Below are 144,179 nucleotides of genomic sequence, written 5' to 3'. Positions count from 1 at the left end.
GTTTCCGAGAGACCGAGATCAGTTGAGGAGGTCCCAGTGGTGCGTGAGTTTCCAGATGTTTTCCCCGAGGAGCTACAGGGAGTACCTCCTATGAGGCAAGTGGAGTTTGGTATCGATCTGGTTCCGGGGGCCGTGCCTATCGCTAAGGTGCCTTATCGTCTTGCACCTCCAGAGATGCAAGAGTTGTCCTCGCAGCTTCAGGAGTTGCTGGGGAAGGGATTCATTCGGCCGAGCAGCTCGCCGTGGGGAGCACCTATTTTGTTCGTCAAGAAGAAGGATGGTTCACACCGGATGTGCATTGATTACCGGGAGTTGAACAAGTTGACGGTCAAGAACCATTACCCGTTACCGAGGATCGATGATTTATTCGATCAGTTGCAGGGAGCATCTTGGTTTTCCAAGATCGATCTGAGGTCAGGGTACCATCAGGTGAGAGTGCGGGATGAGGACGTCCAGAAGACAGCGTTTAGGACGCGATATGGGCATTATGAGTTTGTGGTGATGCCTTTCGGGCTCACCAATGCCCCGGCTGTGTTCATGGATCTCATGAATAGGGTATGCAGGCCAATGTTGGATCGGTCAGTGATTGTATTTATCGACGATATTCTAGTGTATTCGAGATCTAGAGAGCAGCATGAGGAGCATTTGAGGGAGGTCCTGGAGGTATTGAGATCGGAGAAGCTTTATGCAAAGTTCTCCAAATGTGATTTCTGGTTGCGGGAGGTCCAGTTCCTAGGACATCTCGTTAACCAGGAAGGGATTCTGGTCGATCCGGCCAAAGTCGAGGCAGTGATGAACTAGGAGGTGCTGAAGTCACCATCGGAGATCAGGAGCTTCCTTGGGTTGGCAGGGTATTATCGGAGATTTATTAAGGATTTCTCCAAGATCGCAGTGCCGCTCACCAGATTGACCCGGAAGGGTGTTGCATTCTCATGGGGTCCCGAGCAGCAGACCTCCTTTGAGACCCTTCGCCAAAGGTTGTGCGAAGCCCCGGTATTAGCTCTTCCGGAAGGGATGGAGGATTTTGTAGTATATTGCGATGCATCGATTTCGGGGCTGGGTGCAGTGTTGATGCAGAGGGGTCATGTGATAGCTTATGCGTCGAGGCAGCTGAAGCCTCATGAGGCGAGATATCCCACGCATGATTTAGAGTTAGGGGTAGTAGTGTTCGCCCTCAAGATTTGGCGTCACTACTTGTATGGGGTTCGATGTACGATATACACGGACCATAAGAGCTTGAAGTATTTGATGGATCAGCCTAACCTAAATATGCATCTGAGGAGGTGGTTGGATGTGGTCAAGGATTATGATTGTGAGATCCTGTACCACCCAGGCAAGGCTAATGTGGTAGCCGATGCATTGAGCCGCAGGGCGGAGAGCACTCCACTGCGAGATGTATGTTTGAGATTGACTGTAATAGCTCCAGTATTGGATGCTATTCGTGGGGCACAGGCCGAGGCTGTGCGACCAGAGATGCAGAAGAGAGAGGGGGTCGTGGGTTTGGTTTCAGAGTTCGTTACGGATGGGCGAGGGCTTATGACGTTTCAGGGTCGGATTTGGGTACCGTTCGTGGGTGGTACGCGTATTACTTTGATGGAAGAGGCTCATCGGTCGAAGTTTTCGATCCATCCGGGGGCTACGAAGATGTATTTGGATTTGCGGAAAGAGTATTGGTGGCCCTGTATGAAGAGGGACGTCGCATGGTTCGTTGAGAGGTGCTTGACCTGCCGCAGGGTTAAGGCTGAGCACCAGAGACCGCATGGCAAGTTGCAGCCATTGGAGGTTCCCGAATGGAAGTGGGAACAGATCACTATGGATTTCATCACCAAATTGCCGAGGACTGCCAGAGGAGTTGATGCAATTTGGGTGATTGTGGATAGGTTGACTAAGAGCGCTCACTTCCTTGCCATCAGTGAGAGTTCTTCAGCGGAGAAGTTGGTGGAGATATATGTGAGAGAAGTGGTATCTCGGCATGGGGTGCCGATCTCGATTGTTTCAGACCGTGATGTGCGCTTCACTTCCAGATTCTGGAAGAAATTCCATGAGGAGCTGGGTACTAAATTGCATTTTAGTACCGCATATCATCCCCAAACAGACGGCCAGAGCGAGCGAACGATTCAGACGCTGGAGGACATGCTTCGAGCGTGTGTATTAGATTTCGGGGGTAGCTGGGATGCGTATTTACCCTTGGCAGAGTTTTCCTACAACAACAGCCATCATTCGAGCATTGGTATGCCACCCTTTGAGCTGTTGTACGGTAGGAGGTGTCGGACCCCCATTTGCTGGGGAGAGGTGGGACAGAGAGTGATGGGCAGTACATAGATCGTGCTTCAGACGACAGAGCAGATTCAGCAGGTTAGACAGAGGTTATTGACCGCCCAGAGCCGACAGAAAAGTTATGCAGACGGACGTCGGTCCGAGCTTGAGTTTTAGGTCGGCGACTTCGTACTCCTGAAGGTCTCTCCTTGGAAAGGAGTGATTCGATTCAGGAAGAGGGGCAAGTTGGGGCCCCGGTATATTGGGCCTTTTCGTGTGATTGCAAGGGTAGGCCGGGTGGCCTACCGTTTGGAGTTGCCAACAGAATTGAGACAGATCCACGACACTTTTCATGTGTCGCAATTGAGAAAGTGTATAGCCGATGAGTCGGCAGTAGTTCCATTAGAGGACATTTAGGTGGATGCGAGCCTGAATTATGCCGAGAGACCAGTGGCCATCAGAGATCGGAAGATCAAGGTTCTGAGGAATAAGGAGATACCTCTAGTGTTAGTCCAGTGGCAGCACCTGAAGGGATCGGAAATGACCTGGGAGCCGGAGCGTGAGATGCGGGAGCAACACCCAGAGCTATTTTCAGAGTGAGACTTCGAGGGCGAAGTCTAGTCCTAGTGGGGGAGAGTTGTAACAGCCCGGAATTCCAGGTATTGTTATATTTATGATTTTGGGTGTTTTAAGAGGGGAGTCGGCGAGTTGGAGCTCAGACTCGCTGAGTAGGATCGCGGATCTGGTCGCGGGTTCGCAACTGAACTTGACGAGTCCGGATATGGACTCGGCGAGTCTGCGCTGTTTAGCGAAACCCTAACCATTCAAGTTTGGGACATATATAAGGGGCCTTATGGCCATCATTGTTCACCCTAGTCCTGTGAGTGAAACCCTAATTCGATTGAGAGCATCTGGAGCAAGGTAGAAGACCATTATTGACCTTGGAAGTGTTATTTTGCAAGAAGGAGGAGGCTTGGTTAAGGGAACAACAGGAGAAGCCATATTCTGAGGGTTGGGGACACAGAGCAACGTTATTCAGGTAATATTTTCGAGTTGTTCCCTTCTATGTTGATGTGTATATGGATTTAGGGTTTATTGAACCCTTTTGTGGCTAGATTGAGTGTTTCTTTAGTCCCCAAACGATTGGAACCCTATATTGGGACCCTTGGAAGTCCAGAATGTCCCATGCCGGAGTTTTTCGGGAATCAATGGAGGTTTTGGATTGGAATCCTTATGCCTTAGGTCAAAACGTAAATTATGAGACATGGGGTGTACTATGAGCACCGAAATGAGGACTTTACGTGATGAACCAGTCTAGGAAGGCCAGGCCTATGAATTGTCGGAGTAGATCTGACCTTAGAAAGCAGTTTGAGCGGTTGCATGGCATGGACTCGCCGAGTCCGATGAACAGACTCGGCGAGTAGCTTGAAGATTAACTGGGACTCGCCGAGTGTTCTTCAGACTCGACGAGTTGAGTCGGGGTGGCCCCGCGATTCTTCCAGGAGGAACTCGTCGAGTCAGGGGAGATACTCGACGTGTAGAAAGGGAATCTTAGAGAATTGGTGAGAACGTGTAGACTCGCCGAGTCGCCCTAGCGCTCGCCGAGTCCGGTCAAAGTTGACAGTTGACCGTTGACCAGAGTGGACCTATGTTGACTTCTTAGGGATAGTCAACATTAGAGATATAAAGTATTAACTAGGGACATATGATGTTATAGGGGGATTGTAGCTCGGCGGATCGAGCACGAGTGACTTCGGGATTTGCTAACTTTCGATATTCACGAGGTGAGTCTTCTCACTATACCATACCCGGAAGGGTTTGACTGTGTGACCGGAAGGTCGGATATGATATGTGATATATATGTGCTATATGTGGTAAGACAATTGTTATGCGTGCTATGTATGTTATGTGGGCCGGAAGGCGTGTAATCTGGACCGTAAGGTTGGCGTGGGTAGGACCGGAAGGTTTACCCAGCAGGGACGGAAGTCCCCTGAGACACATGGACCGGAAGGTCAGGGCCTGGAAAGGCGTATGTGCGTAAGTTGGAACTCACTAAGCATTTATGCTTACAGTTGTTATGTATGTGTTTCAGGTACTAGCGAGGACCGTGGGAAGGCGCCGGCGTGATCTGTACACACTGATAGATGTTTTGTGATCTTGGGATTCATATGATTTGTATTTTGACATGACACTTGGAATGTTTATGCCTTGTTTGAATGAAAATACTTTATTTTGAAATGAAAAATTTGTTTGAAAATTTACGTTGTTACAACTATGTAACTAAACTCTTAATAATACCCAATCTTAGTTACTTAGGAAAAAGTGAATAAGGTGCTAATCCATGAAATTACACTTTTCACTTTGTTTAAGTCGGTTAGTGGAGCGTGTGTGGTTAACCGGCACACTAACTCGTATTTAACAAGGTAGGCAAAGGGTAACTTAATGTTTATCATAGTATCGATGGAGCGTGTGTGGTTAACCGGCACATCGATTGAGGGGTAAACACTTAAGGGTACCAAGTAATTTGCATGGTTACTTCACACCTTGTTTTGTGATCCTCGGCATCCCAGTCACAAAACCTGAAGGGCACACTCGAGATTGAAACATGCCTTTGAACAGTTCAATGAATCTCAAAGATCTAGGAGTTTCAAAACCAATTAAAACCTAATAATACATTTCGTTTATCTTGGTGGAAATTGGTGAATCGTCATTCACCTACCTTTAAATATTTTATAGCTTGGATTACGGAATACCTCTTCTAAGTTATAAAATAGTTTGTTGGATCCTAGCCTTAATATTTCATATTGGGTGTCATATTAAGGACTTTAAATCAACTATCTTGAATATCTCCCAAAAGATGTCTGGTTTAGACACCTATGATCTTCCCAAATCTCTTGAAACAAGGTTTCCTAATGAAGGTGATGTCCCTTGGAAATCATACTTCTTTCACCTCCTCCAATTATTCTCCCTAACCCACAAGTTCTTGAAAAGTTTAAGGTCACTCAAGCCCTATTGGCAAGGCAAGGTCTAGGTGTGGTCACATCTTGGAGATGTAGTCACATATTGACAAGCCGGGAGAGTTGGGTGTCAAAGTCTTGAGAAAGTTGGTGGTTCAACTACTTTCTAAGTCACATAGTGAGTTCTTTTGGAACACCTATGAAACAGACTATGACAAGACACTTAATGATCTTATCTATTTGCTAAGATCAACTTCCTAAAACTTTATGGATATTGACAATGATGACATTGGATATCTAGTAAAGCTCTCTCTTCCCAGTGGAAAGGGATCAGCCATAGTTAACTCGGTTGACCAAATGGTAAAGAGAAAAGCTAAGTCTGTAATAGTCCCGTGTACCATCATCAAAGGGTCCATATGTTTATATTGCCAAAGGAAGGGGCATTGGTTGCGAAGCTGCCAAATTTAACTAAGGATGTTAAAGTCAATAAATTTGACTCTACTTTAGGTAAAGTCCACTATCTAACTCTGTTAAGTTTCTATTCTCAGATTCTTGATACATGATGTGACTGGGTCACATGGTGATGTTTTAAGAATCAAAGAAAAGTAAAGGAACTTAAAGAAAGAATATGTTGAATCTGATCGCATAGATGGATTTCTATCGCATAGTTTGAAGATCGGATTCTTGAGCTACTTCTTAGGAGTTATGAGATATTGCTTAGGAATAGATAACAACAACTTTTCATATGGATTGTAAGGATAAGTTTTTCCGCAAAATTTTAAAATAGAAGAAAATTTTTGATTTTATTTATTTTAAAATATCCTTACAATGGCATTTGAGGAAAAATTGTTGCTTATATGATTCCATTAATAGCAAGAGTGGAAATATGAAATTGATTCTTTCATTTGTGGTAATGTCTAGATTTACCAAATAAGGAAAGATTCTCATCACCCAAGTTTCAATTGGACCGGAACTTGGAATCATGCAAGTTGTATAGCATGATGAATGAGAACCTTCAAGTATTGGAAAATGAAGACTAATTACTTGCTCACATGGATGTGTGAGTCAAGTGAAGGACTAAGGGATCAAGAACACATTCTTGTGCACCGGTCAAGTCCACCACAAAATATTGATAAAACTATTCGTCATAGTTTACTAAAGCTCAGTAAATATGATTATACTTACAAGCTTAAGTGTAACTCTGAGACATTGGAAAATGGTTCCAATGTAAGGCAGAGCGAATAAGAAGAATCAATCTAGGCAGAAGGATAAAAGTTTCTCAAATCTGAAAAGATGGGAGAGTACTTTAGTATCAGTTTTTGTGATCATCTTAATGATTAAGAAACCATAGCATAATTAGTTCTCTAAGGAAGTCTTAGTGCATTCTTATGACTAAGAAGAGGGATCTTGAATTGTTGAAATGGTTAAATCAAGAAGATGAGTCATACTTCGTTCCAATACAAGTCTTAGAGTCATACTCCAAGATTGTCATTTGAGTGACATGTCTTAAAGAAGGTTTAAAACACTTGTCAAATGTAAGAGTAAAAGTTTTCTACTCTTGTACATTTGAAATTGGTAAGTTGTGATGTTTTGGATAAAACAAAGACCAACTTAGGCCAAATGTGTGAAGTGTTTGTCTTGATTAGAATCCACACTGTCTCTTGGATGTTTGACAAGGGAGTCTTATAGGTCAAGAGGACAGTGGGAGTCTTAAAGGTCTTGAAAGTCTCAAGAACTAATCAAGAATAAAACCTGAAGTTCTTTACTAGCACACGACTTGAGGTTTATAACCTATCGTGTTGACATATTCTGTGCCCATTCCAGTAAAGTTGGCTTTGCATATGAGTTCTTAGAGTTCTCAATTTGTTGCACAACAACTTGGAAGCAATGGCAGGCCCTTGAGCTGCCAGGTGGCAAGAAATTAAGATTGAGTTCAATCCATATGGTTTTGGATTTGTCATTATCTTTGTCTTGTGATTATGGTTTTGACAAATTCATATGGGTAGGATCTCATACACCATATAAATCTAAGTTTCATAAGGTTTCTCTCCGATTCATGAAAATGATGGTGAGGAAACACTTTCACTAAGTAGATTTTATCTAGATAGCAATTGTGATATTTGCACTCTCAAAGTCGTTAGTGGAGCGTGTGTGGTTTACCGGCACACTAACCTGGACTTGTGAGATGTGGCAAAAAGGTCTATCCATTATGATTACGACATCCCTCTTCATAATTGTTTAGACACACAAGTGTACTATCTAAGGGAAGGTGTATGTTTTTGATAAAGTCTTTTCAAAACAATCTAGTATCAGAAATCTGAACTTTGGTATGAAAGTCAATAAAGTATTGATTTCTAGAAGTCGAGCTTTCTGAGTACATGTCAAAGCTAGTGGGAGCATAAGTGTTATGCTAATAATCATCATGTTAGTGGGAGCATGATAATTATGATAAGTATTGCAAGTTAGCAATGTTAATTAGAAAACAAAAGTTTCAATTCGTGAGGTTGCAGGGGTTGAAAAAGTTGTTTTGCTATAATTAAGGGAGAGGCAATTATACTTCATCTCAAATCTATAATTAAGGGAGAGGAATTATACTTCATCTCAAATCTATAAGCTTAGATCGTGAGATTTTAATCATTTAGTCAAGGATATATATGAATTTCATGTTGGAATGGCTCAACATAAGGAAATTCTGTATATGGGTCCATTATTTGCGTTCTAAAATTCGATTATGATTACGGCATCCCTTTTCATAATCTGAATTATGAGAACTTGGCAAATAGAAGTGGAAATATTATAGCAAAAGACTGGTTTAGTCTTTATGTGAGACATCATGGATCGTGTCCCATATGCTTCGGATATAGGATCGATTACATGTGCTATATTCATCCTTTCTAAAATTTTCCAAATGCCTGGGGCATTAAGAAGGGAAAAGGTTTAGAACTGGATATGACTAAAAGGATTAAACAATTGTCGAGGACAATCTAAGGTTTACCAAAGATTGGTTGCTCAAGGATAGTTGGAAGTATAGTGATAATTCTGGAAGGACCATATTGACATAATCTGTAAGGAGGAAACTCTTGTTCAGAAGTGATAGTCAAAATGGAATCTGAAATGTTTCAAAGTTAGAATTTTCAATATGTTTAAGATTAGGAAACTTAATGCAAGAAGGATGTTTCTAAGGAGCTGATCTCCTTTGGAATGCTCTGTAATGGTTGTTGTCAAATCTTTCTGATTTTGTGCATAATCATTACAAGAGGTTCAATGCATATAAGTTTAGAATCTAACAGATTTCAGTAAATGGCATGAGTTTGGAATTCTTGCATTTGCAGTAAGGATTTGGGACTGTGAAAAGAGAATCATTGATGTTATGTTCAATTGATCTAGTTCACAAAGTAAAGATCATAGACAAACATAGTATGCATACTTGGTGTATGGCATGACTAGTGTTTAAGAAAACATAGTGTACATGCTTGGAGCATGGGACAACTATTGTTTTAAATTCAAGAATAAAGTTGATAGCTGAAACAGTATACAATGAATAATGTGTAATCATATGGTGATAAATAAAAAGTGTTTTATTTATGTTCATAGGTTTTGATACCATATTGGATTCAATTATTATTGTGTTTCACTTTGCATGTTTTGACTTCCCGAATAAACTAGGTTATTCTTCCGGAATGACTAAGTTATTCAAACCATCCACAGTCGGTCATATGTTGGAAGTATATATGAATTAAGACTGTCATGGGTTGGCTTGTAGATGTCTAAGGTGTTGGACAAAGGGCTACAACACTCATGAGTGCTCATAAGTTCTGAGTATTGGATTCAACCCGCGCTCATTGGAATCACTTCATGGATTTTATCACGAGTGATCATGAGACGATAATATCTTATATTCTTCAAACCTAGAGATATGAGTTGTTACTATGAGTTGATAGTACATTGATTGCACGAAAACGCATTTGGTAACTCGGTGCTATAAAACGTGCCTTTGTGTATGATTCAACAAGTAGTAGAACAAGCCATATGAGTCGAAGTTTATCCGTTCCTTTTACCTTCGGGATAAAAGCGATATCTGTGGGCCCCTCGATGATTTGATGATGACAAATGGAAGTGCTCGGCCGGGCCAGGACTGATTTGATTTGTTCAATTAGTCAGTCGTCATAAATCGGAAATCGGGAAACAACAAATGGACAGAGAGAATAATTATAATCCATGTCTCAGTCCATACGATATCTAGAATGGAGGAATATATGATCCCTTATCTAATGGACAAGTCACTGACAAAGGTCAGAGTTCATCGACAAGGTCAGAGTTCGACAGCGGCTTTAAGAACTATGATTGCCAGTTAGGTTTGGAGTCATACGCAATAATAGTTTTAGACTTATCCAAGTGGGAGACTGTTTGATTAATGTCTAAGTCCATAACTATATTTGGTATGTACTTGACCCGACCCGGCATGGTCCATTTGGGTTGCACTTCACCGACACAATTTATATGAATAATCTTTTGAGAATAGTATGTTTATGATTAATATTAATATATTATAAGTTCTAATATATTAATATGGAATCATATTATTTAATTAGTATTGATCAAGAATTAATTTAGAATTAATTAAGTGATCAAAATGAACTAATTAAATATGGACTCTTGTATATATGGAATGGGCCAAGTTCATTTAGGTTGGGCTAAGCATTCATGGATAGTCCATGGAGTGTTTAACCCATGGATCATATGAAATGAAAGGTCATGGGTTTAACCCTAGTTCCCATACTATATAAAGATGTCCTTGGTTGGTGAAATGGGCACTAGTGTAGATACACTAAGAAGGGCTAGCCAATTTCACTAGAGAGAACCAAGTATCCATATTCTCTAAAGTATTCCAAGGTGTTTTGGTGATTTGTGATTCCACTTGAGGCTTCCACACTATTGGGGCTAAGCTCTTAAAGCTTGAAGACATCAAGCTACATCAAAAGGTATGTATTCTATCTTGTTGCACTTATTGTTTTGTATGCTAGATTAGGATAATACCTTGGAAGTTCTTATTTGCATGTATAATAGAGAAAACATAGATCCAAGGTATTTAGGGTTGCATGTACACTTAGGAGTGTTAGAATGCTCAAAACCCAACAGATATTTGCACCTTGCAAGTCATATGTGAATAGTTCTATAGTATCCATTCAAAGAAAAACTACATACAAAAATCATATTGTTGAAATATCATTTGACCGAAAAACAAAATAGCAATCTGAGTTCGGAAATGTTGTAGCATTCTAGCAAGCATTTTAAAGGACACCAGCAACATTGAAATGCAGCTTAGATTGACGAATGAAAGCAACAACAACAGATTTCGATGTCGTCAAATCAGATCAATTAAGGACACCATTTAGAAGGTGGTTTAATGAGTATTAATTAGTTTAGTTGTGTAATCGTTTTCACTTAGTTTATGTCGGATGAGGATTTATGCAACGGGTTTAAAAGAGTTTATTATAGATCTCTTGGCAAAGTTTTGGTTGGCATTTATGAGAAGCATATTCTTCACTTGGATACATTTTCTTTATGAAACACAAGGAGAGCCGGAATTGATATTTTTTAATTTATGTTGATTGGAGTTAATATATTTTTATTAAACAGTTTTTTAACTGTTATAATATAAGAACATCAATCGATATATAATTTATGAATGTTAGTAGTTCTTTTTTATCTAATATCAGTTATAACAATATAAAATATATTTTCTGCAAAATAATGTTGTAAAAATTGAAAATACAATCAATTTTACTTACGATGGTAATTTTTGTCATAGTCAATAAACAAAAATTCATTCCATTCATTTATTTTTTCCTACCTACCAAACATCACGTATTAATAACCCATTCCGTTCAAGGCTTCAAGCAATGTAACCAAACAAGACACGATATGGAATGATAATGATACATTCTATTACTTGGTAGTTGGTCCATTCCATTTCCTTGTCATTACATTCCATCCCACTAAACATACTTTAGCTCTCTGTTGAATTCCTGCATAAAACATTTAATAAATATAAAGGTGAAAATATAGAGAAAAATGGTTGGGGATTTTGACAATACATAAAAAGATATTGTCCATGACTTGTTTTCAGAGGTACGTTAAGAATACCTACCACTTGTTTCATCTTTATAAAGGTGTTGACGTCTTCCTCTACATAAAAAGAGCCAAACCTGTTTCAATTCCTTTTAGCTCCGGAGTAGATGAGTTCCCTGTGGTGAAAGTGGTTATTTCTGCATTTATGTATAGTTAAAGTATCCAATAATGAGAATGAAAAATCCGCCTTCCCTATGCAAAACCCTTTGAGACATGGAAGTTTATCAAGTTTTAAGGACATGAGACGAGGCAACATAAGCTCACTCATTTTGCCATCAGATTCTTCTTCTTCTTCTACAACAATATTTGCATCCTTAACAATTACCTCATCCATCTGGAAGCAGTTAGATATGCTTAGCTCCCGGAGTACTCACTACTAGAAAAATGGAGGAATACCAACAAGCAATTGCGTTGGTAATTAGTAGGAAACAGGGTTTATATACAAACTTCCGACGAAACTGATTTGTTGGAAAAAGGGCCGTGGGAAACAAGGTACCTACAAAATTCCAACAAAATTTATAACAAATTTCCAACGGAATATTTCGTAGGAAATTTCCAATAAAGTTCCAACAAGACTTCCTAACACAATATTTGCAACGTAATACCAACATATCATGTTTCCAACCTATTTCCTACAAAATATTTCCAACAAAATTTTCAATTTAATTTAAAAAATAAATAAATAAATAATTCAGGTTTTTTTAATACATTAAACTTATAATGATACAAATCAAAGATATTAACCTGTAAAAACATAAATACCATAAATTACTCTTAACAAAATACAAATCCAATATATTAAGATAAAAGAATACAAAACCAATACATTACACTTATAATAATACAAATCCAATACATTAACCTATAATAATACAAATCTAATACATTTACATACTCTAAATAAAATCCTATACATTTACCTATTAAAAACAAATCTAATAGCCCATTGCCTGCCTAGAATTGGAGAAAAAAAAATGACCAACACCATTAGATCAACACAAACACATAAACACACAGGTGTTTTAGATTAAAAATTGGATTTGCACATGAATCTAAGACATAGACCTTATTTTCAATCTTAAAGTTAATCTAATACCATTAAAATTTTAGACTTGACTGCAATTTCACCAAGGATTGTAACACTTACTTTGTATCCGCTTATCACAGATTTGGGGTGAATGTTTGTTTTTAACAAGATCATTTGCTCTCTGAAGTGTTATCAAAACAATAGATTAATAAGCATTTTCCATCAAGATTCTAATACATTTGCCAAAACAAAAATGTATGAACTTGTAACATCCCAAAAACACAGTCTGAAAATTTCGATTTAATTTAATAATAAAACCATAAATAACTTCTTCTCATAATAATCATAAGTCATGTATCAAATCTCATATCAAAATATATCAGAGTAATAACATCCCAGACTAAACAAATGGTGTGTGCACTAAAATCTTCCCGAGCTCCTCTTTTGAAAACTGAAGTACCTGAAACCAAAACTGAAAACTGTAAGCACGAAGCTTATTGAGTCTCCCCATACTACCAAATACCATACACATAATCACATAACTTGGGCCTAACCCATTGCATCGGGCTTGCCCCGACATCGGACCGTAATCTGGAACACCTATAAACATATTAACAATACATATAACATAAACACAAATATAACTCTGGGACATCTCCCAACTGCATCGAGACGAACCCCGACATCGGACTCCTGTCCGACATCGTCCGACATCGGGCTCACCCCAACATCCGACCGCATCGGACATCAGTCTCACCCCGGCATCGGGCTTACCCCGGCACATACACATCATAGCATATATCATAAACACATAACATAATCACATAAACTACATTGGGCTTACCCGACATCGGACCAGAGCCCGAAACAGATAACATATAAACTTGCATACATCGGGCTTGCCCCGAAACACATAATACATGGCATAACAGCTAACATACATCGGGCTTTCCCCGGCATCGAGCTTACCCGGGAACACATCACACATATCATATAACATGCATGAATCACAAAGACATTATGCATACTTAACTACATCTCAGGACCGCCCCGGCATCGGACCGAAGTCCGGAAACATATAAACTGTCACACCCCCGAACCAGACGGCGGAAACGTCCGGGGGCTGTCGTGACTCAATTGAATACCATAACATTGAATATATATATGAAACATAACAACATTCGTCACCATGCATTAATATAGTACAACCAGTAGCGTTTACATGAAATACATTGTTTAAACATTACATTCCCAAAATAAATTGTTCGATTCGTACATAAATAAACTGCAAGCCATCACTGAATATGATTTTCTTTGCTTCACTGGTTCCCTGAGAATACAAGTATTTTGAAAAACGTCAACATATGAAATGTTGGTGAGTTCATAAGTTGTATTTGAAAAACAATGTTTCGTATCGTTTGAAAACCACCAGAAAATCCGATATTTTCTGAAAAGAGAAACTTTTGAAAACGTTTGTGAAGATCCATAAGTATGTTTGTTTGTTTCTATACTTGTAAAAATTATTCATTAAAATTGTATTAATTTCGAATCCGTAAGTATTGAAAACCCTAGGAAAACCCGATGTTTTCCTAATTTCTTGAATTCCATGAAGTTACATTGAAACCATTGCATAGCGTATAGTGTCAGTCCCAAGCGACGTTGGATTATTTTTGAGCATGATTATTTGCTACAAACACGCATTACAAAAACGACCAGTTTATAGCTATACTAACGATCCTGTAGGCGTCGTCCGTACTAATCACGTTATCCAATCGCCCTGACTATGTGTAGTCCCACATCCGAAGAGAAAGAGGGCACGAAGACCTCGATGACTCCATTAACCGGTTGGGGATAAAAATGTACGAGGGGTCCCCGACCCGCCTCGCAAAATGTAGACTTTACTAGCAGTACCAAAGGACCCTTGGGGACCAGTAGTATACCTGCCATTGAAAGTCCCTCTACGTTGTGCCAAGTCGGTGAAACCCAACACTTTGTAGAAAAAAAATGTCTTCGGGCCTTAAGATCAGGTCATTGGGCTAGCTAGGCCCAACAAACAAGATTTTACACTTTTGGGGCCCAAAGATGGTGCGTAGACGTCTGTGCACACTCGCATGTATATTGAATTCCCAAACGTTACTTGTATGAATCGTAGTGTCGTAGTGTTAGTAGTTTCGGATTTTATTGGTTCGAGACCGAACCAATTCGTTTAATAACGACTTTTGGTATTGTAGTGTATTGTATTTCGTCGATAGTCGCGGTGCCATTATTTGATCAAATTGTGTATATTGAATTAGCCTTGAAATTTTTCTGTTTTCAGCCCCTCATTGTTTGTAAAATTTACTTTTTCAACCCTTTAGTTAAATACTTTCCGGTTTGGTCCTTAAATCAATTTTCTTGACATTTTAACACCAAAAATTATTGAAATTGATATTTTTCAGCATATTTTTCATAGAAAACAGTTTAAGTCCCTGAAATTTCAGTTTTCTCGGTTAAAACCCTTCTTTTCGCAATTTTGACAATTTTGGCCCAAATTGTAAAATTTTTGCAACTTTGGTCCTTTTTAAATTTAAAAAGCATTTTAAACCTTTAAAAAGGACTTGGAACACTTATAGTCCACTGTTTTACAGAAAAACACAGTTTTGGCCCTCCAAAACAGAAAATCTCGCATAATGGGCCTCATTGGGCCGAAAATGTCATTTTTAGCCCATTAAGCTTGAAATTTATGTTTTTAATCCTCTAATTGAGTATATTTCCAGAAATTGTCTTATTGAAACTGTTTTGACACACCTCATCCATCAGAATTCGTGATATGTCAATTTGGGCCCTTAATTTTGTATTTTTCACATTTTAAGTCCAAAAATTTGTGTTTTTAGCCCAAAGAAATTGTTACTAAGCCATTTAGCCATTTTTCTTGAAACACTTTGTATTTAGAAATATATTTGAAGCTAAAATCATTTAACACAATATATATCTCGGTTTTGAGGGGTTTTATGGCTAGATCCAACATTATAACACACAAATGCATACATATAAGCATGGAAATCATACAAGGCATACAAAACACATATAGATCTACACTTTCACTTGTATTCCCCCCCCCCACAAAACTCATAAAAACAGAAAATAGGGGGTATGAAGCTCACCTTGGGTGTGGTTTCGGTTTTTGGAAGAAAAGATGGAGGAAAACTTGATGATTTTTGGCCTTAGCACCTTTCCTTGGTAGATCTCGAGTTTGAGATGGTTCTAGGATGCAAGATCATGATTTTTGCATAGATTAGGAAAGGATTTTGATAACAAAAAGAATCTAAACCATAGATCCAAGCATAATCTTACCTTAGATGATGATTAACTTGCAAGATCCTCTTGAAAGCCCCTAATTTTCGAGATTTTTGGAGAGGGGAGAAAGGAGTGTTCTTAAGTGTTCTAGAGAGAGTTTGAGAGATTTTTGTGGTGTGTGTGTGTGCTAGTGGCCGAGAGTGAGAGAGAGGAAGAAGTGAGGTGATCTTTGAAGTGATACTTGCATGGAAGAATGGGATATCTTGCATGGAAATCCTATGGACAATAATGAGGTGGCACAACAAGTCAACTCTTCCTCATCTTCTTGGATTTGGGCCTTGGGCCGAGATTTTGGAAGGGGAAAAGAAAATTTTGGGCTTTTTCCTTTAAGCCCAACATTAAAGTTAGTTAGGGTATGTTTTGAGCCTAAAAGAATGTAGTATGATTTTTTTCCATTTTTGTTGGACTAGTTTAGGTTATTCATGTATCAAGGCTTTTAATTCATTTCATTCTAGGTCCAACATGACCTAAAATGTTGAATTAAGTAAATGTGGGTCCAATTTGAATCCAATTAGGTTTCTAAGCCCATGATAGTCTAATTGGAAGCTTATTGGTCCATTTGGATCCAATAAGGGAGTCCTAGTCCAAGATGGACATTAAACAAGGACTTCTAGGGTTTCCAATTGTTTGATGACTATTTGTAGTACTTGTATAATGTATTTACTTGAAGTTTTTGAAGTTATAATCATAGGTGTTACACATGTTCTTAAGCTTTTGATTCACATTAGCTTGAGTTGAGTGTATAGATTACATGACACAAAATTTCCAGTTGTGACATAAACTGTATCGGGCTTACCTCGACATACCAAAACTACTTAAATGGGCCAGCCTTGGTGCCTTAGACCCGTTCCTACTGGAAGAAGACTCACCTCTCAATCCGGTTGCTGAAAACTCGTGCAAGGTAACTCTGTCCGCTGCTCCAACTACTCCCCAACTATTATGACCAAATAAACACTTAGTCAAAAACTAAAGATTCTTCTATGGGTAAAATGACTATTTTACCCTTTTGATCTAATTTGGGCCATGACCAAGGCCTAATCCTGTCTAGTCCTAAACTCACTAAGGCACATTAAGTCCTCAAATGATCCAATTTTCTAATTTGGGCCCAACTCCTCAAATGGGCTTCCCTCCCAAGCCCAAACTAGCCTTTGGGCTCTTAACGAATTCTTGGTGGCCCAACACGGCCCAACATCTGCTAAGCTCAAAGCCAAGCCCAAATTGAGGCCCAATAATGCAAAGTCCACAGTCTGAGTGTACGTTGAGCGTACTTTTCTGTATGCTGCGTGTATAGCTTGCATGTGTACGCCCAACGTACTCCCCTGATAAGCCATTTTCTTCAAAAACTGCTTAATCCCTTAAGACACAACTTCCAACTACAGATCTGAGTCTAATAATCCTCTTTAACCCATAAAGTTGATCACTTGGTGGCTTGCACCCCACCAAATGAGATAAAACTTGGAAAATAGCAACTATCTTCATGGAAATGGCTAGATCTCTTGAATGGATGCAAATGGGCCTTAAAGATTGCAACTTTACTGCTTAAGGGACTAAAATAGCTTCATGGGTGGTAACCCTAAGTCCAGAAATGAATTTGCACCATAAAAATTCATTCTTGAAACCAAAAAGGGACAATATCCATGGGAACCTAGATCTATTATGTAGAAGCACCAAGATGAAAATTTTATACCTTCAATAGGCTGGAAATGATGTAAAACCTCTAGATCTACAAGCTCTCTTTAATCTCTTGCTTCTTCTCTAAACACCTTCTTCTTCAAGAACACCAAAATATTTCTCTAATGGCCATCCAAGCTCCAAAATCTCTCAAATGGGGGATAAGGGTCGATTTCTAGGGTTTGGAGGGATGGAGGTTGAAGATATTAGGGTTAGGTTATGAGATAAGGAGCTTAAATAGGATCCAAGACCCTAAAATAAGGTTCTGATCTGACTGGAGTACGCCCAACGTAATTTTGGTACGCCCAGCGTACTCCGAAGAACATTCACGACCAATCCTGGTCATTACTCCCAACGTACTCCAAGGCATGCCCATCATACTAGTACGCCCCGCGTACTCTTGTGTACGCCCCGTGTACTCGGCTAAGCCTGAAAACCACAAAACTTCTGAAGGCCATAACTTCTTCGTTCTAAGCCCGATTTCGACGATCCTTATATCCACAGAAAGGTGACGAGAAGCCCTACACTTATATCAACTCATATCTTCCTTAAACCCTTCCAAACAAAAGTCCATTTTCCACAAAATCCCAAACTAACACTTTACCGAAATACCCTTAGGCTCCAAAACACAAACCGAACATCCGGATTGCTTCTAATACAACAATCGCACCCAAATGGCCTAGATATTACCTTTTCAAAAGTCATAATCCTTATGATGACCGGTATTTGGGCCACATGCTTAGACTAGGAGTCAATTTAGAACATGGCGTTACAACTCTCCCCCATTTAAATTAGATTTCGTCCTTGAAATCACTCGTTACCATCCCTGATATACCAGATGACCTGAACAATATGGTCACCAACCTGAAAATACCATAGCCTTCCCAAGGTCTGATTTCCATAAGGGTCTGTCTCTGTGACCGACCGCCTTCACTGCAATGTTACCATACTCTAATCTCGTCGAACAACTACTCAACCACAAAACTTCCAACTCTGATGACTTGATGCAACCTTCGAAGACAAAGTACTTAACCATAATCCCGTTGCAGGATTCTTATACTTGACAGAAGGCTTAGATAATCCTTTGGGTAGAAGATTTATCCCTGCAACGGTTAGACTCATACGAGAGCTGCACAACAGGGTAAAATTAACCACTCTGAGATTATTTAATCCCACTGCGAGTGACCTGTCACTTCCCAATCCATTAGTTACTCCGTCTATACCTGCAAACCTGAAACACTAATATTGTCCAAGACACTGAACTACGTGAAGCACTGATCTGCTTGAAACGTTGAATTGCCTGAAACACTGAACTTCCTGAAATAATGAATTGGCTGAAACACTGAACTGCCTGAAACACCAAACTGTCTGAACACTGAGCTGTCTAAACAGCATGCTGCCACATGGCTGCTTCCCCAAGGTCCACTGGGACCTCCCTGGTTCCAGCTTATCTAGAATGCTGACGTCCTGTCCGATTGCCGAGCCATGAGCAATATCACAGTTGCCTCACTGGAGTTCCGAAGGAAATCCTTGTCTTATTAATCGTTGCCACTAATTATCTTGTCACTGTGGCTCAAACGACCATCTTATCTAACCGATCAAGACCATGCGTCGAATTCTGACATCCATAACTCCAAGGCTAAGAGTGAGTGCTACCCGACCAATGGTTGCCTAATATCCCAAATGACTTTATGCAGTCCATTGCTTCCCTGACCTCAAAATTGTAGGGGTGATCCTATAGGCTTAACACTGTATCAACCAAATCTAATCCATCTAGATAATTCCGAAATGCAACACGTGGTTTTTCCATATCCCCGCTGCCGCACCTGAACCAGTGGGTACTACTGTTCTCTTCGTGATCTGCCATCACTCCCATACCAAACTTCTCTTATAATTACTGCACCTGACTGAAGATTCTGCTGTCTCTTATCTGCCTTCTGGATGAACCGAGACCACCCTGGTCCCAAATAATCTACCGTCAACTGGGTTACCGGACTCCCACCGGTTACTGAACCTAAGCTCAATCGCTCCCAGCGACTTCCAAAGGAATCTTCGGCTATCTACAATTGTTCTATCTACCTGCCACTTTAGCTCTACCAATCCTGAGATCCTCGATCCCTTATTTTGGCCCTAAGGTCTCTACCAGGTCCCACCTGCACTGCTACTAACATACGGGCCTTGTCCACGGGTCTCACCCACTATATCTTGGAGCGGCCTCTCCCAAGTCCTCACTTCTCTAGGGCTATGCGGGCCAACTCCCTACTAATCTCAATGAACTATCCTTTCCTGATTCCTATCATACTAACTTAGGAGACACGGGCCTAGCCTAAATTCCGCTAACTAGGAGATACGAGCCCTCACCTACACTCCTTTAACTGGTTACTAACAAATGTTGCGGCTAACCTGCAATCTTACCACACTCCCCAAGCTGTCTCGACCACCGACTACGATTCCGAAGGTATCCCATGCCGGACGTTCACGCAGTTTACATCCTGACTCACTCGAGTCCTGCTGGTGATCCTCCAACCTGGTTTCGCAAACCAGCCATCCGCTAACATGAATATACGACTCAGCATTGGGTAGTCTCCCAAAGTCCCAACTCATGCACTCCTCTACCCACACAACCCCTCGTACTACTTTCCTTTCCTTCCCGAAGGTCGCTAACTCCTCTAGGTTTAGCTTGTTACCACTCCTGAATACTTGGAGGGTTTTCCCCCACTTTGATCCTACAAATCTCTTACAGTTCACTGCTTGAAAAAGGATTCCCAGTCTTCCCTATCATCCATTACCCAATCTGCTGATAATCTAACACTTACTGCTGCCAATGATCCAAGACTCGCTAATACCAAATCCGATCCGCTCTTGAAGATTAACAGAATACTTCCCGAGTTCCAATCATCCTTGATACAACAACTACATCCCGAGAACCCACTCTAATAGGAAGATATTCGAACTAATACTCTAACATCCAAGGTATGCAGACTGCATATCACAAGCAGACCACAAAATCCTGATATAACCTTACCAATAACGATGCAGTACCATAACAAATAAAAAACATAATACATACCAGTGATCTATGGCGGCTCGATCTTGACTTCCCACGGAACCATGGACGCTGGAACCTGAACTCCCTCTCCTTGCCGAAGTATCTGTGATGAAACCCGAGCTGCCCTATCCATTTTACGGGGGAAGTTGGCCCTAAAATGACCAGGCTGATGGAAACGGAGGCACAACCCTTCTTTCGATGTACATTCTTGGCAGAGGTGACCCTTCCATCCACACCTACCACACTGCGACCTGCTGTGATCATGCTCATGTGTGCCTTTGCCCCTTGCACAACCACTATGACCACTCGAGCCTCTAGCGTTAACTATGGCGGCATCCGACTGCGTGGATTGTCGAGCCTGACCAGAAATCCACTTCCTCTTCCCTAACTGCACATCTAACCCAAACACTTGCTCCTGAGTTACCCTGACTAGCCCATCAATCGTCTGAACAGTCGCTGACTGACCCTGAAACCTAGGGGTTACCCTTCCGGTAACACGCTCAATAATGTTGGGTAACTCCTCGCGTATATACGGCTCGCGAAACCTCCATAGCGATCCAATCCTGCAGTGAAATCTCCCTGAGAGAAGGTACGTAACCCCCCTCTGATCCCTGATAACAAGAGCTAATAATAGGATCCTCCCTACCTAGGAATCCCAAAGATCCATAAACATTGGGCCTTAGAGGAGCCCCTAACTGTCCCTTAGCGATCTCGGCCCGAAAGGCCTCGAGACGGCTATCTAAAAGCTCCAAAACCCCTCCTTGACCGAACCAAAGATCACAGGAGTCTGGTCTAGAATACTACATGTAACCTATGTTGAAATAAGCTCCCTCATCCGCTCCTCGAGCGGCTCGGCTCCTAAACCCGAGCCCGATCCCTCTCCGGCACCTGATCCACCAACTGGTCTATCTCGTAGCATCATCATAGTGCATCATATCGCAACATATCTATCATTAAAATACTCATCACTGCTGAAGAATCTCACACTCACTACTAGTTCCTTGGTCTCATCTCAACTCTTCTTGAATCGAGTACGGATCCTCTGCTTTCAGTAGTACGGGCCCATACTACCTTCCACATCTATCTGTACTTTCCTCAAGAATAGATTTGACTCCAACAGGTCCCTTTTACTAACACTGCTCCCAACACTAATCTCATCCTAGGCTTGCCCTAGGGTATCCTCAAACTCACTACGCCCTCAGCTGCTGAAGGACTTCCCAGTAATGCCAACTAGCTATCTCATGAATATAGCCACATGCAAAGGAGATCAGATAATCCTTCAAGTAAAAGGCTCATCCCTAGAACGGTTGAACTCATACGAGAGCTGCGCAATAGGGTCAAATCCATCACTCTGAGATTATCCAGCCTGTGCTACATGTGACTCAGCATATTCACTTAATAGCTAGCTCACATTACTCAGAGTCCCACAAAGCACAAAGCAAGCAGCATTCAGACAATGGGAAAACTAACCACACAACACAATCAAACTATTCTATCCTCTACTCAGGAATCTGTACTATCATGCAGTTCATAAAGCTCATACACAAATATCAGGTATAACCTAAACAGGCTATTGTACCCCTGGTTGGTTAATTCTAGCATGCAAGCCTACTAGCTTATAAAAGCATACAAAGGCATCTCTTCCTAGATCCTTAGTCCTAATCTAGCATGCAGTTCTCATAAAGATGGTACAAGTATCATAACATAAATTTTTTTGGGTAATTTGGGAGTACTTACTTGAGCTCGGCTGATTGCATGCACCACACACTTTCCTTTTTTAAAATTTCTTTTCTTTTTCAAAATTCTTTTTGCTTTTTCTAAAACTCTTTTATTTTGTAAAAATGATTTTATTTTGAAAATTTTCATACCATGTCCTTAGTTTGAGTTTAGACACACCCGAGAGTGTGCCCAAATCCCTCAATCCAAGGCTCTGATACCAACTTGTAACATCCCAAAAACACAGTCTGAAAATTTCGATTTAATTTAATAATAAAACCATAAATAACTTCTTCTCATAATAATCATAGGTTATGTATCAAATATCATATCAAAATATATCAGAGTAATAATATCTCAGGCTAAACAAATGGTGTGCACTACAATCTTCCCGGGCTCCTCTTTTGAAAACTAAAGTACCTGAAACCAAAATTGAAAACTGTAAGCACGAAGCTTAGTGAGTCTCCCCATACTACCACATACCATACATATAATCACATAACTTGGGCCCAACCCACTGCATCGGGCTTGCCCCGGCATCAGACCGTAATCCGAAACACCTATAAACATATTAACAATGCATATAACATAAACACACAATATAACTTTGGGACTACTCCCAACTGCATCGGGAGGAATCCCGACATGGGCTTACCCGACATCGGACTCCTGTCCGGCATCGGGATCAACCCGACATCCGACCGCATCGGGCATCGGGCTCACACCGGCATCGGACTTATCGTGGCATCGGGCTTACCCCGACACATACACAACATAGCATATATCATAAACACATAACATAATCACATAAACTGCATCGGGCTTACCAAGACATCGGACCGGGGCCCGAAACATATAACATATAACATATAAACTTGCATACATCGGGCTTTCCCTGTAACACATAATACATGGCATAACAACTAACATACATCGGGCTTACCCCGTAACACATCACACATATCATATAACATGCATGAATCACAAAGACATCATGCATACTTAACTACTTCTCGGGACCGCCCCGACATCAGACCGAAGTCCGAAAACATATAAACTGCATCGAGCTTACCCCGACACACTAAAACTACTTAAACGGACCGGCCTTGGTGCCTTAGACCCTTTCCTATTGGAAGAAGACTCACCTCTTAATCCGGTTGCTGAAAACTCGTGCAAGGTAACTCTGTCCGCTGCTCCAACTACTCCCCGACTATTATGACCAAATAAACACTTAGTCAAAAACTGTAGATTCTTCTATGGGTAAAATGACTATTTTACCCCTTTGATCTAATTTGGGCCATGACCAAGGCCGAATCCTGTCTAGTCATTCTAAACTCACTAAGGCCCATTAAGTCCTCAAATGGCCCAATTTTCTAAATTGGGCCCAACTCCTCAAATGGGCTTCCCTCCCAAGCCTAAACTAGCCTTTGGGCTCTTAACTAATTCCTGGTGGCCCAACGCGGCCCAACATCTGCTAAGCTCAAAGCCTAGCCCAAACCGAGGCCCAATAACGCAAAGTCCATAATCTGAGTGTACGCTGAGCGTACTCTTTTGTACGTTGTGCGTATAGCTTGCACGGCTTGTACGCTGCGCGTACTGGCGTGTACGCCCATTGTACTCCCCTGATAAGCCATTTTCTTCAAAATCTACTTAATCCCTTAAGACACAACTTCCAACTACAGATCCGAGTCTAATAATCCTCTTTAACCCATAAAGTTGATCACTTGGTGGCTTGCACCCCAACAAATGAGATCAAAATTGGAAAAATATAAACTATCTTCATGGAAATGGCTAGATCTCTTGCATGGATGAAAATGGGCCTTAAATATTGCAACTTTATTGCTCAGGGGACTAAAATAGCTTCATGGGTGGTAACCCTAAGTCCAGATATGGATTTGCACCATAAAAATCCATTCTTGAAACCAAAAAGGGACAATATCCATGGGAACCTAGATCTATGATGTAGAAGCACCAGGATGAAAACTTTATACCTTCAATACACTGGAAATGATGTAAAACCTCTGGATCTACAAGCTCTCTTCAATCTCTTTCTTCTTCTCTAAACACCTTCTTCTTCAAGAACACCAAAATACTTCTCTAATGGCCATCAAAGCTCTAAAATCTCTCAAATGGGGGATAAGGGTCGATTTCTTGGGTTCGAAGGGATGGAGGCTGAAGATATTAGGGTTATGTTATGAGATAAGGAGCTTAAATAGGGTCTAAGACCCTAAAATAAGGTTCCGATCTGACTGGAGTACGCCCAGCGTACTCCGAAGAACATTCGCGACCAATCCTGGTCATTACTCCCAACGTACTCCAAGGTACGCCCATCATACTAGTACGCCCCGCGTACTCTTGTGTACGCCCCATGTACTCGGTTAAGCCTGAAAACCACAAAACTTCTGAAGGCCATAACTTCTTCGTTCTAAGCCCGATTTCGACGATCCTTATATCCATGGAAAGGTGACAAGAAGCCCTACACTTATATCAACTCATATCTTCCTTAAAAACTTCCGAATAAAAGTAAATTTTCTACAAAAGCCCAAACTGACACTTTACCGAAATACCCTTAGGCTCCAAAACACAAACCGAACATCCGGATTGCTTCTAATACATCAATCGCACCCAAATGGCCTAGATATTACCTTTTTCAAAAGTCATAATCCTTATGATGACCGGTCTTCGGGCCACATGCTTAGACTAGGAGTCAATTCTGAACAGGGCGTTACAGAACTAGGGTACAATACCATCAATAATTATATATTTCTGCAATCTACTACTTCTTTATCTTGAAGCTCAGCCAATTCAACAATAGCATATTTATTTAGAAAAAAGTAATAAGTAGCTATATAGAAATTGAAAATAAAATAAAAGATATAAATTGATATGTCTCACCTTGGCTGTTGGATAATCAACGTCTTTTGGAAATCTTGGTGGCTATATGACCTGGGATTCAGGGAAATATTAAAATCCAACACATAACCTTGTTGGGTACTTAGGAAAACACTATGAACAAATTGAATCACCAAAATAAGTTCTCAATCTAATTTCGGAGCACAATAAAGAGCCAAATCACAAACCCGTAACAAAAGCACCAAACTCAAAAAAATCTGTAAAGTAACAAAATCATAATAACAACATGTATCGAACTCAGAGATTCACAACAGAATCACAGACACAAATGAAATCACTGATTCACAGACAACTTACAAGAATTAAAATAAAAATCTGAAATCGCAGACAACTTACATGAAAGAACCCAGGTAATTGATTATATTACCTGAAGGGATCGACTGGAGGTGTGAGCGTCGGATGGAAGCGACGCCGGAGGTGTGAACGACTGATAGGAGCGATGTGAGCGACTGATAGGAGTGATGTTGGAGGTATGAGTGAATGATAGGAGCGACGCCGGAGGTGTGAGAGACTGATAGGAGTGACAACGGAGATGTGAGCGACTAAGGTCAACGACGGTGTGGAGGTGTGAGCGACTGAGGTGAGTAATAGTTGATGACGATCGGAGACGACGATGGCGATTGTGGAGTAGGCATAGGAGCAACATGAGAGACAAAAAGCAAAGTGCAGGTGCGATGTGAAAGAGAACGTCGGTGATTTTGATCTGGTGGTGGTGTTTTTAAGCAGGGACGATAGACCCGCACATTTTCGGTCTTAGACCGGTCTTGGGTCGGTCTCGAAACGGTCCGGTCTTTTTCAGACCGGTCCCATTCAGTCCTTTTCCCATCCGGTCTTTTTTCGGACCGGTCTTTTTGCAGACTGGTCTTTTTTTAGACCGGTCTTTTTCAGTCTCGATTCTCGGTCTTTCCATACGTCTTTTTTGGTTCGATTTACACGTTTTTTTGTTCGGTTTTGGTAATTTTTGATTATTTTGTTTTGGTTTCGAGTTTTTTCCATTAATAAATCTGTAACGCCCGTAGATCAGGGCTATTCAATTTAGAGACAATGAGCGTCAAAAATGACTTTTTGATGGAAGATTATTTAGAAAGAGTAACCTTAACTAAGTGGTAGTATATATTATGAGGTTTCCGAACATATAAAGAACACCGAAATCCGAGTTATAACGAAGAAGTTATGACTTGTCGAAGTTTTGCGACAGAACCGGCACAACACAACGCAACGTAAATAGTGAATTTACGTTAGAGCGATATTTAGTCTTAGTGATCTAAACGAAAGTAGTAAATTAAGCCAAGAGTGTGCATAAAAAGAACGCCCAAATCTGACTTCGTATGAGGAGGTTATGATTTTTCGAAGTTTCAGCTTAGCAGTAGACAGCCCAAAAGTTCGAATTGAGATCAAGCGAGTTTTAGCCGAAAATCCCTAAACGAGAATTGAAGATCTCGTCGATAGTAGTACAACGACAGAAAGAGAGACGAAAACGGACGTCAGACGAAGGAGTTATGAATTTCTAACGAAGTTTTTTTGTCCCGACCTACTAAAAATAATATAATAAAAATAAAGACAAAATTAGCCGACGGAGTCTAAATGAAAGTTGTAGAGTATAGTCTCACCTATGCGTGGATATAAAGAACGTCAAATACGGATCTCATATGCGAAAGTTACACAATTTTGAAGTTTGGTATGTCGGTGTACGCTAAGCGTAATGGAGTACGCCCAGCGTACCCGTATGCATGAACTGAAATGGGCCACGTCGAACTGACCCAACACTCGAGTACCCGGGATCGTAAGCAATGACATCTTTGGACTGATCCGAAGAGTACGCCCGACGTAACCAAAGTACGCCCAGCGTACTCTGAAATTACGCCCAACATAAATCGAGTTTCGGCACCCTATAAATAGAAGTCCAGGGATTCCGAGATTTGTTGCTCATTTCTTCCTTTCTCTCTCATTTTGCATCATTTTGCATGCAAGAAATATCCCAAAGCCCCGGTATCATTCTCGAGTCCCGAAGCAAGTTCTGAAGCCCCGAGGATCCAGAGAAGTGAGATTCCTGAGCTGAAGCCCTGTCCGCAAGAAGCCCGGTTTTCAAGGAAGCATGCCGATTTTACCGAAGAATATTACTATAAAATAGCCGTAGTGCTGTCTGATCATCATCTAATCAAGTGAGTGTGTAGTTAGTTTCTTCTAACACATAAATACGAAGTATTTGCTATGAAATACGTGCTATGTGTTTATATATTGTTTGTTTATTTGAATTGGGTGTGGAATGGAAGTTTTATACATGATATTAAATGCTTTAAACTATATATATATATATATATATATATATATATATAATTTATATCTACAAATATGTTGGGTAGAACATGGGTAGACGAAGTAGTTGGTGTGTGATGAAAGATGAGTTTGAGGAGGAGACGAAAGGTTATTTAAATCATGAGATGAGGGTGACAGGTGAAAAATAAGTGAAACCTTTACCCAAATGATGGCCCTGTCATTTAGTAGAGTAGGTATGACAACCACAAACTATTCTAGACAGTCAAATGGAACACTAGCAAGCTCGCAACTTGTAGGTGTTGTGGACTTGATGTTCACCGGTGTACTCTAAAAGCCCTGGCAGCTATGGACTTAGTGTCTCACATAAATATGATGGTAACTATGGATTTAGTACCGTGTAGATGAACCTTGGTAGCTATGGACTTAGTACTGTGTAGACGAACTTCAGGCAGCAATGGACTTTGTGCCAACTTCCTTAGGATAATCCTTAGGAATGAATGAGTGAAGGATAATTGATTCTTAGGGTAGATCCTTAAGAAATAAAGAAGATAATGGGGATGGGTAAATGGTTTGATTGTTTGATGAATAAATTTAATAATTATATTATTGTGTTGTTGAAAACCCTATATGCTCACCAGGCTCCCAAGCCTAACCCACTCAGTTTTCTTTGTATTACAGGTAATGACACAAGAGTTTAAGTCGGATGACTTGACGAGAGATTTTGGATTATAAACCAGTAGTTATAAATAACTGTTGTAAGGTCTGTACAACACTATTTATGCTTTTGGTCTGTATCGGAACATGACATCCCGAGGTTTTATTATTTAATGAAAATACATTCTCTTTGAGAAATGTTTTGATAAATGGTTATCATATTTTGTTTTTGGGGCAAATTCCACAACTATTTTCTTTAAAATATAACTCTGATTTTAAAACAAAGCATAAACAAACCGGTCTTTTCTGGCTGTGAAATTGGGGATGTCACAAAATATGAGATTGTCACAAAAATAATAAATTAAAAATGATTAAAAATGATAATTTAAATTTTATAAAAGAAAAATATGAAATAAATTAGATAGTTTGTTATTAAAAATTGTATAATCAGTGCAAAAATTGTATATTTATAACGTTTGGTTACAAGTCTATTTTTTCAGACCAATCTCAAACCGGTCCAGTCTTTTTTAGGACCGGTCTCTGAACGGTCCGATATTTTTGGACCAGTCCGGGACGGTCTCAAGCTGGTCTTTTTTTGGTCTGGTCTCGGTCTTTTTTTAGGTTCAGTCTGAGACCGGTCTTTTTGTGCATGTCTAAGAGACGATGGTAACTGGGCTTTCTCCATATTTTTTGACAGAGAGAAAAGGGAGAGAAGATAGAATGCGTATAAAAAAGGGTCAATTTTTCAATAATTTCACAAAAATTAGGCGGTAGATATTTGAGTGCTCTTTTTTGTCGAAGTCTAAAAATGGTTAGGTTAGTGAGAAAAGAAGTAAAAGTTGGATTCAAACAAAATAAAAATCAAAAAACGATCGTCGGTATTTTGTTGATAGTTTCCGACACATTTCGACCGGAATATAAAAAAAAAGATAATGACTTAAAAGGGTAATATATTTTTTGATTTGTACACATTTGGTCATTGAATTAAGGCACAACCTAATTGCACAAAAATCCCAAAATGGCAACCCAAAGCCCAATATGGCCTAACTTCCTAATTGGGCCCAAAAACTATCATGAGACCAATTCTAAGAAGGTCCATAGCCAAACCATGGCCCAAAATTAGAAGTCTAATGGCCCAACAAGGCCCAAACCTTAAAAAGGCCCGAAAAGACATATTTGGGAGTATGCCCCCCCTCGGTACTGGATTGGTATGCCCCGCATACTCACCCTCGAAGCATAATGTACAATTTGATAACGGATTAAACCTTCATTACGCTGAGCGTACTTCCTGCATACGCCCAACGTACTTATCAGGGGCCCAAAACTCTGAAATAAGCTCTTAATGGTTAACACAATGACTTCCAAACTCAGATAAGACCCTAATGAGATGTCTTAACACGTAAAGTTGGCAACTTTACTCTTTTGCATGGCTTAATGGGACCAAAACCATAATAAATCCATAGAAAACACCCAAATTCATGCATGGTCCAAAATAATTCATCAAGATGACATTTGTATGAACAAGGGACCTCCTAAAGGCTAAGATCCAACATTCTAATCTCTTGGAGTAGCTCACACTCACAAGGATGAATCTAAGGAACAAAATGAACCCAAAATACTACTTAAACTAGAACTAACACATAGTGCCATCGAGGTAGAAACTTTATACCTCCAAAAGGTAGATCAAGATGGAACAGGCTTGGATCCAAAAGCTTCAAGTAATCTGACACTTCTCCAAGAAGTTCATTCTTCTTCTACGAACACCAACAATCATGAAATATCATCAAAAGCTCAAAAACCACTCAAATGGGGGCTAATGTTTTGTTTATAGGGTTTAGAGGGATGTAGGCTAAATATAATAAGGTTTGGTGGTGATTTAAGGAGCTTAAATGGGAACAACTTTGCAATAAAATTTCATATAAACTGTTAAAAATGTAAAATACCTAGAAATTGAGGTGTCATAACATTCTCAAATTTACTAATGAGGTATGCAAGTACCTCAACGAGTCGTTTCGGTTTTTAATTTAAGAAAATTCAGTTATATTTTAGATTGTTTCTTAAAATGAATGGATCTTTTGCATACGATCTTCGTTTTCGGTGTTCTTCATATCCATGAAGTAGTGAGAGTATGCCCTATCCAATTCTGACGTCCATTGCTCACAAGTATATGTAATGCTCAAATTTTATTTTTTTTATTGCATCAACTAATACTTATTTTTAAACATATAGTTTTGTTCTTTAGCGCTTGCCACCAATTGGAGATATAAGGAACACTCCTTATTTGTGACAACCCGAAATTTCTAGCTTTCATTCTTCTTTTTTATTAAAGTTAGCTTCGGTTTGGCTATTTTATAATGAAGTTTTGGGTCTAAAAGAGTGCTTAAAGCTTAGTATAATTGAGATACGTGTCGGAGGACGGGTTAGATTGAGTGTGGCATTGGAAAAACGGGCCAAACACACCAAATCAGGTGTGTGCGGCCGCACACTAGAGTGTGCGGCCAGCCAGCCGCACACAGGCCAACCACACACACCTCCAGCCGCACTCACCTCCTATATATATATATATATATATATATATATATATATATATATACACTATCCTTGGTCTTTTGATCATTTCTTACACTTCTTCAAAGCAAGGACTCAAAAATCCTCTCAAGTATCATCCAAAAGGTAACATATTTCACCAAGAACACCAAGAACACCATGTTTTCTGGCAGCACACACCTTCTGGCAGCACACCTGGCCGCACACATGGCCGCACACACGTGCTGGCAGCACACCTGGCCGCACACACACATATAGTGTGTATTTTGGCCATACACCTTCTTGTATAGCCTTATAACCCTTCATACAATCATATATGGTTGTAACAGTTCAATATAAGTGTTTACTAGTCCCTAAGGTGGTCCCAATTCATTAATTAGTTGTTCATAGCACTAATTATATTCATATATGTGCTAATATATGCTAAATAGGATTCGCGTGTGTACTCAAGCCACCACTTGGCACTTAGCATCTGATCCAACGTTTTCATCAGAACCACTCACTTCAGGTGAGTTCATACCCCTATTAATCAACCTTTGAAATGTTTTAAAGGCTTTTATGGGGGGGGGGGGGGGAATACAAGATGAATCATGATAAGTTATTAGAGCAATCACATGTGATTCACAACCAACATGCAAACAGATTTATCATACTTCAAACCGTTTTATCAAGCAAATGACTTTAAACTATTATCAAACTATCTTACATGCTTTTAAACTCATATATTGTTAAAAACCATGTCTAATACGTATATAGTTATATAAATAAGGTTTGAAGGACTTAGGAGAAATAACCCACTTTACTTCCTGTTCCTCGTTTGGTTGTGGTCCTAAAGTACCCGGTTGTTTGTTCGAGTGTTGTTGGATCCTTACTTATATATTATGTGTATATGTATAGACATAAAGATTTATATCTTAGTTCAATACATTCAGTCATTCCTCAAATTACTAATAAACTATAATAGGTATAGTTTAGGGTTATACTACTTACTACTTTTAGTTCCAAGAAACATACAAGGAGTCAGTTCATTCATGAGTCAATACTTATTACTACAAGAACATATACATGATATTACAAGGAGAACATATACAACTATACTAGAAGGAGAACATATTCAACTATACTATAAAGAGAACATATACAACGATACTAGAACGAGTAACAATACTTTACATATACATGAATACATTAACATAAATGTGATCCACTATATCGGAGCATGCCTTCAATGTCATAGCCCGAGTTGTAGCCAGAGTCTCTTGTAGGGAGAGCGTGAGTTTGCATATAGATCTATACTGGATTGACTATCCTACACCTAGCTGCTAGCTACAGCCGGAGCTGCAGGTCTGCAGGTGCCAAACATCATACCTTTTACGACTTACGTTGTCGTGTTTCATAGTCGATAGTATGGTACAATTAATCACATAATACCTTGATATAAATCCGGTTTAAGGTAGATAGTACAACAGTAGTTCCTATAATACAACACTACAGTACTACATTAAATTACCCTTTACATACATTTAGTGATCCTTTCACTTAAACATTAATGTACAAACTATATTTTGATAATAATAGTTACACTTGGGAAAATTTCACACTTTTACAAGAATCGAACTTACAAAACAGATATGCCTTGGTAGAAGGCTACTTTTAGTAGAAAATATAGGATTTTCTAGGAGTTACAAACTTTGACAAACATTCATATACTTTTATTACAAATGTTTACAAACTCATACTTCAAAACATGTTCAAACATTTTGATACAAACACCGACACTAAATACTTATGAACTCACCAGCTTTAATGCTGATAAACTCTTTCAAAATAACTTGTATTCTCAGGACATCTGTAGACAGGTACCGAGGCCAACTTTTGAGAAGATGGAGCGCATTCAATACTCATCTTATTATTTTGATTTACATTTTTGGTGTCTATAACTGTACAGAACACACTTGTATTAAAATTATATACTTAATGCAATGGATGATGTTGTTTGCTTGTTTACTATTATACTGTGTTGTGATACTTTACATGACGTCCTCCGCGCCAGAACGTTTCCGCCATTCTCGGTTTTGAGGTGTGACAGATTGGTATCAGAGCATTGTTTATAGTGAATTAAGTATATCAACTCATAAAAGATATACTAACTATAAACCCATTTGGGATTAAAACACTCTGACCAAGAGTCTATACTTTAAATACTAAAATATTTAACTAAATATACAAGTCTGCATTCATACTAAAATCAGTGTCACAATGACAAGAACAAAAGTATTACGATTGTTAGATATCACAAGTGAGCTCGGGGATGTATGGTCAGTCCTGGGAATGGCATAGCCTGATCAACTATGCTGGTCCGAGGAGTGATTAGCATATGCCCTAAAATGGTTGTGATATGGTAACAAGTTTAAAAACTTACCAACACTACTACAATAAGAGCATTAGATCAGAGCATAAGTTTAAAATACTATAGGAGTATTTTGTGTTACTTTAATCAATTATCTGAGAACTAAAAAGGTCGTTATCAAATAGGTCAATAGTCGTTAAGTGGATACTCCAAGGTTGTATGAAATTAGGTGTTATAGTCCGAGAATATGTGACCTTTGCTTCACCTCATGTCCTTGTTTGGTTGTGGTTTTGGAGTTAGGGCTACCAATTCGAAGGCCTATCCTACTCTACCTTCATACAACTGGTATGCACTACACAAGTATTGACATAATTGATATAGATCGTCTTATAATTATCTTAAGTAGTACGTCTAATTATATAAGATTCTTATATCCCTTTTCTCGCGTAGATATCATGGCTGGATTCCATCATGGCGACCCGTACTTCCCAAATGAAGGCAATGCAGGATGGCTCGAAGCAGAGTCCGATGATGAGCACCAAATCCCGTTGGATGATCATCAAGCAGAAGGATTCTCGGATGGATCTGACTCTGAGCTCGAAGTCAACAATCTACCTCCCGTAGGTCAAGCCCCAAACAACAACCCTTGACCAGCATTTCCAGGCCCCACACCCTTGTGGGTAAACAACTTGAATCGCTGGAGCGACGAACATGGTCAACCCTTACCTTACTTTGGAGACTGAACCTTTTACAACATTAGCGAAGGTGGCTCTGCAGATCGAGCTCTGCCCGTCATGGTCCGTAGAATTTATCGTAACGTCGAATAAGGCCGAGCAGCTCTCGACCGGGTCATGGAAATTGATGCCAACTCAGGCGTTAACACCGTCCGCATTCGACATCTGGAAGAAGCACTCGAAGGGACGAGGAGAACCAATGACGCACTGCGGTAGCAATTAACCACCGAAGTCGCAGAACTTCGAGTTCGCCAGAGGGCTCATGAACGACACCTCCAAGAAGTGGTTCGTCAACTGGCAGATATGAGGATTCGCCCTAGGAATTCTCGTCATCGTTAGAAGATGTCTAGTACATCTTTGTCTTTTGATTAAGGAATAGCCTTTAGTATATGGGCTTTAAGTAGCACTTGTTCATAAAATATTCCTAACTTTCAGTACTCTAACTAGGAATCTAGGAACTGTCAAATTTTCCGTACGGTATGATGTAAGACCTACTGTTAGGTCGATTTTCCCTGAACTTATTACATCAATAATACCAGTAATATTTACAACTATCTACTCTGTGGGAAAATCTATGCACTTGTGTTTTCCTACTATTCTTCCCTATTGTGATCTCAATTCGTATGCTCATTCAACTGTTGGACTATGGCTATTTAGTCCATGTGTCACTCTCACCTTGCTTACAATTGATTCTTACCATTGTGTTTGTCTTTATAAACTTAGCTGAAAGATGCCTCCTCGTAAGTCAACAAGACGTAATCCTCCACCTCCACTACCGCCTCTTCCTCCGGTCATCGATACTGCGGCTCTGAATGCTGCAGTAGCTGCGGCAGTGGCAACTGCCATGGCTCAATATCACTCAACTGATAATAGCCGAGGTGGAACCCCTGTTGACTCTACTCACGCTAAAATCCCTGTGTGCACGGGAGAGTGCTCCTACAAAGATTTCACAAACTGCAAACCGAAGTCCTTCAAGGGTACTGGCGGAGTCATTTCCCTCTCGCAATGGTTTGAGAAGACTGAATCGGTCTTCAAAATCTGTGCATGCCCTGCTGCGAGCAAAGACAAATATGATGCATGCACTTTTGAGGAGAAAGCCTTGACGTGGTGGAACGGCCACGTTAAAGCTCTAACTCTCGTCGTAGCCAATGACATGGGCTGGGAGACTATGAAAGACCTCATGATTGAGGAGTACTGCCCGAGGGGCGAGATTCAGAAATTGGAACAGGAACTGTGGGGCCTAACCATGAAGGGCTCCAACATAGTCGCATATACCGCCAGATTTAGCGAACTGGTGGCTCTCTCCCCCAATATGGTTCCCACTGAAGGGAAAAAGATTGAGAGGTACATCTGGGGGCTGGTGCCTCCGTATCAGGGAAATGTCCTATCATCAAACCCTGCTACCTTCGACAGTGCCAAGCGACTGGCACAACGACTCATTGACCATGGAGTCTAATCCCCAACAGCGACAACAACCCTAGCCATCGCGGAACCCTCCAAACCCGCTGACACTAAGCGGAAGTTTTGGGATGACAAGAAGAAACAACGAGCTGCCAAAAAGCAGCAAATTGTGGCTGTGCATGCCGCGATAACCCCTACTGCTGCTACTGCTCCGGTGAAGCAGTATGCTGGAAGTTTGCCTAAGTGCAACAAATGCAACTTCCACCACAACGGCCCCTGCCATGAAATGCAGTGCTCTAATTGCAACAAGAAAGGACACACTGTCCATTTCTGTAAATCTCTGGCGAGGCCGATTAACCAAGTCCCCAGCATTAGCGTAAGCCAGACTTGCTATGGTTGTGGCGATGTGGGCCATTACAAGAGGGACTGCCCCAAAGCAAAGAATGTTGGTGGAGCAGGGAGAGTACTGGCAATAGGCCATGGGGAAGCGGTTGCTGACCCGACGGTGGTGACTGGTACGTTTCTTCTCGATAACTCCTATGCATGCATACTGTTCGATAGTGGAGCGGAGCGAAGCTTCGTGAACCATAAATTTGCTTGCATACTTAAACAACAACCGCACGTACTTAAAGAACAATTCACGGTAGAAATGGCTAATGGGAAAACTGAAAGCACCAGGAGCATATACTTAGGATGTACTCTAACTCTAGATAACCATTCATTTCCAATCGACCTCATGCTAGTTTCGATTAAAAGCTTCGATGTTATCATCGGCATGGATGGGTTAAGTGTTCATCGCGCCGACATCATGTGCTACGAGAAAGCAGTCCGTCTAAACCTCCCGTCTAACAAAATTCTTGTCGTCTACGGCGACAAACCCGGTACGAGTCTTCGTATTATCTCAAGTATTCAAGCACAGAAATATATACGTAAGGAATATCGTGCATTCCTTGCTCACGTTGTCGATACAAGCTTAGAAACGAAAGAAATAAAAGACATTCCAGTAGTGAGAGACTTTCCCGACATCTTTCCAGAAGAGCTACCAGGATTACCTCCGCAACGACAGGTCGAATTCAGAATCGACTTAGTTCCAGGAGCTACCCCAGTAGCCAAGTCGCCCTACCGATTAGCACCAGCTGAGATGCAGGAACTATTTGGTCAACTTAACGAACTTCTCAGCAAAGGCTTTATAAGACCGAGTTTCTCACCTTGGGGAGCACCGGTCTTGTTTGTTAAGATGAAAGACGGATCATTCCGTATGTGTATCGACTACAGAGAACTCAATAAACTGACGGTCAAAAATCGTTACCCTCTACCTCGCATCGACGATCTATTTGACCAACTGCAAGGGGCGAATTATTTTTCCAAAATTAATCTGAGATCCGGATATCACCAGTTACGAGTGCTAGAGGAGGATATTCCGAAGACAGCCTTCCGAACTCGTTACGGACACTACGAGTTCATGGTGATGCCATTCGGATTGACTAATGAGCCCGCAGTTTTCATGGATTTGATGAATGGAGTATGCCGACCTTACTCGGATCAGTTCGTCATTGTCTTTATTGACGACATCCTGATTTACTCCCGGAGTAAGGAAGAGCATGGCGATCACCTGCGACAAGTTCTAGGAACCTTACGAACGGAGAAGCTCTATGAGAAGTTCTCGAAATGTGAATTTTGGATCCGAAGAGTCGAATTCTTAGGACATGTGGTAAGCGAAGAGAGAATCCACGTGGACCCATCCAAAATTAAGGCCATTGAGAACTGGTCAGCACCGAAGACGCCTACAAAAATTCGTCAATTTCTAGGTCTCGCTGGCTACTACCGCAGATTCATACAGAACTTCTTCCGCATTGCGAAACCTCTTACAACACTGACCCATAAGGGCGTGGCCTTTGACTGGGAAGAGAAACAAGAGAGAGCATTCCAAACGCTCAAGCGAGCCTAATGCACCGCACCAATACTATCCCTCCTCGAAGGGATAGAAGACTTCGTTGTCTATTGCGATGCGTCAAATCAAGGGCTCGGTTGTGTTCTGATGCAACGGGGTAAGGTCATCGCCTACGCCTCGAGGCAGCTGAAGACACACGAAGTCAACTACACCACACACGATCTTGAACTAGGAGCAGTTGTGTTTGCCCTGAAGATCTGGAGACATTACCTATATGGCACAAAAAGCACCATTTTTACCGACCACAAGAGTTTACAACACATATTTGATCAGAAGGAGCTCAACATGCGCCAACGATGGTGGGTCGAGCTACTCAATGACTACGAATGCGACATTCGTTATCATCCGGATAAAGCCAACGTAGTAGCAGACGCCCTAAGTCGGAAAGAATATTCTGGTCGAAGAGTCAAATCATTGACGATGACGATCCATTCACACTTGTCTACACAAATTCAGGAGGCTCAGCTTGAAGCCTTGAAACCTGAACATGTGGCGAGTGAATCCCTCAGAGGAATGGATAAGAACTTAGAAGCCAAGGGTGGTGGAGCCCTATATTTCGTGGACCGGATCTGGACCCCGAAACACGGTGGTTTCCGAGACTTGGTCATGACTGAGGTGCACAACACTCGTTATTCCGTCCACCCAGGTTCAGATAATATGTATCTGGATCTTAAAAAGTTATACTGGTGGCCTAACATGAAAGCAGAGATTGCTACCTTCGTAAGTAAATGCCTTACTTGCGCAAAGGTTAGGGTCGAGTACCATAAACCCTCTGGTTTACTGCAACAACTAGAGATCCCATAATGGAAGTGGGAGCGGATCACTATGGATTTCATAACCAAGTTGCCCAAGACAACGGGTGGACTTGATACCATATGGGTCATTGTCGATAGATTGACCAAGTCTGAACACTTCCTACCTATCAAGGAAACTGATAAGATGGAGAAACTTACGAGAACATACATTAGGGGAATCGTGCGACTGCATGGTGTTCCTATATCCATTATCTCCGATAGAGATAGTAGGTTCACCTCAAGATTCTGGAAATCGTTGCAACATTCCCTAGGAACAAGGCTAGACATGAGCACAACCTACCATCCTTAGACCGACGGGCAAAGTGAGAGGACCATCCAAACACTGGAAGATATGCTGAGAGCCTGTGTGATCGACTTTGGAAAAGCATGGGATACTCATATACCCCTTGTCGAATTTTCCTACAATAACAGTTATCACACGAGCATCAAGGCTGCTCCATTTGAAGCCCTCTATGGCCGGAAGTGCAGATCCCCTCTATGCTGGGCTGAAGTGGGTGACACGCAGTTAGCTAGGGGGCAAGTTTCTGACAGTACCCTCACAGGCCCGGAAATCATTCGGGAAACGACAGAAAAGATCGTTCAAATCCGTGAATGATTGAAAGCCTCTAGAGACCGACAGAAAAGCTACGCCGATAAACGTAGAAAATCGTTGGAATTCCAGGTGGGCGACCGTGTTTTATTGAAGGTCTCACCCTGGAAGGGCTTGATACGCTTCGGAAAGCGTGGAAAGCTAAATCCAAGGTACATTGGGCCTTTCGAAATTCTTTCCAGAATCGGCCCAGTAGCTTACAAACTCAATCTACCGAGCGAACTTAGTAACGTACATTCTACCTTCCACGTATCGAACTTGAAAAAGTGTCTGTCCGACGAGACTCTTGTAATCCCACTCGACGAGATCGAGATCAACGAGAGCCTCAACTTCGTGGAAGAACCTGTAGAGGTCATGGACCGTGAAGTCAAGCAGACGAAACAAAGCTGCATCCCGATTGTGAAGGTTCGCTGGAACGCCAAGCAGGGACCGAAATTCACTTGGGAGCGCGAGGGTCAAATGAAATTGAAATATCCTCATCTATTCGCTTAGTTATCTGCAAATACTTTATTTGCTTAGACTTTAATTTCGGGATGAAATTCCCTTCAACAAGGGGATGATGTGACAACCCAAAATTTCTAGCTTTCATTCTTCTTTTTTATTAAAGTTAGCTTCGATTTGGCTATTTTATAATGAAGTTTTGGGTCTAAAAGAGTTCTTAAAGCTTAGTATAATTGAGATATGTGTCGGAGGATGGGTTAGATTGAGTGTGGCATTGGAAAAACGGACCAACCACACACACTTCCAGCCGCACTCACCTCCTATATATATACTATCCTTGGTCTTTTGATCATTTCTTACACTTCTTCATAGCAAGGACTCAAAAATCCTCTCAAGTATCATCTAAAAGGTAACATCTTTCACCAAGAACACAAAGAACACCAAGAACACCATGTTTTCTGGTAGCACACACCTTCTGGCAGCACACCTAGCCGCACACATGGCCGCACACACATGCTGGCAGCACACCTGGCCGCACACACACATATAGTGTGTATTTTGGCCATACACCTTCTTGTATAGCCTTATAACCCTTCATACAATCATATATGGTTGTAACACTTCAATATAAGTGCTTAATAGTCCCTAAGGTGGTCCTAATTCATTAATTAGTTGTTCATAACACTAATTATATTCATATATGTGCCAATATATGCTAAATAGGATTCGCGTGTGTACTCAAGTCACCACTTGGCACTTAGCATCTGATCCAACGTTTTCATCAGAACCACTCACTTCAGGTGAGTTCATACCCCTATTAATAAACCTTTGAAATGTTTTAAATGCTTTTATGGGGGGAATACAAGATGAATCATGATACGTTATTAGAGCAATCACATGTGATTCACAACCAACATGCAAACAGATTTATCATACTTCAAACCGTTTTATCAAGCAAATGACTTTAAACTATTATCAAACTATCTTACATGCTTTTAAACTCATATATTGTTAAAAACCATGTCTAATACGTATATAGTTATATAAATAAGGTTTGAAGGACTTAGGAGAAATAAGCCACTTTACTTCCTGTTCCTCGTTTGGTTGTGGTCCTAAAGTACCCGGTTGTTTGTTCGAGTGTTGTTGGATCCTTACTTATATATTATGTGTATATGTATAGACATAAAGATTTATATCTTAGTTCAATACATTCAGTCATTCCTCAAATTACTAATAAACTATAATAGGTATAGTTTAGGGTTATACTACTTACTACTTTTAGTTCCAAGAAACATACAAGGAGTCAGTTCATTCATGAGTCAATACTTATTACTACAAGAACATATACATGATATTACAAGGAGAACATATACAACTATACTAGAAGGAGAACATATTCAACTATACTATAAAGAGAACATATACAACGATACTAGAACGAGTAACAATACTTTACATATACATGAATACATTGACATAAATGTGATCCACTGTATCGGAGCATGCCTTCAATGTCATGGCCCGAGTTGTAGCCAGAGTCTCTTGGAGGGAGAGCATAAGTTTGCGTACATATCTATACTGGATTGACTATCCTACACCTAGCTGCTAGCTACAGCCGGACCTGCAGGTCTGCGGGTGCCAAACGTCATACCTTTTACGACTTACATTGTCGTGTTTCATAGTCGATAGTATGGTACAATTAATCACATAATACCTTGATATAAATCCGATTTAAGGTAGATAGTACAGCAGTAGTTCCTATAATACAACACTACAGTACTACATTAAATTACCCTGTACATACATTTAGTGATCCTTTCACTTAAACATTAATGTACAAACTATATTTTGATAATGATAGTTACACTTGGGAAAATTTCACACTTTTACAAGAAACGAACTTACAAAACAGATATGCCTTGGTAGAAGGCTACTTTTAGTAGAAAATATAGGATTTTCTAGGAGTTACAAACTTTGACAAACTTTGACAAACATTCATATACTTTTATTACAAATGTTTACAAACTCATACTTCAAAACACGTTCAAACATTTTGATACAAACACCGACACTAAATACTTATGAACTCACCAGCTTTAATGCTAATAAACTCTTTCAAAATAACTTGTATTCTCAGGTCATCAGTAGACAGGTACCGAGGCCAGCTTTTAAGAAGATGGAACACATTCAATACTCATCTTATTATTTTGATTTACATTTTTGGTGTCTATAACTATACAGAACACGCTTGTATTAAAATTATATACTTAATGCAATGGATGATGTTGTTTTCTTGTTTACTATTATACTGTGTTGTGGTACTTTACATGATGTCCTCCGCCCCAGAACGTTTCCGCCGTTCTCGGTTTTGGGGTGTGACATTATTCAATTTTGAGTAACATAACATCAATTGCATTTAAAGTCATAGAATACTATACATTAGGTCCAACTACCGTTGTGTTTGTGGTGGTTTGACCGACGAACATAAACCAAATTTGACCGTTTGTTACAATATACATACATACTCATGCACATAAACATACATAGATAGACACCTAAATTCTAAACATTAAATGATGAACCATCAACCGATACATACATACTCATGCTCATAAACATATATACATTAAACCATAAACGCTAAACCTATATATACGGTAAACCCTAAACTCTATACTCACATGCTTACACATATGTGTACATACAATAGACATACATATATGTCACATGCACATATCAAGGCACATACATATGCATATCAAACATTAAGTCATATACTCAGACGTTGAATACACATACACACGTACATACATGCACAATAATAATAATAATAATAATAATAATAATAATAATAATATATTTATATATGAAAAATTAATTATAATAAATCTAATAAGAAAATAATAACAATAATATTCAAAACAATAGTAAGAGTTATTATTATATTTACATTAATATAATTATAAAATAATTATAGTTATATTTATATAAATAATTTGATATTATAATTATTATATTTATTATAATAATAACATAAATGAATAAAATAATAATAATAATAATAATAATAATAATAATAATAATAATAATAATAATAAAATGGGGAAGGCAAAACAAAAGGAGGGGAAAAAAAGGTGGGAAACAATTTCTAAATTCCTGGTATTACATTTCCTACGAAAGTCCAACAGAATTTTAATTTTAAATATTAATTAAGATTTTGTTGGTAATTGGTAGGAAACTTCCAATGTTTTTCCGACAGAATCTTTAGGATATATTCTTTCGTAGGAAATTTGTAGGAATTATGTTGGAATCTACTTTCGTCGAAGTTTGTAGAAAATTTGAAGCATATTTCCTACAAAACACTTTCTTTGGAAATATTTTGTAGCTAAAAGCAAATATTCTAGTAGTGAGTTGCTTTAGGCTACCAACCATGGAACTACTAAAAACATGTTGTAAACTATCACAACCATCAATACAAAATGTTGTTAGGTTAGGAAACCCGAATAATGTCCATCGATTACGCTTCCATATATACCTAAGACATGGAAGTGTATAAAGTTCTAAGGACTTTAGACAAGGTAACACAATCTCATTCATTTTACCATCTGATTCCACCTCTTCTTCTTCTACAATAATATTCCCATCCAGAACAAATACCTCCTCCATACGATTGCAGTTAATTATGTGTAGCTCTTGGAGTTGCAATAGACTACCAACCATGGAACTATTCAAAACATGTTCTAACATATCACATCTTTCAATAGAGAGTCTTTTTAGGACCGAACCCGAAGGGTCCTCTCGGGACCGAACCTCACCCAAGTGAACCGAACCCGAAGGGTCCTCTCGGGACCGAACCTCACCCAAGTGAACCGAACCCGAAGGGTCCTCTCAGGACCGAACCTCGCTCACACACCCGAACCCGAAGGTACTGTTCATTTCGGGCTATTTCGCTTCTAATGCCTTTGGACCGAGCCCTTCGCTTCCTGCTTGCTTTCGCTTCCGGATCAGCATCAGAGGAGACCGAGCCTCGGCCAGGACCGAGAGGTCTCGCTGGGAAGTTCATTTTCTCCCGGTTTTCGACTAGTTTTGCGTTTTAGGCCCATTTTAAATTGTTTTAACGCGGGATTTTCACCCAAAACCTTAATTTAACATATAAGACCCCTAATTAATGATTAATCACGTTTTTAAGGATAAAACCTTATCCAAGAAGAGTGGGTGAAGTACAAGGGTTGAGTGTTGACTTTTCCTTGTATTATGACACAAGCAACCCCATACCCACTCCATGACCAACCCACACTCCTCCCCACCATACCTTGTCACTTCCTTGTACTTTTTACCTCTCTCACAAGTTATTCCCACGTTCTTAGAGCTCGACATTCATCCTCTCTTCTCATTTTCTTTCACTTGCTCTCATTTCACCAAAAATCAAACACAACTTTTCTCTCAAACTTTTTCTCTCTATTTCAAGACTCCAAGGCTGATTTTCAAGCTTTATTCTTCTCTTGGTAAGTATAATTCATCCTTCTTGTGATTATTTCACTTCCTTCTACTCAAATCATAGATTGCTTATACAAATATCGTCATATTTGTTGTTAGCTCCTCAAATCTTCAAGCATCTCCCAAGTGTTCTTGAGTTGAACACTTCTTTTCTCCATCATCCATCTACTGAAATCACTCAAGGTGAGTTCATACCCCTACATTTTCATGTTTTCTCAAGTTTTTAGGGGGAGAATACAAGTTGAAACACCAAGAACATAACTAAAATTTTCTAACAACTTTCATCAGAAATGTTGGACGCCATTCATGGACTGTTTTGGACAACTTAAGCATTTTAGTTTTCAAAACTGTTTTAGGTGCAAGTAGTTCCAGTTCTTAGATTTAAAATGAATACTTGCACATCTCCACACGATTTTTCTACAATTTATGGTGATTTTTACAAAACAGCCTGTCATTTCAAACACAAATCCGGAACAGTCTGTGAATATGAGCATTTAAATACAAGTTAAAGACTTCCAAAAATTATGATAAAAATTATGAGTAAACTAGACTCATTTTAGGAACTCTCAGAGTTTACGGATCTAGTTTTCGACTTCGTATGATTTTTCTATGATTTTTCTAAAACAATGCAGAAAGGTTAAGAGTTAGTTAACAACTTATAACTTTCAAAACACTTTGTAACATGTTGAACAAAGTGTTAAATCTTTGATAACTTCAAATATTACAAGTATTTCTTGTAGGGGTATAATTATATAATAGAAAACACTCACTGAATTGTAAGAATCCTCCATCATAATCATTAGCACAAAACAAAGCAAGATAAACATAGCTATATTGTACTATACATTTGACTTACATAGAACGGATTTTAACACCACAAATAAACATGCTAAACTATAATAAGTATAGTTAGGGTTGCATATACATTTCAAACATTTTGATAAACTATAATAGGTATAGTTTATGATCATTTACGTTACAAAAGTTTTTCACACGAAAAGGGGTACATTACAAAGTACCGGGTTTTCATATAAATGGGGTACATTACAAAGTGCCGGGTCTTTATACAAAAAGGGGTACAGATACAAAGTACCAGGTTTTTATATACATGGGGTACATTACAAAGTACCGGGTCTTTATACAAAAAGGGGTACGGATACAAAGTACCGAGTTTTCATATAATTGGGGGTACATTACAAAGTACCGGGTTTTTATACAAAAAGGGGTACAGATACAAAGTACCGGTTTTTTATACAAAAATGGGTACAGATATAAAGTACCGGGTTTTCATATAAACGGGGGTACATTACAAAGTACCGGGTTTTTATACAAAAAGAGGTACAGATACAAAGTACCGGTTTCACATAAACTAGTATTTATGATATTAAAACTATACATCATCTACAATTGATAGACTTCAACTATAAGCGCCGAGCGTATATGCTAGAGTCATATATGAATTTAGTCTCGATTGGCTTAGAATTGGTGGGCCCGCCTCATCTCCTGTTCCTCGTTGGGTTGTGGACCTAGGGCAGACCCACTATATTCGATGTTTTATCTAACTTAAATCTTACATAACTTATATACGTTGGACGATTATAGGGGAAATCTACGGGTCATCCTAGGGTTCATTAACACATCATATAGGAATATTCTGTTCACACTTAACTAAGAAAATATTGGATTTTCTGGAAATCAAACTCTATCGATTTTGCAAGGAAAACGGTTTTTACTTCAAACAAAAATCTTATGAACTCACCAACTTAATTGTTGACACTTTTTCAAACTACTTGTATCCTCAGGAAATCAGTGAAACAGGAAAACTTTAGCGCTCTGAGGATGGGACGTTAAACCGTCAACACTTTGTTTTTGTCATCATAATGTAATTGATTTTGAAACATGTAAACATATACTTTGGTGTAACTTTTTCAATTATATTTATGATGGTTGTATTTACTTTGAGCACTATTCTATTCGTTGTTATGATACTGTACATGAAGTCCTCCACCCTCGGACGTTTCCGTCATCCTTGGTTTGGGGGTGTGACACAAGTGTGTGGTATTCCAGGTCACACTGCTTTGACCTGCAGAAATCGATTCAATCACTCGTATCAAGCTGATGAATATCGTAGTGTAAATAGTGCCACGTTTGGTAACTACTGTCATGATCCAAATTGTTACTTGGATACCGGAGCAACAGACCATCTCACAAGTTATCTTGACCGTCTGTCCTTACCAGAACGCTATCATGGCAAAGATCAGATCCAAGTAGCAAATGGAACATGTTTGCCTATTTCCCATGTTGGTCATTCAAAAATCCATAGTCTTGGTCGTTCTCTTATTCTTAAAAATGTCTTATATGTTCCTCATATTAACAAGCACCTTCTTTCAGCTGACAAACTCGTTTCTGATAATAATGTTTTCATTGAAATTCACCCAAATGTTTTCCTTGTTAAGGACATACGCACGAAGAAAACACTTCTAATCGGTAAGAGTAAAAAGGGTCTATTTCCAGTGCCGATCAAGCATATCCCTCATTATGATGGAGTCAGCACCAAAGTTTCCTCATCTCAGTGGCATCAGCGTCTAGGTCATCCTTCCCCAGCAGTAGTCAAGTCGATTTTGAAGTCTACTAAATTAGGAGTTTCTTTTAATAATGTGTCATCTGTATGTGATGCGTGTCAACGTGCCAAGAGTCATCAGTTGTCTTACAATAATTCTAGTCAGGTCACTTCATCACCACTTGAGCTCATCCACACCGATGTTTGGGGACCAACTCAAGTGTCTAGTGGAGGTTTTCGTTATTATGTTAGTTTTTTAGATGATTATAGCCATTACACTTGGATCTATTTTATCAAGAATAAATCAGATGTGGAACAAGTCTTTTATAATTTTCAAAATCATGTTGAGCGACTCTTAAATACTAAAATCTGTAGTGTTCAATTTGATTGGGGTGGTGAATATCACAAACTTCACAAATATTTTCAACAAACCGGTATTTTGCATCGTGTGTCATGTCCTCATACCTCCCAACAAAATGGGATGGCAGAAAGACAACACAGACATATTGTTGAAACAGTACTAGCCCTGTTAGCCCACTCTTCACTCCCACTTCGGTTTTGGGATGAGGCTTTCTTAACAGCTTGCTATCTTATAAATCGTATGCCAATTCGAACCATTAACAATTCTACTCCTATCACAAGACTTCTCAAAATCGCTCCTGATTACACTTTCTTATGAAATTTTGGATGTGCTTGTTGGCCGAGTCTTCGAAAATACAATCATCACAAACTTTCCTTTCGATCCACCTTATGTGTTTTCCTTGGGTACAGTTCAATGCATAAGGGGTATAAGTGTCTAGATAGGCAAACCGGTAGAATTTACATTTCACAAGATGTAATATTTGATGAGTCTCGTTTTCCTTTTGCTTCATCTGTCATGCACGGGACTCCATCACTCAATGCTACGGGTGCCTCGTTTCCCCAAAGTGAACCGAGTATCATGAATGACCACATGCGAAAGTATGACTTATCATTATTGTTAGCTAACCAACCTGATGCAGCTGCAGTTTTATCTAAGAGTAACAAGAGTCAAATAAGACCGGATCACACAGTGCCGTTTCATGCAGTTCAACAGCCCCTGCACCCTGTCACTGAACCTAATAATCCAACACCGGTTTCTCTAGATATGCCAGCTGGTGTGTCCTCCACCAACGATCAGATTCCAGAATTTCAAAATACTAATAACATAGGAAGTGAAACTGATGCTGGTCCAACTTCTCCTATTTTTGCAGCGGTTGACACCTCACCTGAGTCAGCATCTTCTCCAAGTTCTCCAGCACCACAGCACCGGGTTGTTACACGAAGTCAAGCAGGGAAGTATTTTCCTAAGTCATACAACGATGGAACTGTTCGGTATGACCCTACTAAGCGAGCATTTTTTGCTAAACCAACTTCTCATCAGGTGGCATTGTCTCAACCTGAGTGGCACCTAGCAATGGAAGCCGAATTCAATGCTCTTCAAAAGAATAAAACGTGGGTCTTGGTTCCACGTCCCACTGGAGTTAACATCGTTGGGTGTAAATGGATATTTAAACTTAAACAAAATCCAGATGGCACTCTTAATAAATATAAGGCACGACTGGTTGCCTGTGGGTTCACTCAACAATATGGTATTGATTACCATGATACTTTCAGCCCTGTTGTGAAGCCAGCCACAGTTCGGTTAATTCTTGCCCTTGCAGTATCTAAGAATTGGCATCTTTGACAAATTGATGTTAATAATGCCTTCCTTCATGGTTTCTTAAATGAAGATGTTTATATGAAACAGCCTCCCGGGTTTGAAGACTCTAGTAAGCCGCATTTTGTTTGCAAACTTCAAAAAGCCATCTATGGTTTAAAACAGTCACCTCATGCGTGGTTCTCACGACTTAGTGATAAATTACATCAACTAGGTTTCCGCTCCTCCAAGGCCGATGCTTCTCTTTTTCTATTTCATCATGGGCAGCATACTATCTACATGCTCGTGTATGTGGATGACATTGTTATTGTCGGTTCCTCTCAAGCGATTGTTGATCAACTTGTGCGTAACCTCTCCGACTCTTTTCTGTTAAAGATCTTGGCAAACTCACTTATTTTTTGGGAATTGAGGTCACTTACAATTCAGGGGGAATTACACTGTTGCAACATAAATATGCATCTGATCTGCTTCATCGGGCGAATATGGCGAATTGTAAGAGTGTCTCAACTCCCATGTCAGTTACTGCAAAGCTCACAAAAGACTATGGCAAACTGTTAACTGAGGATGAAGCATTCAAGTATAGAAGCATGGTTGGAGGCTTGCAATATCGCACCTTAACTCGACCCGATATCTCTTTTGCTGTAAACAAAGTTTGTCAATATTTATCTAAACCCACTGACGTGCATTGGGAGGCTGTAAAACGAATACTTAGATATATAAAGGGTACGGTTAACACAGGGCTACACATTCAAAGTCAAATTCAAGATTGTTAAGTGTGTTTACAGATGCGGATTAGGCTGGATGTCTCGACTATCACAGGTCAATTGGAGGTTTCGTGGTGTTTCTTGGACCAAATCTAATCTCATGGAGTTCACGTAAACAACCCACGGTTTCAAGGTCAAGTACGGAAGCGGAATACAAAGCCCTTGCAAATGGTACATCTGAAGTGACATAGGTACAGTCCATACTTAAAGAGCTTGGAGTTTGTCAATCGAGACCACCTGTCTTATGTTGTGATAATCTAGGAGCTACATATTTAACTGCTAATCCTGTATTTCATGCAAGGACGAAACATATAGAAGCTGACTTCCATTTCGTTAGAGAGAAGGTTGCAATGGGGGCCCTTGATGTTCGTTTTATCTCAACCAATGATCAAATAGCTGATGGATTTACTAAACCAATTACACGTAACATGTTGGATCGATTCAAGTACAATCTTAACCTTGTTCCGGTTCAGATTGAGGGGGAATGTAAACTTAAGGATAATACGAGACGTTTGAACGGAGATTAGATAAGATCAATTATATTTTGTATAGATAAGGATCCTAAGTGATTGTACTTATCCTTTGTATCTATTATTGTATATAAATATCGATCTATATCCCTGTGGGATGTTACAAGGAAAAATACACTTTCAACTAAGACCAATGGATCACTTCTGAAGTAGCAGCAAGGCAGGAGAAGCTTGTACTCTGCAAGTTGAACAAAAACATTTGGAAAAGTAATGATTAATGATTAAGAGATTAATTAATGTTGGTAACTAAAACAATTTTCAGTGGGATTAGTGTTTTAGTTAGATATGGACAAAATAGATTATACTATAAACTTGTAATGTGTTCAATAATGCTTTTACTTGGCTTCATGATTTTTTTATTAATCAGATGATATTACCATGTGAAAATTATATAAACAATATTATACCTCCTGAAGCTGACCAATAGTAGTGGTTGTCACATTAGAGTTAAACCAACATTCAGGACTATGTTTGCCTAACCCATCTTCCCACATACTTCAGCGGTAGATCTGTTGACCCACAAGCTGTGAACACCTTCATCTGTGGGCAACCATCGACTTCAACCTTTTCCAATGAAGGCCACTGGAACTCGTTTGCCCCTAAAAAGAAAGCCACCAGCTCTTGTAGATCAATTAGTTTAATACGCTTTAGACGAGGAAAGACCACAACCTTAGAGGAAGATGCCATTGTTGTTTTCTCTACCCCATGTTCTTCTGCCTTCACCACAATCACTTTCATTGCCTTGCAACTCTCTATCATTAACTCTTCAAGTTGTATGAGGCTTTCAAGTGTGGAAAGTGTGAATATATGTTCCAAAAGGTCACAATGACTAATTGTCACTATCTTTAGGTTGGCCAGTTCAAGCATAATAACACTCTTATTGATCCCTTTAGTTTCAAACACCTCCTCCATCCCATGGCAAGAGTATATTCTCAGCACTTGAAGCTTTTGCATCTGTCCTGCTGCATAATATGGAATCACACTTGACATTGCATGACAGTAACTTATACTTATCTCTCTAGCGTATTGGCATAAGCTCCAAGAAACACCATCCCCTTGAGAAAACTGTAGCAAATGACAAAGGTAATGTAAAATTATATTTGATTATTAACAAAGCTTAATTACACTTGTTTATAAAAGTAATTTAGTTCAAAATTTGGTTCTTTGTAATGAGTAACTCACTGCTTAACATCACGGAAATGGCTCAGAAACGATGTAGCCTAGGAAATTGTAACACAAAAGTATTTTAATGTGGGACTAAAATTTTGGAATGCAAAATTAAGAAGCTTATAAGTTTCATATTTTCTACTTGAAACGAGGCACGATCTGATCAATGATTTCGTTTCAACTTGGTTAATGCTGGGATGTTTTTGTATACATATAATAGGAGGAGATTATTAGTTATTGAATATCACGCATAAATTAGTAAGCCATAAATTAATTTAAAGAAAGCTATTGATATGTTGCATTATTTAATAGAAATATGAGTTTCATATATATTAATTGTTGGAAATACATATACAAATACATGAATAACTCGGTATCTAATTACGCGCTGTTAAAAATTTCAATGAACTGTACATGTGTTCATATGAATGACGCTTTTTATGCCTTCTAATCTCATTGTTGGGTTTTTATAGCAGCTAATGAGCCAATTACATGCTCTAAGTTTTTCAATATCTTGTAAGCAGTTTGTTGAACTTTTATAGAATATGATTAGTATATATGGAGAATATTCTAAAGAAAAATATGGATTTTAAAATTAAATAGGTAGCTGAATATGTTGAAAATTACATACCCTATATTGATCAAGAAAGGAGGTAGTTGTAATGGTACTGTTGAAAGATATTTCATTGTTCCCACCCTTGGCACCACCACCACCAATACACTTGAGATTTTGCAGGTCATCTAAAATGAGAGAATCAAGAAGAGGGAAGAGAGTGGTGCGTGTTGTGTGGGTAGATGTTGATGTTGATGTTATTTTTTCTTCATATTCATCGTCTCTGTTTGAAACAACTTCTTCCATACCATAACAGTCTTCTATATGGACTCTCTTTAGGTTGGAAAGAAGTTCTGCCATGAGAGGTGAAAACAAGTACTTAATGCGTTTGCATCTGTACAAGTGTATGGTTGTGAGGTTGTGGAATGTGGATTCTGTCGTTTTTCCGTGAAGAGTTAAGAACTCATTCCAATTGCACTTCCACACGTGACTCATACTCTCTGTATTACTAATTTCCATGTTTTCAAGGTTGGGAAGTATTCGATGTTGATTATCTTGACTTGGTGGAGTACTCTTCATCTCAAATATCACCTCCACTCCTTCATATCTCACCAACTGAAGATCACGGAGGTTATGAAACGAGTGTATGAGATCGGGAGGGAACAGAGTATTCTGCACAGATATCCCAACAAGAAATGTAATTAGTAACTTTCATAGTTAAGCTAAAGTTGAATTAACTCAACCACCTGTAACTGCACAACCATTCACAATTCTTTTCCTTAAAAATTCTGATTTGAGAAGGATTATTTTTTTATTTTAAGTATTCTTTCAAGGAATATTTGGAAACGATGGAAATAGTCAACAATGTTAAGGACGTTCCAATGGTTGTCCTTAAAATAGTGAATATTTTGTTATTTGGTTGACTAAATTATGACATGGAAGGCTCAAAACAATCATGGTAAGACAGTGAAAACACTTTTTTTTTTTTTTGAAATAGGTTGTTTGAATAATAAATTATGAAGAGCCGAAATTGGTTCCTAGCTACCCAACAAATTTTTTTTGGGTATCTATTGAAGAAAATGTGAAATCTTTTCAGTTGGTAATTTGTGTTGATAAGCAATGGTAGTTTATTAAATACAAACTGAAATTCATTAAACCGTACCTCTTTCCCTTGGCTACTTTCCACCGATCCATATTTTCTTCTAATTTCTCCCGAATTAAATATAGACATAGAGGTGAGTGCCCCCATATCAAAATTGGTGGTGGTAGGTGAGTATCCGTTTCTAAACCTGTTACGTCTTGCAATATCTATGCTTTCAATTGCTTGAAAGCCACGGATAGGGATTCCAGAGTTATTTTCACCACCTTTTATCCTCCACACCTCTTGTAGCTTCCTTAATCCCCTTACATTAATTTTTCTCAAGTTGTAGGTACCGCCTTCTTCTTTGGTCTCACCAACAGGAGCAGATTTAGGGGGGGTCCAGGGTGACACCGGCAACCCTTGACTTTTCCGGCCGCAGTGAAAAAGTTTTTGAAAATTTTGAAAATTTTTATTTTTTCTACTATCATGCAATTCCTGACTTTCTCGTGCAACCCCTACTGTGAAATCCTGCGTCCCCCCTTGCTCACCAATACAATCCAAGTCGATGTTGAATAACGCTTCAATGGAACCACAATCACTGACTGTTAACTCTTCAAGATGATGCAACAATGGCATGGGATTACACGGAAATAGATTCACAAGATTCTTACAATCATCCACTTCAATCTCTCTCAACTTAACTTCCTCACTCGTCCCAAAGTCACAAGGCCATATTTCCTTCAAATTCTCCATACGCTCAATGTGCAGACGCTTAAGCTTAGGAATCAAAACCTGAAAAATAATGGTTTTCTGTTTATATCCCCTTACAACTATATATCATGCAATCAACTTACAAATAAATTTTCATATATATATATATATATATATATATATATATATATATATATATATATATATATATATATATATATATCACCGTGCGGTTATTAAACATAATACACCATGTGAATGCAACCTCTTTTGAAGCTTCTAATCGAAAAGATTGTTTGAAATCTATCAATAGAAAAACATATTTACCTCTCCTCTTAAAAAGCAGGATGTTGCCGAATTATTCTTGGAATAAATGCTTGTGATATTTGGAATTTCTTTAATTTTTAACTCCATGAGGTGTGGTAGCGCAATCACGTTCACATTCCCGCACAAACTCAATAGTTGTGGTAGTCCTTTCAAAGATAGAGATATCAACTTGGGGAATGTAACTCTCTCTTCTCCACCACTCTCAACATGTATGAGTTCTTTCATAGCAAAGCAATTGAAAACTACAAGAAACTCAAGATTTGACAGAACATTTGCAACACCCAGTGTGAAAAGGTATTTCAACTCTGCACACTCCGAAACAACAAGCATTCTTACATTGCAGAACGAGGAGGACAAAGGACAAAGTGAGGACTTCATCCCTACATCTTCAAGATCATTCATATCGTCCACACATAAACAAAGCACCACCGTTTTCTCAAACAACTCATTAATTCTAGATTCCAATAGTTCACCTTTCTTGGTTACCAACTTCAATGTGTTTTCGAATGAATATTTGCTCTCCATTGAATATTCTTCATTTAAAGAACGTCCCACTGAGATCTTGAATCGTTCAAGATTCTCAAATGAAAGATTCTTCAGTTGAGCATTGTTTTTATGGAACTCAAACTCCAAGGCAGAAAGGTTCTTCCAATGTTTTGCCCCTTCATTGAAGTCATCACCTGTGATGCTAATACCCCTTCCAAAAGCCCAGAGCTCTTCAAGTCTGACCAAATTTTTAAAGACACCATTATCTATATGAAGACCATAACAGCCTGTCACATCTAGTACCCTTAGCTTCTTCAAATTTCCGATTATAGAAGGTCGCCGATTAAATTCAGAACCAGCAAAGCTGAGAACTTCCAAATTTGGCAAGTTTCCAATAGAAGATAAATCAAACGTCAACGAGCATTGATGCAAAAGAAGCACTCGAAGGTTGGTGGAGCGTTCAAGCGATGAGGAAAGCAATGGATATCTCATATGATCATATGATATAACCTGAAGCTGTCCCATTTCTTCATAAAAGTTTCGAGGGAACTTCAACGACGTATCTCCATGCATAAGTTTCAAAATCGAGACATTTGGAAACTTGAACTCACCAGGAAATTCAATCATACCCTTGCATGTTAATGAGATTATTTTGCATGAGGAGCTCACATCATTTTCAATTTCAGGCCACCCTGGCTTACTACTACCATGGTTGACAATAGAAGCATGCTCAGCTTTAGAAAACATATCCAAAACAAAAGCACGCACCAGATCGTGCATTTTGACGTGCCTAACATTATCACCTTCAATCAACAAATTGGTATGCTTGAGCCGCTCAATGCACGAGTTCAGCTTGTATCTTGCTTCTCTTATAGTATCCATTCCCTTAAATAACTTCAATCCCCAGCCATACCTCAGTAGGTCCTCAGTAGGAATATTGAAGTCCTCTGGAAATAAACCACAAAGCAAAAAAGTAGCTTTGGTCACCTCGTCTTGGAGATTGTCATAGCTAGTTTGGAAAACAGTAGGCGCAATTGTGTTAATGTCATGGTGTTGTAAACGAGAAAGTGCATTCTTCCATGTATCCTTACTTTTACTTCTAAGAGTGCAGGCCATGGTTTTGATGGCAATGGGTAGACCGCAACACTTCCTTACAATTTCTTCCCTGATCTTATGGAGCTCAGGATCGACATCATCAGAAGGTTCTAAAAATTGGAGGAACAAACTGTGTGCTTCCGCTTCCTCCAGGACACTCACCTTGAGAACTAAATCAGCTTTAACTCCCATCTCAGTGCAAACTGATTGGTCCCGTGATGTAATCAAGACCTTGAAGTCAACGTCTTGATTTGGAAAACGGCTTAAACCAATATCTTCCAAATCAACTGGTTGCCATACATCGTCTAGTATTACCAGGAACTTCTTCTTTCCTCCATCTGAATTGTTTGCAAACCATGTACGGAGCTTATCAGTTCTTGCTGGTTTAGTGGTTTCGGTTAGGCTTATACCAAGGTACTCTGCAACAGCTTGCTGAATAGCAATGGGGTCTGTCTTTTCCCCTATAACCGCCTCAACATAATGATTAAACATTTTCTTTCCTACCACAACGTCCTTCAGCTTCTTCATCATAGTGGTCTTTCCCACTCCACCCATCCCACATAACGCTACCATGTGGGAACTATGGTTGGGCCCGAGTGCTTCCAGTGCTTTCATAAAAGTCAACTCTCTTGAGCGGAAGTCATTTTGATCACTTGATGGTTTAGAGGTGGACGCCATGATGGAATCAATTCTCCCCACAGGAATTTGTAGTTCAGTTCCTTGAATTTCAGGGCATCGTCCCATAACACTCTCAATCTCTTTAAATATCTTGAAGGCTTTCCTTCCGAGCTTGTGCCTACTCTTGAGATCGAGACAGCCGGGGACTTCACTTGGAAAGTCTGCCACCTTTTCATTCATGTGTTCGACTTCTATCAACCAAGGGCCGACTTGCGCAGGAACCTCAAGACGTCTTTCTCTATTTTGCTTCTTCTGGGATTCCACACCGAGTCTTGCAACATCCAAATCTTTCTTTTTGGTGTGCATATCATCCACGTATTTTTTGTAGGACACCAGGTAATCCAGTTGTTTTTTAACCGGAACCATAAGAACCTGAACAACTCCTTTCGTTATTTCACTAGCAACCTCCATTGCTGGAAATTCTCACTTGTTGTAGCACCTGCATAAATAGTATAGATGCTAACTTGTTAACAAAGGGAATTAGATGAAAATCATAGACTGATTCATGCATCCTAAAATCATTTCATCGAGTATAGTTGTATTAGCTTTGGCCCATAGACACATAATGTAATCGTAACCCGTAGAAAGTGTCTTCTCATAATCTACCACTAAAGATTTGATAGTTTTATACAAAATGATGTTAGGCCATCTACAATGGGAGTTGTATGAGAGTTTAATAGAATAAATGTAAATATAATATAGAGGAGAGAGTGTCGAGTTGAATGACCATGCAAGGTTCAATAGAATTCTAATGAAAATTTAAGGATTTTAAAAAAATTAAAGTGAATGTATATATTCTCTTTCCTACTTGGCATTTCATATAATTCTCCATAGGTTAAATACATTGAAGATGACCTTAATAGAAATCAACAAAATGGCTTTTCAATATGGTCAACTTTCTCGGATTATTTATTCTGTTTTTAAACAAAATCCAAAACATATGAAGTTTGAATAATTAAAAGATGAATCTTCAAATGTTTAATCGTTATTATTGAAATATAAAGATAAACAAAATATGAAAATATGACATTGTGATAAGATGATGTTAAGGTAAATCTGAAGGGTTGAAAACCAAATTGACAATGCTTTCTTTTCTAAGATGAAGGACTATAAGTGTAATTTGGAATCGTGGATGTGGCTATCAATAGTTGGTGAGTGCACTTTATTGAATGCACATGTGAAAAGAAAGAAAAGGGAATGAATGAATTGTTGGTTCTTGTCAAATTAAAAGCTACCACAAATTATCGGAGTCGGTCCTAAGAAATTAAATATCCTGAAAGGTTCAGGACGATTATAAGTTTTAATTTTTAAATAAAAATATATAATAAAAAAATTAGACCTTGTGTAGCTGCTCACTTTCCCCCCTCAACGCCTCCCATGCACATGATCACAAATATATGTTATATTATATATACCGGATAGCGGATACATAATCATGCAAGGCCTTTCTTTTATATTCTATATGTGCAGCCAAAGTATAGAGCAATGGCCAATGAAATCACCAAATTGTAATCTTCATTTTATTGCCGATAAAAGGAAAACCTATCTGCAGCCGTAGATGTAGGATGAAACCATGTAAATCCTTGTGTTCTTTATTGCTTTATATTCTCCTATTTTGTGTGTGTGATAGTGTTTCCGTTGTGTGTACCCTGATTCATATCAGATGAGTCCACAATAATAACCAACTTGGTGTTACTAGCTTTGGTTCTTTAATATTAATATTACAAGAAAGTTTGTGAAAGTCACTATTTGCATTTAACATCTCTCTCATCATCTAGGTTAAAATGAAAAGACCCATGTTAATGACCATTACTATGTCTGAGTCTACCCAGCAAGGTTATCTAGATAAAAAGTTTTAATTGGGCAGATTTTGCAATGCATTGTCCTAACAAAAAAAAATTGAAACCATAATGGTATAACGGGATAATTTTTCAAAGTAAAATGCAATTCTACAATGGAAAATGAAAAATGAAAAATACAATCGTGTAATACACAAAAATAAAAGTAAGATGGCATATTACACACATGAATGATACTATGTTGCTATTTATTGCATTGAACACTTCTTATGTATATCAACCAACATTGGAGAACTTTTACACGTTGATGACGTTGAAAAGAGTCATTCTACATAGCACCAAACATTGATGTGCAAGCATATTGTAATCAACATCAGACACCATTTTAAATATTGTTTCATATATGGGCTTGTGGGATTTTTAATCTTGACACGACAATTTATTTAATTAGTATTTTAGTTTTGTTATTCAGCAAAACAAATAATTTGGTTTTTTTAATTGAATGGGTCACATGAACCAAGTATTAGTGCTGGAAAACAGGAAACGTGGGCTTAGTTGTGTTTAGGGTCGTTAGGTTTTTTTTGTAGGCTATAAATGCCGTCTTGTTTCATGAATAGAATGCATCCGTTTTGAGTTGATAAACAACTCTCCTTCTTCTTATTCTCTCACGTATTATAACCATGGTTGTAAATCGCTCAACGGTAGCTCGACGGTCTACTGTTGTTAAGGGATTAATCGGTCTGGACGGGGATTAATCAGAGATCATAGATTATTAATAAAATATTAAAATTATTCAAATATTAATATATTTTAAAAAAAACAAGTAGTTCAAAATTAGAAAATAAGAAACTTTGTAATTTAAAATTTTGAAAATACGAAATATGAACATTTTGGTATAATATTTGAAATTTTGAAATTTTGAAAATTTTGGAGTAAAAAAACAAAAAGTTGATTGTTTGAATTTTTAAAATTTTTTTTTTGACATGTTTTTTTTTTTTTTTTTTTTACTTTTTTCGACTTTTTTTACTTTTGTTGACCGATTAATCCCGCCAAACCCGATTAATCCTAAATTTTTGATTAATACCTTAATCCTTGACGGTTGGAGAATGCCAAATGATTAATCTACAATTAATTGTCGATTAATCCCGATTTCTGCAACCATGATTATAACAGAGTTATATTCTGTTGATTGTTGCTGCAATGAAGTGAATATAAAGGGCCTGATTTTCCAACATTTGGTATCAGGGCCTAGGCTCAATTAGAAGAAGTCGGAGGTGATTTCATGTTGAATTGAAGATCACAATGCTGCAGAAGTAAAGATCGAAAGAAAGAAAGACAACAAGAAAGAAAGAAAGCAAGAAAGAAAGAAGAAAGAAAGAGAAAGAAAGAAAGTCATAAAGACGAGGCTTTTACATGAGAAATAGAGACCGGGTATAAAGTCTGTGAAGAAAAAGAAAGTTTAAGAGAAAGAATGACAGGAGGATCAAACCAAGGGGGATCAAAAGAGGTTGTGGCTCAAGGTACTGTTGTACCATTTCAATGTCCTAAACTGACTGAAACTAATTATATTACTTGGTTTATTATGAATGAAACTGTCTTGAAGGCATATGGACATTGGGATGCAATAACCAAGGGTGCAGTTGATGAGAAGAAGAATTATACCACTAAAGGCATAATTTTTCAAACCCTTCTAGAGAATGTTCTTTTTCAGGTTGCTAAACACAAGAATGCAAAAGATGTTTGGGAATCAATCAAGGTTAGGTATATTGGAGTCGAACGGGTGCAAAAAACAAGGTTGCAAACCTTAAGAAATGAATTGGAGATGCTTAAGATGAAGGACAATGAGTCAATCAATGACTTTTCGGGAAAAATAAGTGGTATTGTTGTCAAGTTCAAAAGTCTTGGTTCAACTCTTGAAGAGGAGGTGATTGTAAGGAAGTTTCTTAATTCGGTTCCAAAGAAGTACTTGCCAATTGTAGCTCCAATTGAACAATATTCTGACCTTGAAACTATGACATTTGAAGAAGCGGTTGGAAGGGTCAAAGCCTATGAAGAAAGGCTTCAAATTCATGAAGAAAAGGAAGAAGAGCAAAGTCAACTCATGATGGCAAGTGAACCAAGGCATGTTGATAGTAGTGGACATGGAAAAGGGGGTGAAAGGAACTATGAAGGAGGTGGAAGAGGTCGAGGTGACAAAAATAGCTTCCGGTGCTTTAACTATGGAGAATTTGGGCATTTTAGCTATGAGTGCACAAAGTGGAATGACAATGAAGCGAACTTGATCCAAGATGAAGAACCGGCATTGCTTTGATGAAGAAACGTATCAAGATTAAAGGGGTGAATGTGGGATTTTTAATCTTGACACGGTAGTTTATTTAATTAGTATTTTAGTTTTGTTATCAGAAAAATAAATAGTTTGGTTTTTTTGATTGAATGGGTCATGTGGACCAAGTAATAGTGCTGGAAAAGAGGAAACATGGGCTTAGTTATGTTTAGGGTCGTTAGGTTTTTTTGTAGGCTATAAATGCCATCTTGTTTCATGAATAGAATGCAGCCATTTTGAGTCGATAAACAACTCTCCTTCTTCTTATTCTCTCACGTATTATAACAGAGTTATATTATGTTGATTGTTGCTGCAATGAAGTGAATATAAAGGGCCTGATTTTCCAACAGGGTTCACCAATTGTTCACTTTCTCACCTAACAACGTTAGACGGGCTCCCACTAGAATTCCAAACCATGCACGCATGTCTTGGCGGATCCATGGAAAAGAGTAAGCCAGGGTACATAATATGCTTAACATAAAATAATATAATTTAAAAAAAAAAAAAAAAAAGTAAAATGTTGATATTTTTTCAGAAACCTTTCCATTTTTTAGTTAAATAATTTATCAACAAATAAATGTAAGTTTAAACATGTGTTTATTCTAACAAAATAAGGATGGTGCAGGAATCAATTCACTTGATTCCTTAAGAATGAAATCTTTAACGGATCACAGAATACTTATGTGAAAATTAATTCACTTAATTCTCTGAGATTGCAACAGAAAAGAAAGAAACAAAGAAATCACAGCAGGGACAGAAATGTGATCAGAGGAACAGGTGAAGAACAGAAATAGGGAAACCAAAATTTCTGGTAAATCTACTTGTTTACCAAGATTTACTTAGAAACGTGAATGGAAAACTTCATTAAAAATATGTCACACAACCATACCCTATTTATACTAAACTAATCGGAATCCTAAAGTAACTCAAAACCTTAAATTAGGAAAGTTTTCCCAAAATACCCTGGGTATAATTTGTCCCAGATTTCTGGATTAACCCAACAATAACAAGCCAATTAACAATCCCAATTAATATAAAATTTAAACTAATAATAACAATTAAAACTAATAAATAACAATAAAAATAAGAAAAAGAATGTACTTAAATAATTAATGTTTCCATGTTAGCTTCTGCGTTTACTAAAAATTAAAAAAATCCCAAATACTTGACGCTTAAAACGAATAAAATAACAATAAATATTACTTAAATACAAATAAACAATAAAACTAACAAATACTATTAACAAGTAATAATAAAAATTACCTCAATGTGTCTTTACTCAGTGCAGGGAAATCAGAGAGAGGCCAACAGCAGGGAAATGGAGTTCTCTCTTCGGGGGTTTTCAGAGAGAGAGAGAGAGAGAGAGAGAGAGAGAGAGAGAGAGAGAGAGAGAGAGAGAGAGAGAGAGAGAGAGAGAGAGATGGGTTGCCTTAGAGAAAAAGTTAATAATATTCTAAAATTTCAAAACGGGAAATCTAAATGGGATAGCTGTATGTAGTAAAGTTTACAATATTGCGATATTTAATTTGCAAAAAGCGTAACATGCAAAAATGGCCCTCCTTTATAAATTTTTAGAAGATTGCAAAACTGCTCCTCCTCCTAGTTGGCAAAAAAAAAAAAAAATGGTCCAGGTTTGGATTTATATATATATATATATATATATATATATATATATATATATATATATATATATATATATATATATATATACTATCTTATAAAAGAAATTTTACTATTTCTAAAAATAGATTAAATATAATAATATTTTTTTTAAGACGTTCAAATCATTAAGCTAATAGTACAAGTAGTCATCAATAAAATAATATTAAATTTTAACTTGTGTTTTGAATCCTTATATTTCTCAACAAATTCTATCTCCTTCCCTAAATTTCGGATAATTCAAAATTTGAAACCATCAGAAAATACATGTTGATTCAAATATCCCTCCTGCAGATGGCTTTTTCTTAACAAGTTTTTATTTTAATCCTTACTTGTAATTGATTTCATCATTTTTAACTTTTTGTATTTTTTTCTTATAAATATATTGGGTGAAAGCTTTATTATATCAGGTTTGTTTCTAAAAAGGTTTTTACTATGTTTCTTTAATGTGTTGGCTTTGCATGTTCAAAGAACTCAACCAAGAGGGCCAGTTAGAGCATTGTATTATCATTAGTTTGTATATTTTGGCATCTTACTTTTGCAATAAAGAACGGTTAAACACAAGATTTGACATGATTAAGGTAGTTTGTATATTTTTCATCTTGTTTAGTCTAAAAATGAAACCTTTTTCATTATTGGTCCTTATAATATCAAGTTTCATCACATGGACTTCCTGATTACGGTGATTATTGTCCTTATTATATGGTTCTATATAGATTTTGTTCAATATTTTAAGGTTTCGAGAACCTAAATCAATATGATTCCTTGAATTACATACCATCGTTGAAAATGTTTTAATTTGTGACCAAACTTGGTTTAAAATCACAATGAAAAAGTTGACACCTGAGTATTTTGGCATTCTCAAAGGCCTATTTATCGATTTTTGAATCACAACACGTGATATTCTAAATGTTTATTTTTATAAACTATTATTTATATATTTTAGCATTTTACTTAGTAGGACATTAAATTAATAAAGGAATTAAGGAAAACGAAAAAAAAAAAAAAAAAAAAAAAAAAGAGGACGATAAACAGTACAAGTTGTTTGGGTATGTATAAATGGAAGTAATAACCATTTAGGGGGTGTTTGACAAAAAGGCTTATTGCTTATTAGTTTATTAGCTTATAAGTTAATAAGTAAGTATAGGGTAACTTATGAAAAAAATGATGTATTAGAGGTTCCCCACCGGAATAAGTTATTTTAATCCAAACACTTTTTTAACTTATAGTGATGTGGAACCTAATAAGTTGTTTTAAAAAAACTTAATCAAACACCCCCTTAATATGGTATGGTAATGCTCTTGAAAAATAGGTGTCATTTAATATTCATTTCTCGAAGTGAACGCAAAAGGGTTTTAACTCTAAAGAGATCAAATTATTCGCCGTCCGCCGCTTTGCGCGGGTAGACGGCTAATATATATATATATATATATATATATATATATATATATATATATATATATATATATATATATATATATATATATATATATTCTTGACTTTTGTCCCTCATTCCGATATCGTCAACTTCATTCTTTTAAGTTGGTCATCCCTCCACCACTTCACTTCTACTTCATAAAGAAAGGTTAAATTTCAAAATAGGAAATCTAAATGGGATAATCGTATGTAGTAAAGGTTAGAAAATATATTTATAAAAGTGTAACTTGCAAAAATGGTCATGGTTTATAATTTTTTGAGAAAGATTACAAAAATGATCCCTGTTGTTGGTAAAAGAAAAAAAACTTAGTTTTGGTCCAAAAATGTTTGGACTTGCGTACTACTACGAAAAGGCTTATATGACTCAGTTAAATCAATTAAATAACTCGGTTTTAAACCGGGTCTTATAGCCAATGAGTCATATGTGAAAAAAGAAATAAAACCTGGTTTTAAAACTGACTCATATCAGCCTCAAAAGAACACGATTATTTATAAATCCGGAACATATAAGGGGATTATAACACACAAGACCAGATCATACAAGGAGTTTAAGTTGCGGTTCTACCACACAAAACTGGGTCATATAAGAAGATTAGAGCCCGATTCCAATCCCCAAACCAGGTCATATAACGATTAAATATGCATAGGTTCCATTCAAATAATCGACTCTTTTCATCCATAAAAAAACACAACTTTCATTACAAAACCGAGACATATAACTACAGGAAACTGGGGCATATAAGTAAAATGGAGCAGGGTCCAAAACCGGACCATATAAGAATTAAATTGGCAATAGTTTCACTCAAATAAACATGACATTAAAGAAAATAATCGTTTTTGTTTGTTACATTTTTTTTGTAAAACTTTTGGGACTTACATCCAAAACTATACTTCTTTATAATTAACCATCTATAAAAATATGCACTAACTCATACATACATCCAAAACACATATTCAAAACAAACAAAAGGTATGTTGTAACATCCCGTTGTTAAGGTACTTCTAATTTCAACCCTTTAATTTTATTATATTTCATTTTGGTCCCTAAGTCCATGAAATTGTGCATTGGAGCCCAAGTGGCATTTTCGTAATTTAAACAGGGAGGAATACGACATGCGTACTAGTGTGTACGTTGAGCGTACTAGGGCGTGCCCTAGTATGCTGGGCGTACATCTATGTATGCAAGGCGTACTTGCTAAATGAGGAAACCCTAAATTTTAGGGTTTGACTGGTATTTAAGCATCTTAATGGCCTCATTTCCTTTCATCTTAACAACCTTCACCCTCTCTTTCGTGATTAAAACCCTAGAACCACCTTGTGAAGCCATTTCAAGCATTAAAGTGTTTGTTTGTGTGCTTAGAAGAAGAAGGAAGGAACCAAGCTCATCTTGGAGGGAAGAAGCATCTTGGATATGGAAGTTTTGCACCATTCTCCATCATTTCAAGGTATAAAGTTCATACTTTGATGGCTAGTTTACTAGATCTTGTTTATAGGTGTTTTGTGTTACTTATTGGTCCTAAAAGTCTCATCTTGAGCATGACATGTTTTGGACATTTTAAGTCGTCCTTTCAGACTCTAGAAGGGGTCCTTATCCATAAAAATGAAGTCCCATTGGTTAGAATTGCTCTATGCATCTTGTAGGTCTTAATGGATTAAGACCTTGAGTTAAGCACTTATTGGACTTCGAAAGTCATAAAGTTGGAAACTTTATGACTCTAGAGTGTATTTGAGCCTTGGATCTGGAATATGGGCTTAAGTTATAAAGTTATTAATCACTTAATGGAGTTTGAAGTTTACGAGGGTATGCCCTGCGTACTCTAAGTACACCCCGCGTACTCGATCAACCACCCCGTTGGTGGTCAAGCTGTGAGGCCTCGTGTACTCGTACTGGGTCAACCCTAATGAGTTGACTCGACTGGGTTCACTCAGTTGACTTTGTGGGTTTGACCAGTTGACTTTGACCAAGTTTGACCAACTTTGACGTTGAGGTTATTTTGGGATTTTGATAGAATTGGACAATTTGTAGGATTAGGTGCCAGTTAGAGAGTTGAGATTCAGAGTCGGGACCTTATCAACTTCTGTTCAGTTTGTGAGGTGAGTTTTCCTCACTGTACTTACGGGTCGAAGGCACCAAGGCCGGCGCATTGGATTGATTTCATGTTATGCATGCTATTTTTACTGTAGTGATATGTTAGATCTATATCTTGGTATATAGGACAATGTTATGCTTAGTGATCTATAGATTTGTTTAACTGGCTGTAGACTGTTATATGATTATATGTTATATGTGCACATGTTTGGTCGGTGGTTGAGGCTTTACTGCATTTTGCATAAGCCAACATGTCAGGGCATACCAACCCGATGGTTGAATGGGCCCGAGGGTATTCCATCATGAGGATGATTGGACCCATAGTGTAATGGCATTCTTACCCAATGGTTGAGGGGCTTGAGGTATTCCAACCCAATGGTTGATTGGACCCATAGTATGTTGGCATTCCAACCCGACGGTTGAGGGGTCTGGGGTATTCCAACCCAGTGGTTGATTGGACCCATATTATGTTGTTAATTGTATTTGTTATCTGTTTATATGTTGGTACTTTGGGGAATCTCACTAAGCTTTGGGATTACATTTTTGGATTATGTTTCAGGTACTTCAGATGATCGCGGGAAGGAGAAGGCATGACCGTACACATCCTCATGTTTTGACTTATGATTTTGGGAAACTCTAATATTAAACATGCTTTGAAAACTATGTTGTAAACAATTTATGATTTTGGGTTGGTATTAATAGTTTAAACTTTTCAATATTTTTATGGATGTTACAAGTTGGTATCAGAACCTTGGCTTGAGTGAATTGGAGGAACACTCGTGTGAATCCAGTCTCAAATTAAGGAAAAAAAATTTAAAGATGGTTTTCAAAGTGTTTTTAAATAATCAAAAAAGATGCGACGTGTACGATCAGTTGGAGCCAGTGAGTAGACCCCAAATTGTTACTTTAACTAAGGAAATATGTTATGAGATTCTCTAGCTATTTTACTAAATATGTTAGAAAATTGAAAATTTTCTTTGAACTAAGGTGCCTGGCAATGATTCTCTTAAAAAGTTTAAAATTTGCGCAGAGAAAAGTTTAATATGAATGTTTGACTACTGGAAAATGATGGGTTTTATACAAACAATCCTATGTGTGCATGCAACCTTAATTGGATCTATGTTTTTCACTATAAGACATACAACTTTATGAACACATAAGGAACCCTAGCATGCTCCTACTATTTTCGAAAATCATAGAGAACAATAGAACACATACCTTTGTTGTTATATTGCAATAACAACTAGTTCCTAAGATCTCTTGTACTCTTGAAAGCAAACACCACCACTACTAGAAAAACAACATTTTATGATGCTCATTGCGCGTCGTAAAAGGCTCAGACGACGCGCAAATGCGCGTCAAGGAAGGCCCTGTCATAAAGAAAGACGATGCACTTTTGCGTGTCGTCTATAGACGACGTGCATTTACGACGCTCATTTACGACACACAATTAGCCTTTACGACACGCAATGCGTATCAAGGAAAACCCTATCATAAAGGAAGACGACACGCATTCGCGTGTCGTAACCTTACGACGTGCGTGTTAATGACACGCAATGCGTATCAAGAAAGCCCCTGTCAAGAAAGGCCATGTCATAAATGAAGATGACACACATTTTTGAGTATCATAATTTTAAATGTTTAAAAAAAATATTATTTATAGATTTACTAATTTTCAAATTAAATAATACATTAAAAATCTCATAATACAAAATAAAATACCATAAATAATAAAGATAATTCATTTCACTAATATGTCAAATACAAATAATTACTCCAAAAGTGAGTAAATGTTATAAAAAAATGAACTCATTTATATACAATTGCATCATCTAGCTTACTATATGCCAACAACTCTCTGTGTGTTTACTTTTGCTTGAGTCCCGTTTCCTCCAAGGCTTCTAGCCATGCAAAAATATGATATCTTGAGTCTCGTTTCAAGAACCAAAATCACCTTCAATCACCCAATTAAACTCTAATGTTGGTAGACTGAGAGTTCCAGAATCAAGTTTACATCCATCACCTTCAATCACCCAATTACACTCTGGATCTTCTGTTGTTTGAAAGAAATTGGTGTTTGTAATCTATGAGCAAAAACGCAAAGACCAAGGTTACCATTTGCTATATAGAAAGCACAACTGGACATATGAATATATAATACGCAACATAAACATTTTCATGAAAATGATATAGACAAATAAGTAAGAGTGATGATATTGATACCTTAATTACGCCATTGGTGAACGAAATTTTAATTGGTTGATAACAATAATTGACCTCTGAAAACAAATAAACAAAGGATCGCATCATAATTAGCTCAATGAAGTAATTCTTATACATTGTCTCTACCGAAAGATTCATCATGGAAACATTTTGTGTTGGAAATAACTAAACAAAAACCTAAATACTAAGCAAAAAAATTATAGTAATCACCATTTAGAGCAGGACGAGGAGTCCGATCAAGCCATATGAGACCATTTAAGCAGAAATTTAAGTCATTTGGTGTATCTCCAAAGTCACTTCCATATGCCCAGTATTTGCTACCATTTGCATTTTCCTTGAGTAACCCCTGAAACCAGATGCAAATATTTAGAACTACCATTGCACCACATTTACAATTTTATAAAATTCAAACCGCTTAATTTCCTTTTTATCTTAATAATTTATTAGAAAAAATGTTAATTAAAAAGCTTCTCACCACATGGGTCAGCAATCTGCAAGGTCAAAGAAACCGAATTGTCATCATTCTTTATCCCTTTCAACCTGAGCTCGTTTTGCTGATGAATCCTCTTGAATTTAGCAACTCCATTTTTGGTGTTTAAACATACAGATTGATCAATCTCCATGAAATTCAACGATCTTGGTGTTGCCTCTTTCAGAAAAGGATATTCTAGAAGCTTTTCCAGCAGATGATCTTTCAGTTGCTGAAACGAGACATTTTTCTATGAATGCCTTCAGTTCAGAATCACCCACTTTACTAAGAGAACCCGGTTTAATCCCATGTAGTTTTTTTTAAACAAAAAAATCATTTAACTTATTTGATTCCATTAATAAAGCTACCATTTCCAAAACTTACCGAGGTTACTTTTTTATAGATTTGAGCTGGATTTTTGCATTCCCTATAAGGATACTCAAATGTCACCATTTCCAACAAACACATCCCAAAAGAATATATGTTAACAAGTTCATTGTATTCCTCTTCATAAAGCTCCGGTGCCATGAATTCAGGTGTTCCTAGTGAAAAAAACAACAACATTAAATTCATACTACACTTGAAGAACATGTTTTGTTTTTAGTTAGTCTTACCAATAACACTCTTGGCAGTTGGTTGCTGCATGACAGTTGCCAATCCAAGATCACCAATCTTGATTTCTCCATTGTTCCCATTCACAAATATGTTGTCACATTTCAAATCCCTGTGAATCACAGGTGGATTTTGACTGTGAAGGTAGTGAAGACCATTTAGAATTTGTCTTGCCCACTTCTTGATCGCTTTCAAATCAACCGTTTTATGTTTCTTCCGATATCTAATAAATGCAAATTAAGAGTCGAGTAAAATATATAATTTATTACATTGATTATATATATATATATATATATATATATAATTAAGAGTTGAGTAAAATATATAATTTATTACAAAAAAAAAATTGTACATGTAGTACATGAAACTATCACATGTTGGCATCCTACCGAACAAGGGTCCAATCTTTACATAAGAGAGGGACCCCAAATATAATATTTACGGAAATGAAGTAATAACTGTAATCCTTATCCATTATGAGTTAATGACAAATTTTAATCTACGACTTGCAACAAGTAAAATTAGGAAGAACAAATGTACCTGGATGTCAAGTTTTGAGCACTTGTTATCTTGTAATGATAATCCTCTATTTAATTTAGCTTGTCTTAACACAGAGGTAAAATGGTCATTTTATCCGGACATAATTACCCATTCAGCCAATACAAGAGTTAAAGGCATTTACCATTTTCTCCAAATATCAGGGGCCTTACGGAGAGTCCCATCTCCACTGCATGGAACATCACACAGCACACGATCAAATAAAAGTTCAGTCATACTCATACCACCCAAATCAGAACCATTTGTTGTATTATTCTTTTTCCAGAAAAAACTTGGGAAATGTTGAGCTTCAAGATTAGTCACAGCCAAGTTAGAAGTGCACATTCTCTTTGTTAATAGAAACATATAATATTTCCAAGAAAATACACTTACTTCAAGTATGTTACTACGAACAGCTTGTCCAACAAAAAACACTTCAGAAAGATCAAATCTTTGGTCATCAATAGCCTGAACAATACAAAATATATGGTTATATAAACAACAATACTAACATAAATATATATTAAAAAAAATATTAGTAGAGACATAAGTGATAATACCTTGTTTTTAGGAGCAAAACCAGTCAAACGCCTAATGAAACACACAAAACAACCAGTGTCGATGATATTACAGATATACCCCTGAATCAAATGAGATAGTAAGTTATTATATTCAAAAACAAACTGCTGATGTATTTTCCCTTTTTCTACATATGTCATGCTTAACAAAAAAAAGTAAGAGAATCATACATGCACCACTGAATGTGGATAAACTTGACTTACATCTACAGGCAATTGTTGAGTTGCATCTGCAAAAACAAACTACTGATGTATCAAGTTCTTGTACAGGTTCCTAAAGTACAACAAACCAAAAATAATGGAACATAAATTCCCTTGATATTAATAAGAATGTGAAATGCCACATCAAAAATTTGTCAGAACTAAAATACATACCGTTGTGTAAGTATTCAATCTTGTGATGTGGAATCCATGCTTAGAAAGACCTTCCTCTGTTTGATTTTAGTACATATATGACCTCATGAGATAGTGAAAATGTCATATGTATAAACAGATATAATTATGAAGATGAAATGTGGCTTTCTGTTTGTCACTTATAGTAGGCAAACAGTTATATCATTCTAACCATTGTATCAGAAAATATATAAACAGATACAATTGTTCAAGTTTATAATTTCTTAAAAATCTATTTAATACCTGGACTGCAAACTTATATGCTAAGACTGTGGTTCGGTTGTTGAGTGCACCTATATCAGGAAGCGAATAAGATCCTAATAAGCATAGTATCTCAAAACGGCCCTACAAACAGCTCATATTCATATTCACCCATGTAAGCTTCACATACATAAAGCTTACAACTTTTATACAAGAATATGATAAAGGCTAGATAATGTATCAAGTTATGGAAAATGGTTATTATTGTCAACATATTTGAAAGAATATTCACTTTATTTGAAAGAAAAAACTTGAAATACTTACTAAAACATCCTTTTGGATTAGAACTTCCAAGCCTAGTCCCCTGTATTTAAAAATTTGATGAAACCAATAAGGTGTCAACTTGGATTTGAACTTGGATTTAAGGCATGGTGGAAGAATCTAGACCAGGTATACCATCTTCAAGTTCCCCTATATCAGTATCTTCTAATGGAATTACTGAAGTAACAATTTTTATAGATGGTATATCAACAGAAAAGGGAGGGCCTATGGGGACCACATCTTCTTGCTCAGTAACAGAATGTGCCATGTCAACATATTTGTAAGAAATGGAAGTATTTCTAGGATAGCCTTAAAACTAAGTGTTAAAAGTCAAAACGAACCCAAAAAAATGTGACGTAGGCAAGGAAACAAATGTTCTAAACTTACACCTTTTTTCCCCTATGCAGATTTTCTAATAAAACAAACAGGTCATAACATGAAACCACATATTTCTGAACCAGAACATCAATTCAAAACCCTAGATTTCATTTCAGTATGCAATTAACAATCATAATCAGAAGTTAATTTCCCATATACACAAATACAATTACAAAAAAAATCTCAAATCAAAGATTGTTAGCAAAGAAGGCCGACTTAGTCTAGCAGAAGAACCTTTGTGAATCATTAAGATACATTAACATATAACAATGGAACCAATACCCACATAAATCATATAGACACACTAACATACAACCAAAGACACAATAGCATCTACCTTATTTAAGAGTTTCATAGTTCAAGTTCCATGTCCAAGAGGCACAATAACATATATCCAGAGAGAGCATTACCAACACACATAATATATACTTACCTATAAATGTAATCAAAATTTTAATCAGGCTCACAATAAGAAACAAAATATTAACTGTAGCAAAAGAAATGAAATTAGTATAACACACACTTATCAAATTCTTAATCAGTACTCACAATCATAAATTTTTTAATTAGACCTCAGAATAAGAAACAAGTTTATGGGTAGACAAACCATTAGAGAAAAAACGCAGCAAAGAAAATAGAACAAATAATACATACATGTGGAATAAGATCATTCTGATGGAGAAGAAATCAACTTAATATTTAGTAGGCTTGGACCAGAGATCGATAGTGAGACCTGTAATTACGTGGTCAGTAAAAACCGAAGATCAATTGAAATATTGTGGGTATCAGAGAACACTATTGAAGGTGAGACCCTAACCTGAAGTTCGGCCAGTGAGCGGCGGTTTCCTGCATTTTGTTGAAGGTGAGGGAAGCACGGATATAATCAATCAAACTATAATTTTAGAAAAGAATTTTTTCAATGAAGGGATGGGAAATTTCTTTGGCTGTCGATTTCAAATTTCATGGAGGGAAGGGAAATTTTCGGCTGGAGGGAAAGGGGAAACGAGCCCTAAATATTTCGAAGGAGCTAGGCTGACCGGAAGCAAGGATGTGTAGAATAAAAAATAAAAACCCAAATTAGATGTGTAGAATCCATTACAACCAAGTGAGGAATTTATCAAAATTAAGTGACACTGCGCTTAAATGAGGGATAATCGACCTGGGAGTTTTCGGGTATAACGACGACATAATCTTTACAGGCTTGAAGCTTCTCATCTCCAATAAGGGGTTGTATTTGTGATTCAGTAATTTGTCACGAGAAGAGGTGTCGATCATGTCGGAGTTGTCGATTGGAGTGGCGATGGCGATGACCCAATCGGTGTGGGCCCTCATCGTGCCGTGGAGTACCAATGAGTCTGCCATTTTGTTGATATTGTAAGCTCCTCTCGGATGATACAAGAGGCTGAGAGAAGCGAAGGTTAGAGATACCCCATTTTTTTAGGGTTCATTGGTAGAGGATTGTAGAAGGAGAAGGAGATAAATGGCAGGGTGTTTAATTTTTTGGTATTTCATTTCCCGGCTATTAAAAAAAATTAGAGAATGCGCCCCTTCATTAAAAAATATAAAACGACACCTTTAGAGGACACCCTTTTTTTGTTAGGTGCCCTCCGTATTTTTTTAGACACTGATTTAAGGGCACGCAAAAATGAGTGACCTCTATCCTTCAGTTTTTGGAAACCTAACATTATTTTTATGGACACACAAGAATGCGTATCGTAAATCTGCGAGTGTCATTGTTTGCGCGTCATTAAAGGGTATTTTTCTTATAGTGCACAAATGTAGTGCCTCTAATGGCTCACAAACACACTTGAGTGAGAGGATGAATATGAGAGAGAGGAGGAAAGGATACTAAGCGCAAAATCGGCTCTTCCTAGGGTTTTCAAGAGGGTGGGACGAAATCAAAGGCCAAGGGGTCTTATTTATACTTCAGGCTAGCTAGGGTTTCAAGGTGGAAACCCTAATCCCTTAGCTTAGGGCCTAAGCAAGTCCATGGACTCCTTTCTTTAGGCCTTTGGACGAAATCTCCTAGAACCTTCTAGGATTTTCATTCAAGCCCTAATGAAGTTGATCCAATGGCCCAAAGCCTCAACTATTGAATAATTACAAAACAACCCCTGCACTTTCAATCTGTTCCTTTAATCCCAAAATTAATTCTAAATTAATTTCTGATTAAATACTAATTAATAATATGATTCCAAATTATTATATTAACCATATAATATAATAAATAAATCATATTAATGCCCCTAACAACCTCTCTCCTCAACTGTCATCCTTTCTAGTCACCCGTGTGAAGGCAACCCAAAAGGACCATGTTACTATCGGGTCAAGTATATACCAAATATAGTTATGGGCTTAGACACCTAATCCAACAGAAAAAATATTGAAGATACCACTAAACCAATAACAATAACAATAACAATGACAAATGATAAACAGTTATGTAGTATGGTTTCAAAACAAAAGAGAAAAGAATTGAATTAATACTTCAAAACTAAAACTAAAACAAGGGAGAAAAGGATTCAATACTAAAAGACTAGAGCTAAAACAAGGACACAAATACCATCGTTTTCAAAGGCTGATGTCAATCAAACGGTTGAAGTTAGCATAACTCATCTCATATGCTTTTAAATTTTGGCCATAAAGAAGAAGCAAATATGATCTTAAGTTGTAACCTAATGCAATAGTTCACATCATCTGACCTAAAAAAACATGAATGTAAGACCATTAATGCATAGAAAACAAAAGTTTTAGGCAACATTAAGGACGATACAAAAATAAAATTACCCTTCATATTAACTTGACATTAATAAACTTGGTCTCCCGGTTCAACAAAAAAAATAATCAAAATAAACTTAGGTCCTGTTTGGCATAACGCAAGGAAAAGAATGGAGTATTCACAAGGCGTGTTTTTCATTCCTCGTAACCTCCTGCCTTTTTTTTTTTTCACTCCATTCACTACAAGAAAAGTTCTTTTTAGTGACCAATTGTTTTGTGACCACCAAAAATTTGGTCACTAATATGATCATTTAGTGACCATATATTAAGTAGTCAATGAAATTTGGTAATGCTCCAAGTTTAGTGACCAATTCTTTGATAGTCGTCACTCAATGGTCACTAACTGTAGAAAAAATAATATTTATATAATTAATTTCATAATAAATATTAGTGACGAAAAATAGCGGTCACCGATTTGACCCTTAGTGACCACAAATAGTTGTCGCTACGTCAAAGACTTATGGACAAAAATAATGGTCATTTAGTGCTAATTTTTTAGACCCACACATTGTGACTACTTAATAGGTGGTCACTTAATAAATTTGTGACCAGAAAGAAGTGGTCACTGGTAAAAAAATATTATGACCATCAGGTAGTGGTAATTGAACTAAAGAGAAGTCAGTTACGAAAATTATCATTTGGAATAAATTAATAACATTTCATTGGATAATTTACCAACTTAAATGACAACAATACCCTTATTCTGAACGGAAGAGAAGCTGCATCTCCATGACGCACAATCCTCGCCTCCCTTTCCTCTATCCACAATCTGCATCGACCACCGACACCATCCTTACCTTGCCTTCCGTCCGCCGGCGCTGCTCCAACGCATGTATGTATACCAACACAAGCCTCTAATACTTACAATTTCATCTTTGCTTCGATTTTAGGTATGTTTCTCAACGCTCATCTACTTCGCATGATGATCGCTCTTCCAGAAATAATCAATCAGTTGAATTTTGAATTTTGAATATAGAACATCGAATTGATGTTAAGTTTAGGTGGATTTCGCTATTGTTGGATCATTACTGGATCTGTAATAGGTTAATTTCGCTAATCTTAATTCCTTCAATTTTATGAGCACCAAGTGATCGATGAAATTCCACAGTGACATGTTAATAGTACAACTCTACTTCGAACCAAACACCCTTGTAGTAGCCAAGACCTGTGTTTCCCATTTGCTTGAATACTTTTGGTTTCAAACTCCGTAGGACATTATCTTTTATCAATCTCTTTTTTAAATACTAAAATGTGCATAGTTTTAAATAATGCAGGTTGTTGAAATGGTTGTGGTATGGGAAACTATTCAAATGGAGTGGGTGGTGGTGTTGTGCATGGTGGAAGAGTGGGTACTGGATTGTATCATGGAAGGCTGAGTGAAGGTGGTACCACATATGCCAAACCTTCTCTTTCCCTCTTTATCTATTACCGGAGGCCATGGTGTCCTTGTTGGTGGTGGTTCATTTCCACTGGTCCAAAATTGGCACAGGAGATGACTATGTCCCTCTTGCAATGATAAATACTACTAACAGCACCTGTTAGGCTTCCTATTCTTAAAATTTAATACTTATTCACTTACTTCATTTGTGGCTTCTAAGTTATTCATCAAGTGTTTACACTCCACACCATATTACACTTATATGTGTACGTTTGCAGGAATGTCCAATTGGCATTTTTAAAGATATGGAAGAAACTAATGATCAAGTTATTATTTCAGACACACATTCATGTAATGCCTTAAGGGCATGGGATTGTTTCTGAGGTATTTTTGTAGAAATTTAATATTAGACAACTTTAAGATTAATATTTTTTTTATGGAATAAAAAGGGTTTGTATTTTGTATTTAAATTTAAATTTCACTTTTAAAGATGTGGAAGAAACTAATGACCATGTGAAGATTGATGGGACACATGAAAATGAAACTAAGGATGTAGTGGTTTTAGGTAAAGCATGCATCAGAAAATAAACTTACAAGGGCAACACTACTTGAGCAAACATTTATCGGTTTCAAAAACACGAGCATCCAAAGATTCAATGAAACCTAGAACAAGTGGAAAGAAAGGTTTAGTAATGAAAACAAGAAAAGAAGTCACCAAAAACCTTCTACTCCCTTACCTTGTTTGGGGGTAAGTAATCTTCTAAATTTTCATTTTACAACAATATAAGTAATCTTCTATTTTTCTTAATCATTTATTTTCAGACACTCAATTTAATCTCATTTGCATTAATTGGTTTTCTTGAAAAAAAAACTGTTCGATGAAACGACCTCAAGGTAAAAGTTTCTTTTGCTAATCTTATGTCTTTGTTAGTAAAAGTTGTATGCCCTACGAAAATAAACCACAATACTTGGTTTTATTACTATCATCATTAGCCAAAGTAGCAATCTCTATAAAAACTTGAAGGTTATGATCCATTGGTGGTAAGTCTTGTAAATTTTTTGTCCAATGGTTTATATGTTCATGTCATTTTTATTCCCATTATTTCTACTTGCAAAGTAGATGTGCCAATCTACAGACCCAGTAGGATGTATAAATGGTTGGACAGGTGATCCACTGAACTTCCCTCACTCAAAAGCAAATGGTACTGTAGAAGTATTGCATCTTACACGTTGCAGGTTGGAAGTATGTGAATAATTCTATAGTATCCATTCAAAGAAAAACTACATCCAAAAATCATATTGTTGAAATATCATTTGATCGAAAAACAAAATACCAATCTGAGTTCGGAAATGTTGTAGCATTCCAGCAGGCATTCTAAACAATTTCTTAAGTGTTATGTTATAAGAACATCAATCTATATATATATATATATATATATATATATATATATATATATATATATATATATATATATATATATATATATAATTTATGAATCTTAATAGTTCTTTTTTTTATCTAATATCAGTGGGTATAACAATACAAAATATATTTTCTACAAGATAATGCTGTAAAAATGAAAATTCAATCAATTATACTTACGATGCTAATTTTTGTCAGAGTCAATAAATAAACTTTCATTCCATTCATCTGTTTTTTCCTACCTACCAAACATTGCTGATAAATAACCCATTCCGTTCAAGACTTCAAGAATTGTAACCAAACACAACACGACATGGAATGATAATGATAATGATACATTCCATTACTTGGTAGTTGGTCCATTCCATTCCCTTGTCATTACATTCCATCCCACTAAACATAGTTTATGCCCCTGTTGAATTCCTGCATAAAACATATAATAAATATAAAGTTGAAAATATAGAGAAAAATGGTTGGGATTTTGACAGCATGATAAAAAAATATTGTCCATGACTTGTTTTCAGAGGTACTTTAGGAATACCTACCACTTGTTTCGTCTTTATAAAGGAGTTGATGCCTTCCTCTACATAATAAGAGCCAAAATCTGTTTGGATTCCTTTTAGCTCCGGAGTAGATGAATTCCCCATGGTGAAAGTGGTTATTGCTGTGCATTTCTCAATAGTTAAAGTATTCAATAATGGGAATGAAAAATCCACCTTCCCTATGCAAAACCCTTTGAGACATGGAAGTTCATCAAGTTTTAAGGACTTGAGACGAGGCAATATAAGCTCACTCATTTTGCCATCAGATTCTTCCTCTTCTTCTACAACAATATTTGCATCCTTAACAATTACCCCCTCCATCTGGCGGCAGATAGATATGCTTAGCTCCTGGAGTTGCTTTAGGCTACCAACAATGGAACTACTAAAAACATGTTGTAAACTATCACAACCAGCAATACGGACTGTTGTTAAGTTAGGAAACCCGAATAATGTCCATCGATTGCACTTCCATATATACCTGAGACATGGAAGTGTATAAAGTTCTAAGGACTTTAGATGAGGTAGCACAATCTCATTCATTTTTCCATCATATTCCTCCTCTTTTTCTTCTACAACAATATTTCCATCCTGAACAATTACCTCCTCTATATGGTTGCAGCTACTTATGTGTAGCTCTTGGAGTTGCAATAGACTACCAACCATGGAACTATTCAAAACATGTTCTAACATATCACATTTTTTAATAAAGAGTCTTTTTAGGTTTGGAAACTCAAATACCGTACACTGATTGCTCTTCCATATATGCCTAAGACAAGGTAGCCATTTTAACTCCACTTGTGTTAGGTTTGTGATGATTCATCAAAACCACTGTTTGTCCCTTCAAAGGCTTCAAACACCTCCTCTACCAAATCGCATTCACTTACCTGAATCTTTTCCAGCTTTTGCAGTTGTAGCAACTCACTGGATGGAACAATTTTTTGAACAGATATATCACCTGCCACACGTAGTTCGATCAGATTATGAAAAGACCAATGGATCACTTCTGAAGTAGCAGCAGGGCAGGAGAAGCTTGTACTCTGCAAGTTGAACAAAAATATTTGGAAAAGTAATGATTAATAATTAAGAGATTAATTAATGTTGGTAACTAAAACAAGTTTCGGTTGGGTTACTGTTTTAGTTAGATATGGACAAAATGGATTATACAAACTTGTAATGTGTTCAATAATGCTTTACTTGGCTTCATGATTTTTTTTATTAATCAGATGATATATGCATGTGAAAATTATATAAATAATATTATACCTCCTGAAGCTGCCCAGTAGTAGTGGTTGTCACATGAGAGTTAAACCAACATTCAGGACTATGTTTTCCTAACCTTGTTCTTACATACTTGAGCTGTGGAGATGTTGACCCACCAGCTGTGAACACCTTCATCTGTGGGCAACCATAGATTCCAACCTTTTTCAATGAAGGCCACTGGAACTCATTCCACTACTAGAAAAAAGGGTGTTTTCCTACGGATAATAGCTACGGAAAATTTCCGTAGCTAATTAGCTACGGAATGGCTACGGATTAGCTACAGAATGGGACACCCTAATTTAGTAACGGAATAGCTACGGAATAGCTACGGAATAACTACGGACGCAATTCCGTAGCTATTCCGTAGCTAATTAGCTACAGAATAGCTACGGAATCACTACGGATGCAACTCCGTAGCCATTCTGTAGCTAATTAGCTTCGGAATAGCTACAGAATAGTTACGGATGATAACTCGTAGCTATTCCGTAGCTAATTAGCTACAAAATGGCTACGGAATAGCTACGGATATAATATTAAACCATTAAATGAATAAAGGATCTCGAAGGTGCAAACGACTGTATCAACACTATTAATGACTATAAGTTGTTGAAAATAAAGATAATCGTGTATAATAGAGGTGGGAAAAAAACGAAGAGAAAAAAACAATGTTTAATGCCCGAAAAATCAAAAATAACAAAAATCCGTAGCAACTCCGTAGCTAATTAGCTACGGATTAGCTATGGATTTTTTTTATTTTCTATTTTTCGGGCACCAAATGTCGTTTTTTTCGCTTCGTTTTTTTTACACCTCTACTATACATGATTATCTATACTTTCACCAACTTATAGATATTAATATCATTCATAAAGTCGTGTGCACCTTCAGGATCAAGTATTCGTTTCACAGTTTTAACAATGTAATTACTATACTTTTCACCAAATTGAGATGAATTTATTTTTGTATATGTATATTTACATACATGAAAGAGTTGTGGCATATGTGTACGTGTATGTGTGTGTGTATACGTGTTTGTGCGTATTTATATGTGAATGTAGATCATAAGCGTGTTAAACCATTAAACGAGTAATGGATCTCGTATGTTCAAACGACTTTATGAATGATATTAATAGCTATAAGTTGGTGAAAATATAGATAATCATGTATAATAGAGGTGTGAAGAAAACGAAGCGGAAAAAACGACGTTTGGTGCCCGAAAAACTGAAAATAAAAATAATCCGTAGCTATTCCGTAGCTAATTAGCTACGGACTAGCTACGGAATTCTAACGGAAAGGACATTCCGTAGCTATTCCGTAGCTAATTAGCTACGGAGTAGCTACGGAATGTGCTTTCCGTTAGAATTCCGTAGCTAGTCCGTAGCTAATTAGCTACGGAATAGCTACGGATTATTTTTATTTTCAGTTTTTCGGGCACCAAACGTCGTTTTTTCCGCTTCGTTTTTTTCACACCTCTATTATACATGATTATCTCTATTTTCACCAACTTTTAGCTATTAATATCATTCATAAAGTCTTGCGCACCTTCGGGATCAAGTACTCGTTTAATGGTTTAACAATATAATGACTATATTTTTCACCAACTTGTGATGGATTTATGTTTGTATACATGAATGAGTTATGGTATATATGTATGTGTATATGTGTATGTATACGTTTTTGTGAGTATTTATATGTGAATGTAGATGATAAGCATTAGAGTTTTAAACCATTAAACGTGTAATGGATCTCGTATGTGCACACGACTTTATGAATGATATTAATAGCTAAAAGTTTGTGAAAATAGAGATAATCATTTATAATAGAGGTGTGAGAAAAACGAAGCGGAAAAAATGACTTTCGGTGCCCGAAAAATTGAAAATAAGAATTATCTGTAGCTAATCCGTAGCTAATTAGCTACGGACTAGCTACGGAATTCTAACGGAAAGCACATTCTGTAGCTATTCCGTAGCTAATTAGCTAATGCGTAGCTAAACCGTTGCTAAAACCGGTCCGTAGCAAATCCGTAGCAAATCCGTAGCAAATTCCGAAGCTGGGCCGTAGCAAATCGGTAGCTATTTTTTTAATTAAAATCCATTATATTTCCTTGTTATGTTGAATACCCCACGACTTTTAACCCCTTCAGCGAATTAACAATACAGAAAGAAAAGAAAGAAACTGAAGACTTCTCCCTCTCGTTCGTGGACAATCGCCGGCAACTTCTTCCCGTTCGTCGAGCGCTGCCGTCGCCGACCTTCTTCTCCGGTGCACATTCCCTTCTCTCTCTCGGCCTTTTGCTCGATTCTTCCCTAAAAAGGTAAAACCCTAGTTTTTTTTTTTTTTGAAATTACTTGATGTATACAATTTAGATGCTTTATTCATTGATAATGCTAATATGTTTTGTTGAATGTGATGTCGAATTTAAGGATTTAGATTTAATTTGGTTGAATATTTGGTTATTTTCATAGCTTGGTTGAATATTTGGTTAATTTCAATTTGTTAAAAATGTTAATTTTGTTGAAATGTGATATATATAAAATGTTGTGAACTTTAATTTGTTAAAAATGTTAATTTTGTTGAAATGTGATATATAAAAAATGTTGTGAACTTTAATTTGTTAAAAATGTTAATTTTGTTGAAATGTTAGGCTAATTTTATAAATTTGTTAAAAATGCTAGATTAAATGGGATGTTATATATGTATCATTAGTTATATATGTGTATTATGTTAATAATTTTTTATGGGCTTTTTATGTATCATTAGTTATATATATTAGATTAAATGAGATGTTACACTATTACTTCATGTTTAGTTTAAAGTTTTAACATTTTTTATATCTAAATGTAGTTTTAGATCGAAATGTTGTCTAATAGAGAATGGATGTACACAAAGAGACTCGATAATCGTCGTTTGTTTAATCCACAATGGCCACATTATGTTAATTTGTTTTTGGATTTTGCTTATGCGAACGCAACAAACATCCAACATATCATTAGGGAAGGGGTGGAAGTTTTTGAAATTAGATGTCCGTGTGCGAAATGCAAAAATATTTATTACCTTCCGAGAGAATTAGTTTTTAGCCATCTTGTTAACCGAGGCTTCATGAATGGTTATACACAATGGTATTTACATGGAGAAAAATATCCAACACTAGAGATAGGTCAATGTTCAAACCCAATTTCACCTCAACACATGGGTCCAAGTTCGAATATTGAAACAGTTCAACACATTAATAACGATTTTAGTGATTATCATAGATACGAGGAGATGGTTATCGATAGCATGCACCAACCTGAGGCTTCGTATTATCAACAAACACCACAACACCCAAATCGCGAAGCCCAAAATTTTTATAAAGTTTTGAAACAAGCGAGTGAGCCTTTATGGGACGGGTGTACAAAAACTTCCACACTCTCTGCCACCACTAGATTATTGGATTGGAAATCCCAATCTAATGTTTCAGACACGTCATTTGATACACTTCTTTCAATTGTTAAAGAAATTCTACCAACTGGCGAGAAGCTTCCTAATAGCTTCTACGAGACCAAGAAAATGTTGAAGCCACTAAAATTGCCTTCAGAACGGATTCATGTATGTATAAACCATTGCATGCTATTCAGGGGCCAGTTTGCTGATTTGGATCATTGTGTAGTATGTGGAGAAAATAGATACAAAGCCAAAGGGAGAAAGGTTCCTAATTTGGTCATGACTTACATGCCGATTGGACCGAGACTCCAAAGGCTCTTCTATTCAAGGAAGACGGCCAAATATTTAACTTGGCATGCAGATCATTTAGTAGATCCAGAAAAGATGATACATCCCAGTGAAGGTGAAGCATGGAATCATTTTGACAGAAAATTTCCTGATTTTGCAAATGAGAAGCGCAACATACGTCTCGGGTTGTGCACTGATGGGTTTAGTCCTAATAATTCAAACACGACTCCCTATTCGTGTTGGCCAGTGTTTCTCACTGTTTACAACCTACCCCCCTTGGTTGGCTTTTAAACATCAATACATACAACTTCCATTGATTATTCCTGGGAAGAAGAGTCCCGGACAGAATTTGGATGTTTTTTTACAACCTTTGGTGGACGAGTTGAAGATGTTGTTCACAGATGGCATTGAAACTTATGACGCTCATCGAAAGACCAATTTTCAGATGAAGGTTGTACTTCTATGGACAGTTAGTGACTTCCCTGCTTATGCAATGTTGTCCGGATTGAGAACTCATGGTAATTTAGCCTGTCCATATTGCATGCACCAAACAGAATCATTTCGACTTTCCAACGGACAAAAATCGTGTTGGTTTGACTGTCATAGAAAACATCTACCCGAAAGACACGTATTCCGAAATGATACAGTTAATTTCTTAAAAGGCAAGAAAGTGAAGGGTCATGAAGTGCCTGTTCCATACCCAACCGGAGAATATATTTGGGAGAAAATCCAACATTTTCCCACTGTATACAACGGTACTCCCTATGGTCCAAATTATATAAAACCAAAAGGTTTTGGTATTACACATAACTGGGTAAAGAAGAGCATCTTTTGGGAGCTTCCATATTGGCGTCACCTGTTGATCTGACACAACCTCGATTTGATGCATGTTGAGAAGAATTTTTTTGAAAATATGTTTCATATTTCGATGGGTACCCCAAAGTCCAAAGACAATATGAAGGCAAGAGAGGATATTGAGATGCTATGTGACCGACCTATACTAAACCCCATTAGGGACAACAATAGGAAGCCTAGGAAGAACCCTGGAAAGTACACATTGACAAAGGAACAAGTTAAAAAAGTATGTGATTGGTTGAAAGAACTAAAATTTCCTGACGGATATGCATCAAATATAGGTAATTGTGTAAACACCAAAGATTACAGTTTTTATGGTTTCAAAAGCCATGACTGTCATGTGTTTATGCAACGGTTGCTTCCCCTAGCTATAAGAGGTTTTGTTCCAACAAAGATATATGAGGCCGTATCAGAGATATCCATGTACTTTCGAGTATTGTGCTCGAAAACGTTGCATCTTCAGGACTTGTTCGATATGAAACGTTGTATTATTCAGACCATGTGCAAGTTGAAGCAAATATACCCTCCTAGCTTCTTTGATTCCATGGAACACCTGGTCATACATTTAGCTGATGAAGCTATTGTTGGTGGTCCGGTACATTACAGATGGATGTACCAATACGAGAGGTAATTTCCCTGTTTTAATACTATATATAGTATTTTTAAAGTTATTTCTGGTATTCCTAACACATCGTCCATACATTATAATATAGGAAACTGGGCATAATTAAAAGAAGAATCAGGAACAAAGCACGAGTTGAGGGTTCAATAGTCAATGAACATCTAGTGAATGAACTCGCTACCTATTGTTCGTTATATTTTGACCCGACGATTGAGACACGCCATAATCGAGAAGCACGGAATTTTGCACCACAAAGTCACAGGTTTTCGAGTGGTGGAGCTCCACTTAGCATCTTTGTCGTCCCATCAAGAAGATTATATGAAAAAAGTGGAAAACGAAAACCCTTAAGTGATAAAGTCCTTCACAAGGCGCACACTTACATATTACTTAATTGTAAAGAAGTTAACCCTTACATCATCGAGTTTGATGAAATGGTCATAAGAACGAATCCAAATGAATCAGTTTCTGATTTAAGAGATAAATACTTTGCTGAATGGTTTGAGGACAGAGTAAGTAGAACCAGTTCAATCGTATTGATTATTATTAATGCATCGTTAACCAACACAATGTGTGTATGTTTTCAATGTAGATAATGTATAAGACACCCGATGGAAGTGCTAGACACTTAGAAGTTATAGCTACGAAACCATCGAGACATGCTTATTTTCATAATGGGTATTTTGTAAATGGTTATAAGTTCCACACTCAACAATACGGCGAGGGTCGTGCGACAAAAAACTTTGGAGTATGTGTTAGAGGGGAGACGTATAATGCCGAACAAGAGTCAGACTACTACGGCATATTGCAAGAGATCTTAGAGATTGAGTATTATAGCAGCGGACCGTCGACTGTTGTACTGTTTAATTGTATTTGGTTTGATAACAAAGACGGTGTAATAGTCAACAAAAACAAGTTGGTTGATGTCAAACCCAAATCTCGACTTCAAACTGACGATCCTTTTTGTTTGGCATCACAAGCTGAACAAGTATTTTATACACCATACCCTTCAATGACAAATGAGACGAAAGATAAGTGGGCGGTTATCAAAACAAAACCAAGAGGGGTATTTGAAGTCACCGAAGCTGAAATGGAAGCAGATGAAGTCTTTCAGGTTGAAGAACGGTTTGAGTCACCCCTTACTGTAACTCGTGTGGAACCACTGTGCCTAGCCTCAACTATAAATACATATGAGCAAATATCTGATGAAGAGAATGAGAGAATTGAGGAGGAAGACGAAGAAGTGGAAGATTTTGAAGACGGAGGTGATGAAAACGAGTTTTATTATTCAGAAGAAGAATTTGAGGACGAAGATGATGGGGACGAATGTTAGGAGCATTGTGTTTTGTTGATGTTAGGAGCATTGTCTTTTGTTGATGTTAGGAGCATTGTATTTTCTTGATGTTAGGAGCATTGTCATTTTGAAGACTGTTGTACTGTTTAAACGTTGTTTTGTTAATGATTTTGATTTGGATATCTGGTTGTTTTAAACATTTGTTTTGTCATGACTTATCAATCTTATATTATCTAGGCCCCAGCTCCAACAGACGAATTATAGGCCCCAATCCCCACAAACGGGTTATACACCTCAGTTTCCAAATACAGGTGCTGAGTTTCCGACCCCACAAACGGTTTTGAGGCCGGGTGGTCGTGATGGATTTGAGGAGTACTATTTTGAGGGTGCAGATGCACAGACAACCTTTCGGTCGCCACAGACCCCGCACACGCCACGGCCACCGAACACGCCACCGACGCCGCATGGCTCCACCTCTAGAGGTGTTACGGGCGGCCACGACTCAAATGCGAGTGATTTTCAAGAGTCTTCGTTGCCCCTCATCAGCCGAAAAGGGAAAAAGTTAGTGTTTTCATATTTTAAAACTTTAATTTTTGATGTTAAAATTCTACTTATATAATTCTTTTCAATGTAGGTTTGGGTCTAGGAAAATCCACAGCACGTGTATTAGTCTCTATTGGGAGAATATGGATCATCCGTGGCCCCGATTTAGTGATATTCCCAATGAGGCCCTTTTGCAGATGTTTTCGCGTTTCAAGGCAATATATTAAATATAAATTATTGTATCTTATACTCATTTGTTTTTACTTTGTATTTTTAGATTTACTTTTTATTTTTTTACAGACCATGTACAGGTGGAATTCACTAGAGAATAGTAACATATTTGATGCCTTCAAGTGTGTCCTCAAGGATAGATACAGGGATCGGATGAAGCGTATCAGGATTAAATCTGGGGAAATGGCACGAAATGATGGGAAACCTGTCCCCCTAGGTCATTGTACCTACTACGAAGGGATGCATGACTACCGCCCTGGGCGCGTACCAGAGAATGTGTGGCGACGTTTGTGTGATGTAATGGATATGATACTTTATTATCTATTTTGTTGAATTTTAATCTCCTATTGTATTAGTATCCTTATATTTTTTTTTCTTTTCACAGCATTGGTCGACAGATAAGTGGAGAAAGAATTCAAAAATTGCTCAGCAGAACCGCAAAGTCGCAGATGCCAATGGGTCGACAGCTAGGCACACCGCGGGTAGTATAGGATTTGACGAGCACCGTAACAACTTAGTAAGTATCATAATTATAAATTTTATTATCTTATTTTTTTTAACACCAACTACATCAACTATACTTTGTATTTTATGTAGGAAAAGATGATGGGTAAACCACCCACACAATTTGATGTTTTCATGAAGACGCATGGCACAGCTGAGGCGAAAAAAAGATATTTTGCGGGAGATCATGAAAATCTCGAATATTGCTCACTAACTGCCAAAGAAGCACAAGTAACTTATCTTTTATCATTTATGTATATTGATTGTCTTAGTATTTTTGTACATGACAATGGTACTGTTTTGGTAATTTGTAGGAGATGTATCTAGAGGAGATGGTCAGAAAACACGGAGAAGACTCTTCAAACCATAAAGATGATGCGAGGGTATGGGAGGAAATTCAACTTAGGAGAACAGGAAAGAAGAAGGGTGATATCTATGGCATAGGAGCATCAGATATACATTTTGTGATTACTGGGACACCGTCTTCCCAATCCACCCAATCCACCCAATCGGATAGTACACAACAAGAGGTATGTTGTTATGGTTTAAACGTTAATTAGTATGTTGATAATATTGATATAATAAACTAAAGTACATTGCTAATATTGTTTAACTATTGCATTGTGTTGCCATTTTTTTAGGTTGATAGGTTGCGTGCACAAGTTTCTACCATGGAACAACAACAACAACAAATGAAAGAACAAATGGAAATGGTTATGAGGATGATGAATATGTCTGGAAATCAACCCCGTGCTCCCCCCGATAATCCACCTGAGGACAATTGATAAGTATTTTGGAACAATTTAGTTTGTAAACATTTGATATTGTTTGTTTTGTTAAGTAGTGCTTACTTTTGTAAGATATTTTGGATAATGGATTGGAATGTGTCAAACTTGGTATTACGGACGTTTTTTTGGTGTATTTTATATGGTATTTGGGACAAATGTGAATTGAATGTGGTATTTGACAAAAAATTGGAAATTTTTAAATTAATTTTTTTTTTAAAATAAAACGAAGTTAGCTACGGAATAGCTACGGATTTCCGTAGCTATTTACTTTCGTAGCTATTCCGTAGCTGTTTTGTTCCGTAGCTATTCCGTAGCTATTAGGTTCCGTAGCTATTCCGTAGCTATTTGGATCCGTAGCTATTCCGTAGCTATTTACGTCCGTAGCTATTCCGTAGCTATCTAGTGCTGTAACTAATCCGTAGGAAATCCGTAGCTATTTAATTCCGTAGCTATTCCGTAGCTATAGTAGCTACGGAATATTCCGTAGCTATTCCGTAGCGATTCTGTAGCTAATCCGTAGCTATAATTTAGCCACGGGCCATTATGCTACAGCCAATTTTCCGTAGCAATTCCGTAGCTATCCGCTTATAGCTACGGAATAGCTACGGATTGTGCCGTAGCTATTGCACCAATTTTCTAGTAGTGTTCGTCCCTAAAAAGAAACCCACCAGCTCTTGTAGATACTCTAGGTGAATACGCTTTAGACGAGGAAAGACCACAACCTTAGAAGAAGATGCCATTGTTGTTTGTTGTACCCCATGTTCTTCTGCCTTCACCACAATCACTTTCATTGCCTTGCAACTCTCTATCAGTAACTCTTCAAGTTGTACGAGGCTTTCAAGTGTGGAAAATGTGAATATATGTTCCAAAAGGTCACAATCATCAATTTCCAATCTCTTAAGGTTTCCCAGTTCAAGTTTAACAACACTTTTGTTGATTCCTTGAGTTTCAAACACCTCCTTCATCCCGTGGCAACAGTATATGTCTAGTTCTTGAAGCTTTTGCATATGTCCTGCTGCATACCATGGAATCACACTTGACAATGCATGGCACTCCAATATTTCTATCTCTCTAGCGTATTGGCATAAGCTCCAAGAAACACCACCCCTTTGAGAAAACTGCAGTAAATAACAAAGTTAATGTAAAATTATATTTGACTATCAACAAAGCTTAATTGTTTGTTAAACAAATACACTTGTTTATAAAAGTAATTTAATTCAACATTTGGTTCTTCGTAATGAATGACTCACTGCTCAACATCATGAAAATGGTTCAGAAACAACGTAGCTCAGGAAGTTGTAACACAAAAGTATTTTAATGTGGGACTAAAATTTTGGAATGTAAAATTAATGATGTTAGGAAAGCATATGTTTAGAATAATAAGCTTATAAATTTTATATTTTCTACTTGAAACTAGGAAAGACCTTGCCAATGATTTCGTATCAGCTTGGTTAATGCAGGGATGTTTAGATTATTAGTTGTTGAATATCATGAATAAATTAGTTAATTAGCCATAAATGAATTTGAAGAAAGTTATTGACATGTTGTGTTACTTAATAAAAATCTGAGTTTCATATTGCTGGAAATACATATATAGAAATACATGAATAACTTGAAATCTAATTACATGCTGTGAAAATTTCAATTTCTTGTGTGTTGGGTTTATAGAATATGATTAGTATATAGAAAACATTCCAAAAAAAAAATGGATTCTAGAAAAGAAATTAAATAGGTAGCTGAATATGTTGAAATTAGCATACCTTATATTGATCAAGAAAGGAGGCAGCAGTTGTAGTGGTACTGTTGAAAGATATTTCATTGTTCCTACCCTTGGCACCACCACCACCACCAATAGACTTGAGATTTTGCAGGCCATACAAACTGAGAGAATCAAGACGAGGGAACAGAGTTGTGCTTATGTGGGTAGATGTTGATGTTATTTTTTCTTCATATTCATCATCTCTGTTTGAAAAAACTTCTTCAATAGCATCACAAAATCCTATCTTGACTTTTTTTAGGTTGGAAAGATGTTCTGCCATGAGAGGTGAAAACAAGTACTTAATGCTTCTGCACCATTCCAGCTTTATGGTTGTGAGGTTGTGGAATGGGGATTCTACATGAAGACCTAAGAACTCATTCCAGTTGCACTTCCACACGTGACTCATACTCTCCATATCCAATATTTTCATTTTTTCAAGGTAGGGAAGCATTCGATGTTGATTATCTTGACTTCTTGGAGTACTCTTCATCTCAAATATCACCTCCACTCCTTGATATCTATCCAACTTAAGATTACGGAGATTATGACACGAGTTTATGAGACAGGGTGGGAACACAGTAGTCTGCACAGATATCCCAACAAGAAATGTAATTAGTAACTTTAATAGTTATGCTAAAGATGAATTACCTGATCAACTATATGTAACTGCACATTCATTCACCATTCTTTTTCTTAAAAATTCAAATTTGAGAAGGATTATTTTTTATTTTAAGTATTCTTTCAAGGAATATTTGGAAACGATGGAAATAGTCCACAACTTTAAGGACGTTCCGATTCTTGTCCTTAAAATAGTGAACAATTTTTTTAAATAAGTTGTTTGAATAAAAAGTTATGGAAAGCTGCAATTTTTATTTTGTATTTCTTTTGGGTATCTATTGAAGAAAATGTGAAATCTTTTCGGTTGGTAATTTGTGTTGATAAGCAATGGCAGTTTGTTAAATACAAACTGAAATGCATTAAACCATACCTCTTTCTCTTGGCTACTTTCATGTTCTCTCCCAATTTCTCCCGAATTCAATATAGCCATAGAGGTGAGTGCCCCCAGATCAAAATTGGTGGTGGTAGGTGAGTATATGTTTCTAAATCTCATACAGTCTCTAATATATATGCTTTCAACAGCTTGAAAGCCACGGATAGGGATTCCAGAGTTATTTTCACCACCTTTTATTCTCCACACCTCTTGTAGCTTCCCTAAGTCCCATACATCAATGCTTCTCAAGCTGTTGCTGCCGCCTTCTTTTCCGGTCTCACCAACACAATCCAAGTCGATGTTGAATAACGCTTCAATGGAACCACAATCACTGACTTCTAACTCTTCAAGATGATGCAACAATGGCATGGGATTGCACGGAAACAAATCTACAAGTTTATCACAACAGAACACCTGAATCCTTCTCAAGCTGATGCTGCCTTTTTCAATTGCAGCAACACAATCCAAGTCAAAGTTGAATATCGCTTCAATGGAACCACAATTCCAGAGTTTAAGGTCTTCAAGATGACACATCAACGGGATGGGATTGCACGGAAATAGATTCACAAGATTCTTACAATTATCCACTTCAATTTCTCTCAATTTAACTTCCTCACTCTTCTGAAAGTCACAAGGCCATATTTCCTTCAAGTTCTCCATACGCTCAATGTGCAGCCGCTGAAGCTTAGGAATCAAAACCTGAAAAATAATGTTGTTCTGTTTATAGCCCTTTACAAATAATTTTTCATATAAATTTCACTGGTTATTAAACATAATACACCATGTGAATGCTGTTAACTTTTATATATGTGGAAGATTAACTTACATGTACACAACAGGTAACACACACACACAGCTTGTACACAACAAGCTTCCACAGGAAAGGGATTTGGGTGAAGATAGGTTTGTGGGTTTGTGTTTGGATATGAAGTGGTTGCAACTCTCTTTGGTGGTTCTCTAATGCATGCAGACAATGTTCCCGGTACACAACTAGGGAACACAACAAAAACCATGAAGAGGGAAACACACACTAAACTATCTACTACTACCAAAACCCATTTACATGGGTGGGACTTCAACAAACTCGGTGGACTACATCTTTGTTCCACTTGTACATACACACAAACACTACATGCAAATGTATAGGAAATTAAGATTCCTATATTAAACAACAAATCATATGGCATACAACTAGACAAGTGCCTTAAATAAACCAATATCAAAAGCAACAACTCCAGTACCACTACAAGAAAGGTGGGTATTAGCGGCGATGCTAGGCATTAGCGGCGACATGTAAATGACACGACACTAATGCCTAGCGTCGCCGCTAATACCCAAAAAGTAGCGATCTGCGTCAAATGAACCCGTTCGATCTTTATTCAATCGAATGGTTGTAACGACGTGAAAAAGGCACTTGGGTGTCGCCGATAATACCTACTTGTCGCCGATAATAACCTTGCGTCGCCGCTAATACCCTTCACCACTAAAGGTCCGCATAGATAACCCCTCCAGCTCGCTGTTTTCTACGTCTTCTGTCTGCCCCTTTCTCTCATTCTCTCCGTCACGGGTCTACCCCTTCTTACACCGCTGCAGATTGCACACACGAAAGTTGCCACCGCCGTCCAAACCTCCATTGCCTCCATTACTGGCGACCTAGACTTCCATTACCAACGACCAAGAGGAGACAAACACACTTCGATTCCAAAAATTTTACCGATTTAAGGTTGAAATTCTTCCCTATTTTCGTTTCTTCTTCTGTTTTGATGTTTATTTAGTGAGTTTAAGCTTTTAATTTAAAGTTGTTGCCGGAGTTGTTGCCGAAATTGTTGTCGGAATTGTGGAATTCTTACCGGAAAATTTTGAAATTAGACTACCACAGGTTCCTTTTCATCTTTCATTTTATAAGTAGAATGTATTTGTATATGTATGATGCATGTATATGTTTTTACATTAGTATTTTTTTTTTGTATGTATATGTTATTTGTATGTGTATAAATTGTGAATGTGTAGTTTGTATGTATGAAAAAAAATTAGGTTGCTATAATAGAAGAAATAGTATGATGCTATAATGAGTATGTGTAGAAAACATGTTTATGTCTATTTGTATGTATAATGTGTGTATTTATGTATGTAATGTGGAAAAAATGAAAAAAAAAAAATATGTTGCTATAATGAATATGTAATATGTCTATAATGTAAAAAAAAATATGTTTTATTTACATGTATGATTGTATTAGATGTTTATTATGTTCTTATTTTCTTGTTAATATGGTTTCAAAGTGCTTAATTTGGTTAGTGACTTAATGTTGGTCATTATAATTTTAGCTTAATTAGGTAGGTTATTAATAGAAACATACTTTTAGTAGTTTTAAATTAATTATAAAATGAAGTTAAATTAATTTAAAAATATCAATAAAAAGAAATATTAAATTAATTGTAAAAGAAAATTAAACTACTTTTAAAATCAAATTAATATTAATATTAAAATTAAAGTATATTAATTATAAATGCATGTATTTATGGTGAAAACAAAAAAATTATGTAACATCCCGTTTTAAGAAGAGTAATTAAATAATAAATCAGGAACCCTGTGAAGTAATTATTTTGATTATTTTATATTATTAGAGCTCAAAATTAAATAATAATGAGCTGGGAGTTGGTTTCGGGAAGCCAAATGACAATATTTAAATCCCCAGGGGTTAAAACGTAATTTCACGATTTATTATGAAGGGATTTTAAGGAGTCAGGGTTTAAATGGTAATTATTGGACTTGGTTTGAAGAGAATGGAATGAGAGGGACCAGTTCTGCCATTTTCTCCATAAGTTTGCATGGAGCCTGGTATTTAACTGTTTGGTATCCCACGCAAACCCTAACCCTATTCCCAGCCATCACCTTCCCCTTATACCTCCCTCTCATCTTCAACCGGACGCCATCTTCTATCTCTCAGCTCCAGCGTCACGACCATGTCGCTTGTTCCGATCAACCGAGACCAACGAATCCATCCACCATGACCAAAGAACCTGAAGACCACCGAGGGGCAGCGAGCAATTCTTCATCACTGTCGGGTTCCTTTTTCCCCCAGCCGCCGCTCACCTTCGTTGTTGGAGTCGGAGTTGTCGACGAGGACCGAGCGTCGCTTCTTTGCCGTTGCTGGACTATTCCGAAGAGGTCAAGACCTCTCCAATCGCTCTTCTTCAATGTTGTTCTAATCTTGCCGATGCCCCTTCATCTGTCGCTGGCTCTGTCAACCTCCGATCACCGCCTGCCACCATAGGGTGGATGTGTGCATGTTTAATTAGTATGTGTGTATAGTTTAGTGTGTTGCTGTGTGTTGGGTCTTGGTGTTGTAAAGTGTATTCGGTGCTGGAATAATAATATAGAAACTCCAAACCACCACCGTGAGGTAGTGGTTGCCGCCTCTTGCCGCCACCGACCGCCGTGTCGGGTGGCGGTGTGCTTTGATTGCGTTTGGACCTCGTTTGAGGGATGTTTGGACAATGTGGGACCAATGCAACCCTAGTGGGCCTAATGGAACCCTAATGGGCCAATAAGGCCCAATGTGACTTAAAGGCCCAATCAATGGACTAATGGACTAGTACTAGGTTGGAAACCCTAATTAGGGTTTGGAAAACCCTAAGGGCATAAAACCCTAATTGTGGGAATCGTTAGGGATACACACGAGAATTAATTATTAAACCTAAAATAATAATTAATAATCTTTGGCCACTGGCTTAAGGCAATAATGGACTTAATGGATTAAGTCCTTAATGGGTTAAGTAAGAAACACCTAACCCTAATCATTATTTCATGTGAAAGCCCTAATCTCATTCGAGTCTTGAATTGGGCCTTCCTATTGGGCTTTGGCGAGTGGACTATTGGTAGGCCATCCAAGAACGAGTTAATGGACCAAAGTAATTAGATGGGATTTAGAATAAGGCTCATGTGAGGACTTGGGCCCAATTTGGAAAATTAGGCCATAGATGGGCCATAATTGGGCCTTTATGATTATGTGATATTGGGTCATGGGAATTGAATTGGAATAATTAGATGGGCCTTAAGGAAATACCATGTAGAGGTCTGGGCCTAATTTGGAAAATTGGGTCATATGTTGGGCTTTGGCCCATTATTTGACTTTTAGGCTTTTATAGTGTGAGTTGGGCCTTGGGCTTGGAACCCGATTATTAATTGGGTATTGTTTGATGTTGACAGTTCGGGAATCTATCAACCATCAGCTGGAGTTTTATCTGCGGGACTTCAGCAGCGCCAGGTGAGTTATCCTCACTATATCAACAGGGTCTAAGGCACCAAGGTCGGCCCTTTATGATTTACATCCTGGTTTAGGATGGTTACTATGCTATTGTTATGCAAGATTTCATCCTGGTTTAGGATGGTTGCTATGCTAGAGATCGATTAGATCGGTATCTTGGTTATAGGAAGGTTGTCATGTTAGTGATCTGTTAGATCTGCATGTTTACTTGTTTATAGGTATGTACAGATGGTTGTTGGTTTGGGGAAAGGGTTGAGGCAGGTCTTGCTGTGTGCAGTAGGCCAAGACACCCTGAGCGGACCGAGTAGACTGCAGGCCCTAGCCGGGCAAATCTAGTCAGGCCGAAGGCCCAGCGAGCGGTCCAGATAGGCTGAAAGCGCTGAGGAGGGCGGTCCAGACGTGCCGAGGGCTCGGAGAGCGGTCGAGATAGACTGAGGACCAGGATTTGGTCCAGTCAGACTGATGGCTCACTATGCATGTTATTTTCCGTTTATTGCTTATATGTTTATATGATATGGTTATATTTGTATGGCGTTGGTATTTTGGGGGTAACTCACTAATCCTTCGATCTTACATTTATCGATTATTGTTTCAGGTATTCTGATGATCGCGGGAAGGCGAAGGCGTGATCGTGCACCTCCTTACATTTTCATGATTGATTCTAGGAATACTCTAATGTTTATATTGTTTAGAAAGTAAACTGTAATAACTTGATGGTTTTAAATGTTTTAAAAAGTTTTAAATTGGTTTGTATTTTATGATTGTTATAAGTTGGTATCAGAGCCTTGGTGTGAGTGAATTGGAGGAAACACTCATGTGTGTCCAGTTTCAAACTGAGGACAAGGTTATAAATTGATTTTCTTAAAATGTTTTCAAACTAATAAAAGAAGGATGCAAGGGTACGATCAGCCGGAGCTTGCGGATAGACCCCAAATTACCTTACGGATTATTTGAATTATGAGATATGGTTAGAACAGCATGCTAGTACTAGGCTAGGGATCTTCAAGAATTGCATGATAGAATTGCTTGATTATATGATGCCTGATAGCCTAGGGTTTTTCCTTATATGAAATTGACATCATTACTGCAGTTGCTTAGTGTATGCATCACAGTTGTACATAATTAAGATCTTATAGCCTGAGAATGTTTGGTTTGGCCTTATTTCCTGTTCTTGTTTGATGAAGGGCTTAGGGTAGGATTAGGTATTAGAAAGTCTATAGGGTCCAACGTTATGTATGGTTAGCATACACGAGTGTTGCAGGATTGGTGGAAGTTTCATGGGTGGGTTGTGTGAGGCCAGGAGGCCAGTTATGAGATATTTAGCATTCCTCTAGGAGTAAGGATTGAGTGCTCACCATGTTGTGTATTCAGTTAGGGCGTTGTGGTGATACTCTAGACAAATATGGATAGGTGTGGAAGGTAGTATGGGCCCGTACTACTAAAAGCACATGACCCATACTCATAGCAAAGAAGTCACAACCCCTAAGGTTTAGTTGGGAGTTGGTTCCCTATTATTATATGGATTATCCGAGATCTCTCTGATGTATCATCAGAGTGTTGGTTACGAGACGTCTTGAGACCGGATCCAAATTAAGATTGGGAGCTGGTAGCGAGGATAGGCCAGTATTATCAGAGGATCGTGTCAGGGAGATTGTCTGGGGTCAGATTCCGGAGATGTTTTGGTGTAACAAGACCGCCATGGTTGAGTAGTTCAAAGAGCACTATGCAACCATTGCTGAGACGACTACCACAACAGCTTCAATAGCTTCAACGACGGCAGGGGGAGGAGCTGATCGAGCTTTCCAGTACTGGGACTTGTTACTGGGACATATTATGATGAGCAGAGGGTTGCAGTTACTTGGGATCATGGAGATGTTCCATACTCGTTACATTCCGCAGGATAAGCAGGAGAGGGTAGCACATGAGTTTCTAGATTTGAGGCTGCGGGGGTTTTGCTCCAGGCCGGAATGTGAGTCGCAGGGACTCCTGAAAGGAGTGATGATTATGTTTAGTTGGGGTTTTGCAGTTGGAAGTAAAATGGTTAATTGATGGATTGGAATGTCGTTTTATAGGGCAAGGATTGTGCCCTTTCAGCTTTCGAGCTCAAAGGAGTGAGCAGACTTGGGATCCCAAGATCAGGTAGTATTCTAGCTCGGGGTCAGTTGGTCGCAGGGATTGGCGACAGTAGTCTAGCGCTGGTAAGCGTGGGTGGGTCGATGTGGCATAAGTATCATGTGAGGTCCGGATCGCCTTGGATCTTTGGTGTCGGACGGAAATGACTGATTATGCGATCAGTTGTGCTTTTGGGATTGGAGACTATGTCTTGGGAGTAGTTTGTAGTCGGTTTAGGGCAGAGGTTGTTTCAGCTACTGCAGTTCAGTGGGAGACGATTAAGCGGGTAAGTGAGTGAGGGTGCGAGACCCTGAATGATATGGTTTCTTGATCCCGAGAACGAGAGTTTTTTTTAGAGCACATTGGGAAGAGAGGTATCATGTGGGAGGTCTGCGGACAGGGTTCCACAGGAGGGTTATTCAGCGTTGTCAGGATATAGTAGTTTAGTAACCATTATTGATTGGCGGGGGAAAGCGCCAAGGCAAGTAACTCGTTGCTGAAATGTTAGTTGGAGCATCTACCTTTTGACTTCAGGATTTGAATGGGGGATCATTCAAGTATTAGGGACTGTCGGGTTCACTGGGATTCAGGAAGTCTTCAGCTAGTTCTTAGAAGTGTGCGATCACTTGTGGTTGGCTGGTAAAGGAGTACTAGTTGGGAAGGTCTGGTTGTTATCAGATCGATCGTTGGAAAGTGAGAAGCATTAGGAACTCTCAAATTTTCATGTATTGTGAAGACTTAGTTGAATCTAAGTGGGGGAGAATTGTCCCGGGATTCAGAAGTGGAAATCGTTTCGAAACTGGGATAAGTTTGCATCCTTGTCAGGAAGAAAGGCGGGCCAAGTGGCTGTTTGGTTTGAGGGTTTTGTGAATTGGGAGTTCAGTAGAACTCCCTAGCATGTGTATCGTGTCTTCTCGTTGCTTGATAGCAGAATTTGGAGAATCAGTTTGGGGTTCTAGTCATGAATTTATTTCAGTTTAGGGGTTCGGTCGAGTGTGTGCTCGACTATGAGGGTTTTTGGATTGATAGATTGAGGGTTGTGTTACCTGCAAGGACTCGACAGTACTTTCAGAACTGGTGTGCGGGTTATTTAGCATTGGTGATAGATACGCGGATCAGGGATCAGACCACGGGTTCCCGAAAGAGTGGGCGATCAACATGAGGTCTAGAATTAGGCCGAAATTATAGTCCACAGATTGGATTAGGAGTTCGAAACCCCAAGTGGGGGAGAACTAGCTATATGGGAAAGGGCAGCAGGATGGGTCCGGGTTTATGCACAACAGACTTAGATCGGTCTGGATAGACGAAATGCCAATGGGGGGTACCAGTCAGGCCGAAGGCTCGGGGAACGGTCCAGATAGGCTGAAGGCCCGGTGAGGCGGTCCAATCATGTTGAAAACTCTGTATGTAATCCGTTGGGTCTAATGGTCAGATAGTGAGGGAAGTGTTGTGAGACTACGGGAGGACCCGTAGCACTCGCGAGTTGTTTCAGACGATTAGGCCAGGGTGGGCCAGTTCGCAAGATTGTGGGTAAACCACAGCATAATCGGAATCAGGAAACCGTAGGTCGTTGGAGACCGGACATGATGTAAGACTACAATATTCTGGTAGCGCTCACTTTTCGTATTCGGTTCAATGGTGACATATTGTCAGATTATCATGGTCACATGGACCAGAAGGATTGATGGAGCCATGAGTGGCGATATAGTTAAGGCAGTTATTGCTAGTCGAAGTTTCTTTTGGAAATCACGTGGGGCGACTGTAAGATCGCTCATTAGTTCAGCAAACGGGCGGGAATCCAGTATTCCGGATGAGCTTCTGTCATGTATAAGTGTACTGCAAGGGAAATTTGGTCTGTGACTCTATCTTTCAGTAGGAACCCCAGGTTATTCAAAAGTTGAATAACCAGATGAGAGACAAGCAGACTGGGCTCAACAATATTAATTTGGTATGAGAGGTCTGTCAGGAAGCCAGACCATCTCGAGACTTCAGGTTATGGAGCGAGTAAATGTGATCATATTGCAAGGGATTTGTTTATTTTCAGGTCTTGGAACCCTGTGAGGGTTGGTTACAGTTTCCTTGGTAAGGTTAGGCTGAAGCTCGGGATTGTAGTTTAAGTTGTTCGGCGTGTAAGGAATGAGAAGAAACGATTTTGAGGACGAAATCAAATTTAAGCGGAGGAGAGTTGTAACATCCCGTTTTAAGAAGAGTAATTAAATAATAAATCAGGAATCCCGGGAAGTAATTATTTTGATTATTTTATATTAGTAGAGCTCAAAATTAAATAATAATGAGCTAGGAGTTGGTTTCGGCAAGCCAAATGACAAGATTTAAATCCCCATGGGTTAAAACGTAATTTCAGGATTTATTATGAAAGGATTTTAAGGAGCCAGGGTTTAAATGGTAATTATTGGACTTGGTTTGAAGAGAATGGAACGAGAGGGACCAGTTCTATCATTTTCTCCATAAGTTTGCATGGAGCCGAGTATTTAACTGTTTGGTATCCCACGCAAACCCTAACCCTATTCCCAGCCGTCACCTTCTCTTTATACCTCCCTATCATCTTCAACCGGCCGCCATCTTCTATCTCTCAACTTCGGCGTCAACACCATGTCGCTTGTTCCGATCAACCGAGACCAACGAATCCATCCACCATGACTGGAGAAGCTGAAGACCACCGGGGGGCCAGCGGGAGATTCTTTGTCGGGTTCCTTATTCCCCCAGCCGCCATTGCACCTTCGTTGTTGGAGTCGGAGCTGCCGATGAGGACCGAGCGTCGCTTCTTCGCCGCTGCTAGACTGTTTCGAAGAGGTCAAGACCGCTCCAATCGCTATTCTTCAATGTTGTTCAAATCTTTTCGATTCCCCTTCGTCTGTCGCTGGCGCTGTCAACGTCATTGCTGCCTAGCCATGTTCATTGTTGCATGGTTGTGGACATCTGGGAACCATTGGGAACGGGAAGGAACTCATCGCAGCTGCCTACTGCCACCTCCGACCACCGCCTGCCGCCATAGGGCGGCTGTGTGCGTGTGTGCATGTTTAATTAGTATGTGTGTGTAGTTTAGTGTGCTGCTGTGTGTTTGGTCTTGGTGTTGTAAACTGTATTCGGTGCCGGAATAATAATAGAGAAACTCGAAACCACCACCGTGAGGTGGTGGTTGCCGCCACCGGCAGCCATGTCGGGTGGCGGTGTGCTTTGATTGCGTTTGGACCTCGTTTGGGGGATGTTTGGACAATGTGGGACCAATGAAACCCTAGTGGGTCCAACGGAACCCTAATGGGCCAATAAGGCCCAATGTGACCTAAAAGCCCAAACAATTAACTAATGGGCTAGTATTGGATTGGAAACCCTAATTAGGGTTTGGAAAACACTAAGGGCATAAAACCCTAATTGTGGGAATCGTTTGGGATACACACGAGAATTAATTATTAAACCTAAAATAATAATTAATAATCATTGGCAACTAGCTTAAGGCAATAATAGACTTAATGGATTAAGTCCTTAATGGGTTAAGTAAAAAACACCTAACCCTAATCATCATTTCATGTGAAAGCCCTAATCTCACTCGGGTCTTGATTTGGGCCTTTTTATTAGGCTTTGGCGAGTGGACTTTTGGTGGGCCATCCAAGAACGAGTTAATGGACCAAAGTAATTAGATGGGCTTTAGGATAAGGCCCATATGAGGACTTGGGCCCAATTTGGAAAATTAGGCATAAATGGGCCATAATTGGGCCTTTATGATTGTGTGATATTGGGCCATAGGAATTGAATTGGAATAATTAGATGGGCCTTAAGGAAAGACCATGTAGAGGTCTGGGCCTAATTTGGAAAATTGGGCCATATGTTGGGCTTTAGCACATTATTTGACTTTTGGGCTTTTGTAGTGTGAGTTGGACCTTGGGCTTGGAACCCAATTATTAATTGGGTATTGTTTGATGTTAACAGTTCGGGAATCTGTCAACCAGCAGCTGGAGTTTTATCTGCAGGACTTCAGCAGCGCTAGGTGAGTTATTCTCACTATATCAAAAAGGTCTAAGGCACCAAGGCCGGCCCTTTATGATTTACATCCTGTTTTAGGATGGTTGCTATGCTATTGCTATGCTAGATTTCATCTTGGTTTAGGATGGTTGCTATTTTAGATTTCATCCTGGTTTAGGATGATTGCTATGCTAGAGATCGGTTAGATCATTATCCTGGTTATAGGATGGTTGCCATGTTAGTGATCTGTTAGATCTGTATGTTTACTTGTTTATATGTATGTGCACATGGTTGTTGGTTTAGGGAAAGGGTTGAGGTAGGTCATGCTATGTGCAATAGGCCAAGACACCCTGGGCGGACCTGGTAGACTGTAGGCCCGGGTCGGGCAAATCTAGTCAGGCCGAAGGCCCAGCGAGTAGTCCGGATAGGCTGAAGGCCCTGAAGAGGGCTGTCTAGATGTGCCGAGGGCTTGGACAGCGGTCCAGATAGACTGAGGACCGAGATTCGGTCCAGTCAGACTGATGGCTCATTATGCATGTCGTTTGCTTTTTATTCTTATATGTTTATATGATCTGGTTATATCTGTATGGCGTTGGTATTTTGGGGGTAACTCACTAAGCCTTTGAGCTTACATTTATCGATTATTGTTTCAGGTATTATGATGATCACGGGAAGGCGAAGGGGTGATCGTACACCTCCTTACATTTTCATGATTGATTATGGAAATACTCTGATGTTTAAATTGTTTTGAAAGTAAACTGTAATAACTTGATGGTTTTAAATGTTTTAAAAAGTTTTAAATTTGCTTGTATTTTATGGGTGTTAAAAACTATGTATGTTTATAAATGTGTGTTTGTTTTCCATGTGTATGTGTATTTGTATGTATAACTATATATGTTTATATATGTATATTTATTTACCATTTGTGATTGTAATGTATATATAAGTGTATTTTAGTATGTTAATTTTTATATATAGATGTGTATTATATACAAGTCAATATGTTTATATTTATATATGTATAAGTGTATGTATATGTATGATCACCTAACTTGTGTATTTGTATGCAATTTTGAAAGTATAATATGGATAGTGTATTTGTATATATATGTAATATGTGTATTTATATGGATATGTAATATGTGTATTTATATGTATGCGTATGTATGTATTGTATGCAATTTAGAAACTACAATGCTATAATAAAAATATGAAAAAAAAAATAAACAAAAAACAAAGTAGGATGCTATAATGGAAAGTATTATTTTCTTTATGTGTATTTGTATGTATAGAAAATTATATATGTAGTTTGTGTATTTGTATGTCATTTGGAAACTATGATGTTATAGATGAAAAAAAACAAAGTAGGATTTTATTCATATTGTAATTTTATAGACTATATATGGGGTTTAGTTGGACGATACTCTTCTAAATGATGGTGGATATTATAGGCCTAGGACATGGAGGTGATGGAGCCCGGGATCTACCACCTGCACTATGCTTTGGTCGTGGACAAAACGAACAAGATGGTAAGTCTTATTATGATATATTTATTATCTATTTTTATCCAGTTATTATAAGCTATCGTGACTATTAATTTTAATTATATTTTTCAGCTGAGCTTCCTAAATAAAGAAAAGGCCTAGCAAAAAACATCCAGCTATCAAAGCTGATAAGGGCAAACAAGAGAAAGCCCGTGGATTTGGATTTCGGCAGAGAGTTCATATATTCCCCTGTCGGGATTCGTGGTAATTGGTTTACCCGTGAGATTGGGAGGTATATGTGGTTGAACATCCCTTTGAACATATATGGCTTGGACAATGTTTCCCCCACTTTAAGGAATGCCACAATCGTACATCTAAAGGTAACTTGGATAATATTTTAAGTTTTAGTTGTGAATGATATTTAATTAACTAAATTTTTTGTATTTATAGAATAAGTTTAATTTGGATAAGGTTAACATGGACCCCGAGCGTGCTCAGTTGTTGCAGAGCATTGATGCAAATTTACAAAGAGTTTATAGAGGCCAGAAAAATAAAGTGCATAATTATTTTCAGAATGCCGGGGGGCTTACAGATATCCCAAGGGGATTAGCCAACCCCCAGATGGTATGTCACGTGAAAATTGGATGCAAGCATTTGAACGTTTTCAAACGCCCGAATTTGTAAAGCGTTCGGCATCAAACAAAGGAGTCCGTGCACAACAACAAGTTGTAAACAAAGGGGGGCCATGCTTGTATGGCAATGTATGCTTCAAGAAGTAAGGTATGGTATATTTAACTGTTTATTTAAATTATAATTAATCTAATTTTTAATGTTATATAGGACATCACTCGAACCGAAGCATTTCGTAAGGCTGATACTGATCGTCAAGGGGTATTTAGTAGTCCTGCAGTCGAGCAACAATACGTAAGTGATTAATTTGTATTTTTATATAAGTGTTTATAGCGTCCAGAAGTATTTAGCAATCTAATATATATATATATATATATATATATATATATATATATATATATATATATATCATTTTTTGAAAATAGAGAATGCTTTACTCCTTGAGATTAGTCAACAAACTCAAGCTTCTTCTGATGTCAACGGTTTAACACCAAAGGACACACAAAATTGTTTTGAAAGAATATTGTGTGTCCGACGAGGCCATATCAGAGGCATCGGGGGTAAACCTTCTATGGTTATGTCGATGTACGATCAGGAACAACCATTAACACAGCCATCGCCACAATCACAGGTGACAAAACTATTTAATTTTGGTAATTGTTTCAAATGTTGGTAATTGTTGGTTTAGTAATAATTTAAAATGTTGGTAATTGTTAGTTTGATAATATTTTATATGTTGGTAATTGTCAGTTTGGTTATAGTTTGATTGGTATTTTGTAGTTTGGTAATTTTTAGTTTATGGAGGTACAATGCTATAATGGAAAAAATGAAAAAAAAGTGCAATGATATAATGTATTATATACAATATGTGTGGTTTGGTAATTGTTAGTTTATGAAAGTATAATGCTATAATGGTATTTTGTAGTTTGGTAATTCTTTGTTATAGTACAATGTTATAATGTGTTTATGCAATATGTGTAGTTTGGTAATTGTTAGTTTATGAAAGTACAATGCTATAATGGTCTTTTGTTGTTTCCTACGTCTTCTGTCTGCCCCTTTCTCTCATTCTCTCCGTCGTCGGTCTACCCCTTCTTACACCGCCATCGATTGCAGACACGAAAGTTGCCACCACCGTCCAAGCCTCCATTTCCTCCATTATCGGCGACCTAGACTTCCATTACCAACAACCAAGAGGAGACAAACACACTTTGATTCCGGATTTTTTGTCGATTTAAGGTCTAAATTCTTCCGTATTTTCATTTCTTCTTCTGTTTTGATGTTTATTTAGTGAGTTTAACCTTCTAATTTAAGGTTGTTGTCGGAGTTGTTTCCAGAATTGTTGTTAGAATTGTGAAATTCTTGCCGGATAATTTCGAAATTAGATTACCACAGGTTCATTTTCATCTTTTATTTTATAAGTAGAATGTATTTGTATGTTTATGATGCATGTATGTGTTTTTACATTAGTATTTTTTTTGTATGTGTATGTTATTTGTATGTGTATTATTTGTGAATGTGTAATTTGTATGTATGCAAAAAAAATGAAAAAAATTAGGTTGCTATAATAGAAGAAAAAGGATAATGCTATAATGAGTATGTATAGAAAACGTGTTTATGTCTATTTATATTTATAATGTGTGTATTTATGTATGTAATGTGGAAAAAATGAAAAAAAAAAATACGTTGCTATAATGAATATGTAATATGTCTATAATGTAAAAATATATATATATGTTGTATTTACATGTATGATTGTATTAGATGTTTATATTGTTTTTATTTTCTTGTTAATATGGTTTCAAAGTGCTTAATTTTGTTAGTGATTTAATGTTGGTCATTACAATTTTAGCTTAATTATGTAGGTTATTAATAGCAATGTACTTTTAGTAATTTTAAATTAGTTATAAAATGAAGTTAAATTAATTTTAAAAATCAATAAAAAAAATATTAAATTTATTTTAAAATCAAATTAAACTAGTATTAAAATCAAATTAATATTAATAATAAAATTAAATTAAATTAATTACAAATGCATGTATTTATGGTGAAAACAGAAAAATTATGTATGTTTAAATATGTGTGTTTGATTGCCATGTGTATGTGTATTTGTATGTATAACTATATATATATATATATATATATATATATATATATATATATATATATATATTGTTTACCATTTTTTATTGTAATGTATATATATACGTGTATTTTAATATGTTAATTTATATATATATATATATATATATATATATATATATATATATATATATATGTGTGTATTATGTACAGGTCTATATGTTTATATTTATATATGTATAAGTGTATGTATATGTATGATCACCTAAATTGTGTATTTGTATGCAATTTTGAAAGTATAATAAGGAAAGTGTATTTTATGTATATGTAATATGTGTATTTATACGTATATTTGTGTATGTATTGTATGCAATTTGGAAACTACAATGCTATAATAAAAAATGATAAAAAAAAAAACAAAAAACAAAGTAGGATGCTATAATCGAAAGTATTATTTTTTATATGTGTATTTGTATGTATAGAAAATTATATATGTAGTTTGTGTATTTGTATGCCATTTGGAAACTATAATGTTATAGATGAAAAAAAAAATGGATGTTATAATAGAAAGTGTATTATTTTTTATATGCAAAACATGTAACTTTATTCATATTGTAATTTTACAGACTATATATAGGGTTTAGTTAGACGATACTCTTCTAAGTGATGGTGGATGTTATGGGCCTAGGACATGGAGGTGATGGAGCCGGGGATCACCACCTCCAGTAGGCTTTGGTCGTGGACAACACGAACAGGATGGTAAGTCTTATTATGATATATTTATTATCTATTTTTATCCGGTTATTATAAGCTATTGTGACTAATATTTTTAATTATATTTTTCAGCTGAACTTCCTAAAAAAAGAAGAGGCCTAGCAAAAAAACATTCAGCTATCAATGCTGATAAGGGCAAACAAGAGAAAGCCCGTGGATTTGGATTTCGATAGATAGTTCACATATTCCCCTGTCGGGATCCATGGTAATTGGTTTATCCGTGAGATTGGGAGGTATATGTGGTTGAACATCCCTTTGAACGTATATGGTTGGGACAATGTTTCCCCCGTTTTAAGGAATGTCACAGTCGTACATCTAAAGGTAACTTGGATAATATTTTAAGTTTAGTTGTGACTAATATTTAATTAACTAACTTTTTTGTATTTTTAGAATAAGTTTAATTTGGATAAGGTTAACATGGATCCCTAGCGTGCTCAGTTGTTGTCGAGCATTGATGCGAATTTACAAAGAGTTTATAGAGGCCAGAAAAACAAAGCGCATACTTATTTTCATAACGTCGGGGGGCTTACAGATATCCCAAGGGCATTAGCCAACCCCCCTGATGGTATGTCACGTGAAAATTGGATGCGAGAATTCGAACATTTTCAAACGCCCGAATTTTTAAGCGTTCGACGTCAAACAAAGGAGTCTGTGCACAACAACAAGTTGTAAACAAAGGGGATCGTGCCCGTATAGCAATGTATGTTTCAAAGAAGTAAGCTATGGTATATTTAACTGTTTATTTAAATTATAATTAATCTTATTTTTAATGTTAAATAGGACATCACTCGAATCGAAGCATTTCGTAAGGCTAATACTGATCATAAAGGGGTATTTAGTAGTCCTACAGTCGAGCAATAATACGTAAGTGGTTAATTTGTATTTTTTATATAAGTGTTTATATCCTCAAGAAGTATTTAGTAATCTAATTTTTATGATATTTATCATTTTTTGAAAATACAGAATGCTTTACTCCTTGAGATCAATCAACAAACTCAAGCTTCTTCTGATGTCAACGGTTTAACACCAAAGGACACACAAAATTGTTTTTAAAGAATATTGAGTGTTCGACGAGGCCATATTAGAGGCATCGGGCGTAATCCTTCTACGGTTGTGTCGATGTACGATCAGGAACAACCACTGACACAACCATCGCTACAATCACAGGTGACAAAACTATTTAATTTTGGTAATTGTTTCAAATGTTGGTAATTGTTGGTTTATTAATAATTTCAAATGTTGGTAATTGTTAGTTTGATAATATTTTATATGTTGGTAATTGTCAGTTTGGTTATAGTTTGATTGGTATTTTGTAGTTTGGTAATTTTTAGTTTATGAAAGTACAATGCTATAATGGAAAAAAAAAAGAAAAAAAGTGCAATGCTATAATGTATTATATACAATATGTGGAGTTTGGTAATTGTTAGTTTATGAAAGTATAATGCTATAATGGTATTTTGTAGTTTGGTAATTCTTAGTTATAGTACAATGTTATAATGTGTTTATGCAATATGTGTAGTTTGATCATTGTTAGTTTATGAAAGTACAATGGTATAATGGTATTTTGCTATTTCCTACATCTTCTGTCTGCCCCTTTCTCTCATTCTCTCCGTCGCCGGTCTCCCCATTCTTACACCACCGTCGATTGCAGTCACAAAACTTGCCACCGTCGTCCAAACCTCCATTTCCTCCATTACCGACGACCTAGACTTCCATTACCAGTAACCAAGAGGAGTCAAACACACTTCGATTCCGCGTTTTTACCAATTTAAGGTCGAAATTCTTCCTTATTTTCATTTCTTCTTCTGTTTTGATGTTTATTTAGTGAGTTTAAGCTTCTAATTTAAGGTTGTTGTTGGATTTGTTGCCGGAATTGTTGTCGGAATTGTAGAATTCTTGCCGGAAAGTTTTGAAATTAGACTACCACGGGTTCCTTTTCATCTTTCATTTTATAAGTAGAATGTATTTGTATGTTTATGATGCATGTATGTGTTTTTACATTAGTATTTTTTTGTATGTGTATGTTATTTGTATGTGTATTATTTGTGAATGTGTAATTTGTATGTATGAAAAAAAATGAAAAAAATTAGGTTGCTATAATAGAAGAAAAAGTATGATGTTATAATGAGTATGTATAGAAAACATGTTTATGTCTGTTTGTATGTATAATGTGTGTATTTATGTATGTAATGTGGAAAAAATGAAAAGAAAATACATTGCTATAATGAATAAGTAATATGTCTATAATGTAAAAAAAAATATGTTGTATTTACATGTATGATTGTATTAGATGTTTATTATGTTTTTATTTTCTTGTTAATATGGTTTCAAAGTGCTTAATTTTGTTAGTGACTTAATGTTGGTCATTACAATTTTAGCTTAATTATGTAGGTTATTAATAGCAATATACTTTTAGTAATTTTAAATTAGTTATAAAATGAAGTTAAATTAATTTTAAAAATCAATAAAAAAAATATTAAATTTATTTTAAAATAAATTAAACTAGTATTAAAATCAAATTAATATTAATAATAAAATTAAATTAAATTAATTACAAATACATGTATTTATGGTGAAAACGAGGCCATATCAGAGGCATCGGGCATAATCCTTCTACGATTGTGTCGATGTACGATCAGGAACAACCACTGACACAGCCATCGCTACAATCACAGGTGACAAAACTATTTAATTTTGGTAATTATTTCAAATGCTAGTAATTGTTGGTTTAGTAAGAGTTTCAAATGTTGGTAATTGTTAGTTTGATAATATTTTATATGTTGGTAATTGTTAGTTTGGTTATAGTTTGATGTATTAGTATTTTGTAGTTTGGTAATTTTTAGTTTATGAAAGTACAATGCTATAATGGAAAAAATGAAAAAAAGTGCAATGCTATAATATATTATATACGTATGTGTAGTTTGGTAATTGTTAGTTTATGAAAGTATAATGCTATAATGGTATTTTGTAGTTTGGTAATTCTTACTTATAGTACAATGTTATAATGTGTTTATGCAATATGTGTAGTTTGGTAATTGTTAGTTTATGAAAGTACAATGCTATAATGGTATTTTGTAGTTTGGTAATTCTTAGTTATAGTACAATGTTATAATATGTCATATGCAATATGTGTAATTTGGTAATTGTTAGTTTAAAAGTATAATGCTATAATGGTATTTTGTAGGTTGGTAGCTATTAGTTATAGTATAATGCTATAATGTGTTATATGCAATATTTGTAATTTGGTAATTGTTAGTTTATGAAAATACAATGCTATAATGGTATTTTGTAGTTTGGTGATCGTTAGTTATTGTACAATGCTATATTTTGTATTTTGCTTGTATGTCGAATGTATATTTTGTATATAGAATGTTATAATGTTGGTTTAACTTAAAAGACTATATTGTTTTATTTGTAGTTGGAAATGCTACAAACAATGTTAAAAGATTTGGCTTGTAGTGCCACACTTGAAGATTGGTTTCGTTCGTTGCCACAACGAAATGAAATCAGAGGAAACGAGGTGAGCGATGATGACGAGCAGCTAGTTGTAGGATTTTTGTATGTTTTGTTTGTATAAGTATTTTAGACTAGTATTTTCGGTATTTTGTATTATGTTAAATTGGATGAATATTTTAAATGGATGTTGGATTAATATTTTGGAATGGAAGGACGTGGGATTAGCTTAATTAATATAATAGCAGATTTTATACTTTTTATACAATTTTTGTCAATTTTAATGTGAAATTAAAAAAAATTACCAATACCGGCGACGCCTTTAATGGTGATAGTTGGTTATTAGTGGCGACGAACCGTTATTAGCGGCGACATCTCGCATTAGTGGCGACATTTTGATTATCAGCAACAAAGCATCAACGGCGGCCTTTTAGCGACGACGCGTTGCCGTTAATACTATTAATGACGACAAACGCTACCTTTAGCGGCGACGCGTGTCAACGCTAATACTCTAATTTCTTGTAGTGAAGTGGGTTTGATTACTTTAACAAATGCAACCTCTTTTGAAACTTCTAATAGAAAAGATTGTTTGACATGTATCAAGAGAAAAACATAATTACCTCTCCCCTTAACAAGCAAGATGTTGCCGACTTATTCTTGGAATAAATGCTTGTGATATTTGGAATGTCTTCTATTTTTAACTCCATGAGGTGTGGTAGCGCAATTACGTTCACATTCTGGCACAAACTCAATAGTCGTGGTAGCCCACTCAAAGATAGAGACGTCAACTTGGGGAATGTAACTCTCTCTTCTCCACCACTCTCAACATGAATGAGTTCTTTCATAACAAGGCAATTGAAAACTTCAAGATGCTCAAGATTTGACAGAACTTTTGCAACACCCAGTGTAAAAAGGTATCTTAACTCTGCACACTCTGAAACCACAAGGACTCTTATATTACGGAAAGAAGAAGACTGAGGACCAATGAAGGGTTCCACCCCAACATCTTCAAGATAATTCATATCTTCCACATGTAAACAAAGCACCACCGTTTTCCCAAACAACTCATTAATTCTAGATCCCAATAGTTCACCTTTCTTGGTTACCAACTTCAATGTGTTTTCGATAAAATACTTGCTCTCCATTGAATATTCTCCTTCTAAAGAACGTCCCACTGAGATCATGAATCGTTCAAGATTCTCGAATGCAAGATTCTTCGGTTGAGCATTATTTTCATGGAACTCAAATTTTAAGGCAGAAAGGTTCTTCCAACGTTCTGCCACTTCATTCCAGTCATCACCTGTGAAGCTAATATCCCTTCCAGAAGCCCAGAGCTCTTCAAGTCTGACTAAATTTTTAAAGAAACCATTATCTATATGAAGACCATCACAACCTGTCACGTCTAGTACCCTTAACTTCTTCAAATTTCCAATTGTAGAAGGTAGCCTATTAACACGAGAACCAGCAAAGCTGAGAACTTCCAAATTTGGAAAGTTTCCAATAGAAGATAAATCAAACGTCAATAAGCATTGATGCAGAAGAAGCACTCGAAGGTTGGTGGAGCATTCAAGCGATGCGGAAATCAATGGACAGATCATATGATCATATGATATAACCTGAAGCTGTCCCATTTCTTCATAAAAGTTTTGAGGAAACCTCAACGACTTATCTCCATGCATAAGTTTCAAAATCGAGACATTTTGAAACTTGAGATCACAAGGAAATTCAATCATACCCTTACATGTTAATGCGATTCTTTTGCAAGAGGAGCTCACATCACTTTCAGTTTCAGGCCACCTTGGCTTACTACTACCATGGTTGACAATAGATGCATGCTCGGCTTTAGAAAACATATCCAAAACAAAAGCACGCACCAGATCATGCATCTTAACGTACCTAACATCATCACCTTCGATCAACAAATTGGTATGCATGAGCCGCTCAATGCAGGCTTTCAACTTGTATCTTGCTTCTCGTATAGTATCTACTGCCTTGAATAACTTCAATCCCCATCCATACCTCAATAGGTCCTCGGTAGGAATATTGAAGTCCTCCGGAAATAAACCACAAAGCAAAAAAGTAGCATTAGTCACCTCGTCTTCGAGATTGTCATAGCTAGTTTGGAAAACAGTAGACGCAATTCTGTTAATGTCATGGTGTTGTAAACGAGAAAGGGCATTCTTCCATGTATCCTTACTTTTACTTCTAAGAGTGCAGGCCATGGTTTTGATAGCAATGGGTAGTCCGCAACACTTCTTTACAATTTCTTCTCCGATTTTATTGAGCTCAGGATCGACATCATCAGAAGGTTCTAAAAATTGGAGGAACAAACTGTGTGCTTCCGCTTCCTCCAGGACACTCACCTTGAGAACTAAATCAGCTTTAACTCCCATCTCAGTGCAAACTGATTGGTCCCGTGATGTAATCAAGACCTTGAAGTCAACATCTTGATTTGGAAAACGACTTAAACCAATATCTTCCAAATCAACCGGTTGCCATACATCGTCTAGTATTACCAGGAACTTCTTCTTTCCTCCATTTGAATTGTTTGCAAACCATGTACGGAGCTTATCAGTTCTTGCTGGTTTAGTGGTTTCGGTTAGACTTATACCAAGGTACTCGGCAACAGCTTGTTGAATAGCAATGGGGTCTGTCTTTTCCCCTATAACCGCCTCAACATAATGATTAAACATTTTCTTTCCTACCACAACGTCCTTCAGCTTCTTCATCATAGTGGTCTTTCCCACTCCCCCCATCCCACATAACGCTACCATGTGGGAACTATGGTTGGGCCCGAGTGCTTCCAGTGCTTTCATAAAAGTCACCTCTCTTGAGCGGAAGTCATTTTGATCACTTGATGGTTTAGAGGTGGACGCCATGATGGAATCAATTCTCCCCACAGGAATTTGTAGTTCAGTCCCTTGGATTTTAGGGCATCGTGCCAGAACACTCTCAATCTCTTTAAATATCTTGAAGGCTTTCCTTCCGAGCTTGTGCCTACTCTTGAGATCAAGACATCCAGTGACTTCACTTGGAAAGTCTGCCACCTTTTCATTCATCTGTTCGACTTCTATCAACCAAGGGTCAACTTGTGCAGGAACCTCAAGACGTCTTTCTCTGTTTTGGTTCTTCTGAGATTCCACGCCGAGTCTTGCAACATCCAAATCCTTTATTTTGTTGCGCATATCCTCCACATATTTTTTGTAAGACACCAGGTAATCCAGTTGTTTTTTAACTGGAACCATAAGAACCTCAACAACTCCTTTCATTATTTCACTAGCAACCTCCATTGTTGGTAATTCTCACTTGTTTTATCACCTGCATAAATAGTATAGCTGCCAACTAGTTAATAAAGGGAATTTGATGGAAATCATCAATTGATTTAATTTCCAAGCATCCTAAAACCATTTTATTGAGTATGGTTGTATTAGCTTTGGCCCATAGGCAGATAAGGTAATGGTAACCTGTAGAAAGTGTGTTCTCATAATCTATGGCTAAAGCTTTGATAATTTTATACAAATTAAATGATGTTAATAGAAATCAACAAAATGGCTTTTCAATATGTTTAGGATTATTTATTCTGTTTTAAAAAGAAAAATTCAAAAACGTATGAAGTTTGAATGATTAAAAGAAGATGAATCTTCAAATGTTTAATTGTTATTATATAAATGTAAAGATAAACAAAATATAAAAATATGATGCTGTGATAATCTGAGTCCACAATGATAACCAACTTGGTGGTACTAGTTTTGGTTCTTTGATATTTATATTAAAACAGAATTTGTCAAAGTCCCATGTTAATGACCATTACCATGTCTGAGTCTACCCAGCAATGTAATCTAGATACAACATTTTCAAAGTTTTAGTTGGGCGGATTTTGCAATGTATTGATTTGTCCTAACAAAAAAAAAATGAAACTATAATGATATAATGGGATAGTTTTTCAAGGCACAATGCAAGACTGTGAAAGTTTTTGAAAGTACAATCCCTTAATATGGACAATGAAAACTGAAATTACAGTCTTGTAATAGAAAACTATAAAAGCAAGATGTTATATTACATACATGAATGATACTATGTTGCTATTTATTGCATTCAACAGTTCTTATGTATATCAACCAACATTGAAGAAGTTTTACACGTTGATGACGTTGAAAAGGGTCATTCTATATAACACCAAACATTGAAGTGCATGCATATTGTAATCAACATCAGATATCATTTTAAATATCGTTAGATGGACTCACCACTAGAATTCCTAACTATCCTTGCATGTCGTTGTGGATCCATGAAAAGGAATAAACTAGTGTCCATAATATACTTTATATAATTTTTTTTAAAAGTAAAATCTTGATATTTTTTCAGAAACCTTTCCATTCTGCAATTAAATAATTAATTTATTAACAAATAACAAGCCAATTAACAATCCCAATTAATATAAATTTTAAGCAAACAAATAACAGTTAATTAACAATTAACACTAACAAATAACAATTAAAATAAGAAAAAGAATGTTTCCATGTTAGCTTCTGCGTTTACCTAAAATTTAAAAAAATCCCAAATACTTGACACTTAAAACTAATAAAATAACAATAAATATTAATCAAATACAAATAAACAATAAAACTAACAAGTAATAATAACAATTACCTCAATTTTCTTAACTCGGTATAGGGAAATCAGAGAGAGGCTAACAGCAGAGAAATGGAGTTCTCTCTTCGGGGGTTTTCAGTGAAATCGACAGCTCAGAGAGAGAGAGAGAGAGAGAGAGAGAGAGAGAGAGAGAGAGAGAGAGAGATGGGTGACTCTAGCTAGGAGAGGAAGAGACTAGAGATAAAAAAGAGGAAGACAGAAAAAGAGAAAGAGATAAGGATAAAAAAGATGACGAGATAAAAAAGAAAAAGATAATAATGGATGACTACAGACTAAAGAAGAGAAAATAGTTATTTTTTTGAAATTTTAAAGCAATTTCCTAAATGTGTCAGCTTTATGTAGTAAAGGTTTAGAATATTAGGATACTTGTAAAAAGAGTAACCTGCAAAAACGATCCTCTTTATATATTTTTAAGAAGATTGGAAAAATGTTTGGCAAAATACTATTGTTTTGGTCCAAAAACATTTGGATGTACACCCATAGTGTAAATTAAAATTCTTTTTGTGATTTTTGTCCAACGTGCTAATATCCTCAATTTCATTATGTTATTAAGTTTAAACCTGTAGAAACCACGGTTGATAAAGAGAAGCAGTATTCATAGTTCGAAATCATAATGATATTTTAGACACACACAATCAAACACACATACATATAGATCAGTCATTCTGAAAAAAATAAATATATATAAAAGAAACATGTCAATATAAAGAAAAAAAGGAACAAAAGTAAACGAGTGTAAAGGCAGAACAATCTATCATTATAGTTGATGTTGCAATCACATGTATCATGTTCTCTATGTCTCCTTCTGGTCACCACTCCTTAGTGTCCCTTCCTATTTTCCCATCATCCCTTCTAATTTCATAGTACAATGCTTAAATAAGAAAAAAATTGAAAAAATAAAATAAAATAGAAATTAAATTAAACATATATTACCATCTGTAACCACAATAAATTGGAAAGTGCACACCAAAAAAACATTAGAATAACTTGAACACAAGTTGCCATCACCAATTCTACCTATGGCCGGAACAAACCCAAATGCATCTTTCAAGAAACGACATTTCGGGGACCTTCGTAGATTTAGGCCGTGTAAGATTAACAAATGTTTGTTTTAGGGGATTTTTGTAATTTGACATCAATTCCTTTTTAAAAAATGAAGTAAAACTTACTCCATTATTAAAAGCAAAAGTCGTAGTTTTCATGGTTAACTTTTCAAACCCTTGCACTTTACCTTTTTATAAACAACTTAAACTTTATAATAAATCCTTCATGGTTTACTTTTCAAACCTGTTGTTTATGGAATCTGTTTTCATATTTACTTCTGTATAGTGTTTTATTAAGTGGAGAGTCTAGAACGTAAATGCACATGGTTCACTATTTAAAGAAAATTGATAGAAAATGACCAACAAAAAAAAATGCTAGTTGTAGGTCTGGATAGGATTGATTTGTATAAACAAATTTTTTTAAGTTCTTACAATCGTATTCAATGAGGAGGCTATCCAATGAGGAGGCTGGGAAGGGAAGAAGGGAGTGTGGGCGACTATTGGAGCCTGTGGCGGAGGGGCGGATGCCACGGTGGCAAGTGGCAATCGGCTCACCTGATCTGTTGATCGTCAATTGTGATGTGGCGCACCAGATAGTGATCGACGATTGTGAAGCGGGAATTGAGGTTTGGAGAAGGAAATGGCGTTGGGACTGACTGGTAATTAACGGTTATTGTTTTTTTTTTTTTGTTTTTTTTTAATTTAACTTGTAGTGGGTTTATTCATATTGGATTATACCTCGAAAAATCTTGAGCTATTAAAATGTCAAATATGAGTTGTATATTTTTTTTCTTGCAAAGATATTAGGCTTGTTCACTATAATTATTTAAGGTAGGTCACGAAATTAAAAATATATAACTTTTTATATATATGAGAAAATAGGTGGGTCAAGTGACCCACCTTGGTTTTATATACATTCAATTGGTACCAATGTTACAAAATCATGTCATGGTATATTTAACAAAGAAAGTTATGACTAGTAATATCTCAGAATCTTACAAAGGAAGTTTTCTAAACCGAATGGTGAATCAATTTAAGCACATGCGAACGATTTCTTCTCTACTAACCTGTCAAGATCTAAATACAAAGTTTAATCTATTATTTAAGAGAGAAGTATAACACAAAATACAATAAGTCTTATGTGATATGACACATATATTAAGCATTTGCACATCCTTTCGGGTGCCACTGAATCCATTTTCTGCTTTACCGTTTGAACCTCAATTTTTTTAGTAGCAAGGAGTGAACATTGTTCTTAGGACATAGCAATGAAGTTTTGAAGAAACCAAATTGATGAATAATAAAGTGATAAACTAAACTTCGTTATCTGGAGCAGCTCTTTTCGCTGCAGCATCACGAACTCTGCATAGAAGATTTGGAAGAAGAAAAAAAAAACAGTTCATTCATCATAATATAAAAAAGTGTGGGTTAAGCAAAAATACAAAGGATGAACGACAATTGTCGCCATTTTTACACCAATTTCAAAATTTTCTGTTGTAGCTTTTTGACTTGTTGTATAATAAGGTGGGACTGTAAGACCTCATTAGAGGTCCCAATTTCAATTTAATTATTCAAAATGGATTTACTTGGGTTTTCTTTTACCTCGGACACGTCAAATCGGTAACCATTACAAGTTAACTACCACTACCCATACCTTGTCTCCAATTCCAAATGACAGTTTTCTTTCCATTAGGCTATCCGGAGTGGGGGAGTAAAGGACGTGCGATGCTGACTTGGACAGCCAAGTCACGCGTGAACACCGCCCTGGTGTTCGGTGACTTGGCTGTGAAGTGGCTGGTAACACGCGCGAAGACAGCCAAATAGGAAGAAGAAGGGTCTGGCAACGGATTTTTGACTGTTTTCTTTGTTTTGTTGTTTTTTTTTTCTACTGTTGGACCCAAAAAATAAAAAATAAAAAATATTTAATTTTCAATTTAAAAAACATATACATATACTACAACTATAAATAATACTTATTTTACATACATTTTACACTACAAAAACACACAATCTCTTCCCTTTTTTTTTCTTCAACCTAGAGATCCAAATCAAAATATATCACCCACTCTAAACGTCTCAAACACTCCAAATGATCAATTTGCAAATCTTAGTTACATGTAATTGATAACATCTCCAATCCAAAAAAAAAATTAGGAAAAATATGGAAACTAGGTTCTAGTTTTTTAATATTTAAGTTTTATTTTCTATGTTTTTTTAGTAATTTATGTTTAATTTTTTTTTGTTTTTTATGTTTTTCTATTAATTTAGGTTTTAAATTTCTATGTTTTTTAGTTAATGTAAAATATTTATTTATGTTTGAAATTATGTTTTTTATCTAATTTAATGTAAAAAAATAAAAAAATAAAAAGATAAATATTATGGAGTGGTAACCACTTCCAATGTCTAGTGAGTTAGTGGTGGAGCTGACGTGACATTGAGTTGACAATACTTTTTCTGTGGTTTGGCTGTGACCACTCCCACAGCCTTATGTATTGAAAAGTCTGCTTAGCAATCAGGTAAAAACCAAATGCAACAAAACTCATTGAAGCATACTTGTACCACCTAGAAAAAGAAGCATTCAGTATACAGTATACAGAAGTAGAAAATAAAATTTAATGATATTAGAAACATGAAAACATCTTCCTGCATATTGAATTTAGTCATGAAATGCTTCCAACTCTCTTTAAAAACAAACCGAGAAAAATAAAACAATATATAACCAATATTCACACACATGAAAATATTGATTTGCAATGATTTGATTGATAGTTTTGTGAGACATAAAATGGTCCTTTGAGGGGTTGTTGGACCCGAATTGTTCCAATGCCATCTTTTCTGAATTATTACATTGATATCTTTTATAGCTTGCATCATTTAAGGGGAAGCCTCAGATTGATAGTTTTTAAATACAAGCTTGAAATACCAATAGCATAGTGCCCTAAACCCATTGTTCCGAGAAAAATATTTAAAAAACATTTAAATTGATAATAAGATTTAAGATTTTTTAAAACTTTTTTTATTGATTATTTAACATTAATATATATTTATTTGAATATCCAATATACATTATGTATATGTATGTAAAAACATTTAATATAATTATGAATCATAAAACAGAATATTAATTTGAATAGAGTGTAAAGAAAAACACAATCAATAATTGAAATTAATAATATTGATATATGAAAAAATAAATATAACAATATATGTAATATAAATAAATAAACACAAAACAATAAATTACAAATTAAAAAATACAACTTGTTTATAAATTTCTAAGAACTTCATGATATTTTTTTTATCATCCAAGTATAACATTCTTATTTTTATCCTTTAGCTTGAACATGATAGATGTTCATATTTGAATCTGCATAAGCATATAAATAAAATAGTTATGAATGAGATTAATAATGTTTATAAAAAAAGTTGTAACATCTATAAGGAACATACCATTAGCACATGGGTTAATAACATTTGTAGAAGATGGAGTTTAATCGGTAAATGTTGTACGTCCCAAAAATAATGACATAAAATTTTCGTTTTTAATTTAATAAATCGTTAATACATATATTTCCCATAAAACAAGGGTAATCAAAATCTAGCAAAACATCATCATATCAGAGTAATTCATAGAATGCGGAAACATGTGGTATGTGCCCTGCAATCACCCTGAGCTCTTCCATTTGAAAACCAAAGTACCCGAAACATAAATTGAAAACTGTAAGCATAAAGTTTAGTGAGTTCCCAAAGATACCACATATCACGCATACATAGATCACGTATTGGGCCTCCCCCCCCCCCTCCATCAGTCCTTGCTCGGTCTCGAGTCTCACTAGGCCTCGGGCCCTGGCATCGAGCCCCGCTTAGATTACAGATCTGTCATTCACCAGGCCCATACACATAATCACATAACTGTATAATCATATAAATATTAAACCTACTAGCACATGGAATAATCACAAAGACTATAGCATATGATACAGTTATCGAGCCTCACCCGGCATCGGGCCTCGCTCGATAAGCATAAAAACGGATACTAATAACTAACATACAATATATTCATCAGGCCCCGCCTGGCATCGGGCCTTGCCCGGTAAGCATACCATCATATAACACATTCAAGAGTCATGCGGACATTTAACATCCTAACATATAAATCATGGGTCGACATTAGTTCCTTTGACACGCTAAACCCAGTGAGGAGACTCACCTCGCACTGCCGAAACATTTAGATAATCCCTGGCTGCTGGCTGACAGATCCCCGAACTGTCAATATCAAAACAACATCCAATCAACACTTGGGTTCTAAACCATAACCATAAATCAATTATTAGGGTAAATGACCACTTTACCCCTGACCTAGTTTGGAGCAAGACTTAGGCCTAAACATAACATCTAAGAAGGCCCAAATACTAAAAAGCACCCAAGGCCCAATCCATGGCCCAATTTTCCAAATTGGGCTCAAACCCATTGGAGGCCTTCTCAAAATAATTATCAATCCAAAACACGATGGCCCAACAGGGCTCAAGACAACTAAGCCCAAAAGATGGCCCGAACCGAACCCAAACATGCAAAAATCCTTCTTGATTGAGTACACGGGGCGTACCCATCTGTATGCTAAGTTTACTCGCTGTTTGGCTTGTACACTGCGCGTACAAACTTTTACGCCCAATATACTTCTTCATTAAGCTCTTAATGTTTAAGTCCAGAAGTCCAATTCACAGATCCAAGTCCAAACGAGTGTCTAGAACCATAAAGTCATTGACTTGGTGACTTTGCATGCCCAAAAAGATCCCAACTTCGATTTATAACATTCCACTTTCAATATAATGGACATAACTCTTGCATGGATGGTTCAAAGCTTCAAAGATGGCAACTTTATCATTCTAGGACAAAAGAACACCAAGAGTAGCAACTCCAAGCTTCAAAAATGATAATAATCCACAAGATCTCATCTATGGGTGTAACGCCCCAATTCTCAGGTATTGTCTAAATATGAGTTTTAGGGTTAAGCCCTACTCGACGAGTCGGTTGATCTACTCGTCGAGTAGCAGTGGGAAGGATCGCAGGTTAAGTGACCTACTCGATGAGTCTATATTGGGACTCGGCGAGTAGGAGCTGGCAGCTAAAACCCTAAATCTCGGGGTTATGCACCCTATTTAAGGGAACACAAACCTCTTTCAGCCTCTTTGCAGTCTCTTATCAAACCCTAATACGTGTGTGTGTGTGTGCGTGTGTGTTCATTGTGTGTTTGAAGCCTTGGAAGGGATTTTGGTGAAAAGATCTTGGGAAGCAAGTGGTTTGAAGCAAGGAGCTTGGGGGAATCCGGATATACTCCATTTATCATCTCTTGGGAAGGTATCAAGTTGTTATCCTCTTTCTGTTTCGTTCTAGACCTCCTTTGTTAGAGATTAGGGTTCTTGGTTCGATTATAAAGTCATTTTCTAGGGTATAAGCCAAGATCTGAAGTTGTAACTTCAGATCTAAACTCTCTGAGGATTAAGGGACCATAAAGTTATTAGTTTTGGCAAGTTTGAGCCCCTCCCTATGTGTAAAACCCCATTTCAAGCATAGTTAGGGATTTTTGAGACATTGGATCCTTGCATGCACGTAAAGTTTGCAACTTTACGTGATAAGCAGGCCTAAGGAGGTTGGATCTATAATTTGGGGCCTTGTCATGGCTTAAAAGTTGTCTGCATGATAAAATGACTGAATGAACTCGGCGAGTAGCACAGTTGACTCGGCGAGTCACATGAAGATGGTCGTGAACTCGACGAGTTGGAAGAACAACTCGGCGAGTCTGATGAAGATTGCCATAAGACTCGACGAGTTGATGAACAACTCGATGTGTCGGATGAGTTTTAACCAGGACATGTTTGCATGTAGGTCCGTCGAGTTCAAGGAGGGAACTCGACGAGTGGCCTTAAGGGTTGATCGAAGATTCGAAGGAACTCGACGACTCACTCCGATGACTCGGCGAGTTGGAATGTGCTTTAGAGAACTCGGCGAGTACCCAAGTGTACTCGGCAAGTTAAGGTCAACATGGACTGTTGACCTTGATTGGGGACTTTGACTATGACCATGGGTTGACTAGTGGTTTATGGAGCACCTTATAAGGTGAAGGACTTATGAGCATGTCATATTATGGTAATAAGTGGTGGAGTCTTTGACAAGTGATCGGAGAGCTTTGATTAGTTACCGAGCTGACATCTTCGAGGTGAGTTATCCTCATTATACTAAGGGGTCTAAGGCACCAAGGTCGGCCCATTGGATTTGATATCCCAGTAGTTATTGAGATGATAAGTTGAGTCAGTAATGTATGTCAGTTGATATGCTAGTCGGGTAGATCTATAGGACTGCCTGTGACATTGATTGATTATCTGTATGTGCATTTATCTGTTACATGTCGACATGTTATGTGGGGTGGGTTAAGGTTGTACTGCTCCGTGCGGTAGCCAACAAACCCGAGAGTATTCCAGATATGAGCTGAGGGCCCGGTAGGCATTCCAGACTCATACTGAGGACTCGGGAGCATTCCAGATACGAGCTGAAGGCCCGGTAGGCATTCCAGACTCGTACTGAGGGCTCGATGGCATTCCAGATACGAGCTGAGGGCCTGGCAGGCATTCCAGACTCGTACTGAGGGCCCAGGGGGTAATCCAACTTGTAAAGTTGTGGGCCGAGTGCAAGATGTTCTGTTTTATTGATAGGATATGCTAATGTTGATATTGCTATGTGGACTGTATGTGTATCAGTATTTGGGGTAACTCACTAAGCTTTCGTGCTTACAGTCTCAGTTTATTGTTTCAGGTACATCAGAGGATCGCGACAAGGCGAAGGCATGATCGAACTGCTCCTCCTATTATATTTATGTTTCTGGGAAAAACTCTGATAACCAATATTTTGAAAACAAGTTGTAATGTTTTGATGAACTTGACATGTATAAAAAGTTTAAATTGGTTTGAAATTTTTGGGTGTAACAATGGGACCCAGTTCCAAAACTCAACAAAGGATATGTAAGCTATAACATAACAATTTTAGAGCTTTATACCTCAAATGAGTGCCAAATGATGATTATAACCCATATCTGCAAGTTCCCACTCTTCCAATGAAGCTTCAAGATGACGCTCTTCCTTCAAAACTTCAAAAATGCACCTAAAAGACCTTCTAAGCTCAAGAATATTCAACTATGGGGTTAGGGTTTCGAGTATAGGGTTAGGAGGAAAAGGAGGCTGAATAAATAAGGGTTTCAAGTCCATAAGGATGATTATATAATGGCCAACCTCAGAAATTAGGGTTTTCAAAAGTCCTCACGTACGCCCCACATACACTTCTGTACGCCCAACGTACACCTCCGGATCCATGATTAAACCCTCGCATGAGTACGCTAAGCGTACACCATATTACGCCCAAAGTAATGCCCTTCGCACCAGTATGCCCCGCGTACTCCCTAGGTACGCCCTGCGTACTAGGGTTCCCTCAAAAACCCCTAAGCACTTCGAAGGCCATAACTTCTTCGATATAAACCCGATTTCGAAGATCTATATATCCATGAAAAGGTAACATGAAGCTCTACACTTTAATCAACTCATACCTGCCTTACCATATCACAATCAAACATCCATTTTCCATAGAAACCCGAGATGACATATTACCAAAATACCCTTTGGCTCCAAAGCACAAGTCGAATACCCATACTATCCAAAATACATCTTTCATCCCCAAAAGAGTCCAAATTACAATTCTTCAAGGGCCCTAAGTCTGCTACCTAGTCCTTGATCACCACCCCGAAATGGGAAATAATTCGAAATAGGACGTTACAGATGGAATGTAAAAATATATGTTTTTTCTATTATCCGGATAGAAATTTTTTAGTTTTATTTTCTTATTAGTTTGAAAGAGTCTGTGTTAATTTTTATAATCTAAAATATAAGAAATTTTATAAGTTAATAGAAAACAAGACATGCAATAACTTATTTTTAAAATTTAATAATAAATAAATATGAAAAAATAATAAAAATATAGATTGACGATAATTAATAAAAAGATAAAGCTTTTCAATTTAAATGGATGTATATATTATTATTTGAGATTAATATGAAATAACATAAACTTATATATTTTTAATTATTAAATATTTAGAAATATATATTTGTCGGTGTTATAGGAGTAGTAATAGTCTGAGAATATGTGAAATTCTCAATTTTTTTCCGAGCCATAATATTAACAAATAAATATTTAAATGACTCAATTGAAAATTCATTTAAGAAATGTAAACAAATAAATATTTAAATGGGCATTAAAGCTTCAGCAAATTTAAAAATATATATATCAAAACGTATTTATGATTCAAATGAAAATAATATCCATTTACAAAGTAGCATCGAGGGTATTAAGTAAAAATCGAGCATCGATTTGAATAGAGGAGGGCAAGAATCAGTAGATTGTTTGATATCGTAAGAGGTAATCTTCAATATTATCGATTTGTTAATAGACAAAAAGAACCATACCTTGAAGAAGATTTTATTACTTCAAAAGATTGGGAAGAGAAGTTCTTGCAAAGGGGCTCGGTTTGTGTTGGTCTTCAATTTGTATATCGTGGTCTAGTTTGATTAAAGTGACGAAGCCTCTTATTAACCTCCGATGAACGAGACGTAAAAAGATTAGGTTTTTTTTGGAGATAATCAAAATAGGGTACTGTGGAATACTTGCACAAATATATTTTCAGTATATATAATTTGATTGTTGTTGAAATTTGAATCGCTAAATTATCTCCCGTATATTAAATTTTGATTCCTGCTTTTTTAATATTAATAGATTTTTCGTATATGGGTTACTATTCATCTGAAAATATAACAATATTGATTTCGAAGTCAATGGTAACTAGTGTCATACCCGACCGGTGGACAGATTCACAAGTATAAACAATATATTGATTTATCTTATTTTTATAGCATATTACTTTCATTCTTTTATATATTAGTTACGTACATGACAAATCTATCCAATTATATTTCTATCTTTTGAAATAATATCTATAATTGTGTTGCAATAATAAGATAAAATAAACAACACGATCAATTTAAGACTAAAAAACTGAAATATTATTCAACGTAGATCTGAACGTCAACGTTCTTATCGGTTGAGATAAAACTATCCACAAGGACAAACCTAGTAAGATCCTTTGGACAAACCTAGTAAGATCTTTTGACGTATTGTACCTAAACAATAATGTGTTTCGCCATAAGGACAAAAAAACATGAATGTACTATGTGATTTCATACATTTAAAACACTCGAACCATAAATATGTCTAAAAACTCTTATGAAAAGCATAATCCAATTTATAATTACAATTAAGAAAATAACATAATTTTTATTGAATATAGGATCAATGTCATAAATGGATACAAATATATTTGTTTTATACAAATCATCATTGTTTTTAAAAGTACAAAGGGTATTTTGTGAACAAAAAAGTTCCACTTTGTTAGGTGCATTTCATGCACCCATTTTGTAGCTTTATTTTATAAAAGTGCATTGCATATACGCTTAAACTCATGCATTTTGCATGTTATTGGGGATTTTTCATGAGGCTATTTCATTTACACACTTTTGTGATATTTCAGGGACTTTTGGAGGTTGGATCTTGCTTGAAGAGGTAAATAAGAGATGTGGACAAAATTTCGGGACTTGCAGAGCACCGGAGATGAAGATATTGAAGAATTGAAGATTTTGGCAATTCAGGGATTTACACGGTCGTGTAAACGTAAGGCATGAGTTTATGCGTGCCGCAGATTTGAATCTAGAAAGGCAGTTTGAGCGTTCTACTTTTTGCGTTTATGTGAGTCGCGTAAACGACAGTGTTAATTTATGTTGGTCGTGTAAATGTAAACGTGGGTTTTAAAGTAGTTTTTCATCTTTATTAAAAGGGGGAACCGATTTTTTTCTTTGGGGGTGGGGGTCGATTTTTGGAGCAGAGAAGGCGGTTTTCTTGAGGATTTTGGAGTTGATCAACACTTGGGAACATTTGATTTCATTTTGAAAAACTTTAATTTCATTTTCTAGATTTGTGATCTTGTTCTAGGCATGAGTGGCTACAACCCTAGTTTCTCCAACTTTATGTCTTGACTTCTTAGTTGTGATTCAATCATGTGACTTGATGGTTTCTTTCAATTTTCTATCTAGTGAATTTGATTTTGTTTCAATCGAATGTTTGATTCTAATTGTGATTCTTATTGGCCATTTGAATTAGGGTTAGGTCATTCAAGTTATCTAATTGCAAAATCCATAATTGTTTTGTAAATTGGACTAGGTAACAAGCACTAAACTGATTTTTATTGAATGAATTTAGTGTGATTCTTATTCACACATTCTTAGGCTCCCGAGCTTATGAGGAGTATTGAGTGTTGTTGGGAACATTCACATAAATCTCATTGCAGCCTTTTGATTTATATCTAAGAGGTTGTTTAGACTTAAATTAGAAGGTTAGGTCATTTTCAAAGAAATTGTTTTGAATATAACAATGTGGTGAATGGGAAGTGTTTGAGCTTGTTAGCACTTCCAAGTACCAACTTAGATAAAATTGAACAAATATCATCTCATCCATGGAATCACATTGCTAAATTGTCTTGCATAGAGTTGCAGCCCTTACAAATTTTGAATATGTTTTATTTAATCGATCATTTACTTATTGCTTTATCCTCTTGTTTAAATCATTGTATATACCCCCCCCCCTTTCTGTGACTATTATTGTACCTTCCGTAAAGGGTATAAACATTTTTTCCGTGTCCCTGTGGATCGACCACACTTACCTTGTATTACATTTTTAGTGCAAAGTAGTAGTGTTTTTGGAGTCATTTTGTACCCCTTTATTTGTTTGGTTTGACATGCCTAACAAATTGGCATCATTGCCGGGGACATGGTGTTACTAATTGTTTATGTCAAGATTTGGTGAGTAGGTACATCTCTATAAAAAAAAGTGGCTCAAAAATGAACACTCCATACATTAAAGACCAACATTCTGAGCTAGCCCAGATAGTCATGATGCTTGGAAATGACCAAAGTGTGCAGCCCACACCTATTCCTTGTGATTTTATTTGCACTCAAAATGGACATCATACCGATATGTGTCCATATTTACAAGGAGAATGGGAGTAAGTGCAAGAAATGGGAAGCAACTACTGGCCAAACCAATGGAGTTATGATCAACCACAACATGATCAATGGTGGGACAACAACCAAGCTTGGGGAAAATGACCAATACTAACAAACTCTACAGTTCCAACAACCATATCCTCCACCTCCTCAACAACCTAAAATGTCGAGCATGTCATTGGAAGACATTGTGAAAAGCAATGCCACTATTACCCAAATCTTCCAGGAAACATCCAAAGCTAGCCTCAAAAGCTTAGAGCAACAAATTGCACAACTTACTCAATCTGTAAGTATAATTGAAGCTCAAGGCAAATTACCATCGCAAACTGAAGATGACCCTAGCCATACCGTTTCTACCATTACATTGAACGATGGGAAAATTGTTGATGACCCAAGATTACAATTTGAAGACGAGGAAGAAGAGGAAGAAGTAGAAGTGGAGGAGGACGTCAAGGAAGCTATAGAGGAGGTGTTAGAGGTTAACAAAAGAGAGGCTGAGTCACCCATTACCAACGAGAAACTCCTTTCACCGGTAGACAAACCACAAGAGTCGGAAATGATAAATTTGCCAAACCCTTCAAAGGACATGTATCCCGAGAAGGAAGAAACCCAACCGGTTACCAACTCGACCACTCTATCAAAGAAGGAAGAATTGATGACCTTACTAGACAAGTACAAGAAAGGGATCGGTTGGACAATTGTTGTCATTAAGGGTCTAAGTCCAGTATGGTTCCCACGCAAAAAGAAAGTCAAGTACAAGATAAGTGTTCAATTGAAGGAAATGACAAGAAGGTTGATGTATTGGAGAGCCTTACATACTTAGATTGATCCATTTTCAAGGGCCACGTTGAGCCAATGACTTTAAAAAAGGCTGTCTAACCGGGAGACAACCTGGGGGTATTTTTGTCCTTCCTTTTAAAAAAAATTAGTCTTTGGTAAATTTCAAAAAAAAAGTTACGTCCCAAATGGTTTAATTTTTTTTATACCTGGAAAATGAATATCGGGCTCCAAAAATATTTCACGGATAGCTTGGGGAGGATGAAGAGAAGGTTCTCACCATAATTGCAAGGCTCCAAGAACGATTTGTTAAATTCTTTCCATATCTTTAATCGTTCATATTTTTCTTAAAAATCCAACTGGTGTGCATTTGTGACTATTTTGGACCCATTCCCAACCCGGCTATCATCCTCTACTAACCCTCGATGATCATATGGTTTAGCTCTCTCCAAGTATCGAGAACGATCTTATATGTTAAGCTTGGGGAGGGGATCCATCTATGCAAATAGATCTCGTTGCATGTATCTTGCAGTTTTGTACACACACACACACACACACACACACACACACACACACACATATATATATATATATATATATATATAGGGTAAAGTGAATATACCTAACAACCTTATATAAGCTTAGGTACCTAACTCCATAATACTACATCGGTTTGTATCATATTTACATTGTAATTGCCTAAGGTTCTTAAACTTCAAACCCATAATTTTATTACTTCCAAAATCTTTGGACTTTCACCAATATCATTCTTTTACATCACGTCTTTCTATTGAATACCGCCTGATGAGCTTCATATCCTACTGCTACAAATGAAATGATGTAGGAGAAATATAATGATGAATTTCCAAAAAATTTTGAAGTAAATCAAGTTTAGGGATGAAGTTTAAGAACCTTGGATGATTGCAATGAAAATTTAATGCAAAATGACGTAGTTTGATGAGGTTAGGTGCCTAAGCTTATATAAGGTTGTTAGGTATATTCACTTTACCCATATATATATATATATATATATATATATATATATATATATATATATATTACTTTTTCATTTTTTTTTCTCTCGTTTTCTACATCTTTTTTTTCCAAAACCAAAAAGATTTTTTTCTATTCTGTTTTTAATATTCTTGCATCTTGCATCTTGCATCTCAAAATCTCAATTTTTGCATTGCATACATTTATAAAAAAATTCAAAAATATTTTATTCTATGTTTATTTAGATCCAATCCCAAGCAACCGAATCTACTTAAAACAGTTGAGTTGGTACGTGAGTTGTATGCATTGAGATTGGACTTGCTCTTTTTATTGAAAATCTCAAAGCAAGCTAATCACACACGAACACACCTCTCGAAGCTACTCATGCAAAACAGAAAATGAAAAGGTTGTCAACACCGGAGCATAACGACAGGTATGAGTCAATCTTTGGGAAACATGACCGGTCTTATGAGTAGTAAGTGCTCAATTGAACCCAAAATGCCAAATTCAAGAGATCATAAAAAAGAATAGAAAATTTCAATGCCCCGAGCCTTCCAGCGCTCTAAAAGTCCTTTCTACTCATTCCCTTTTATATATACCCTGCCTGGGGACATAGTTTCCAACTATACATACAGATGTTTGCGGGTTGACTTTAGTCCCCCTAAAATGTCTTAGAAGTCCATCACAGTAATAAACCGTGAGATGTACCATAATAGAAAAGTTAAGGATGGAAATATAAAGAAATAAGCCTAGCAATTAAATTGACAAGAGTAAAATGTGTTGTTGTCTTAGCTTTTGTATATTCCTAAAAAATATTATTATTAAGTTAATCTGTGACCTTTGGGACTCGAATGACTAAACTCCGATGGGTGTTCTACATCTAATCGCCTAAAGTTGAATTGTTTGGGACTGATTGGGTTGAAAGTTCGCTACATGGGTTCCATAGAAGGTCAACTTAATAATAACAAAAAAAAATTAGATATGTTTAGGTATCCAAAGAAATCTAATCTGTAGCCTTTGAGGTTCGGGCAAGTAAAGCCGACGGATCTCTTTAAATCTAGCACACCAAGGTCATCTGGTATGGATGTATTGGTTGGAAGCCCGTTACATGGATTTCAATGAAAGTCATGAGTTCTATTTATTGGAAAATATAATTAGATAATTTATATATATTTAGGTTTATAGTTTAATTGAATAATACGATTAGGAAAAATGATTGGCTGCTAAAAGATTCCTTTGGACTTGGACTTGAATTTATGGCATTGGGACTGACTGTTAACTACTTTTACTGGTGTAAGTGGTTTGAAATTTGTAACCAATCTGGGTAAATTTTAGGGAATTTTTAGAAAAAGATTGTTGTTAATCGACAAATAGTTGGAGTCGGTCATTGTCATATTTTGTAAAACAAAGATGATTGAGCATATTTTTGTTACATACATTTTCACGAGAGTAAGACTATAATTTATTCCATGAGTTGACTCGATACCAACAAGAGGGAACAAGTGTTGTGATTTTTGATTCTTTTGAGTTGCATGAGGGAGTGGTCAAAAGTCTTGTTTTACTGTTATATAATATTTTGAGACTAATTCCAAGTTGACTCAAGGCACGACAGGTACATTCTGAACTATGCTACAAAAATAAGGTTAATCGGGTTGGATCTCTTTCTTGTTTGTTTTGGTTATTGCATTAAGTTTCAAAAGTTTGGATTAAGATTTTTGTTCCTTTTCTTTTCTTTTATTTTCTACGATCTAAATGTTTCTTCTTCTTTCTTAGGGACAAGAAAGGTTCAAGATTATTTTGAAGTGATTTTTTTTAAATGGTGATTTGTGAAATGTAATTTTTTTTTGTTTGTCTAATTATATATTTAACATTCATTTCTAAATCTTCATTTTTTTAATTTTTTGTTTTATTTTCTTATTTAACCATTGTACTTTGAAAGTACAATGGTTTAATAAGAACAAAAACATATTTTTTTTGAAAATATGAATTAAAAATGAAAGTATGATGCTATATTTAGAAGTACAATGCTTAAATAAGAAAATAATATAATTTTTATCGAATATAAGTGCAATGCTATTATTTTCAAATACGAATTGCATTTTGCTCCCATCCCCATTTATACATTTGTTTAATATATGACAATTGCCGAATGACCGTTAACCCCCCCCCCCCTCCCCCATTGTGATTTATGAATGTACTTTTTTGTTTGTCTAATTATATATTTAACATTCATTTCGAAATCTTAATTTTTTCAATTTTTTGTTTTATTTCCTTATTTAAACATTGTACTATGAAAGTAAAATGGTTTACTAAGAAAAACAACATAAATTTTTTTTTGAAAATACGAATTAAAAATGAAAGTATGATGCTATATTTGAACGTACAATGCTTAAATAAGAAAATAACATAATTTTTTGTGAAAATAATAATTAAAAATTAAAGTATGATGCTTAATTTGAAAGTACAATGCATAAATAAGAAAAATAACGTAATTTTTATTGAAAATGGATACAAATATATTTGTTTTATACAAATCATCATTTGTGATAATCGGCATGGTTGGGTTAAGCCCCCACCATACTAATACTATGTGTCGCGAGAAAGCTGTTTGCCTTCATCTACCTAATCACGAAACTCTAATAATCTATGGTGATAAACCTGACGCCAATCTTCGTCTTATCTCGTGCATCACGGCACAGAAGTGCCTGCACCATAAGAATTATGCGTTCCTCGCTCATGTTGTAGACACGACCAAAGAAGAAGTAAGCATACAAGGTATTCCAGAAGCATGCAAATTTTCGGATGCATTTCCCGAAGAACTTCCGGGAATATCCCAGAGAGACAGGTTGAAAAATCGACCTCATACCGGGAACCACATCAATTGCCAGGTCACCCTACAGGTTAGCTTCCGCTGAAATTCAGGAGTTATCCAGTCAATCGAGAGAATTGTTGCGCAAAGGATTCATCGGACCAAGCTTCTCACCCTGGGGAGCTTCGGTCTTGTTCGTCAAGAAGACGGATCCTTCAGAATTTGCAGCGATTTCAGGGAATCGAATAAGCTCATTATCAAAAACCGATATCCACTTCCTCGAATTGACGACCTATTTTACCAGCTTCAAGGAGCTAGTTGCTTCTCCAAAATAGATCTAAGATCCGGTTATCATCAGCTCCGAGTCCGAGAAGAGGACATTCCAAAAACTGCTTTCTGAACTTGTCGCGACCATTTCAAATTGGTTGTGATACCCTTCGGTCTAACGAATGCTCCCACGGTATTCATGAACCCTGCGAACCGAGTTTTCCCAATCATTCCTAGTAAGCATTTTCATTATTTTCATCAATAACATACTCGTCTGCTCACAAAGCAAGAACAAAACACTGTCAACATCTACGACCGGCCTTGAAAGCATCAAAGCCGGAGAATATCACGGAGGAAGCATTGCATGGATGGATAAAACTCTCGAAGTCAAAAGACGAAGTTGATTGTTAGAAGGGTTGAGTTGGGAGCTATCTGGGTGATCATCGATAGGTTAACCCAATCTGCCCATTTCCTGCTAATATAGAAATCAAACAAGACGGAAAGATTAGCTTGGATCTATATCAAAGAGATCGTGAGACTCCATGAAATATCAATATATATTATCTCGGATTGGGATAACTGGATTACTTCAAGATTTTGATAGTCACCTCAGAAGGCTATGGGAACATAGCTAGACATGAGCGTTGCTTACCACCCTCAAACTAATAGCCAAAGCGAACGGACCATTCAATCACTCGAAGTCATGCTCCGAGCCTGGGTGTTTGAATTCAGCAAGTCGTGGGATACCCGGTTGCCCTTGATTGAATTCTCATACAATAACAGCTATCGCACGAGCATCAAGGTTGCTCCTTTTGAGGCTCTTTATGGTCGAAAATGTAGATCACTCATCGCTACTCTCACGGGACTAGAAACCATTCGCGAAATGACAGAGAAGATAATCCAAATCAGAATTCGACTTCAAGCATTACGAGATAGACAGAAGAGTTATGCTGACAAATAACAAAAACCTCTGGAATTCCAAGTCAGGGGTCGGGTACTATTGAAAGTATTTCCTTGGAAAGGAATGATTTGCGTTAGGAAACGGGGAACACTGAACCCGCGATACATTGAACCGTTCGAGATTCTTGCCCGGATTGGTATAATGGCTTATAGGTTGCAGCTACCTGCCGAACTCAGCAACGTACACCTCGTGTTCCGCGTCTTGAATATGAAAAGGTGCCTATCAAATGAGACTCTTATCATTCCTTTGGAAGAGATTGAGATTAACAAGAACCGTCTATTCGTCGAAGAACCGATCGAAGTTATGAATAGGGAAGTGAAGCGTACTAAACAAAGTCGCTATCCGATTGTGAAGATTCGATGGAACGCTAAGCGTGGACCGGAATTCACATGGGAACACAACGACCAGATGAAGCAGAAGTGCCCTCACCTATTCTCTCATTCATGAACCTACCTTTCGAAAGAATTTCGGGATGAAATTCCCTCTAACGAAGGGATGATGTCACAACTAGCATTTTAGCTAGGAAATTCTATTCTTGTGTAATCATTCAACCATTGTAAAACATATACTCTAAGTAGATATCACTTAATTCTCATTTAAATTCACCTCTCATGTTCAACAAAAACTCTGAAAACCCTAGGAATCCCGGTTTGAGTCCACATTGGACTAGGATTTCCTTATTGGGCCTAATGGACCAATAAGCATTCAATTCATCAATTTTGGGCTTGGAAACCCTATTTGGATTCTAAATGGACCCAATTCACAAATCTATAACACCTTGGACCATTTGGACCTAGAACGATCCATCCTAACCCTAATGGGCCTTATTAGGCCGTAGCTAATACAATTAAACCTAGTAAGCCAAAAATGTAAATTTTAGCTTAATGGGCCAAGTATTTGGGCCTCACGGTTTTGGTCCTAAATTTGCGAAAAAAATGGAAGTTTGGGATTAAAAATGTTATTTGACCAAAGTTTGAGTCATAAATGTAAATAAACCAAATTTAGGGGTGAAAATAACATTTATTTCTAAATTGGTCCAAAAATGTAACTTTTATCAAAATTGGGCCAAAAGTGTCAATTTCTACAAACATGAGGCTGGAAATGTAATTTTATGCAAAACTAGGCCATAAATGTCAAAATATAAAATTTTGGATTAAATCTGTGAATTTCTAAACATTTGGGATGAAATTACAATATTTTTTATAAATTTTGGGTTAAAGGGGTTATATTTTTACAAAACTTTAGGCCTTAATTGAAAATTTGAGAATTATTGGCCAAGAACGTCGTTTTTACAAAAAGATGACTTTTTATATTCAATTCAGTAAACCTCGAACTGAAACAAACAACGAAATAATAACAAATGGACATAATACATCGATAACAATTTTATTGGGCCTAATATTCACATTACTTGGCCAATGGGCCTTAAGGGCCCATTCAAGTGTATATTGAGCCCAATATTTTCCATGGCATGTTTATTAAGCCTTACGACCCATTTACATGTTAATTTGGGCCTGAGCTTTGGGTCACATGTTCGTTGGGCCTTGATGGTCCACTGACATGCCTATTGGGCCTAAATTACCCTATTACGTGTTATTGGACCTTTGTGGTCCATTTGCATGCTAATTGGGCTTGGACTGAAATTCACATGCTTAGTAGATCGTAACTATACCTTTACATAATCATTAAACTTCGTATACTTATATATATATATATATATATATATATATATATATATATATATATATATATATATATATATATATGTACCTTTTGGATATGAAAACATACAACATACACGTAAACATTAAACATGGTATGAAAGGTTGAGAATCTAGTGAGTTTTGTCGGTTGGTACCTTTAAGTGTACAATCGTAGCATGTAGTTATAACCAGAGTTTCCTGGAGAGAGAATGGGAGTTTGTGTATAGATCTTTACGGGGTGATCCCCCATGCCTTAGTTGTTCGCTACAGCTAGACTAGGCCAGTCTAGGGCGACAAACCTTACCTACATCAAAACTGGTGCTTGAAAAAGCCAAGACGGGCGAATTAGTCATTATCAAACATGGTTGTAACGGCTCACTTAGATACTAACTTCATCAAAGATTTCAGTATATTTATACAAATCTAGACGATGCTAAAAACATACATACATCAATACTCGGTCTTGGGATTTTCTGAATTACGATACTTTTATATGTAGAAAATATCGGATTTTCTGGGATAAATACATTTATACATCACCTTCTACTTACAACGGAAAAATACTGGGGTCTTTTATCTGGATTACATTTTTTTTTATTTATACATTCCAAAAGCAGCAAACGCACATGCATTGATACTTGATTTAACACATTGTTTTCAAACCACTTTACAGAAAATATCGGATTTTCTGGTGTTTTATGAACCCTACAAAACTTTTCAATCAAATATGTTTATGAACTCACCAACATTATATATGTTGACGTTTTCAAAATAATTTGTATTCTCAGGCACTCGTTAAGCATAAGAATCACAAGAATATAGGATTTTGTTTTGTGTGTTGTTACACACCTTACCTTGAATGTTTTGGTCATGTAATTTAAAAGATTATACTTGATGTAAACAATGGTTGTTGTATTATATTATTCATGGTGATGATGTTATGTTTCATTTATATTCACTGTAATCATATTTCAAGATGAAGTCACGCACAAGCCCCTGGACGTTTCCGCCATCTGGTTCGGGGGTGTGACATCAACAATCCATTTTCTTTTATTAAAGAAGACATTATTACAAGACATACCTGCCATATTAGCATTAGCAGATAAACCTTCTGATAACTTTCTTTCATGAAGAAGAGACATTAACTTTGTGTATTGATCACTTGTTAAAACATGATGATCAAACTTATCAGAAGACACAACTGAAGCATTATTACTTTCACTAACATGAGAAGAAGTACCAGATACTGTAGATGACTTATTAAACTCAGACATGGGTTTAAAATCCTTAGGATACCCAATAAGCTTATAACATTTCTCAATAGTATGACATTTAATTCCACAATTCTTACAGATTAAATTCTGCTTTCTTCCTTTATATTTTTTATTATCAGTAATTTTACCAGCAAAAGCAGAAGAATTTTGACTCTTATTAGACAACAGATAAACATTCCCATGTTTCTGATTAGACTCTTCTCTGGATACAGTTGAAAAAGTTGTTTTAACATCAGGTAAAGGTTCCATTATAAGAGTATAACTTTTAACTGGGCTATATGAATCATCAAGACCATTGAGAAATTGCATAAGTTTCATGAGTTTAGAATGATTTTTAGTATGAGTAGCAGCTTTACAAGTGCAATCAGGGCACTTTATTACGCCATCAAATTCTTTCCATAAACCATCCAACTTATTAAAATAATCAGACACAGACAAATTTCCTTGTGTAAGACTATTAATTTGTTGATGAATATCAAAAACAACTGAACCATCAGCCTTATAATAAGTTTCACAAAGTTCATTACAAACATCTAAAGCAAACTCAGAACAAGCATGGCCAATGTAAATGGATTCAGAAAGTGAATTAAGAATCCAAGAACATACAATTGCATTAACCATGTCCCACTTTAGTGATTTAATAGCATCCTTATTATCTTTTAATTTAGCTCCTTCAATAAACCCTTGTTTATTTCTGGCTTTAGAAGCCCTAGTCATTGAGCTTTTCCAAACCCTAAAATTTTCATTACCAAGCCATTTGAAACTTATAATAGTTGTCAGAGAATGATCTGAAGGATGCAAATACAGAGGATCATCAAAATCAACAACATCATTTTTAGTAGACGATTCTGGTGGTGTATCAGACAAGACTAAACAAATAAGTAATCAAGAAATCAGATAGATCAGAAATTAAAAAAACAATCACACTCTTCCATAATAGTTTCTATAAACTAGAGAAGAATCATAGCACATATAAGGCCAGAGCAAGCTAGTTTACAGATGTGTAACACTGTGATCAGAAGATTAACTGATCTATCAAGAATCAAGTAACAAAAGAAATAGACAGAGAGGTGTGCGAAACTTCTCAAATAAAAAATCTCAGCAAGCAGCAGTGTAGTTCCGATGAATCCAAAACATAGATTCACCGTTGAAAAATGACAATAGGCATTCAAATGCCAGAACCAGCCCGATTTTAGAACCTTGTTTCCACAATCTTAACGTTGACCGTCTCAATAGCGTTGGCCGTTAGGATTAACACAACATTAACCCTAAACGTTTACAACTATCTCGAACGTATACTCTTAAGATGTGACAGGAGAACAACCAGGTTGATAATATCCTCATGATCTAAATAGATCTGAACCAAACCCTAGATTTGATAAAAGATCTAAGAACCCATGGAGAAGAGAAGAACGAACCAGAACCAGATCCAAACACAAGCTCTGAAACCCTAACTTGATCTAGACAAAATGACCTGAAACCCTAAGGGGCTGTTTGTTTTGCACTTACTCAGTCCGGTCAGAGCTGACTGCTGACCAGATCAGCAGTCAGAGTGTTTGATGGGGTTTAGAGTTGGCTGACTCGGTTAGCTATTGCTGACCAACATCCTGACTCCATCCTCAAAAAATTTGTTGCTGACCGAGAAAGTGAACTTCCTTTCCCCGGTTGCCCTTCTTCTTCTCTTTGAATGAACTTCACTCTACCCTCTCCATCGAGTCTTTGATGCTCTTCAGCCTCGTCGACCACCTTCTCCACCACCGTCCTCTCTAGCACCGGCCACCTCATTCACCACTGAACTCCCAACCCCTTCTCTCATGATCGATCGTAGCTGTCGTCTCTCTCTATTATTCTCCCTCCCATGGCACTAAGAAGAAAATGAGATTTCACCCCTTTTCTGTTAATCAAGTTGCAGGTATTACCATTTTTCTAAAATATATAAATGTTTTTGGGTTTCTGTACTCTCACCCTAACCCCGTTCGGAATCGATCGCAATCTTCACGCACGTCTTGAATCTGATTGCAGGTCAAAATCGAATAACAGGGGGATGGAGATGTTGGTTAATTTTTTGTGAATTACATGTTGTAGTCGATCACTTAATTGTTTCCTGTTGATACCCACTTGCTAAAACGATTTAAATCACTCGTAATTAACCCTTTTGTTCTTAATCTCAAAGTTGGCTCGTTTTATTTTTCTTGAAGTTGCATATTGTAATCAAATTCATGGGCTTTGTTTGCGTTGATTTTTTTAAGCTTTTGAGAGTGGTTATCTACTAAGAATTTGAGGTATCATATTGGAAAATGAAATTGTCTACTTCCTGTTGGTTAATCTTACAAATTGAGTGTCCTTTCTTCTTTCTTCTACACGTACAGTAGGTGTTATGGAGCAATGTTGATTTGAAGAAAATTATGTGACTTTGTAATCCATTTTTTTCCTTTACAGGTCCAGCATTATTAATGATGAAACAATGATGAGATCAAAGAATCGATCATTGACAAATTTGCCAAAAGGATGTATCATAGACACTAAAAAAGGTTTATATTAGTTGTGGTGTTGTATATTCTTCATTTGGTGTTAGATCAATGTCTTCCCTTGGATCAAGAGAACTGGTAGGTGTGTTTCCTGGTTTTTCCTTTTCTTTTCTTTTTGTTAGTTCTATTCATAATTCCCTTGTAGTGAAACCAAGTGTTGTAGATTCATCATTATTGATACATAAAAAAAAAAAAAAATACAAACAAGTAATTCTTGTCAAGAGTGTTTTTAATATCATCTTCTGTGTAAGTTCATGAATACAGTGAAAAAAAATCATTTTGTAATTGCATCTTTTGTTTTGTTTTGTAGAATGATTTTCAAACAATTTTGCCAACAGATCTATTAGAATTATATAATTATTTTGTAATCTTTGTGGTTGCAGCTAATAAGCCTTTGCAGTTGGTTGACTTACACATTTCTGTTAAGGACAATGAAGCAATTGTAATTTTATAAATATTTTATTGAGAACTAGAGACAACATAAGGGTAATATGGTTATTTTTTATTATTCAGTACAGACAGTCAGAGAAACAATCAAACATCATAAATTGGGTCAGATGTAGACCCAGTCAGAATTTCTAACCCAGTCAGCTCTAACCCAGTCAACAACTATCAAACGACCCCTAACTCAATCTAAACCCTAACTTGATCTAGACGAAGATCAGATCGGAAACAACCATAACTCGGCTCTGATACCATCAAAAGAAACACGAAAACAAGAAATCACAACATCAACAGTTCTAATTCATTAGGAACTAGAAGGTTTTCAAGAATACTTGCAATCCAAAACCTCACTACATAAACTCTCTTCACTCTACAAAATAACCTCACTGTAAAATCACTCACCTAATCTACACTCTTCGTGAATCAATGATTAAGAACAAAAGGTTAAACATAAGAACAAGAACCCTAATGACTAGAGAAAGAAGAAGTTATTAGTAAGAAGATGAATAGGCAGAATCATACTCCAACTCTCACATAATCACTAACTTATACATCTGACTAGTCAACCGGGTCACTGATCAACAATATGGATCAGATATGACCCGCGTGTTTCATAACTTCACCACATCATTATATTAGTCCAATACTTCCGCAAACTATACAAAATATATCCTTCTGCACCAAATCATAACAAACACAAGCAATATATAAATAGAATACATAAACTAAAAAATATGTAAAAGGATACTCAAAAGGATATAATGAATTATAAGTTTGTGATATTAAACTCTTATAATTTCAACACTTTATTTGGATGAAATAACAAAAAACCTCTAGCACGTATACATGAGGTTTTAAGTCTATTAAATTATTATAGCAATTGTAAAAATATGGAAAGCATGTGATGAAATAGAAATTATGTATGTAACCTGAATTGGAAGTCTAATCAAGCCACCACAAACTTATGTTCGGTAGCCAATGCCCCAACAAAAAAAGAAAAAAAAAAATGTTGGATTTCTCACTCCTAGAGAAAATCGTTCAACTACAAATAAAAATGTAAGGAGAGGCACAAATCAATAATTCTTAAACAATTGTTTAGAAATAAAAATTTATGAAATTTCAAAACCTAACAAAACAAAAGAGGACTTATGGAGAAATGGTTTTATACAGATGGACCTTACCAACACCACTCCTCCTACCAGATAGCTTACGCTTCTTTTTCACCAAACAACCACCACCCACTTTCTTACCCAACTTTTGTTTTTTCGGTTTTGCCCCTGCAACAATTGTATCCATTCTTTCCAATCTTCTAGTGTGCCTGTGTAGTCAACAACAAAGAACCTTGGTCAAAGCATCAGTCAACTAAAACCTATTTTCACCTTGAATCACATTGTTATTTTAGATAAAGTATAAATAACAATTCTTAAAATTATTACAATCACTTTTGGATATTGTGAAAAACGCACAACCATGTCAAATATTGTTCAAAAGTCACAACTATTTCATAAAATAAACAAAAAATCACAATTTTAGATATTATGCATAATTTATGTCTTTGAGATATGACAAATAAGAGTTGATAAAAGACTAAACTAACCTTTCCAGCACCTACTACTTCCTGACAACTGTTTATTGTTTTTCTTGAAAATAGACCTTCCTCATCAATAATGCCTATATAAATGTCAATGAAAGAAAATATCAATTGAAATCCGAAAACCATCTTATATGTAATGTTCCTTGCAATTATTGAAGTTCCTATGCCAAATAAAAGTGCATGTCAATAAAAATATTGTGTCTGTAATAAGGTTTCAATACTATAATAGAATAGGAATGTTTTTATAAATCAAATAGAAACATATAAACAGACGATAAATATGAAGCATTCATGTTGTATGCTACATTCTACAATAGTGGAACCACAACAAGAAACAACCCTCATGTAACAAACCACAAAAAACAAATGAAGAGATGATGATTGATGATCGACGACAAATGAATCAGAATAAGAGAAATAAAAGAACAAAAAAAACTCAAAAGCTTCTCACTTTTGATGCCCTTGGAGGTGTGCTTCAAAAAAACAAATTAGAATACAATTACAGGCTATTGGAAATTGAGGTCGAAACTACAACTCAAAAAATTAGAAAATCACAATACTAAAATTGATTAAAAAGAACCTTAGAGGGCACCTCGATCCATACAACATGCGTTTTTCAAGATTTTATATCGGATTTACCAATTTGGCGATTTCCTTGTCGAGGTGATTTGATTAAATGGCGTATACCCTTTTGCTCTTCTCACTCCTAATTATGAACGTCGATTAAATGGCATATACTTGTTTTATACTCTCTTTTATATGATTCCCTAACGTTTAGCTCAATTTGCAAAGGTATTAGGCTTTAAAACATGAAAGCAGAATCAGATAACAGAAATGAAAGTAGAAATCGAGATCAACACTTACATTAGAGTATTCCACCTAATCCGATAGATAGAAAACCAAAAGAAATATTAAAGGGCTTTAAATTGTTCTTGGACTGCTGGAACCCATTTACCATTAGGTGGTGAGAAAACTTGATTTAGCACAATCGTATAGTAGAACACGGTAGCAGGATGGTCGCCGATGAAAGCTTCAGTTTACCCAAGAAGCAAAAACAAAGCCCTAATCTTGAGCTTAGCTTTGAGGTCAAAATCGGTTTGTGGTATGAAGGGAGCTTACGTAGGGTAAGGATTAATCCAGTTAGATGAGCCATGGAGGAAAGAGGCAGCAATATAATATATGTTGTTGGTTTGCAATTGGAAGCAGTGGGCGGTGGGAGCAAAACATAACACGTCTGCAATTAACGAATGACAACCACTTAAGGCAGTGGAAAATAGTGGCGGTGGGAATTAAAGGTTCGAGAACTATTGAGAGGAGATCCCAATTTTAGGCGCTGGACATATGAGATTAACCAAAGTCGCGTTAACTAACTAACCCATGGAACAGTACCCTGGTCAGGTACTGTTCCTAACAATTGTCCAACTTTAAAATATATATATATATATATATATATATATATATATATATATATATATATATAAAAGAATTACTATTATTATTATTATTATTATGTTTTTTTATGTATAAAATACGCTTTGTATAAATATGTTTTTAAATGTATAAAATATGTTTTTTGATGTATAAATATGTTTTTATGTATTAAAACGTTGTATTTATATGAATTTTATAGGTATAAATATCTATTTATTTTTTATAAAAACATATTGTATATGTATTATATATATATATATATATATATATATATATATATATATATATATATATAATTAATTCCCATTGAGCTTATGAATAGTGTTTTTGGGTTATCCTAAATGCATCAGATAAATTTAATTTATAACTATCATGTGTCAGACTACAACACAAAGTAAGTGATTGTTTAATGGTTAACATTTTGTGTCACTGCCAATTCCATAGACAATGTTTTGAATTTCATTGCTGCATTTGTTCACTTTTTACTTCTCTTTCTATTTACGTATTTCAGGAAACATCAAATAATTTGCATATAAATATATAATTTAATACTTATATTAAAATCATGTTCATGAAAGGGACTATGCACTCACTTGTTAAAGTGATGTTTCCACACTCGTTAACGCTTCGATTCTAACAATTCTATTTTCCTTCGACGAAACCTAGTATTAGTATCACTAGATTATAGTCTAAAGTTTACCATGACTAATTATTAGTCTAGATTTATTATTAACTCAAAGTATACTTTCATGGTCTATCAAGTAAGGAACAACCAGGTATGATCATATCGGAGGTAGGGTCCATTTGGTATACGAAGTATACTATTTGGAAATCCCACTTTAAACACCTCACTAAATTACATCCTAGACATCATCCCCGTAAGTAGATCAATCAGTATAACAACTTGGAATCCCTGATAAATCTTATTTATAGGTTCATAATAACGATAATGAACCTAAACATAAGTTATACTTAAATTAGGGTAAGCATAACTCGCTTACTAAGGGCTTTGGTTAGGAAACGAGCTCTACGGAGGCAGAACTTCCGAGCTGGAAGCTCTTCTTCTCAGAGCTTTCTGGCGCTCCGAGACTTGCTTCTAACACCTTGGTGGTACTAGGGAAAAACCTTGAGGGTTTGGGGTGTTTGGGAGAGAGTTGGAGTGAACTGATGTGGAATAATGAGAAGAAACGAGCTCTATTTATAGGTTGGGCGAAGGTTCGAACGCAGTACGTTCAAGAGAAAAAAAATGGGGCGTTCGTAAACACAGCACATTCCCTAGCTGAATGCAGGGCGTTCATTGCCACGTGTCACCATCTTGTTCCGAGTCGCGGGGAAGAAGGTGTGGCCTAGATTGCGCCACATGTCACTCGTAGATTACCCAAAAACTAATTATCTACTAAAATACGTACATACGAGCTTCATTGTTGATGTTCTTTATATCCACACGTAGGTGGGACCATACTCTACGATTTCGTTTCGACTTCGTCGGCTAATTTTGAATTTATTTTTAAAGTTTTATTTTTAACAGACCAACATAGGAAAAGTCCGTTAAAAATCCATAACTTCTTCATCCGATGTCCGTTTCGTCTATCTTTTTACTGTTGAGCTACTATTAATGAGACCATAGATTCTTTTTTAGGTTGTGTAGGCTAAAAATTGATCGATCTAAAATTCGAATTTCGGGTTGTGCACTGCTATGCCGAATCTTAGAAAAATCATAACTTTCACATACGAAGTCAGATTTGGGCGTTCTTTTCATGCACACTCTCGATTTAATACATACTACGGATTTCTTTTAGATCACTAAGTATAAAAATTAATTTATCAAAGATTCACTTTATACGTTATGCGGTGTCGTGCCGGTTTAGCCATAAAACTTCGACGGGTCATAACTTCTTTGTTATAACTCGAATTTCAACAATCTTTATATGTATGGAACCCTTGTGACATATAATATAACTTGGTTAAGATTATTCCTTCTAAATAATCTTCCATCAAAAATTCATTTTTGACGCTCATTGTTTCTAAATTGACTAGCCCGAATCTACGGGCGTTACAGACATTATCTATATGAAGTCCGTTGTACGGTCTACATGGATCACCAGAGTTTGAGACATCTTATGGATCAGCCGAACCTGAACATGAGGCAGCATAGGTGGCTGGACGTGGTCAAGGATTATGACTGTGATATCCTTTACCATCTGGGTAAAGCGAATGTGGTAGCGGGTGCGTTTACCTGCAAATCGGCTGGGTCTTCGGCCGGGGAGGTGTGTATGAGGATATCAGTTGATTCCCTGCTTTTGGGATATATCAGAGAGGCTCAGGTCGAGGGAGTTTGAAAAGAGAACTGTAAACATGAAAGGATCAGGGGTGAGATCAACAAGTTTGTCACTAATAGTCGAGGGTTATTGACCCGATGTGGTCGGGTTTGGGTTCTAGTTTCTGGTGGGATTAGATAGGTTATGCTGGAGGAGGCTCATAAGTCTCGTTTTTCTACACACCCAGAGCCACCAAGGTGTACCTGGATTTGAGATTGAGCTACTGGTGGCCATGTATGAATAGGGAGATTGTGTGGTATGTTGAGAGGTGTTTGGCCTACAAGATGGTTAAGGCCAAGCATCAGAGGCCGCATGGATAGTTGCAGCCTCTGGAGGTTCCCATGGGGAAATAGGAACAGATTAACATGGACTTCATCACCAAGTTGCCGAGGACAGCAAAGGGTTTTGATGCTATATCGGTCATCGTGGATCGATTGACCAAGGGTGCCTACTTTTTGGCCATCTGGGAGAGCTCTTCGGCTGAGAAGTTGGTCGAAATTTATCTCCGGGAGATCATTGCTCGATATGGGGTTCCAGTCTCTATTGTTTCAAACCAAGATGTTCGGTTCACTTCCCGCTTCTGGTATAAGTTCCACGAGGAACTGGGCACGAGGTTGCATTTCAGCATCGCTTATCATCCGCAGACCAACGGTCAGAGCGAGCGGACTATACAGACCCTTGACGATATGTTGCGGGCTTGTGTTGTTAATTTTGGTGGGAGTTGGGACTCCTACCTACCTCTCGTGGAGTTCTCCTACAACAACAGTTATCACTCCAGCATTGGTGCTTCGCCATTTGAGCTCTTGTATAGTCGGAGATTTCATACCCCAGTTTGTTGGGGAGTGGTTGGTCATAGGGTCATGGGAAGGACCAAAGTAGTCCGTCAGACCACATAGCTTATTCAACAGATCAGGCAGAGACTACAGACAACATAGATTCGGAAGAAGAATTATGTTGACCAGCACCGACCTGAGTTGGAGTTTCAGGTCAGTGATATGGTATAACTGATGGTATCTCCTTGGAAATGTGTGATACGCTTTAGGAAGGGGGGAAATTGGGTCCTCGATTTATTGGACCTTTTCAGGTGATTGTCATTGTTGTCAAGGTGTCATATCTCAGTCAGATCCACAACATTTTCCATGTTTATCAGTTGCAGAAGTGTGTGTTGGACAGCGAGATGGTGGTTCCATTGGATGATATTCAAGTCGATGAGCGCCTGAACTATGTTGAGAGACCAGTGGCTATTCTGGAGAGGAAGATAAAGGTCATGTGAAACAAGGAGATACCTTTGGTAAGGGTACAGTGACAGTATCAGATAGGCTTCGAGTGGACCTGGGAGCTAGAGTCAGAGATGTAGGAGCATTACCCAGAGTTGTTCATAGCAGTTGACTTTGAGGACAAATTTTGATTAAAGTGGGGGGAGAATTGTAACACCCGAATCAGGTGCGCTTTATCTTTAATATTTTGAAGTTAAAAGTTTCAATATTAGCCCTTCTCACTATGTGAGGAATGCCTTCTCATGATGTGAGGAGTGATTTGGACCCGTGCATCATTTTAAGGCTCACAGCGTGAGTAGTTTGATTCTCACGACTTGAGGACAGCTGATGACCAAAACCCTAAGTATTCGATATTTAAGGAAATGAGAGGGCCAGGGTTGCTCACCCTCAGCCTCTCTTACGTGTCTAGACCTCCAGAAACTATAATCTTACTCTTCCCTAAGATCCTTTGTCATTTGGGTGCATTTCTAGCTTGAAGAAGAATAAAATAATAATAAGGAAGTTCTTAATCGTGGTGTGGGCAGAGTATCAACATCATCACCATCTTTTCTTGCTTTTGGACCCTTGTAAGTAGCAAAGGCTCCAGCTTTATTGCTTATCATGGATAGAACTTGAGGTTTGTCCTTCTTATTGATGTTAATGCATGCTTGAGTGGAGTAAATCTTTAAAGTTGGCAACTTTATGGATTCTAAGAGTCCCTAGAGCATAATATTGTTTAGATCTGAAAGATGGTATGAATTTGAGGCATATATGAACGTTTGAAGCTCATTTCTTCCCTTTTTGACCTAGAAAATGGATGATCATGTTTGGTGCATGCATGGCCATAAAGGAGACATTTTTATGGACCTTAGGGGTCCCTTTAGCTTCTGGTTGAAGTAGTCTCAAAGACTTATTGGAATAAGGACTTAAAATGGTGACCCTTAACCTAAAACAATGCTCACCACGTGAGATGTAAGATTTCATGACGTGAGATTTGGAGCATCCCCGTCTTCTGCTAGAACCATTGGATCTCACGATGTAAGAATGGGTGCTCATGTCATGATGCCAGCTTAGGTGATTTCTTTGGCTGAGTTAGCTAGTTTGGGTCGAGTCGAGTGGGAATCGGAATGGGTACACTATCACAACGTGACCAATGCCTGGCCACGACGTGAGGTGAGTTTAATTTGACTTTGATAAAGTTAGAACTAACGGTAATTTGGGTATTTTGGGATTTTGATTGTCATTGGTCATTTACTGGGATAGGTGACGTTTTGCGTTGAGATTCGGAGTCGAGACCTCATCAACTTTTGTGCAGTGTATGAGGTGAGTTTTCTTCACTGTATTTACGGGTCGAAGGCACCAAGGTCGGACCATTGGTTTGATATCCTGCTATTTCTAATAGGCTGAGTATGGAATAGATATGCACGATTATGATAGTTGTAGATATGCTATTCTGGTAGATCTGTAGGACTACCTGTAACTTTGTCTACATGATTATTTGTATATGCTGTTATCTGTTAAATGTCGACATATTGTGTTGGGTTGAGGTCGTACTACTT

The 144,179-nt window shown here is 36.9% G+C and overlaps 4 protein-coding genes and 2 long non-coding RNA genes across 11 annotated transcripts; 2 read left to right on the top strand and 4 right to left on the bottom strand.

The window, feature by feature from the left end:
• Positions 1-48,869: 48,869 nt before the first annotated feature.
• LOC145086024 (putative disease resistance protein At5g05400) lies at positions 48,870-55,378 on the bottom strand. Its single transcript, XM_079023731.1, has 5 exons — positions 52,685-55,378; positions 51,728-52,438; positions 50,644-51,237; positions 49,253-49,910; positions 48,870-49,023 (listed from the first exon to the last, which is right to left on the bottom strand). Exons 1-4 carry the CDS (start codon positions 55,352-55,354, stop codon positions 49,311-49,313), a joined length of 4,575 nt encoding a protein of 1,524 aa, XP_078879857.1. The 5' UTR covers positions 55,355-55,378; the 3' UTR covers positions 48,870-49,023; positions 49,253-49,310.
• A 2,835-nt stretch (positions 55,379-58,213) lies between these two features.
• Positions 58,214-59,053, top strand: LOC145089042 (uncharacterized). The gene has a single exon (XM_079027541.1). It carries the CDS (start codon positions 58,214-58,216, stop codon positions 59,051-59,053), a length of 840 nt encoding a protein of 279 aa, XP_078883667.1.
• Positions 59,054-73,314: 14,261 nt separating this feature from the next.
• On the top strand, positions 73,315-75,530 carry LOC145086022 (uncharacterized). Of its 3 annotated transcripts, none has more exons than XR_013700276.1 (3): positions 73,372-73,630; positions 74,015-74,502; positions 74,609-75,530. It is a non-coding gene; the product is annotated as an uncharacterized LOC145086022 (long non-coding RNA). The 3 variants fall into 3 exon arrangements; XR_013700277.1 differs by having other exon boundaries at positions 74,684-75,529; XR_013700275.1 differs by lacking the exon at positions 74,609-75,530 and having other exon boundaries at positions 73,315-73,630; positions 74,015-74,607.
• Positions 75,531-75,688: 158 nt separating this feature from the next.
• On the bottom strand, positions 75,689-112,229 carry LOC145086021 (uncharacterized). Its single transcript, XM_079023730.1, has 8 exons — positions 112,064-112,229; positions 108,034-110,731; positions 88,633-89,334; positions 87,646-88,227; positions 86,554-87,003; positions 77,347-77,478; positions 76,087-77,120; positions 75,689-75,964 (listed from the first exon to the last, which is right to left on the bottom strand). The coding sequence occupies exons 2-7, from the start codon at positions 110,701-110,703 to the stop codon at positions 76,884-76,886; spliced, it is 4,773 nt and encodes a 1,590-aa protein (XP_078879856.1). The 5' UTR covers positions 110,704-110,731; positions 112,064-112,229; the 3' UTR covers positions 75,689-75,964; positions 76,087-76,883.
• On the bottom strand, positions 75,885-76,746 carry LOC145089041 (uncharacterized). Its single transcript, XM_079027540.1, has 2 exons — positions 76,083-76,746; positions 75,885-75,964 (listed from the first exon to the last, which is right to left on the bottom strand). Exons 1-2 carry the CDS (start codon positions 76,744-76,746, stop codon positions 75,885-75,887), a joined length of 744 nt encoding a protein of 247 aa, XP_078883666.1.
• A 24,074-nt stretch (positions 112,230-136,303) lies between the features above and the next one.
• On the bottom strand, positions 136,304-138,909 carry LOC145086020 (uncharacterized). Of its 4 annotated transcripts, none has more exons than XR_013700272.1 (4): positions 138,480-138,909; positions 137,619-137,692; positions 136,951-137,339; positions 136,304-136,696 (listed from the first exon to the last, which is right to left on the bottom strand). It is a non-coding gene; the product is annotated as an uncharacterized LOC145086020 (long non-coding RNA). The 4 variants fall into 4 exon arrangements; XR_013700273.1 differs by having other exon boundaries at positions 136,304-136,693; XR_013700274.1 differs by having other exon boundaries at positions 136,304-137,339; positions 138,255-138,909.
• Positions 138,910-144,179: the final 5,270 nt, after the last annotated feature.

The sequence above is a fragment of the Lactuca serriola genome, chromosome 2 (assembly GCF_051521515.1).
Source record: "Lactuca serriola cultivar US96UC23 chromosome 2, Lser_US96UC23_V15, whole genome shotgun sequence".
NCBI classification, from domain to species: Eukaryota; Viridiplantae; Streptophyta; class Magnoliopsida; order Asterales; family Asteraceae; genus Lactuca; species Lactuca serriola.
The sequence above is the reverse complement of the archived record's forward strand: the minus strand, read 5'-3'. Positions and strand labels throughout refer to the sequence as shown.

Excerpts from the sequence above, each read along its gene's own strand:
- LOC145086024 (XM_079023731.1), bottom strand. The coding sequence starts at position 55,354 with ATGGAGGTTGCTAGTGAAATAACGAAAGGAGTTGTTCAGGTTCTTATG. Across the intron at positions 52,439-52,684 it reads CCTGCTTTTTAAGAGGAGAG|GTTTTGATTCCTAAGCTTAA; the intron begins GTAAATATGTTT and ends ATTATTTTTCAG. Across the intron at positions 51,238-51,727 it reads AAAGTAGCCAAGGGAAAGAG|AATACTCTGTTCCCTCCCGA; the intron begins GTACGGTTTAAT and ends ATATCTGTGCAG.
- LOC145089042 (XM_079027541.1), top strand. The coding sequence starts at position 58,214 with ATGACAGGAGGATCAAACCAAGGGGGATCAAAAGAGGTTGTGGCTCAA.
- LOC145089041 (XM_079027540.1), bottom strand. The coding sequence starts at position 76,746 with ATGGTTGGTAGTCTATTGCAACTCCAAGAGCTACACATAAGTAGCTGC. Across the intron at positions 75,965-76,082 it reads AAAGACGAAACAAGTGGTAG|GAATTCAACAGGGGCATAAA; the intron begins GTATTCCTAAAG and ends TGTTTTATGCAG.
- LOC145086021 (XM_079023730.1), bottom strand. The coding sequence starts at position 110,703 with ATGGAGGTTGCTAGTGAAATAATGAAAGGAGTTGTTGAGGTTCTTATG. Across the intron at positions 87,004-87,645 it reads CCTTTCTTGATCAATATAAG|TTTTCTCAAAGGGGTGGTGT; the intron begins GTATGCTAATTT and ends TATTTACTGCAG. Across the intron at positions 77,479-86,553 it reads TAGAGTATCTACAAGAGCTG|ATGAAGGTGTTCACAGCTGG; the intron begins GTGGGTTTCTTT and ends GGTTGCCCACAG.